A 144,179-nucleotide genomic window follows, 5' to 3' on the forward strand; every position below is an offset into this window, starting at 1 on the left:
CACTGTGGATTATTTCCATTCATTTAAACCAGACCTTGATCGTTCCCCACCCCTTACAAGGAGTTTTACTTACAAAATGTAATAATTAGAGGGCAACAACACAGTTCATGACATATTTGCCTTATAGTTAATAGTTTTGGTAACACAAAGACAGTTATTTTTATATTAAGATAAGTTCCTTGCAGCCTCTCCACAGGATGCAATGTGAAACTTGAAGGTTAATAGTTTTGATTATCTGTTAAGACAAACAATATAAGCTGTTTATAGGCTATTTACAATATGGTGCAAAAGTCTTGAGGCACCTTATTTCTTAATAGTTTGCTTCCAATGAGCCAAATGTTCTATATACTTTTCAAAATGGTCTCAAAAATAGTAATAAAAGTCCAGTCCCTGTACCTGACACATAACACCATTTGAGAAACATAAAAAAGTATTTTTGCACCTGCTATTACCCTGAAATCTAGAATATATGGCGTATAATATGGAACCAGCTGTCTGTTTTATCTTTTCCTCTCCCAATATGCACCATGACCAATGTGACATTTGCAAATCCATTTCTGGACCTCCAGTAGAGCCTATGTTTTTTCCTAGTGTGGACTAGTTACATCCAAATTGCATTTGTCTAGAACGACGACCCAGAAAAACCAAGGTGCTGCTAAGGCATGCCATCAAGTACGGCAACCTTGTCTCAAATATCCCACTTTGTCTAAGTATCAGCCGGGCAGGAGGTTTAGCTGTGCACCTACTAAAGCTACGAAATCTAGCACATCTGGTGTGTAATATGCCCAATAAAAAGTGTAAAACAAAGGAAGTGGCAGAAGGGTAGGATAGAATAGTATCTGAAAGCCATTGTTTTACGAAATAGAAAAAATCCAGCAAAGACCTGACACAGGACATGAAAGGTGCATCGGACCCAATACTCACAGAAGGGTCTCAGTGTAAAGTTGCTGTCAAGAAGCCAGAGAAACAGTTAGAAAAGGCTGATGTATTATAGGTGCCAAATTACACAAAAACTGGACAATAAATTAGTGGCAACATGTCTAATGTAGTGATGAATCCAATTTTGAGATTTTTGGTTCAGATCTTCATCAATACATACAAAGGAGGTCAGTAGAGAGGTACAACAGTAAGTGCTACAGTCATTTCTAAAATCTGGTGAAGGCTCTATGAAATAATGAACTATAAATTATAATATGAACACAGATTTTGACCCACCAAGGGAGATAAAAAAGAAGAGCTTTAGAATGTCCTTCAAGAAGCCTGGTGAGCTATTTCTGAACACTACTTAAAGAAATTACAAGAAAATTGGCCTAAAAGAGTTCAGGCTGTGTTAAAGAATAAAAGTGATCCAATGCGTTATATACTGCATTTCCATGTCTGTCCACACATGTTCCAAAAAACGCTGCACCTGTTTTCCATTTTCCTACCAAAATATAAAGAAATGAGGGTTGGCTCAAGAATTTGTACACTAACATATACTAGATTCAGAATGTAGATGTACTGTACGTGTGATATTGATATTGTTTATGCTGTGTATATTCCTCTATTCCACTTTTATAGAAACAACTCCATAGGTTAATTCTTACTTTGTTGTCTGTCTTACTGTGGTTCTTTATATTACCACAGCTTCTTGGCTATGAAGGGAAATACTTGAGATGGGGGTTTTTTTTCAGTGTGGAGTGAACCCAAAGAGAAACCCTACAAATGACACAGCCGCAGCCTCAGCAGATCTCTGGCCAATGGATACAATCTGTGACGCGCAGAGCTTTTGCTGGTGTAATGTGCAAACATTACTGTTTGAGCTGATCTGGCTTTAGCCTGCACTAGTCTCTCTGCCTCTCCAAACTTGGAGAGCAGCACCCAAAGCTGTGTGCAGTTACACGTCTCTAATCCTGTAATTACTGGCCCATCAGCGCCTAGTAAAACCATAATTGGAACCAGCTGTCTATTTGTTTTGTCTTTTCCTCTCCCAGTATGCACCATGACCAATCTGACATTTCTAAATGCATCTCTGGACCTCCAGTAGAGCCTATGTTTTTACCAAGTGTGGACCAGTTAGGTCCAAATTGCATTTGTCTAGAACGGCAAGCCAGAAAAAAGAAGGTGCTGCTAAGGCATGCCATCAAGTACAGCAACCTTGTCTCAAATATCCCACGATTCCACTAAGTACCACCAAGGCAGGAGGTTTTATATATATATATATATATATATATATATATATATATATATATATATATATATATATATATTAGGGGTGCAACGATACACAAAATTCACGGTTCGGTTCGGTTCGATACTTTGGTGTCACGGTTCGATATTTTTTCGATACAAAAAAATGTTCATGCATTTTTAATTTGTCATTTATTAAAATTATAAATATATATTTTAACTCAAAAGTACAGTTTTTAAATTTAACCCTAACCCTTGTGCGTGTTTTTTATTTTGACAGCGAATGCGCACCTGCGGACCACTTATGTGCAGCCCTGGTTATTTAGCTCGTCATATTGCAGCCACAGAAATTCTTTTGTCCATGAAACCATAAAGCTGCACTTTCTTTTTGCCTTATAGTCTGATTTGTCATAACTTCTCCGTTTTGTGGTAAGCTTTTCTTTGGCTGTCACTTCTTCACCCTGACCTGTCTTATTTGGCTCAGCAGAACTAAAATATATATCTGTCTGTGAAGGTTCTCAGTCATCCAGGTCATCGTAGTCAAATATAAACCTCTCACATGTTTAAGCTTGCTGCGGGAGATTTCACTTGTCATGTTTGCATAGTAAGCTAACGATTAATAAGACGATGTCAGAGGAATTGGTGCACAAATTATCATCACTCACAGATCAGTGCTGTCGCTCTCTATACACAGTTCGCACGATTGCAAAGTGAAAGCAAAAAAACAAGCGCAAATTCAAACGCGACTTCAATATGTCACATATTGACAGTGGCTCACCGATGCCAATGACATAATTACCCAGCTATATTTCTGAAAGAATGCAAAAGCATTGACATATATTTTTCCTACAATAGCCCGACGGGCAGGGCAGAGATAGATTTTGGTAGCCGGACTGAAAAAATCGCTAGCTCCGGGACGTCGGGCTAGCGATATTGCGAGCCCTGTATCTGATTGAGGAATCACTCATCTTTGGAAAAGAGAGTTTATTACAGAGAAATGGCTCTTTCCAAAATAAAAGCTATACTATCCGCTTCTTCTGGGCTATATTCTCAGCAGCATAAGGAGAATCATGTGCTAACAGCTGTCTAAATGACTCGGCTAAAGTTAGTAGCATGCTTGCTTTTTTTTTGTCTGCTTCCACTTGTCTTTGCACTAGGATGATGTCGGTGTAAATGTGCAGTCATATTCGTTGTGTTCCCACTAGTGCTTTCAGGTTAATCTCGTTGAAATGACCTTAACGCCACAACACGGCAAATCTCCGTTAACGAGCTACCGCCGATTGCTCCGTGCATGGGGCTAGACGGCCAACACGTTAACGAGCTAACTGCGCTAGCACACTAGTTCACACCAATGTAATTGAGCATTGCGTGGCACATCCAACATACTGTTTTACTTTAGTCCATGACTCGCTTACCTTCAGGGTCATACTTCACATGAAAACCAAAATAATTCCAAACGCCAGAACTGAATGAGGGTGGGGGAGGTGCCCTGCGCTCTTCCTTCTGACTATGCTGTCTGTGTTGAGCGCTCAGTGGATTTCCGCTGGACAGTGCAGCCTAGGCGGAGTAGTCGAACACAGATTCACTGAGCGCTCAACACAGACAGCATCGTCAGAAGGAAAATTGATAAAATAAATTACAAATGTTGTATTGTTCGATACATATGCGTACCGAACCGAAAGCACTGTATCGAACGGTTCAATATCAATACGAATATCGTTGCACCCCTAATATATATATATATATATATATATATATATATATATATATATATATATATATATATATATATATATATATAAAGGATACTCAAACATAAACTGACAGGCAACCAGAAGATAAGGCCGAATGAGACAGTTGTATTTATGTAAGCATTTCCCAGAAGCAGCTGTGTTCTTGAAAAAAATAAACACCTTGGTTCAAGAAATGTTTTCTGCTTTCATAATAGGTTATTTCAACCCTGTTGACCTACAGAAGCAAAAATCTAAATAACTCTGTAAAATAACTCTGTACTGACAATAAAAACATAACTGTGAAAACACGGACAAATCTTCATAGTTTCATCAGTTGACACGTTAGCTACGTAGACTGACACCACCCAGTTATATGCACATGCATATGGTTACTATTGCTAGAATGCACTATAATAATTTGAGTACAAGTGAGGCAATAAGAACTTGGGCATTTCCTCTAATCTGTCATTCATTTGATAACTGCTGCTGCATATGCCCTTAGTTTTATTTGCTTGGCTAATATTTAAAGGCGCTCTGTGGTGTTTCCTTGTACTGTAAAAGTACAAAAGTTAAAGTGCAAAGCATTGCAGAAGGAACACCTCCAACTCTGAAAATTGGAGAATGGCAAAAGCAGACTCTTTTATAAACCTCTGCTGCTGTTGTGTGTGTCAAGCACAGAAAAAAAGAAAAAAAGAAAAAACATTTCTATCTGCAAACATTATTCATTGGGTGAATAAAAACAAACTGATACAAGTTTATTTTCTCACAAATAGTAAGCCTTATACACAAGTTTTTAAAAAAAAAAATCAAAGCACATACTTGATATTTTGGTGCTCATTCCCTGTGCATAGATAAGTGTTTACTACTCCAGAGAAGATGTTCCTCACAGCTATTCTAACCTTCATTTTCATTCAATTTTCCTGGTGAAGGTCATTGTTTGCTTTCCCCCCCTCTGTATACATTACATTTCACAGTCTATTGCTTCATTCTCATCTAATGACTTGCAGGCTCCACTGTCTGATTTGCCAAAAATGAAAGTAGTCATGACAGACTAAATGACTTCAATTCTACTCGGGAGTAGAACTACATACCCTCAATGAAAACCACGCACTTGATAAATAGTGAATAGAGAAGCAGACAGAGCTATCAAGAAGTACAGTCATGATGCAATAAAGCTGAACCACAAAAAAGACACGATTAAAGTTGTTTATGCAATACAAAAAAGGAAATGGTTATTTTATTTTGAATTGTGCTTTTAAAAAATTGCATTTCGTCAGACTCTGCGTGATTATAAAAGCCGCCTGTGCGATGTTGTCTTTTAATAGTGCAACTGTTTTGTATTTGTGAATTTCATTTGGAACAAACATAAGGCACGAAACAATTCAGCTTGGACATATTTATTAGAGTTTATTCCTGATGATTAGAACTACTTTAATGGATGTAAGAGGATAACCTGCTATCTAAAATAAATGAATGAACCAAACTGTATTCCAAAGAGTTTGGATGACCTTAGCAATTATTGACACCACTTGATATGCTGTGTAACACTGATGTCTGATAATAGTACTGCTTATCTATGTTATCTCAAATTAGATAATAACCTTAGCATATAGAGTTTACAGATTTTGTTCATAGTGTTCAATAGAGTACCTTAAGCCAGCATCGCCTTTGGGCTCAAATTTAAAATGCTACAAATGCTGTAACAACACAGGATAATTTAATAGGTTTCTGACTGCCAGTCCCCAGGAGCCAACACGAGACAGGAGGGGAAAAAGCAGCTATTCTAATGTGCGCTTGGCTCTCTCTTCCTTGCAACTAGCTCTGATAGGAATGATGGTTTTTATATGTATCTCTTTCTGAGTGGAGGCAGATGTTCCGCATTCTCCAGCAGTGCTCCGTTCCAGGGGGAAATCAGGGAAAACTACGCACTATAAAATTAAACCACTGACACTTCACCGGCCCTGAAACCAAACAGGGCCTGCAGCATCGGCAAGCTGGAGCGAATCCATCATTTCTCATTTTTAGAGGGTTCCATCTGCGCTTACTTTCATTAACACTAGCTATATCTGCAGTGAGTTGCTTTATAAAAGATAAACACTGCGATACTTATTCGTCAGGTCCCATTGTGTCCTGCATGAAAAAATTTAGGAACACCACATATAAACAGGTACAAAAGCTAACATTATCTGATTTTATTATGTGCAAAACATCAGTAATTATTTACATCATTGTGTGCCACAGTGAGATTGACTCTGTCCTAACAAAGAGACAGCCTGTTCAAAATATGTGTTTCAGTCTGAATAAGATATTTTTGGCTCAGGATGGTACAGATGGTAGGGCTGATTTCCTGGATGAGTCATTAGAGCTTTATTGTTAAGTCCATTTTCCAGAAATGATTTGTTGCTTTTTCAAACTAGGAACTAAAAATCTACTAGTTAGCAAATGCACTTGAATACTGCACACACACTGGTGTGCAAATGTTTTTGCCCATAAATGTAAATTGGGGATGCTTTTAAAAATGATGGCGTGAATTGTTTTTAATCAGGATTGATTCAGTATAAAGCGGTAAACAAGGGACAAAAGTCTCACGCGTGCGGTTTTTTAAAGTAGCTGGCAGGTAGATTGTTGTAAACACCTAACATCTGCTTTACAGAAAAGAAATAGAAGTCAAAAAGCTGACATGGTAAAACAGTTTTGGTGGACGCAAATTTGTGAGTTCTTTGATTATTGGAGGGGCTACAGTTAGAAATTCACTGATATTAAGAGATTTCCTTTCTATAGAAATGACTACAACCTCCCATAAATAATGTTGTGTTAAATATGGTTCTCCAGACTGTGGGCTGGTTCTCATAAATAGAGTAAAGGGGAACTGTTCTGTTGATTGAGGCTGTTTCAGATACTTGTGCCTCTTTATCTAAACTTAGTCTGATTTGATAATGTTGATAACAGATAATAGATCATGACCACATTATCGGAGAACTCCATGTTCTTCTTGTGGCTAAACTGTCTAGTACAAAATGACTCACAGTATGTTTTTGGTCATTACCATGCTGCAGAAGAAATCTTACACATGCAGTTTTTCATGTATATTTGTTACTGTTGCTCTGTTTAGTAAAATGTTTATTCATACTGCATGAGAATAAAAATAATAATAAAATGAAAGTGAAAGCAAAATGTAATTGGAAAGAAAGGATAAACATTGGATGCTTAGAACAAAATGAAAAGATGCTGTAGCCTGTAGCTTGATGCACTCTACAGTATCTCTGCATGTTCCATTTGAAGTCAAAAGTTCAGAGAATTTTCAACTTGTAGCAGCTTCACAAACCCTGATTTAACAGTCCAAGAGGGCGCCAGCATGCACAAAGATTAGTAAAACTGCACTGCTACTTTTATGTATTTGTGATTTGCTCCACTGGCCAGACTCTGTATATGAATGTGTTGCAGCAGTGTTATAAAGTGCAAGAAAACAAGCACTGAGCTGCATTGGTAGTGATGCGTGAATGGCTCTACCTCCTAAGGAGCAAAACAAATGCTGTTTTTCTTTGTTTTTTCCACTTTATGACAAAAACACAACTCAACTCACAAGTGACATCACTCCCAGCTCCAACATCCCACTTCTGCAGTATGGAATTCAGCACCTGACCAGTTCGATCTCCCTAAGCTTAATTGATGGCGTTAATAAAATGTATAAAATCAGTGTATTTACTTTCCAACACAGATTTAGTATAAGATCCTCATACAGCCCATTTTAATTATAGTAACTCTATTAATTTCTTTCTATTTTTTTGAGTGAGTCCATTGTAACTATTTAGCCTTTAAAGTTGCCTCCACTAGTAGCCAATGACACCCAGTTGAACCTGGATAAGAGGATTAGGCCTCAAGCATTATGGAAATGGTAAAGATCAAAAGAGAACCAGCAATGGTCAGGCTGTTCATGCAGGTAGACTGGTGGAACAAAGCCTTTTTAATTACCCTTTTAATTGCCCCTTTAACAGCATGAATTAGCATTTTAATGATGGGTGTGTAATTAGGGTGGAAAAGGCTACAAGAGCTGCAGGCTGCTAATAATGCCTCTCAGCTCAGAGATCACAGCAACAGGAGACAAGAGCAGCTGCACCTGAGTGCCAACACACACTGCATCACACAGCAAACAATGAACAGATGCTACATACAAACACCCACACACACACACACACGCATATTAGAGCTTTCTGCACACACAGATATATGGATTCATATATACAAAAGTTTAGCAGTCACTGGGGTGAACAATTAATGGACATCCAGAAATGAAGAGAACTCAGTAACAAACATTTTCTCACACACGACTGCTTGCCAACTCTACAAACGCCTGATTAAATCATTAAACTGATCATTAAAATAATTACACATCATCAGTCACTACCCTAAACCTGGCAGTTTCTTGTTTGTGTTACATTGTAGTTCTATATTGGGAGCAATGATCATGTTATCTACAACATACAATAACAGACGCACTTGCAAACAGACCACTTAAATACACAGACTCATACGCGCACATTTCGAGCACGTAGCCTATCAGTGCACGACTTACAGAGGATAGCTTTGAGGACCTTGGCAATTACACTATTAACTACAACCTCCCGAGCTTCCCCACTCTCATGTTGAGATGGAAACGATGGTAAAGGATGAGAGTAGTTTTGCTAAAGGCTTTCCAGCTAATTAAAAGACTAACGTTGCTTCCAAATGACCATTAGGATGCATTTGGCTTGTATGCAAAAAAGGCAGAGATGTACATCTCATCGTAACATCGAAACGCAAGTTGAAAGCAGGCACCATCAAACTTGCCAGTGTGTGTATGCGTGTGTGTGTGTGTGTGTATTATTTGTTTCAACAGAAACCTTTACCTGTGTTTACACGCAATGCAAATTGTTCAGCAATCTAATTTATTTACATATGAACAATAACTTAAATCTGCCTGTAGGAGACACAATGCAGGCAGTAATTATGTGACATAATGACGATGTTTGAAAAACAACAGCAGCCACATATCTGATTATACTCTAGGAAGAATATCTGCAGTGCAATAATGGAGGTAGCTACCTAGAAGCTCATTGTAAATTCAAAGTATTCTTTTTCTTTTCCACATAATGAAATATAAATGCGCTCCCTCTCATTGACCCTAGATTTGTATTTTATGAGAATCTTTGCTGCTAGTATTTACATTTAGACACTAATGCCATGTTTGTTTGCTTGCAGCTTTTTATTATGTGAAACTTGTAATCAGCCGCAGTCTGAAACCTGCCATTCTTTTCACTTGTCTTATTTGATTGCAGCGTCTTTTTACAAGCAAGTAAGTTTTATTTAGCACTGCAATAGGATTATTTAACCAGCACTTTGGTCTATCATGACCATCTTTGTGTAGTTTTGTTTCTGAGGAAGAGAGAAGGGGTTATTATGCTCTGGACGTTTGTCCTAATTATTTTTCCCACAGATGAGGTTGCATTCCTCATGACCCAATCACGGAGAGGGGATAGCTTGTTATTAACGATCTGAAGACAAACAAACATGCTGACTAAATGGCATCCATTCAAAATAACCTTTTTCTTTTTTTTTCTTTTTTATTTGGCTGTCCTCGCAATGATAAAATTCAAACAAACAAATGTAGAAACACAGCGAGCAAAACAAATAAGAGAATAATCTTAATATTTTTAGCATGAGACTTTCAGCTTTGGAACAATGGAACAGATTTTTCTCTTTTCCCTTGAGGCATGCAGGACTGTGGCATGATGACACAGCGGGCAATAATGCCATTAGCAGACTATTACTGTTATTTGATGTGCATGAAGCAGCCCTTCTACAGATGGTTTAGTAATGTTCAGGGTATTAGGCCTGTTGTCATGGTGAACACAAAGGCTCCAGCAAACTGTCGGGGAAAATTATTGAGATAATAAGCCTTTCTTGTCCTAATGGATTTGTTTCCAGTGATGTTAAATGTTGAACACACATAAGTGTGACAAGCCAAAAACACAAGCCAAACAGACAAATACAAACATTCAGTTGTATTTGCTTTATTATCCTTTTGATATATGGCATACATTAAATATGTAGGATTTCTCAAGTATCCCCATTCCTTTTCTCCCCTTTTGTGGTGCTTGGAAGTCAGTTGCAACGTTAGAACGAGGCCCATTCTGTTAGAAGTCATGTATACTCCACAGACATGTCAGATGATAATGAACATGAGAGCCTGTGAGTGGGGGTCTGTAGTTAAACACTCAATAGCGGATGGAGTGTTGGATGAATATATTGGCTGTGATATCTGTTTGGTTTTTTTCACAGATATTTGTGGTCAACTTCCTTCAGCTCTGTAAATAACTATCTTGTATGTAAAAGCATATGCTAATGGAAAATGTAGTATGATTTAAATTGTCTTAACCAGCCCATCAAATACTGCTATTAAAGCTGCTGGATTCAGAGATACAAACAAGATGTCCTTTGGTGTCCCTTTATGCAGCGGCTCATGGTCTCACTCCCAACCTTTTACATGTAGCCACTCATTGTTTTCAATTTTAATACATTTGATACTATTAATCGGAACTTTTATATTTTTGATCCAAATCGTGATTTTTTTTTTAAGTAATTTTGTTAAAATGTGGAATGAGTATCCAGCATACATCTTTAGTGACTTTAAAAAACAAGAATTGGGTGCACAAGTTTGAATTTATTTTGAATTTTCTCTAATTCACACAGGATCAAAATGATTGATGTGGGCTGAAATATACAAGCATATAGTATGTATTTTTAAAAAGGTTCCCCACTTTCCCTGCGGGTGGTCTTCAGACCAATTTGTCTTATACTAACTAAGGGGAACTACCAGTTGTAGGTAAATGATTTTGGCCTCGTCAAGCTAAAAGATGTTGCAGAGCCTTTGGCACCAGTTAATAAAAGATTTAGTGAGTATATGTGTTTATTTGAGCCTAAATCTAAACTTTTGATTCTGTGTCGATTAGAGAAAATTCAAAATAAATTCAAACTTGCACCCAATTCTTGTTTCATTGAAGTCATTGTAGATGTATGCTGTACAATCGATCCAGTCTGAGTGAGAAACACATTAAAAACACCAAAATACCATGACATTACTCATGGGCAGGCATTCACACCTCTGATGAGTCATCATACTCTAGATCCTTTTGGGTTCCTGGATGAGTACAATTACAAATCAATGAATTTTTTTTGTCTTGTCTTTTTTTTTTTCTCAGTGATTGAGGGTGGCTAACAGCATCGTCAGCATGACCTTGGTTTGTTAAGAAAGGAAAGGCAGTTAGAAAGGCAGTTAAAGTAAACTGGCCTTGTTATCTGAGCTTCTGCAGGCCCCGCTACCATCCTTGCAGTTTACTTTTTGGTACTTTGATTACAAACTCTTTCTGTTTAAGCTAAAATATCCAACCCATAAAAATGAAACAGAATCAATATAGTATGCGGTTAATATTTACCTTCATGAACAACACAAAGCAATAACATGTACAGAATAATCACCAGTGGTATTAAAATCTGTTTAGACAACTCACAAAGCCTATATAGTGACACGCGTTTGCTTTTACACACTTTTTCTTATCAAATTTGATATTTCAGAGAGCTCACTTGTCCACAGTCACAATAGGAAGAGCTGATTCTGCTGAAGGTCACCCTGACATCAGAGCTGAATGAATGACATTTAGAGTACAATTTCCTATTTTTCACCATTTTCTTTGAAAGGAGTTATGCTACGTGAACAGACCATGCATGCGTCCACAGAGCCATACTCGCACACAACCATACAGAAGCCTTTCAGCTGCCGCTAAGCTATTGTATTCTACTACAGTGAGTTACATTAATGACTTGTCCTGTCCCCCGGCCACTTCCTTCCCATCAGATCCCATCAGAATTAAAATATAGACTGATGATTCAAAATGTATTTAAAATTTGAAAATGAATTGATGGTCAAACACTGAAATAGAATATACTCAAAATAAAGTTCTTAGGGAAACACTCTAAAATATTTCTTAAGAGCCTTTGGTTCTCTTCTTAATCCCCAGAAGAATCAAGAAGTACATTAGACATTATTTCAAAAGATTATGTATTATATAAACATTCTCTTTTTGCTTATATAAATTTCCAGAATTATAGCTGGTACTTTTGCTTCTGTTATTAGAAGCTGGTATTTACTTTCTAACCCTGTTGCAAAAGGACATGTCTCTTTGTGCTCCTTTCCAGGATAATCAAGTCATCCTTGTTCACATGCCTCCCTATATCTTTCCCCCAGCACCTTGACCTTTATCTTCAGCTAAATCTTATTTGCCTTCAAGACTTTATAGGGTTTCCCAGTCATTCATAATCTATTTGCAGTGTCCTACAGACTTTTCATTGCTATGACATTTGACAAAAAGCTTAATGGTAAGATATTTCAGTCCCTGTATTTGTTCACCGTTGACTTTTAGTGATTTATTTTGGAAACATTGAGTGCATATGTTGTGAGATGCTTTCCTCGGGTTATGTTTTCCACAGTTTAAGGAAATTTTAGATATATATTTCATCAATCATTTATATTTATGAAGGCAGAGGAAGAAATAAGAAAAAATATTTTTTTAATATGTTACTGTTTACTGTCAAGTTTCAACAGAATGCAACGCACTACATAAAAAAACTGTAGAATTACAATTATTAAGTGTCACAAAATATCGAATATAGTTTATGTACAAAGTATATTTATAATCATGTAAATAATATATAAAAATCTTGGACCTTGAAATTTCTTTCTACACATTTTTTAGGATATTTAGATGCTCATATTTCCAAACTGAAAGTACCCTGGGGAATACCAACACGACTCTGATTTGCTGTCAAATCCACAGAAATAGCTGAATTCTTACCATAAACAGCTTCTAATAAGATCTGGACAATATTATCGACAGCATTTGGAAGTGCTAAATGATATGTGCATTCTAAAGTTTAGTACCATGGATACTGTTTGGTGGTATTATGCACAGTTTCCATTGACAAGAAAAGAAGAGCATAGAGCAGCAGGAATAGGAGAAAAATAGTTCCCAAATAGACATTTCACAGAACTGCAAACAGTGCACACAATGATTCAATGGCTTGTAGAATGACCTTTAACAGCGTTAACTTGAAGTTAATGCTTTCTGTATAAATTTATCAATTTCTTACACTGTTGTGGGTGAATTCAATTGAGGTTTGCAGGGATTTATTTAGGCACAGCTCTGTTGAGGTCAAATACAGCATTTAGTCATTCTGTTGTCGATTTGCTACTGTGCTTGGAATCTCTGTCCTGTTGCATGACCCAAAGTTGACCAATCTTTAGCCGTTGGACAGATGGCCTGACATTTGACTCTACAGTGCTCTGGTGTACAGAAGAGTTCATGGTCGACTCAATGACTGCAAGGTGCCCAGGTCCTTGCAGTCATTGCAGCAAAATAAGCTCAAATCATTACCCTCTCCACCACTGTGCTTGAGAGTTGGTATGAAGGCTTTGTGTTGATATGGTATGTTTGGATTTCACCAAATATTTCCACTTTGGTCTCGTCTGTCCAAAGGCTGTTGTTTTAAAGGTCTTAAGTTTTGTTCAGATGCAATCATTTTATTTTTTTCTCCTGGCAACCATTCTAAACAGGCCATACTTGTTCAGTCTTTTTCTAATTATACTATCATTAACAGTGATATTTAACATACTAGCATGCTAGGTTTTTGTAGTTTCTTTGACCATTGCAACCTTGGGTTAAATTCACTGGGAAGTCCACTCCTGGGAAGATTGGCTGTGCCGAATGGTTTCCGCTCGTGAATAATCTTTCGCACAGTAAAATAATGAACTTTAAATTGTTTGGAAATGGCCTTACAACACTTCCCAGATTGGTGGGGAGCAACAGTTGCTTTTTAAAGATCATTACTGATGTCCGTCCTCCTTGGCATTGTGTTAAAACCCCCCTGACTGCTCCAGACCTACAAACTGCCAAAACGTCTGATATAGAGGTGGTCACACTTACTGATGATCAGTTAATTACGTGCATTTGAGTAACAGCACCTGGCTCCTCTTAATTCCTGTGAAAGAAAATTAGCAAAATGGATGAAGACTGACCTCCAAGATCATGACATAATACTTTACCAGGTTTTGCATCATTTGTCACATAAAGTAGATTTAATGAAAGAAGACAGAAGGAGAGCCCAAATTCAAAGTCTAGTTGCTCTTGCAGGACCCAAAACCTGCAGCGAAAAGAGAACAAAAATGGATGAGAAGAAAATGTTGGACTTTTCTGAAGCTGTTTGTTGTGGAATTCCAATTTAGTTCCACTTTGTTTCTAAATAGTGTGCTCTTCGCTGAGCAGAAGGGTGCCATGGAATTTGAGACAACCATATCTTAGTATTTAAAAAAAAAAAACAACTGCAGAAAATGTTGTAAATGAACTGTTAATTTAATGTGTCAGCTCTTCAAATATACTCATTTCCCCATTAAAAAACAACAAAAATGTTTTTAAAAATATAAGGTGATGGAAGCAAGTCCATATCCAAATGGAGCTGTTACAGGAATTAAAATTTGCAGGTGTGATAATGTTTGTGTTGTGAGACAATGGCATGTTTGACAGCCCACTTTTGCATCCTTTAAACAAGCACCACCAACTCATGAGTGTCAGATGACATACATGCGATTTTGTGTGCATTTATGTACCTTGAAATATTTACTTGCATCCTTGGTGTGCATTTGCCACAAAAGGTTTGAAAACCGATAGAATGGGGGTTTGCTACCAAACATTTGGGTTTAAAACCACATTATTTCTCTATAAAATAACATGTTTCTCAACAACTCTTCTTCTTTTGTCCTTTAGAGCCGATGGACTCAGGACCTCATTTATGATCTGCTTCTAATACCTGCAATCGGTAGCTATGGTGCAAGCTTCCTTGATATCTTCCTTAATGTGGTTTCTCACGTTGTCTTTAACGCCGACTTTTGCAACTTCTGTTAGGCTGGTCTTTTGCACCACGGGAGCTTGGGATCACGGGTATCGGCCCGTGATCCCAAGTACTTAAATTTGTGAACCTGAGCCTTGAGATGATGGTTGTTGTGATTTGACACTGCATAAATAAAACTGAATAGAATAGAAGTGAATTGGACTTTAGCCTGTATGAGTATGCATGAGTTCATAGTGATTCCAAAAGAGGTGTCCGTGTCTGTGAATATTGAACTATCACCAGCAAACATCAAATGAGTTAGGAAGCCATCTTCCCCAAAATTGGACTCCAGTGTTCAATTTTTCTCCTTTATAAGAGGTTTGGAGAATAGTTTATGAGTCACCTTTACTAGTTTAAACATATTTGAGAGAAAATAGTTTTTGGTTTTTTGTATTTAAGTGGAAGTGTAATAGTAATATTTGCCTCATCTGTAAGAGATGTCATAGTTTGATATAACCAACACAGTGATATATTGGCTAAAGAACCTGAGAGGACTTGTGCTTTGATATGATAATATGCACTACCTCGTTTAGATGTGTTGAACCAAAGATTCAAGCACAGTAAAAAACAAAAACAAACAACAAAAGCACTTCTTTAAGATTCCTGATTTAAACATCCTTGTTTACGTCTGGTATCACATAATGAGGCACTCTGACATCCTAAATGTATAAATTCATCTACCGCCACGTTTAATGCCTTGAAATGCAGTTGATTGATTCAAAAACTATGTTGGCATTATTTCTGAGCGTTTTCCCAACTTTAGTTTTAGTTCCCAAACTTTTACAATTCATGGTTGCAGCTTTTTCTCTTCACACTTGTTTCTGTGGGCATTATCAAGCGGAGCAATTTGGGACACACGAACAGATAGATGTCAGACCCGGAGACTTCTAGCTTTATTATACTTGGAGAAAAATTATTGTTTTGGTTTTTTTGTGTATGCCAAATGTACCAGTGTTGGGGGTCTATATTACATCTTCAAATATAGATTAAACCAAAAACGTGTTATATTTCTGATATGAAGTCAAAGTGGGTTGCTCATTGAGAAAGTCTTAGCTATTTTTATACAATCAGCTGTTTACGAACCAGCACTCCAAAGGCCTCTGGGATCAGATGGTAGTGACAAGTTCTTAACAATGTTTTTTTCTCTTCTTTTTGAAAACACAAAATAAAGAAAGCCATAGCCCTCTAAACAACCAGAAACATGTTCTTGCACCACACTGTGAATAGGATGGTCTCTGTAGCCTGCAGTTGTGAGGGTGGAGGAGGAGGAGGAGGAGGGTGCAGGCTGGTTGGAATCAGTGACATTCTTCAAGGCCAGTGTAAGATTAAAGACCAGGGCTGTCGTGCCTCTGATCATATATTCACAAAAGATACCCTGTGAAGAACACATCTTTAAAGAGAGGCTGGCTGAAAATAACACCACTACTTGTGAATATTTGTGGCAGGGTATTATACATATCATATAAATGGTCTATTACTGAGTAAGGCGCTTACAAACCAAATACTTTTTGTAACTCGCCCTCTCGTTTGGCACAGTTGTGTGAGCAGCTGCCTCCAGTGGCATGAGTTTGTCCTCTGTGATTTTTTTATGTGTGTAAAAATCACAGATCCTAGATTTGGATTTAACTGAAAGACTTTGCAGTCTCTCTAGCTCTATTTTTTCTGATCGCAATACCTCCAACATCCTAGCATTGTGGCATTGAGCTTAAAGAGCACTGATTAAAAAAAGCTAACAGCCTTGGGCACAGTGTGCAACCACAAGCATTTATGCAGAAATGAAAAATGTCAATAGTGCTTCCTTCCATAATATTGCCTATTTCTCCAGCACATAACACTGGCCTGTGACTCATGAACATAAATTCAGTGCACATAGTATACTAAACCGAGTAATGATTAATATAACTTTCATCTTGGGTTTGCTTCACTTGGTGTGGCCTTGAGCTTTTTTACAGTCATGGCATAGTGGAAAAATGTAATGGCTTGCTATTCTGCATGTCCTTCAAATAAAATATTTCCATAATGGATTCTCATTGGTAGATATATATACATAGACTGCACCATAAGCTTTGCCCTCTTTGTATCTTTCACAAGAGAGTTAATCAAAAACTCTGCTTGATCTCACAGCCCCTGGAAAGCAACAGCAAATGGCTGTTGAGAAGTATTAATATAATAATCAAGCGTTTCAGGTTGCTCTTAATTCAATTGTCTCTCTTAACATTTCCCAGCTATGTCAATCAATGTGCCTGCCTTGTCTTTAAAGCAACAGAGGAGTTATCCATTCCGGCACCATTAAAACATCAATGTCTCATTTCTGCTAAATGGCAGAGGAAAGATAATTGGCATGTGTGCATGCATATTAATTAACTGATAATGAGACGATAAGGCCCCCTCTTTATCTGCAGGTGTGGAGCCACTAATCAATTGGCAGTGAAATGGGGTAAAAATGCGCTTCTTTTATCCCACTACTGAAATTAAAAACCTATTTAGTACCACGTTTTCCAACAAAGTGCTTTTCATTTATCTTCTCCGGCGCATTATTCAATCACACTTTCCATTTGTATAATGGTAATATTTTCATGTAATTTCCCACTGCCTCTGAGATGGGTATTTTTGATATGGCTTTGTAAAATGGCTATTCCATTCCAGCTCCATTCACTGGTAATAAACTTACAACCTATATTTCAGATTAAATGTCTTCAGCAAATGGAACCAGCCTCAGACGTCTCACAGCAGCGGGGGAAGATCGCTCCTGCTCCCTGGTGGGGGCAAAGGGAACTGTTTCCCCTGTCTCTATGCCCCCTGGTGGCAAGGAACATAAAGTTCTGGAAGGTCTTCTCAATCCAGCTCTTGGCAGCAGTTTGTTATTTGTTGTATAAAGACTGTCCAAATGAACACCGGTAGCAGCCCTCTCATATGCAGAGCATCCCATCTAGCTGAGAGCTGCAAAGTACACAGAGCTAGCACATAAGTTGACTGTCTTAAAGAGTTGCTGCTTTAGCCTACAGCAGTATTGGAAGCATTTAAAAGAGAGTGTTGTAACTATCAGCTCTGACCAGAGGTGTGTGAGTGCAAGTAAAGAGGAGAAGAGAATGAAAATAAATGATTGTGAAAAAACAAAGCAAGGTACGCCGCAGGAAACGACGCCTAAAAAAGAACATAAAGGCAACAGAGGTTCAAGACAACACAATGTAATACTCCAAACGATATATTTATCACAAAATAGTTTCTAGACTTTGACAATAGGAGTCGGATTTCTAGAGAAGTGTGCGTATTTGATTATGTGTGCCTGGCCCAGATGACAGACGTTGATGGACAGTAGTGCAGCGTCGCCTCATCCTGCTTACAGGTCCTCCTTCACCCTCGGACAGGCCAATCTGTGCACACACCAACACAGACACCACAGAACGCTTCTCAGTCACCATGCAGCCCATTTGTCACGTCAAACTGCTTCAGAAAGACACGGCGGTCAAGTTACAGAGGTAATTGTATCAAAGTGACCCCTATGCAATGGTCATAGATTGCTTACTTTACAGAGAGGTGCTGTATCCTTGTTCATTGATAGAACTAAAAGGAGAATGAAAGGACATAGTCAGGTAATAACTAAAAATCTTAAAGGCAGATTATGAATAACATTTAAAGAAAAAATGTTCTTACAAGAAGAAGAGTTAGGTTCGGTGTAAAGGTGGCGCTCAGCTGGAACTCTTCGTTTTTTCATCTTTTTCTTTTGTTCCATTCGTTTCCTCTGCAGGCGCCTGCTTGGTGGAAGTGGCAGTTTTCGGCCTGTCCTCTGGCTTTTCAGAAGGGTCAACCACTGTGACCCCCCTACTTGTGTTGCAGCCCATGATTTTTCAAAATTTGAGAGTGTGCAGCGTGTCGTTCAGCTGATGGTTGTCCACAGGAGTATGAAGTGTCAAAATCCTGGTCGTCACCTTAAAACTTGTGTGTTGTGGGCTCAGGTGCATTTGTTCTCCATGGCAACTATATGACTTCCTGTTGTGTTAACTTTGTTGGTTTATTTTACAGTCCTTTGTCTGTTGTATCACATTGCCTTTTTGCAAATACATCCCTAAGCGACAGTGGTTGAGAATTAACTCTGAAGCAAAACATGGTTACTGATAAACACTGAAGTGGGCTGTGTGTCAATCACACAGTAGCTATGGTTACTGACTTTTCCACAGTGGAAAAATTTGTGTTTTGATTCCCTTGGAGGAGTTTTAGCCATCGTCATTTCACAAAATCCAATTTACATCAAACTTTATAGAGCAGAAAGAAACAGGTGTAAAAGTCAACAACTTGTGATCAGAAACGTTAGAATTTAAAAAAAAATCTTTTTTTTTTAGATATTGGATCTATACATGACATGTTTCTGAATTATCTTTTTGTGAAGTGTCTTTCAAACTCTTTGAAAATTGGTTTAATTTACAGGTTAAAGTGGTTAATTTGCATTGTTGTAAAGTTTACAGTATTGTGATATGCTGGATGGTGCAGAGCAGGCTGTGGTGTGCACGGTCACTGGGAAGTTAAGAATGTCAAGGGTGGCCGACATTAAATTAAATTTAAGGGGATGATGCTGTTTAGATTCATTCACTAAATTTGACCTTATATACTAGCTTTATTGTGTCTAGGGGTTTGCTCATATCTTTCTATATTTAACTGCCTAAATCCACAAAGACCAGTAAGCAACTGGTCCTATTCTGGACACAGTAAACTCTACTGGAGCTAACCACAGGAATTCTTACGTTACGTATTTCTAAGTTATTCCGTCGCTGAAGTGCTACAGCTGAGGGTTACCCCACCTTTGAAATCGCACGTTAACTCTTGATGTAACACAACATAACAAAAAGGAAAGAGGCAGTATATTGTGGTGCTATTCAGGAATAGCACAAATTAGTTACCAATTAAATTTTTCAAGGACGCAGATTAAATTAGCAAAATAAAAATCTCCACAAACAGAACTGCGGCTGAACTGAAATTTGAAAAATTCTATAGAAATAGAAAGGCATCTGTTCCATTGCCAAACCCTAGTTTTTTTACATGATGTTGCACTGGTTGGCAGTGTTTCTTGGAGGTTTCTGGTCCTCACTGGGTGAAATTGGTTGCAAAGAAGGCGCTGCACTGAACTGGTTGGGAAATAGACATTTTTCCTAGCAACAGGTAGTTGACAGGATGTCACTGACTAATCTGTAGGCCTGCATGACTGGGATATTAGCAATCATTTTCCCAGCGACTGCCACTAACCTCCAACCATTTGCAATCAACTGAGGACTGCTCATTTCCCCCCTTCATGATGGGTTGTTTGCTGAGGGGTTCACTTGATCCCACATTATTAATTGTCATCAAGTTAAAATCTTGTGGTTAGTGGTCACGTGTCTTCAAAAGCTCGGTAATACCTACTTATTGTTAAACTCAGATTTAAAGAAACTTTGTTGCATCAGCAGATGATAATAAAGCCAACTTCTGTCAACTGACACATGTATCATTCTGCGCAATAAATCTCAAAAGCAAAACACTTTTCTGTTTGGAAAAGAGCTTTAATAAAATCACCATGCAGTTTTTGATTGATGTCCTGTTGAATCAGCTGTGATACTCAGTCTGTAATAAACGGTGGCTAAAACTGCTGACTGGATTTTTAAAGATTTATTGAGACTGAATTTGTTTTAGCTTCTACATTTATGTTGACCAGTGCAAGTTTCTGCTACTGTAACAGCACTTTTCATTTATTATTTTTGCAACAGTCTTACTTTAGTTTATCCTCAATAGTTTTGCGATAAGTTGAATGTAAAAACAACTTTAAATTAATTTAGAGTGGTATGCATCAAACCCCTAGTATCACCAATATGCAGTCAGAATCAAATCACTTCAAACTTCAGTATTCATGCAAGTCATAGACTGGAGTTAATGTTAGTATGTACACTCAAAATTCCAAAAGTAAGTCAAACATAAAAAACAGATCAGTCTAGTGAGAACAAATGAGTACATCCTCAAATTAATCACACAGGGCCTTCAAATATGGTGTCAGTTATTAGACTCTTCTTAGAGAGTAATAAGTCTTATTTTAACCTCAGACATCCAGGGTTTGGTGTTCCCCAGTTAATTTAAATCAATAATTCTGCAAATCATCTAAAAAAAATCTTGTAGCTAAATTTAAAAAAATAAATAGCTGCCAAATTGTCCATAATGGGTTGTCTCAGCAAATTATGCAAGTCTCCAAAGACCCCAAGCTTTCATCAGAGGATCTGCGGTGAACTCTTTGTGTTGTAAACAGTGCAAAAACTTGACCTGCATAACAGGAATGCCCAAAACAGCAAAGCTGTATTTTTATAGTTAACATAAAGGCAAAGACCAAGGCTACTAAGGCACATCTAACATAGCCATGATAACAGTACGTGTGTGGATATATTATGGTTATGGGAATGCTTTGCTGCCTCTGGGACCTGGCAATTTGCAGTCATACAACTATGAAGTGAGAATGAAATTTAAAATATGCTTTAAGATAACCTTGAGTTGAAATCTTTCAACAGGACAGTGATGAGCATGCTGGAAAATCCACCAAAAATTGAGTTTAAAATGTTCATTGAAACATTTAAAATAAATAAAACATTTTGCATACATGTAAAGGTACCATGTTATTATTATTATGTGAGATTTAAGTCATTAAGATAACGAACTATAATTATATAAATGTTCTAATTATGCAAAAATGACTAAATCAAAATTTTGTTTTGTTATATTAGCTTCAGAGGCCTAAGTTACACTTTTTTTAACAGAATTGTTAAATTTGTGCAGAAAAAAAACTTTTTGCCCAAATGTCTATTGGATGCATTTGTGGATACATTTATGTTTTCATATTACTGTAAATATTAATTCCTGTGGATGCAGACAAACACTAACTAATCTGCCTTTTAGTTGCTAAAGTCCTGTCTCAGTCCTTTTTTTATCTAAGAAAAACTCACTGGGCACTTTGCAGCCTTGTCTTTCTTTAAATTCATACAATATCATGAAGGACACTTCCATCAGGCAGCAACCCAGGATGACCAGTCTTCTATTACTGTGCTGGGGATAAAGTGGCTTATTCACAGACCTTCACACATGACTTATGGTATCAGAAAAAAATGGTTCCAAACAAAAGAGCCAAGCAACGGAAATTTAGTCCTTTGAGCTGACAGAGAATTTGTCAAGAAGTAAATGTGTGCTTTACTTCCATCGGAGTGGAGGTTAGGCCTGTTAGCTGGAATAAGCTAGACCTGGTCCTGGTTCATTCTTGTAATGCGATCATTGAACACATTTCTCAGTCGTCTCTGCCAGGCTGACTGCCCATCCAAACGAAGCCTCTTGGCTGAGGATCCATCTCCTTCCTCATCTCTATCCAGTGATACCGCGTAGCATCGCATGTTTGGTGACCTGCCCGTTTTGATCATGTTGTTGATCTCACGCAGAAGCTGTGAACAAAAGGAAAATAATATTCTACTGTGTGCGAGCAAAGTCAACCATTTTTATTCACTAAATCATTTCCAAAATAGGAATGTAAAATGTATTCAGCCTAGATTGTACCCCAACACACAAAATTTTTTAAGACGATCATGTGAAAACAAAAACACTATATCCACACACCTCTGGAGGACTTGAGTTGAAGTAGTAGCAGAGCCCAGTTCTGTGAGGGGAAGGGGTTTCTGTGTTGTATGGTGAAATGGAGATGGACGGGCTGTTGGACAGCTGATAACAGCGAGGAGATGCTTTCCACTGTCGAGGGTATGGAGACAAAGGAGGGGTGTCTCGCTGGACAAGAAATGAAGTGTAAGCATTACATGGAAAATAAACATTTCCCATTTTTACTGAGTTCTTAGTTTTGTGACGTCAGCTCAGAAAAAAGAAAAAATGTTCACTTACTAATGAGGTTTGAGCAAACTGTTTGGCAAAATGCTGCATCTTTGTCGTGTAGACCTGGTTGTAAAAATGGATGAGATTGCCCCGTTCCTCCTGCCCAGGTCTTGGATAATGTGTTGATGGTGTGTTGGGGGTTAGGATAGTGCTGCTGTGCTTTCCGGTATCTATAATCAACAATATAATAAAAAGTTACTTATCACTGTGGAATTACTCTGGGATAATGGATATAATGCAGGTAAAATGTTGTAAGTGAATCATTTGGTAACTTGATGGGTGTCATTTTTCTTGTGCAATGAGGCATTGCTATGAGTTCTACCTCTGTATAGTACTTTATTTGGATCTAACACAACACATGCTGCATTCGTTTTCTTTAACTCTACCACCACCAGTGCCACTGTTTCCGAGCCACATAGCCAGCTAACAATACATGCGCATTTCTTTGCCCACAGTGGATTGCAAGCATGTGAGCATGCATTACACATATAAAGCTACGATGGCAGTGAGGGCAATGTGTAGTCCCATTTTCAATACTTATTGGGACGCATTATGTACATTACTGTAATTACAAGGCTATTTTGTAAGTGTGTTTTTTAAAACAGGTGTTCCATAATATTTAAAATATATGACTTTTTTATTTAAAAGCTTTCTTACTGATTTTTTTAATGGTAGAATTTTCCTCCATCCTTTCTGAAATCAGCACGTTTTTGCAGACCTGCAGATAGAAACGGTAAATGCTGAAACAAGTGCTTTGAGTTGTTACTGTCAACCTGCTAACCTCCTTGCAAGACTGAAATGCTCATGTAAAGCAGGTATAATGATATTGTCACAGTTATTTAAAAAATGTACCTGTTAACATTAAAACATTTGATGATAAACACAAAACAGAATGTCGCTAAAACTGATGGAATCTTGGAATAAGTGGGCCCAGCTGATACACGTTTCAACCTGTATCGCTATATTTTGTTAATTCACAGCTGTATACTAAAGACAGCAAAAAATAAAAACCAAAATAAAAGAAACTTACACTTTTGTTGGCACGTGGCTGTGACTTGTAGCATTTCATTATCTGTTTGAAGGGTATCTCCATCTTGGTAATCTGTAAAGGCAAATGCCACCACTTAACTGCTGAGTATGTGTTTTCCAATGAAGTCCATGCATTACCAACATGGATTCTTTTTAGGATTACAAATACAGTTTTCCTTTAATTTCATGTCAGTGAAAAGCGATAAAAACTTTTTCAGCTGTCAAGTGCCCTCACAACAGTCTTTAATTTTATTTAAACACCAAGTAGTTCTTTTCCATAAAACTGTAAATCTGTAAACCTCCCTGAAGGTTTTACTTCTCCGTGGTCAGGGTGGACTCAATTTGGGGCAGGTGTCCAACATCAGAGGTCTAAGAAGTCTGGCCATTCTGATTTACTGTGGCTTTGATTTACTGCACCGTCTCTCTGTTTGCTGTTCTCCCTACCTACATCTTGCTGGTACTGCATTAGTCATCATCTGCAAAATGCTGGTATATCTTAGCCCACCCTGAACATTTAAATGTATTCCTCACTCCCTAAGAATTGTTTAAAGTTTATTATTCATCTTCTCTGAGACAACCACTTGCATTTTCCAGTTGCATTGTCTTGCATTATTTTAGCAGATTCTGGTGGGTTTTAATAGTATCTTTTAAAACCCACCTTTGCTATGATGTAGATAGCACACATGAGCAGTTGGTCCAGGTGACGGTCTTCCATTAGACAAGAGCAGTGGACCAAGGAATACTCAAAGCAGGTCCAGATCTTTAATCGCAGCTCATCAGATATTTCCAGCGTGGAACACAGCTCCCTCAGACGCTTGGCCATCAAGCTGTAAACCTGAGATAAAGACAGACATGACCACACTAAACATGCCATATAACAACAATGGCAACTGGACGCATGATATAGAACTGACCTTCCGAGCAAACAGATGGAGGGAGCTGCATCTCTCTTGTCTGTTTATAGCTGATGGGGAACACTGCTGCTCTGTCCTGGCTGAGTGGTTCATCCCCAAACTGACATCTACTGGCAAAAATAGTTTACCACTCAATCTATAGTAATAGTGTAAACAGTTTGCAGGGAATGGTTTTATTTAAAATGAGTCTTTAGTGCACTGTGTTAATACCTCTCGGCACACCTGGATCCGTTTGCATTGGACCTTCAAGCCTATTTGGATGCATTACCTACATTTGACACAAGGCAAAACTCTCATTAAAACCCGAACTGCTCAAAGAAAAATTTAATTGCTTTGGATATGTTATAAAATTTCCAAATATTGATCATTTATGATGTCAGGCAAAGAGTATTTGTGTTATTCCAAACCTGCTGGCAGGTGGGCATATGGCCCTCGTTGGGTGTGATTTCATCCCACAGTGGTGAGTCGCTGATCCAAGCCAAGTTCTCCAAAACCTTTTCTTCCACTTGGATGAGGTGTGTGACCACATAGTGAGGCAAGCCTGACCCAACCCGCCAAACAGGCTCAATCACCTGTGAGAACAAAGAAAAACAAAAGAGGGAGCATTCAAATCACAGACTAAATGTTACTGTATCACTAAGTGTACAGTATATGGCAAAAACAAAGTACCTTCCAAAAGTGGTATGGTTCCAGTTTGAGGATCTGAAGGAGCAGCGGGAAGTCACATGGTAAGCTGTTTGAGGTTACAGCGATCTCCAAGCAACAGGCCACCAGACAGCGCTGGAAAAGATCATGCTCCAAGATGCCCTGCATCAAACACACCTGTTTTACATGCATTACAAGCACCAGCTGCTTTACTTCAAAGATGACTCAAAATAAATAAAATACATAAGTTATGAGATCACAGGTGCTGTGAGACATTTATCTGTGACTGCTCAGTTAATATGGTCAAAGCTCAGTTCCATCTTTGGCCACCAGATGGCGTGCACTTACTGAGATGTCACTGAAGCCCAGCCTTTTCCTCTCTTGACTGATCAGGCTCTCCAAGATTCTGTGATACCAAACCCCTGCCTCGTAGCAGCACTTTGCTGCCAACTCTGTGAACAATATTAGATAGATTATTTTTTGGCACGTATCAACAACCCGGGCTTTATTCCAGAATTTCACACCTGCTATCAAAAGACAGCCTGCTCTCTAATCATAAGAATTTCGGCTATCAACCAGATACACGCTGAAGGCCACATTCCACTGTAAAATCATCACTGTACCTTTGGTCTTCTCATTTCCCTCGTCATCCCTGTAATGCTGTAGAAACATTTGCAGCATGCATTTCAGTCTTGTTTCAATCGCCTCAGTCGAATCTCTGGAGCAAGCCCTGAATCCAAGGCATCGTCACAGAAATTTGAGCAGCACAAAAGGAAATGGAAAATGTAATTCAACAATATTCTGCCATTGGCATAAAGTGGAGGTGTAAGTTCTAAACTGTAAATGAAATGCCACACGTGTGTTTTTTAAAGCTCTTGCTTACAACAGTAGAAACTATATTAAAGAATTCCCAGTACAGAAACTTTATCAGCTCTGTGTGCTTACACATTATTGATCTTGACCACACCCTCAGTGCCTTTTAGCAAAACACCAGATGTTAACTACACTATGTAGCTGTTAAATTGATCTAGCCACATTTGTACAGTGTGTGAGGCAGACTGATGAAAGATCTGAGGCGCGTTGTGCTTTATTGCAGCTATTAGTGCTGCGAGTATCAGTATCAGGTTGACATACACACAGCCTACACAGATAAACACTGTGTGAGTCAGTAATGCTTTGTAACTGCAGGGCTAACCTCAACATTGCGATCAGACAGTCACTAGGGCCAAACCTTGGCTTTCCCACAATCCCCTGTGGCACAGTTGCCATGGTGACCTCCTCACTCACACAGGATGAGAGTCAGAGCAGGAATCAAATGGACACCTAAACATGGAGTGAAAAAAATACACATTTTGTTTACAAACTAGAGGTAACTTTGCATGAATCATAATTGAAAATATTAGCTTGTACGAGGACCTGAGGCATAGGCAGACTAAGCAGCTGCTTATCACACACCAGATAACTGCATCATCATCAGTGTCAACTAATCATTTTCATTCTAAATGGCTCAACGTGGTTCTCTATTGGACGGTGTGCTGGCAGACCATAGCGAGCTGCAGTGAGTGTGTTTTGCCACAGGGAGGCAGTGTCCAACATTTGTGGTACAATCAATGTGTGTGCGACTCTTGCTTGCGCTGTTGTTGGTCTGTGCAAGTCACGATGTTACAACATACAAAGTACTGAAGGAAAACCAAGTGTTAGAAATATTCAAAAGCGTCCACTGCAGACCCTTGTCTGCTTCAATTCTGTATTTTTGAGCTTTGATGAATTTTGGCACTTTTACTGTTCCACTTTCACCCCCATTCTTTTCCAGTTGGCTTGTCCACCAATCAGCAATCACCTTACATCCAGTTGAGCTACTTACTATTTTAGAGGATCATGTTTGCATAGGTTAAAAACCCCTCACTGTAGGCAAATAACTAGAAAAATACACGCAACCTTTTGACAACGACTAACCTAAAAGCAACTGAACGGGGCTGTGGCTCAGGTGGTAGAGTGGGTCCGCTACTAATTGGAATTCCAGGGAGGGATGTCCGGTGTTGTGCGCATGCGCAGAAACAACGGGTAGGATGGTTTGCCAGGTAGGATGGATTCCCAGAACACCGGCTCCTCCTGGTCATGTGTCGAAGTATCCTTGAGAAAGATACTGAATCCCAACTTTCATCTGTTGGAGTGAGTTTGTGAGAATGTTAGATAAAAGTACGTAGGAACACATAAAAGCACTGCATGATTTTGTGTGACTGGATGAATTAGACTTTTAGTAGAAAGTGTTTTGAATGTTCAAATTAGTAAACGGTACTAAATAAGTACCAGTCCACTTACAGCTACACTGCTATAAAGCTAGCTGTTTGTTAATGGACTGCAACAATTGTGTCTCAAAAAAAACAAACAAAAAACCACACTTTTAAGCCTGTTAATGGACAAATGGAGAATATATAGTTAATACTGACTGGTGATGGATTTTACTGGGAAGGGTGCCCAAAAGCCAGCTTATTTACAGAAACGTCAAACTATGGTCTTACACCTGGAGTTTTATATTTGCTGCTGCCTTTCTTGTTATGGATGCATTAGATGGCCTGGTGGTCTTGTTGACAGCACCACTTTCCCACTCTGTTCATTTGCCTTTAGTGACTCATGTGTACTTCCTGCTCTGAGGCAGCTGTGAATAGTCACTTTTGTTCCTGTGCACCTCACATACTGAAAACCTAAGAAAAACATCTCAAACTCAGTTTCCCTGTGCAGGGCAACTGTCAATTTGGCAAGTCGTGTAACAACAAGAATATTTTAGATGCCAGAGAAGACTCATGAGGAAATAATAAGTTAAATACTGAACCATCCTTGGGTCACGTGAATAATAATGGTGGATAATGTTGACTGTTAATCTCTAAAAAGTGTGTTTCAAAGCATGGTTCGATCTGCTGAGAATTGAATACTCCGTCCCCTCGCGGTAAAGTCCCCTCTTCTTTTTACAGTCTCTTTGTGTGCTACCACCAGCCTGAACGAGACTCTGTTCCTCTAACCATTCTCACATGTGCTGTTTATTACTGCCTGTGCTGAGTCAGTCTACAATGACTGCGGATGACACTGTAGGTGGATAAGAAGCAGTTTTGCTCAAAAATGTGCCATAAGGTTTTCAGAGTAGAGCACGTCACACTCAACATTACTATTGTGATTTCCTAATATTTCCTTTCATGTGGCTATACTTTTCCCCCCACTAACAAGACAAAATCAGAACCAGAATTAGTTTAATTCTGACCTTTTGCTTAATCTCCAACATAAGGACATTTCTATATACTTTTGTGATCATTGCAGCTTAATGGATGCCTTTTGATTCTCTGTGTTCCAGATTTGCTCACAACTTACTGTTCGTGTTGGTTGAAGCAGCAGCTGTCTGATGCGTATTCCATGTGGTGAGGTAAAATGGCAAGAAAAACTCTCATCGTGCACTCCAAATTTTAGTCCAAATGCTGATATCAGTCCAATAGCATCTTAAAACATCAAGTTGTGTCTCATTCTGACGGACTTCCAGCTGCTGCATCTCAGAAGAGACAAACAGGAAGTTGGAAGCATCAATATGCATGCAGCTTCTCATAAATATGAATCACACCCTATCTTGTTATCTTTAGCAGGAAGATCCTGGAAGCACGGTGTCGATTTAAAAACACCACAGATGTGTTTTCTGCATGTTTGTTTGCTGTTTTAATTTTGCTAAAAGCTGGCACAATATCTAAATCACACCCATTTCCTGTTTCCTCTGGACTGGACTCCACTCAAGTCAACTCACATGCAACTCATGCTAAGTGAAAATAGGCCTACTTTCACTTTCTAACATGTGCTAGTCCCTTAAAGAGAATTAAACTAAACATTGCCTTTATCTTGGTTTACAATCAGACTTTGTTATTCAGTGCATTAAAGCCTGCTGAAAAATAGCTATATAGATGGTTAATGTGTGCAGAGGATTCTTTTATTCTGCAGCTTTTAGGAACACTGAAGCAGATCGTGTAACTGTTGCATTTTACTCCAAATAGTCAGCTGACTTCCAGTGCAGTTTATTATCTCTGTGGAACTTTCAACGTAGCTCAAGAAAACAAAACTCATAAACCAGGATCAAAGTCACTCACCAGTGTCAGTGGCTCTTCTGGGATGGTGTTAGGTCAAACTGACAGACTTCTGCTCTTAAAAATCTCTCCTGTGTGTTTGTCTAGTAGCAGCAGAGCAATGCAGCATGATTCAGTGCAGCCAACCTGCTGCTCTGCAGGGTGAGGAAGTTCAGCCCATTGGCCTCTCACATTAGACAAGCCTCAACTTGTCATCTGGTCTGGTTGCTAAGATAAGTGCCAAACAGCAGTAGAAGCAGTTAAACAGGTCACTGAGCACCACCCTGAGGAGAAAAGAAGGACTTGCAGTGAAGAAAGGCCCTCTGCTGCAAGAGTTTGGTATGTAGCCTTGTTCATTTCCAACATTGCTGGAACAATATGGGCACTAGAGTTCTGTGTCTACTAACGTTTATGCAGTGTTTATGTGCAAATGGATCCATTAAACAAGCAGTAAATTGAATATTTAAAAAAAAAAAAAAATCACAAGGAAATATGTAATTGTTTTTTTAAGAAAATACTTGGGAGTGAAATAAATTATCAAGCCTCATCTAGAATATTAACAACAAAACTATGTTTTTCCTACTGCATTATTTCAGTCACACATACTCACCTGTTGTGTCTTTGCTCTACGGCCTAACAGTTTGGGTGCTCACTGCTTCATCATTGTGTGTTACTGTGAGCTAGTGCCCTGCTGCAGTATGTGTGTAACTAAACTAATGTTGAGGCTACACAAATATATACACACACACACACACACACACACACACACACACACACACACACGTATTTTTGCATGTGTTGTGATGCTGAACAAAAATTTGATATATACCTGTACAATTTTTTTAAAGGATTCAAGACAAAGCGGTCAACTCCTTGATATAACTGAATTCTTCAAAAAGTCCCTGGGACAAAGTAAAAGGCACACTTAATTGATAGTCAGAAGAATATGTTTAATAAAAATAATTAAACCTCAATTTCCTCTATAGAACTTCATAGAAAGTAATCCAATAAATTACAAATGACTTTTAAGACGTGTTTTCCTGCACTACATTAAGAATTATTTTGACTACACAGACCACAACTTGCAAATATATCAACTGTCCAATGAGAAAGAAAGAAAAAAAAAAGAAAAGAAAGAAAAAGACACAAACTGACCAGGGTGACATTTAGGATACTATCAAGCTTGAAATAAAAATACAAACCCCATGATGGTAGTTTTGTCATCTCAGTGATTACATGTATGAAAACCTCCCTGTACAGCAGTAGTGTGTTTTGTCGTTCCTCTTGCATATTGGTCATTGTTTTCTTGTGTCTGTGTTTAATGCAGATTCAGCACAGCCTCTTTAGCAGCAAGCAGTGCTTTCAAGGTCTGTATACAATATAACCTCTACAAAAAGAAGGGAAAAAAGGAAGGAAAGCAATGAAAGCGAGAAGTCCCATCTTGTGTCTACATTTATCTCTTAGCGAGGATTAACACAGTCATCAATCCATCGCTGCGGGGCAACAAAAAGTAGCAAAAGTCATCAGTCAGTCACCTACAGCAGATGTAGCAGTGGCTGGGTGTTTGCATAAGGGCACTACAAGTTTAAAGAGCGTAGAGGTGCAGATATACAAAATGACAGTGGCATGTTTAAGTTCATTGCTCAGACATAGAAAAATACCGTACTGTTAGTAATAATAATTAAAAAAGAAAAAATGCAATTGCATTGCAAGCAAACCCATGACGAGGTCTATATATAACAGGCATACAAGAAAACCACATTAAAGCAACATTAGAAATCAGGCATGTCTTCAGTCTTTGTTCATGTCTGAACCCACGGAGAAAAATGCTACAGCTACACTTAAGAACTAAACAGGTTTTTCAGCGGGCTGTCACCCTCAGCCCAAACAGAAACCTCACCTCGGAAATAATTTGTGTATCTAACAGTCCACTGTGTAACAGCAGTCCTAGAGCAAGCACTGTTGTGCTGAGAGAGACTTACAAAAAGGTACTTCGGTTCGAGTGAACTCCAGTGTTTGTGTGTATATCCTGGTTACAGGTTTAAAATGGACATGTGCACGGATGCTGAGCAAAACACACAAGCATGGATAGTGAGCGTAGATGTGAGCGGTGAATGAAGGAGAGTGAGGTACAGGATAAGGGCACTTCTACATCTATCTGAAGCTCTGTTCGTCAGAAAACAGAGTTGAGGGTGAAGTGAAATAAATCAAGACAGCGCTGAAAACTCCCAGCAACAAAAGCTATTATTGAGCCCTTCCTGAAGCTAACCCGTGTGGCACTGCGTAAAATTTAATACTTAGACAATGACAGTGATACTACAATCTTAGCCAGGAACTGAACTAACTTGTGCTTGTGCCCCATGGGCTTTGTAGGAACACAGGTTGCCATGCAATGCGTATCATCAAGCACTTGAATCCTCCAAATTTCCAAAGAGAAATTTTTGACGGTATTAAAAAAACAAAACGACAAAAAAACCAAAAAAAACAACAGCAATGCGGTTTTTTACGTCTCATAGCCTGTCAGCCCCCACACCACCACCTAACATACAGCCTGGTGAGTTATGGATGCGGCGAGAGGAGCAGCTCAGGAAGCAAAACACAGAGGAAGGTTTCATTTAAAATAAAATCAAAAAAGGCCTCTGACACACATTCCAGCAGAGATGAGAACATTGTGTACATTGACAGATCACACACACACCCATGCACATGTACATTTGCACAGTGAAGCCAATCCATTTAGCAAAGTTGAGGTAAGATTCAGTCAAATACATCGGGGTTGTAGAAATAATATCCATCAACACTACAAAGACCAAACAACTCCGTCAAGACCGCCAAGGGTCAAAGGGCAGTTTTTTGGCACACAGTAGAAGGTTTTTCTCTGTTACCGCAGCTCAAGGAGCTTTTAGTTATAATTAAGAGATGTGCAGGTGAATGTGAATGCCTACTGTTGGTGGCTAAAGTGCGCCTTGAACATGCTGTGGCATGTTTGTAAGGTGATGGTGAATATTAAAATGTAAAGTCAGACAGTAGAGAAATGAATTATGTTTAACTTCTTCTTTTTTTTTGAAAGACAGATTTAAGCTTGTGTACGTCTGGAAAAATAATAATTTTACCATTTTTCCAAGTCCTTACTAAGGAAGGAATCATTTCCTACCTGGACAAGGAGAAGTGATAAATAACCTCTTCAAGATGATATGAAGATATTTGACAGGTTTGTGAGAGTTGTGCACTCGGGTGGAACATGGCAGACAGAGAATCTACAGCTTCAGTGACATTCATTAGCTGCCCAAGTTATTGCTGACATATCCAACGTATGATCTGCAAAGCATAAGTGTCAACGAACCTGTAAAAGTACTATTTACAAGAGAACCCAAAGTGTTTGTCAAGTGTCATTCCCCACACCCCTGACAATCAAAATATATTAATAGTACAGCTCAAAGAGCGTGTTGATGTAGTTTTACTTCTTTTAATAAAATTAATCCTGACATAATTACAATAATGCCTTTTTTGTTGCAATAATTGCATGGTACAAGTTCAGAGTTCAGAAATCTACTAAAGTCTGACATGCAAAATGTCTCAAAACAAGACTGTACCTTGTGAACAAACATTGACATTTTATTTCAGTTTCTTTAGGTCAGTTTTTCCTATTTTTTTATTTCTTTTTTAAAGGTTTTTGTAGTCTTTATTACAGAACATTGTAGTTAGTTCTTGTATTTACATGTAAAGAAATCACAACAGAAGTGCTGGAAAATCCATATATATATGTGAATATATGTATACATTTCTAGGCAATACATAAATAAATTTATATTTATATATTTGTAGGATCAGTCCTCATCACTTGAGTCTGAATCGTCTGAGGATGAGGAAGAGCTCCCAGACTCTGATGAAGAAGACTCTGCTTTCCCTGAACCTTCAGGACCACTGTTATCCTTTTGTTCTATGGATTCATCCTCTTCCTCCTCCTCCCCCTCATCCAAAGCGTCTTCCAAAAGCTCGTCTTCCTCCTCTCCATCCTTGTCTCCCTCTGGCTGCTCTGTCTCCTGATGTGATGACTGGGAAACTGAAGGTAGAGGAGGAGCAGTTGGAAGGGTGGGGTCACTGTTTGAGCTCTGTGGCTGTGTGGTGGACACAGGAAGGTTAAGGCCTGGAGTGAGAAGCGTCCCTGGGTAAAGCATACTGGAGAGTAACAAGGGGTTAAGAGACAGTGGCTGACTGGAGGCTGCAGAGGCAGCTGAAGCACTTTGTGTGGCGGAGGAAGAGGAAGCAGAGCTGGAAGTGGAGGAAGGAGTCGTGTTTGAGCCCTCTGTCCTTTCTCCTTTGGTGTCTGAGGTGTGAGAGGGGGCTTTAGAGGCAGTTGGCTCTCCTGTCCCACCGCTGGTTATTCCCTTTGTTTTCTCTTCAGAGCCTCCTGCAGCTTCCTGAGCAGGCTTCCCAAGCAAGCTGCCCATACTGAGGAGGTTTGGCAGTCCAGCCATACCAGACAGCATCATGGGAAACATGGCAGCCAAGTTACTTGCAGCCAGGTTACTAGCATCAGACGGCAGCCCCATCAGGCCTGCAGTGAGCTGCAGGGACTGTAAATTCTGGAGGTTTTGCTGGAAGGCCTGCAGACTCGTGAGGTCCATTCCAGAGAGGAGGCCGTTTGCCAGCAGTGGGTTCAAACCTAGTGCCGAGGCTGCCGGGTTAGGTGGTGCTCCTGCCGCTGCAGCTGCAGCTGCCGCTGCCTTGGCCAAAGGATTCTTAGGTCGCCGTCCACGCCGACTTACCTCCTCTGGAACAATGGGTCCAGTCAGGATCCTGTCAAACATGCTCTCTGGGAGGTAACCCTGGAAAAGATGGAACGATGTTGGTAGGGTTCCCCAATACAAGCAAATAGTCAGGTAGTGACAGTGACAACAGTTCACTGTTACTTAATTAGGCTCATTGAGATAAAACTAATGTTGTCCTAAGAGAAGAAGAACAGCACATATTTGAACATATGCATTAAGGTTAGTCAGGCCAGTTTTACTACTATCTGCACTCAATAACATGAATGGGGTGAATTTAAAAACCATTTTGATGGCACCAAACTGCCGTCTCTAAAATGATCAGAAACAGGTTAAAACCTTCATGACAGTAGAACTTACGCCTGTTTAAATTTTATAAGGTATAAATTTTATAATATGTGAGGGAAGTGTTACTCTGTAACTTACCGACTGTTTAACAACATCGGCCCATTCAGGCGGGACTCCATACTCTGGGTTTTCCTGAAGGAATCGGCATAGGTCCTTCAGCGGAGGAGCAAAGGCTCCACCAATCTTCAAGAAAGAATACAGACAACATAAACCCAAGTGCACATCACTGTTATAATGTACACACTGTCAAAATGATTATTAACAAATTAAAAGCCATCTTTGTATTTGTATGGCTGGTTATGACTTAAACACCACCAACACACCTTGCGTGCGTTTCTCCTGTTGATGATCTGGACCCTTTCTTCTCCCGTCAAGCTGTTCACATCAATCTTGTTGGGGTTTCTACAGCGGTGCCTTTTCTGCTTTGGCCGGCCATCCTGGAAGTGGAACTGCATTTGCATCTTATTTACCCCCTAAACATGAAATGTAACGACAGTTAGTTATATAGAATGTCTAACTACAAGAAGTTTTCTGCTCATACTGGTTCCTCTGTTTTTTTAATTAAATATGTACTAAATAAAATAATGTTTCTAAATATCTATTATTTTAGTTAATCAGGAATTGTCTCTTTTCAACAGACAAGAAGAATTTGAAGCCCTTGGAACACTTACACAGATAAAAGCTCCTGTGTCTGCCACAAAGCCAGGGTTTTCTTTTAGCCACTGCTCCAGTTCTTTCCTCCTGGGGGCATCATCCCCAGCCAGCCGGGTGCCATCTTTCAGGTTGATAACCGGGACCCTGCTCTCAGTGTCTGCAGGGACCTGACTGGGGTTCTGACTGTAGCTTGATGCAGGGCCTGGAGTCATGCCCACCTGGCCAATACCCCCCCACCCTGGAGGTACCTGAAAGCATATGAGCATGTCATTATATACTGTATACTTTGGTACTTTGCAGAACAGCCATTAAAAAAAAAAAAAAAAAAAATCAGAAGAGCACTTTTAACAAATATAATTGGTTCCAAAAATAAAATAAAAAAAATCAGGAAACTGCCATTTGTGATTGTTTTCTGATTTCTAGCATAACATACTTACTAAGAAGTATGCTCAGCTAACAGAACAACTGCTTACCTGATCGGGAACTGTTGGGACTCTACTCTTGTTCATGAAGAGCAGGTCCATTCCCTCAACGTTCTTCCTCCTCCCTCTCCTCCTTTTAACCACTGGCTGGCCATCTATTACTCCATTTGGCCTCATCTGACCAGTAAGACCTGTAGGAACTGGAGGAGAAACAGCCTGTTAGCAGTGAACTACTGTGTCAGAAAAAGGGCTAACTCTAAATCTTTTCTTAAATTGGAGCCACATTCATATTTTGGTGTCAGGACTTTGACTTTTTCTTACATTTAAGAATATTATGAACAGACCAGATGATTTTCTTACAGAATTAAGATATTTAATAAAGAAAATGTCTGTATTGAGTACGCAAAGCCAATGCAACAGTCCAGACTGTTTTTCTCTGATCCTTTGCTACCATCTTGTGGTGCTAAAGAAAAACAGCATTGTCCATTTCAGCACACTGTGCACGAACAGATGCTCAGATCTTTGCTCTATTTACATTCAGATATATTTTAGACAGCACACATCATCAGGCAATACATTTCTATAGTGCAATGTATTCCCTTTTTGGATAACACCAACTGTTTAACTGCACACAACTAAAGCCTACTCAAATATGAATGGTCAACACTACTTGGACTACAAACAGAGAACTTCTGCTGCCTAAAGTCTTTCCTGTTGCCTAGAGATTTGCGTATTCATACGCCAAATCTGTTGAGGAAGATTATTTTTAAAGAAACATACCCGTCTGGAAGCTGGACTGAGGTTTGGTGATGTCAGCAAGTCCTGTATCTGAGGCACTCTGGAGCTCATGAAGCCGAGCCAGGTACTGCTGCTGGGCCTGGGGACCTTCCTCAGACTCCAGGGCCCTCTTCAGAGGTAGACCCTGTTTCTGGAAGGTCAACTTCAGACCTCCCTCCTGTTATACAGACAACAGTGTAAGACAAGTCTAGGAAAATGACTGTCGGGGAAATGTACAGATTTATAAACAAAGAAAAGCTTTAGACTTTATTTGTTGAGTCTGTCTGAGACTTTCCTGAATGATCACATTCTTTTTGTCTTGTGATTTAAGGATGACTAGGACTGCTGTTCTCATTGCTCTCTCTTAATGGAAATGCTTACTTGAGATCTTTGTTAATTCATCTTGTAAAAAGTTTCTCACAAAATAAAAACAAATCTTGTTCAGATATTTTCTGGTTAGTAATACTGGGACACATGGACACACAGTGGGTAGTGCTTAGCAAAGCAGTGGGTAAAGCTTTTTCAGACTGGAGTTGAAAGCCATGCCAAAGCAATAGCTGCTGTCAGCATATAATATCTTAATATTGAAGGTAACAAGCTTCTGGTGTTTAATGATCTGTGATGGTAAAAACCATAAATTTGGAAAATGATCCCCATCAAAAAACAGCATAAAAGGAAAGATGAATACAAGCAAATCTGAAGCCTGCCATGTTAATGGCCACATTGCTTAGGAGCATATCAGAGAACACCCACAGCAGAGGTCTCCATTTCAATCTGATTATTAGCAAGACCCCCTTCAGTCTAGAGAGGCTTCAGACTGAACCTTATTATATTCTCATGACTGACTGATTTGTGCTCATGTAATCACAGCCCAAGAGCCCAATTCAAATTGAGTGTGTGGGAAAAGAGAGGAAGGCTGCTATTAAATTAATCTCTCCTCCTGCCAGGCAGTCAAAACCACTAATCATACCCAAAGGAAAGCAGGAAGAAAACCAGAGAAACATGCTGAACACGGCAACTAACACCGGTCATGGCAGCAGGAAGTGGTAGGGTCCTAGGATTAGGGCGAAGCGGAGGGAGGAGGGGAGGAAGGGAGAAATCAACATACATCGTTGAGTTTTACTGAGAACTCCTTGTTTTCTGCAACATGCTTGGTCACCTTTGACCCCTGTGGTGAAGCAGAGGGGTCCTCGCACATGCTGTTGGCATTGTCCAGCAGCTTGGTGGTGTAGAAGGAGGCCACAGCGCCTCCAGGCTCATAGACCCGACGTGTTCCCGGCCATTTGCCTTTAAGCACTGCCTGGCAAATGCTGTCCAGGCGGTTAATAATCACGCGATCCTTAAAAAGCAAGAGCCACAGAATTTTAGTGCGATTTCCCCACAGCACCTGACCACACTGTAAGTGGACATATTAATGTGTTTTTAGCATTACATCATCAGCAAATTATGCAAACCGCACATATGCATAGTTAATCACCTTTGGCCAGTATGATGCAGCCAGCATGTACCCTCCACCCTGGAAAGGGTGTGAAGAGTTGTTGGAGATGCCATTCTCAGCTACATGGGTGTCTTGTGTTTCATCCTGCGTAGCGCTGAGAGATGCCACACTGTCCTCATCAAATCCCTTTACACTTGTAACAGTGGGGACTGAGAAAAATCGGCAAAAAGACATTTGAGATCCACAAAGAATGAAACAGAGAAAATGCATTTATTTGAACCTAGAAAAGCTCACTGTCAGCACTCCTAACAAAACATTACTTGCTTTAAGTTTTCTGGAACTTGCATAAGAAAGTACTCACCCTTCTTTTTTCCTTCCTCTCCCTCACTTTCACTGTCATCAGAAGAAGATGAGGAGGAGGATGATGATGATGAAGAGCCAGAAGAGCAAGATGAAGAAGAAGAGGAGGAGCTGGACCCTGAATGTGATGAGGAAGATGAGGATGACGATGAAGAGGAAGAAGAGCGTGACGTCGAACTTGAGGAGGAGCCATCTGAGTCGGACTCTGTGCCATGCCTGGCTTCCTTGCGGCCCCTCTTGGTCTTCTTCGGTTTCCTCTCTGAGGAGTTGGGTGTGAGGGGTTTCGTTCGTGCTGCCACCATCTGCCTTTCATTGTCCCTGGTTACTGAAACAGGCTTCTCTTCCAGACCTGTGGGAGTAGCTGGTGCTTGAGTCGGGGTCCAACTTGCTCCCTGTCTTTCCTTGCTCTCCTCACCCTCTGAAATTGGTTCCACTTTGGGCGTGACCCCACATAGGTCTGCGTCTCTTTGAGTGGGTGGAGGCAGTGGAGAGCCTGTCAACACTGAAGTGGTAGCTTGGTACTGAGGGTGTAAGAGCGGTGTGGATGTACGTGATTGCTGCTGTGCAGCTTTTGTTTGACTGTAGTTGCGTTGGGCAGCCATGAAGCTGAGTTCAGGGTCTCTCAGAATGTGGTAATCAGTGCGACTTACACCATGCTTTGCAGCACCAATTAGCAGGTCACGGTCATGACTACCAGCCTCCCACCAAACAGGTAAGTCAGAGCTCATCTGACACAGTGGCAGACGCTCGTACAATAATTGATGTCGAAGGACTTGTTCCCTCACCTGCCGAAGCAGCTCTATTCTGTACAGGGTACGAGATGCTCGCTCTTCTGTAATGGGCTGGATGTTTAGAGAAGGGTCCACTGCAGAGTCTGGAACAAAATGAACAAGCAGGTTTGAGAAAAAAAAAAATTCTCAACAGGAAACTCTCAGACTTGTTTTTGTCTGGAGCTTCAATGTCACAGTGTTTATCTTTCCACAAATGATTAACCTTATCAGTCAGTCGTCTACCTCAGAACTGCTGAGCCAGCTTGTTTACTAAGGTGTTACAGACCATCCTCCAAAACAGAACCTTGGAGTCAGGATTGAGTGAGCCACATACTACATGAAGCACTGTTTTCACGTTAAGTTATCCAACTAAATGGATTTTCTTGATGAGATCAAATGGCTTAGAGACACTAACTGTTGAAAATAATCTGAAGGATCTTCCCTTCAGATATAGGTGTGACTGGACCATAATATATGACATTGTGATCTGCATACATGTCTGCAAATAAGAAAATGAGCATCTGACCTCCCTCTTTAGGTGGCAGGCGACACACACGTCGGCACATGGCAGTAAAAGCACAAAGGTATTTCTGCAGGCTCTCATCAGTCTTCTTGTGCAGCCGAGCCATAGCCCTGAACTTGGTCCAATCAAACCGCCCGAGGTTTGGGTCAAAAACGACACCAAAAGTAGAGACAACGCGATAAAAGTCAGCCTCTTCTCGTCTGGTCCATCTGTTGAAAGTGGAAAATAAATTTAAATTCTATTAGTTAAACATACGCTCTCTCTTAAAAAAAAAAAAAAAAAGATTTCTGATGTCTGGTTGGCATACTATTGACCAGTCATGTTTGAAACTGCGATACTAAGAATAGAATTTGAAAAAGTGCATCAGAAGACTGATGGCTATCGTTAACAATCTTGATTTGTATTTACTATTTTTACTATTTTTAAAACTGAAAATGAATATCCATTGGCCCATTTGAAATCCTAGAAAATTGCCTGTTGCTCTGGGAGGCTATGTCAGCAGATTGGGTAATGGGTTCCCACACTGCCCAACCCTGACACATAATATTCTGCTTTTACGAGAGCATATGAATATTGAATTGCTTCTTTTTCAGCCATCACTGATATAATCTGTGTTCTAACCTTTGTTGCCGTTCAATCTTGGCAGCCATCTTGGGGTTGAGGGTGTCGTTGAGAGTGGGGGGTAGCGGGCAAAGTGGAGCAGACAGCACCATAGTCTGCTGGGAGGACTGAGACTGAGTCTGGTGGATGTGTAGGATCTGGCGGCTCTTGGTGTAGCGCTGAGAAGCTGTTATCAGACGTCTCAGCCTGGCTGTCAGCACTGAGGGGGAGGGCCAGTAGGCACTTTCACTTTCTGTCACTGGAACAGGATCTGAATTAAATAAACAGCAAAAAGAGTGGCATTATTTCTAATATTTTTATTGAATTTACCACTTGAAATCTCTAGATTTCTCCTGCCCGTGGGAGGCCTGTGCTTGTAATCATGATAATTTGCTGTGAATTACAAGCATCTAATACTTACCTCCAGCACTGTCAGTGATAACCAAGTCTCCAGGAGAAGAGGCGTCGTCCTGAATGAGAAGAATATATGTTTAAAGAAGATTACTGGAGAACTGACAACCCCAACAAGTCAAATTAAGTATCAAATATCTTGATGCATGCTCAATCATCCAGGTAAGGAAATCCTAAAAAGTTGATTCTGTTCAGCTGAACAGAAAAACGCTACATCCACATGAACAGAATAACATTTTGGGGAATAAATATCAAATAGCAACATTCACCTTTGAGTCTTGTGACCTTACCTCCATGTCGTCCTTTAACAGTGCTGGAGCAGGCTTGTATTCTGGATCATCCACATCCCTATCCACATAGAGAAAGTTTGTGTCTTGTTGGGTTTTTTTTGCAGATGACAGATTAAAAGATATCTGGACCAGCCTAATCAAATTAAAGTAAAAGACAAAGTATTTTAACAGTTCAGGTGGGTGTCGTGTACTCACCCATCCATGAAATCATTGTTTCTCTGTTCAGCAGCGATGGCCTTCTCATCTGGTTTTCCCACACGCTCTAGGAAACACAGGGTAGGGTCTCCACGAATAGTGTTGTACTTCTCATAACCTGGGAAAGCACAGGAGGATAAGTAAACACCAAAATTAGTTAAGGATAATGCATGGAAACAGATATGAAGTAGACAAGCTGGTTCATTTCCCACCAACGAAAAATATTTTAGCAGGTTTCCACTGATGGTACTTTAAATAACAAATGCTGACTTTTCCTTTTCACCAAACTCACCACTATCATCACGGAAAAAGCTTAACTTAAAAGCTAACTTTTAGTTGGAACTTAAAATCCAGAATTACATTTTTTGTACTGAAGTTTTAAAACAAACAAACAAACAAGCAAGTCACATTAGTAGAAAAACTGTGTTACCATGCTTAAAGACACCCAGCAGAAGACACTTGTCAGAGATTGCATCCCACCACAGTGCTGGAAGCTCTGAATTGTCAGGCTCTGGAACCCAGATCTTTACTTCACTGTAGAGGACAAGAAGACGCACAGCTTTAGACGGGTATTATGGGGAGTGATGTTTATACATTTCAATATACTTGCTGATAGTTGTGACCGTTTTTCAAAAGATACTTCTTGATGCATTTTTAAAAAGCAGCTGGATTTGATTAAACAACTTTTTTTTTTTTTTTGGTCGTTAAGAGCTTTATTTGATATAATGATTTTCTGCTCAGAAATACAAATGTACTGTTTGAAATAAACAATTTAGCATAAAAATATATATATATATTTTTTGATTAAACAACTTAAAAAAAAACAAAAAACAAAACCCTTATACATCTATTTGCTTCAATACAAACGTCTTTTATTGTTAATCCATACAAAGCTATTTGTAAAATGTAAATAGTCATTTCATGTTCATGGCAGTTGGCATGTTTTTGAAAAGATCACAATGTGGCATTATACCTTAAATACAAATAAGGTTGCTATAGTGAATTTAGTGTTGAATCTGGCCACGTCAAAGATGCAAAAGCACTGTAGTTGAACCATCTTGTTCTTGAGCAGAAAATAAATAAGTCCCGTCTTTCACCAGCAGGTGGAGCTCTGCAACCTTCTAATGAATTTGGCTGATCATTTGTTCCCTCAACAGGTTGATACCATAGGCTAATGACACCACTCCAGGAGAGAAGTCTGTGGCAACGCCTTTAACCCTTTAACCAGAGTTGTCATTTAACATCTCTATCAAGGCATTTACTGTTGTATTAAGGCAGAGGAAGCATTGGTCTTTTCTGTACAGTGAGATTGCGAGTAGTGTACAATTATAAAAATGCTGCATAAAGGTTTAAAAGCTGTCTACTGCTAAGTATAAACAGATGAGTTATGTCCTAAGAAGAGTATAGTATAGTCTTTGCCAAAAATAAATTCTAATGGAGACCCAAGCAATAAGAGTTGCAGGAAAAACTCATCTTAGTGATAAACGGTTTTAATTCTCAGTGCAAACAACCCAAGTTGACATCAGACTAGGTAAAAGTCAAGCTCACCTGGAGTCCACGCCATCTAGCACCTTCTGGGCCTGGCTTCCTATCACCTCTTGTTTCAGGTAGTAGAGCATTCTGACCCTGAGCAGCACCCTGCACAGAGAAAACCCACTGGTCAGAACAAAGCCCTGACCACTCAGCCCTGCTGAGCAAGCAGAAGTAATACACAATACACAGACATACGCACACAGACTCACCAATTTGTTGGGCAGAATGCAATTAACTGTGTGGTCAGACTACAGACTGTATTGTATACTCATTTCATTTTCACTTATACATTTAGTCACATTCATCAATTTATGCCTATAATCTCTCATCTTTAAGTGTACTAAGAGCAAAGTACAGCTATAAATACTCCACTGTACTGGCCTTTGACGGAGCAGGAGACTCTACCCAACTCTTCTGAAGAGACCGGCATATGTGCCAACCCTGATCAATTAACTATGAATTATTGTATCACTTAGAGTGACATTATTGTATAGACGTCACAAGGGAGTCATGAGCACATCCACAGCTCGGCTCTGAGGACTGAATGAACAGACAAGCGTCTCTCTCCAGTTGTCATGTGGTTGTACTGGCAGTAGATGAAGGCTGGGAAGTCGAGGCTGACAAGGTAGAGAGGAGGCTGACTCACAGGGGAGACATTAGCTCTGTGATGCATGATCGCACATTACAGGCAGCAGGCTTTGAGCGCAGACAGTGAAGTGCTGGGAACCGATGTGCTGGTGTACCAGAGCTGTAGCGTCTAGCAAGCCTTGAGATTTTCTTGGTGACGAAGACCTACGGTCTAGTCATTCTGTAAGAACACATCATGATGCCTGTTGGCCAATTTTGGCTCTCAGGTTTCAAGGACAAAAATAAATAAATAAATGAATGAATTTTGAAAAATCCTAAAATGATTTTTTTAGGTCACATCTCTGTTAGTACCATTGTTGGCAGGCTAGTCTGCTTCCTTGTATTTGTGACCACTTTTTCTCATCACTTATACCACTATATTCATACATCATCATATGGATCCATTGCTTCTCCTGCCAAGGCTTCTTTTCAGCACAGCTTTTCTATCAAGAGCACTGAAAAAACTGTGGGCTGCTGCTCACAAATACATCATGTCAGGCATTCCATCTTTCTTCTGGTATAACTAGGCTAAATATTGTTATAAATGAGCCCAAAATCCTTCTTTCATTTACTGACACGACCATGAACAACCGGAGGGCTCCAGAGTCTGTCCATCTGTAGGAGTGATGGATGTCTGTGTTGACCGGCCTGGACTTGTGGCTCTGGTAAATTAGAGCTGAACGTCCTCCTCCCTCCGTCCTCCACCCTCCATATTCCTGTGTGACTGGACCCGCCCAGGAGCAGCTGCTGCTTCCTCTGCCTGTCAGCACCCCTTTTCCAAGCCTCTGTTAGTTGCATTTGTGTTTGTGTGTGAGAGATGTGGTTCACTCAGAGAGGCTGCAGAGGATCTCAGCACAGTCAAACACAGTCTTTCAAAAACAAATAACCCAAGTATGTCTGACATGAGTGGCATGCAAAAAATCTCCAATGGGCTCTACATAGAAAACACCATCAGCGTAACAGAGAGATTCTTCATCATAGATAATATTCTCATCCAAAACACGCAATGACCATAAAATGCCTTCTTAAACCTGCATAGTATAAGTATATTTTCATAATTATATTATTCAGCATGCAGTAAAAAGGGGAAAAAAATCTACTGCATTTTATTCAGTAAGGTCCAAGATGTTCACATCGTTATCACCCACTATGATCCAGTTTCATAACCTGTTGATGCTTTAAACTTTTCAAGTCTTTTAGCAAACAGTCTACAGTAATTTACCCCTTCTTCCTATAGCAACCATTGCTGTGCAAGAGCTGTGTCCTACATTTGTGGGTCTGTTAAGAAGCCAGTGCACACCCCCACCCCACCAGTCACATTCCAGGTCCTCAGAGGGAAAACGCACAAGTCAGCAAACCCTGCTAGCTGCATGTCCCCAATTGCCCGGTGTGTCACATATCAGACAATCCCTGGATTCAGCAATACTGGAAAAGGAAACAATGGAGAACTTTCTATGGAAGCTTCAGTGCTCTGCATCCAAAGCCCAATGGACACAAGCTCTGCGTTTTACAGCGCTATTCCCCCCTCTGTAAATAAGAGAGATCTATGACAGCCATTAGATGGGCTGAAGCCTCATGAAGATTCTTATCAGCTAGTGTCAACGTCAAGTCTGTTAATCAATCAGCGAACTGTCAGCTCCAATACATGTTTTAGTGCTTCCTAATTATTGTTGCTTGAAGATGCCGCGGTTAAAATTTGAGCCACGTGCAAACTGTATTTTCATACACTTAGGCTTCATTACACGAAAAATAACTTGAGATCATCTTTGTTAAAAGAGAATAATCACCACCTGCCAGTTTCTATAATAGCTTAAAGTTTTACATCAGCACTCACATACCTCTTTCTCATGCACGGGAGACTAAACAACACAGCAATAGACAATTAGTCCCCATCTCCACTATAAGCCAGTTAAATGCATACTCTCTTTTATCTTATAATGCTTTTGAAATAGCAATATAGAACCTCTATATTGTGGTCATTTGGAACATTATTTGTCTTAATTGATGAAACTCAAATTGGATGAAAAGTGCCATAAGTGAATACTTACTTGTTGCAGTGGTGTTTCAGGTGCTTCTTATAGCCATCGTCCTGAAGCATATGCTCAGGGTTGTGCTTCCTGAGCCACTCAGCCTTGTGGATGTCAAAAGAACTAGACTGGGTTTTCATCTTTTTACCCTTTCTCCCCCGAGGAACTGGGGCAGACAAGCCTAGCAAAATAAAAAAGTGTTGTGGTTCAAATTAATTCTTACTACTTACTGATTGTAATAAAGTCAGTAAATGTCGGCTTGAATTGCTGAGACTCACCTAAGTGATTCTGCAACTCCTTTGTGCGTCCATCCTCGGTAGGGGCTATGAGGTCCCACATGAAGCTTTTGATTTTGTCATCTCCACGATAATGGACCAGGCAGTAGGCCAACAAGGCCCTGCAGATGGACTCCACATCCCACTCAGTCAACTGCTTCTTAAAACGGCCATGGTTGAGGATATCCTTCCAACGACCCCATCTGGAAACAGAATGGGAATGCCACACTTAGGAATACTCATTTGAGTATGGAAGCAGACTCTATATACAGTTTGGATAATGTTTTTTAGTGTTAAAGCAAAAATGCATATTGCTGTAATTTATAATCCTGATGGTCTTGTTTGTTTGTATGTATATGGACAAATTCAAGTGGAGATAATAGGATGTTTAATTCAATCTATTACAAATTTTTCAGGAGCCTCTTTGTTGACAAAAATTCAGGTAAGTCCTTCCAAATACCAGCTATGTTATTTAATAGTTAGTATTAGGTTAAACTTATTAAATGTATCTTACCCATAGACAAGCAAGTTCTTCTCTACTCTGAAGCACTCTGTGCGGCCATAGCTGTTCAGGCGATCGTAGTTTCGTCTGAGCTTAGGTTTGGTCTCATCGCCGTCACTCTCGCCCTCTGAAAGCTCTGCTAGCTCATCCTTGGTGGCACTAAAGGGCCTTGTCTGCTTTCTGACACGAGGAGTGTCAATGACCAGGCTGTTCTGTAGAGGGGGAAAAAATTTCATGGACTTTATGTCTTTTATGCAGTTAAAAGGGAATAGATGTCCTGTGTATGTCACATTCCAATTATCCATTTCTGTGGATATTGTATCCATTTTAGTCTGGTACTCACTCTGCCATTGACCATATCCATATCAATGTCAGCCTTTTTGGCCCACTTGTCCCAGAAATTAGGGTCATCCAGGGAGATGTCTGTACGGTTTCCAGATGCTACAAAACTGGCCTGAAAGCAGACATCAGAATCACATTAAGTTATAATCATATTTGTTTTTCCCCGTATCCCTGAGTCAGGAATGGGCACAGGTTGAGAATTTTAAATAGCCAGCGATATGCAATCTCCACACTCATGTACACAAAAGGCGATAAAGCTGATGTTAAATCATTTGTACTTAACGAGTTCTATTTATCAGATTTCTTGTTTTTTACCTTGGCAAAAGTGGATCCTCGTCCCTCAGACTCAATGGTAATGGTCTTTGTCCTGCGCTGCAGGATCTGGTCAATGTCCTCCTCACAGAATTTGGCCCCTTCATCCTCCTCATCCATGATTGCCCCGTAGGCCCCACGTCGCAACAGATCTTCAATCGCCTTTTTGGACAGCTGCTGCTGCACAGCCTGTAAGGTAAAGAAAAAAAAAAAATCACATTAAAGTCATGAAACTATAACACTGTTATAATTACATGATAATAGACCTGAAGTCTACAAAATAGACTTCAGGTGTGAAATGGAACCACAGGAGGAATGGCACTACATAATGCATGAGTTGATCAAATCTCCAGTTGACAGAAATAGCACACTAAATGCAGGCACACAGATAGAGCGACAAAAAGCGTGCCGAATTATTAAAATCACAAAATTAGCAGCTATATATCCAACCCCGGCATTTGTTTAGTATGCAGATATGTTCAGTCAAACCAGATGTAGAAAACTGCTAATACATCCTCCTTACTGTTCATATAACTCCCAGGGGACACAAACTGCAGCTAAGCATCCACCTACACACCTCACAGTGTTGACACACTCCCTCACAAACAGATTAGACTAACAGGATCGGTTACACTTCAAGTGGAAATTTTAAGAGTGACCTTCACGTTTTAGTTTTTATTTTTTTGTTGGCTTGACAAGAAAAAATTGGCTTAGTGTCATTTCACATTTGCTACAGTGTCCTCCTAATGTAATTCAGTATCCCGGGTATGTATGTCAAAACTTTTATGTTACTGGAATGGCAGCTGAAAGAAATGCAGCATTGATCTCTTGTCTTTTATAAATGTAATAATTTTCAGGAGATCATTAACTTGTTTCATATCCAGCTTTTCAGAGTTTAAGATGGCAAAGCTGGAGAAGAGAGTGGACGGTGTACTGTTCGTTAACAATAAACAGAACACTTCGATCAAAAAACAAAAAACATGTTATTATAATTTATTTGCATCTCCCCATATGAGGCATTAGTCATTGGCGCTGGGGCTCGTGTAATTCTGCAAGATGGTTTCTAATTTACAAGACTTCAAGATTTAACTACTCATTTCTATTCCAGACCGTATGGACAATTCTCAAACTTACCCCTCCCCCAGTGCCTCCTCCCAGGCTGTTATCTCGGCCACTCATGCTCTGCAACACTGCTTTATCCAAACCCAACTTGAGGCTGGCGCGATCAAACATTTCTCGCTCATATGAGTTCCTGGTGATCAAACGGTACACCTTCACTGCCTTGTTCTGACCGATGCGATGGCAGCGAGCCTGGGCCTGTAAAGTATACAAAAACTGAGGAAACTGCACCGAGCATATAATTTGTTTTAATATCTACACATTGGTTTGACAGACTGCTCTTCTTAAATGACTCATTAAAATGAGATTCAACAAATAACATGTAAGTTGTTTGTGGAATGACTGAGCATTCACAACATGTACTTTTTACTAGACACAGTGTAATGCACTTCCCATGGTGGCTAGTTTTGCTGCCTATTAATTGCACGAGCAGATCTCAGATAACTGTTAGTATGCCACTTTCTCGAAACAGCAATAAAACAAAGTCTACAGCATTTCGCTGAACCCACTGCTGAGTCCTACCTGCAGGTCGTTTTGTGGGTTCCAGTCAGAGTCGAAGATGATGCAGGTGTCTGCTGCTGTGAGGTTGATTCCCAGCCCACCAGCTCTTGTACACAGAAGGAAAACAAAGCGATCTGAGTCAGGCTTACTGAAGCGGTCGATGGCAGCCTGTCGCAGATTTCCACGAACCCGTCCATCAATACGCTCGTACAGATACCTGCAACATAAATGAAATAAATATGATGAATGTTTGTACAATACCTTTTTAAATAGTTTATTCTGAGTTCTTGTACATGGGATCCAGGTATAGTGCTTATCTAATCAAACACCAAAATGTGGGCGTTATTCTTTGACAACCATATTAATTTATCCATACTCAAAACAAGACCACAGTACTTATGGTCTTCACACTATCAAGTATTCTTGTTTTGTTTTGTATTCCCTTTTTCTTAACCCGAGAAATATAAAACTATTTCTACAAGAGGTGAGTATGCTCTTTCATCCTCGAGTCCACAATCATCCCCTCCTACAATCCTACCCCTTGCTCTTCCTGGGGTTATCCACTTCCACTCAAGAGAAACCTCAGAATCTCCCACTTGTCTAATGTGATGGAGCCCTGAGGGCTTTTGTAACCTACTGCTGAACCCTGTCTGAGGTCTGTGTTGCACAGCACCTCACATGTTTACAATAGCTTGAGGTTTGTTCTAGCTTCTGGTGGGCAGCCAGCAGAAAGAAAGAAGAGAAAGAGAAAGGAAGAGCTAGAACAGGACAGTGAAGGGCTTTAGCTGGAACTTAGTTTGTACACATTAGCTTTATATCTTTGATGAAAGAGAAAAAAAAAAAATTCACGTATACTGATTGAAATAGCTCCGTGTATTGCACTCTGAAATTTAAACCTAAAACCCTGTGATGGAACTGAGACATTATCAAGTTACAAATGCTAAAGAGAAGATTAAAATAGCAGGCTGTCGTGTAAAGTGCCTGGCAGTTTGGTGTGATAATTTGACATCTCTTTGAACATAAAGGAAATTAGAAATTTAAACAATGCAGGTAGAAAGGAACATTTAAAACTACTACTAAGTGTACAACTAAAACCTTGTTTGGTTGTGTACAACAGATATGGTGCTTCCTTACTATCAGACTGGATAGAACGAGGTCAAAGGTAAGCGAGTAAGGGTGATATCACATTTGAACTGCAGGACTACAGTTTGTCTAGTTACATCCTGTTACCTTCTCTGAATGAGGTAGTCTTCCAAGATGTCCAGACAGCGGACCATTTGGGAGAAGATGAGCACCTTGTGCCCTCCTGCCTTCATTTTAGGCAGCAATTTGTCAATGAGGACGAGCTTCCCAGCAGACTGCACCATAGCCTGTAGGTGAAAGTCTAGGGCAGTAGGGCTGTGCACTTCCCTGAAGTCTTCTAGGATCTTTTCCTCTGCTCCTGTCATAGCAAAGACATGGGCGCATTAAAAAAAAGTATTGTCAAAATTAATTATTTTATTTAAAGCCGGATTTCGATTCAATGACTGATATTTAAGAGCATAATTATATGAGAAACAATGGTACTTGTGTACCATAAAAAAGCAGATTACAGAAAGAAAGTAAATTGGCTAAATTTGGCTGTTAGCTCTAGAAGGTGAGAACAAAAGCTGTTAGTTTGCAGTTATTACAGAACTTCTTTATTTAAGCTTTCAGCGCTGTCCTACCTTTGATTAGGTAGGGGTGGTTGCAACACTTTCTTAGCTCCATCATAGTGTTGACCAGGTTGGGCATATTTGCCGGGCCAGCTCCTTTAGCCAGGAAAGAAAAATTCTTCTCTAGGATGGCACGGTAGTATTTCTTCTGAATGTTGGTGAGCTCAACTTCAATGATGGTTTCCTCTTTCGGAGCCAACTTCTTCTCCACATCTTCTTTCAAACGACGCAGCATCATAGGCTTCAGGATACCCTGAAGCTTTTGCACCTGTGGGTCACAGAGACAGTTTGAACTCACCTTTGGCAGCTGCTTCTATGCTGCACTTGTTTGGGGTCTAAAAATTGTATGTTTGAAAAGGATACAACTGTAGCTGTGTTGGGTTATAACGAACAGTATTATCCAAGTCATCAAATTTCCATTTTCAAATTTAGATTTATTGCATTTAATAAGTGTATTTTAAAAGTTACAGAGCAGCAAAAAATGAAGAAATTCAATTTCTGTTCCATATCATAGACAGACACGTATCATTACACATGGAAATGTGTATTTCACAAGTATAGCGGGTGATGCAAAGAACCACTAAAAGTAGATAACATACATTATGTAAATAATCACTGGCTAGAAGTGTAACTCGGTGTTAGCTCAGCAGTTGACTGCAAAATTATTTTCATTTCCAGCTACTGTTAAGAAATGCCACAGTGGGGAAACTATTTGCATCATTTGGTGTTAAGCGCAACCATAGTAACACATACAATTTCACTCTTAAAGCAGAAGTCGCTGAAGAGTAAAGCTGATCCAAGCACAGTATTTTATATTACAGAGTCACCTTCTACATATTATCATTATTATTGTAGCTTGCCAAAGAGGTATAATCTAGGCCATCTCATATGTATGTCTAGTAATTTTTCCTTCATCTTATGAAGACCTACATCTCACAAATCATGAATTTGTGCTGTAGTGCAGCATCACGGTGTAGATACTATTACACTCCAAGGACTGGGCCAGCTTTACAAAGTGCTTTTTTTATTACACACCCTGTGCAGGACTTCATTTAATATCAGTTATGCTGTGTGGAGAAAATAAGTCTCCTAACAGCACCAGCAGCTTTTACTATGAAAAGAATTACACATTTCTAAATTTAGTTCCATGTGTTGAACACTGGCTGCTCCACACTTCCACACTCCTGACATTGAGATGTTTTCAGCAGCCTTCCATTGAACACCTCTTTGGTAACACTGACTAAAAATGAAATGCCAAACAGCAGTATGTAGCAGGAAATGCGAAACTGTCACATAGTCCAGCACTGAGCAGTGCAATACCTGTTATCAATTGTTATTATTCATCATGTGTTGGATGTGTGCGTTTTATGACTGTGCCCTAGTTAGAATAGGCTCCAGTTCAACAGTATCTTCACTGATGAGCAGTGTGTTTGAAATTTGGCTGCCCATTCATAAAAAAATACTGAAACCAACACTGAAAAGAAAGATCTCTTTTAGATTCTGCAAATATTAAGGTGCTGTGTGGAGCCATAAAAGCACAACAACACAACACACATTGATGCAGTTTTTCTCTAAGGTGTATTTTTGTCATGGAGAATAAAACTCTTGAGACAGAATGTGCACATATCTAAGCTCACCTGCTCTTCAGTCTTAAGGTCTCCAAACTCCTGCATGAAGGTGTTTTCAGAAGGGAAGCGTGCCGGCTCCAGAAAGTGAAGCAGGCTGAAGAGCTCTTCCACTGTATTCTGGAGAGGAGTACCTGTCAGCAGGACCTTGTGTTCCTTGAAGAGGACAAGAGTTTAAATGTAAAGTGAAAATTGCTTCAATTGGTATTTCTGAATAAAATTCGGACAATGTGTAATAATTTTCTCTAAGCTCATGATTTATCTACCAGGTTCATGAGCTTGAATCCCTCTAGCAGCTTGCAGTTCTTGTTCTTGAGACGATGGGCCTCATCAATAATAACGCAGCGCCACTCTATGGCATTGAGTTCGGGACAGCCTCCAAGAATCATCTCAAATGTGGTAATAACAGCCTGAAACCTGTAGGCACCACGTATGATACGACCCTGAAGACAAAAAGGGGAGAAGTGTACATATTTCATCCGTTTAGTTAAAATATCGTATTTTATTAGCTGAAGTATGCTCAATGTGTTATGTGATTAAAACAATGTTGTTTTCTATTTACACAAGCACTGAATCTGAAAAAAAATGTACTGGAAAAAGTGCTATAAACAGATGCACATGAAAGGTACATAGTTCTTCTGACAAAGCTTGTCCTTTTCTGTGTTGACATTAGAAACCTACATATTTGCAACCTTTTTAGCTGTTGACAGCAAACACAGGGTTTCCTTTATTTAGACTTCTCAAACATCAAAAAACATACATTATGGTTAGGAGGCTATCTACAGCATATCCAGTACACAAGCACCTGCCAGTGAGTATTTATTATTTGTTTATTTGTTTGTTTGTCTGGGGAAGCGTTGCTTTCCCCCGCCCCTCCATTTGTATCCATTGCCTTGACAACAGTCCTCAAGGGATACTCAGTTATCCAGTAACCCCCTCCCACAGCCAGCCAGCCAGCCAGCCAACAGGCTGCTGTTGAGGAGTCAGCCACTCTGATATGCCTGAGCAGCGATGACAGAGATCTCCCCGTGGGGGCTGCTATGACATCACAGGCTGCCTGGGAGACAGGCTGGTGGCGGCTCCACTCTGTTCTCCTCTCGCCTTAGATTCCTCCTACGTCAGAATACTAAAAGGTCCTAACTGCCTGCTGTGACACATCACATGGCCTGCCAACCACATAAAGCTTCTGTTCAAGGCTCACTAACTACCTAGCAGCCTACATATTGTCAGGCACGGGCCCTATTTGGATTCTTGCTATATGCATATCTTAGTATTATAAACCAGATATTTGTTGAAACGCTATCTCTCTCTGAGCAAACCCAAGCTGTTTATAGATTTATATTTTATACAGGCTGACAAAAATCAATACAGCTACAAAGTGATACCTTTTCAAGCGATTCTGAACACAGCCTTGACACAAACCTTACAAACAACTTGCACCAAGCACAGAAATCCACTGTGCTTGAACTGTTGTTTGTTCCCGTCTTACAGCAGATGAGTTTTCCTTGAAAAACATGGTGTTAAATGAGGTTGCTGCACTAGCTATAAGACTGTAAAGGGTATCTGGCGTTTGTGTTGCACACACAATCACGGTTTTCCTGGCTTTTCAATATCCGACTCCTATTGTTATAAGAAGGCCTCCTGCTTTGAAACATATCATTACACTACTCATAGGATTTCATGTTACTGACACAGTGCTGCTGTTTTTTAAAAAGCACTGTGATTACTTTAATCTAAGTGAATCACAGCCTTTCACTCTTAAAAGGTAAGCACAGCAGAATTGAGTTCTGCTTGCCTGTTTTTAAAAAGGAAAAATTAGGTATATATATTAAAATGAACTAAAAGACCTCCAAATCCTTACATTTCTCTATGTGGTTGGTAAGAGAAACAAGCTGGGAGTACCCCTGTGCATCCAGAGCTGATTCCTTTATAGGTCCTTAAGTCTTCTCATAGCCAAAAACAGCCAGCGTGGTGATATACAATCATATTACGGTACCTACTACACATTGGCCAAAACTATATGAAAGGATGCAAGTAATACATAGCACATTTCAGCTTCTTAAAGGGCTCCTTTCTATATTATTCTCTTGATTGTGTGACAGAATAACACTGGTACTTGTAAAATAAGAACTACTGTACTCAAGAGCAATAATTGTGAATTCTTGTGTTGAATCTGCTGTACTCATTTTAAAATTTATTATTTTCTGCACTTGATATATTCATTTACCTGTGCATCCCTGAAATACATCTCATACTGCTGGAGCATCTGCCTGCTGACCATGCTTCCATGGTAAACGATGACATTGAGGTGGGTCCAGGTACGGAACTCCCGCTCCCAGTTGGTGATGGTGGAGAGTGGGGCAATTATGAGAAAGGGCGCTTGGATTCCAACGCGATGGATTTCTTCTAGGAAAGTGATGGACTGTATTGTTTTCCCTAGGCCCATCTCATCTGCCAGGATGCAGTTCCGTCTTAGAAAAGAAAACACAGTGGATTTAGGACAAAAAGAAAGCAGGAGAAAATAAATTCCTTGCTTTGTACAAAAAGTAAAGTAGGTGTGTGGGGGGGTGCAAATGTTTTGAATCTAAGTACTGTATGCAATTTTATCACAAACACAGCGTGGTGTATATTATGAGAAATTCTTCTCTTCTAACAATATACAAAATGTGTACAGATGGCCAGGGGAATAGGTGAAAAGAGGAAGAGCAAGAAAATGAAAGGAAAATGCAGAACTCCGGTGACAATAAAAAACAAACAAAAAAAAACAAACAAAAAACAGTGAAAACAAGATAATCAGCAGTAATAATAGTCCCAAGATATCATACAGCACACAATGGTAAATGCAACTGCCTCTGCTGCGTGGTGTACTCCAGCTAACCATTTATTCAGCTGTCCAGTGGGTGGGGGTATTATGTCTTGATGCTAATTGCAACGTGCAGATATTCCCACTGGCCTCTTAAGCAGCTCTCTACTTTTGATGAATCTCTCTGCGTAGGCATACACAAACTCCTGCATGCTCACACATAACAAAACCAATTCCCAGGGTTAATGCAAGCGCACTGACACTGTGTTCAGCAGATGTACTGTGCAGCACATCTTTTGAGATTGTAGGCGAAGAAAAGCAAATGTCGCAACAGTATGCACCTTGACAGGAAATTTGACTACCCTCACAGGCCTAAACAAATAATGTGAATACAGAAAAACACAAGATGGTCCCACACACGCAGGATTCAAAGCAAGATAAATCATTCATTATTTATTATCTGCAATGCCAATACACCCAAAAGACCTCTTCTTGAAACACAAAATGTATGTAAAATAAATCAAATATACTACAGTATCCTGAACTGATGGACGTTTCTGTTATTAATCCAATTTGCACTGATACAAATAGAGCAAAGAAAACAACAAACAAACCTCTTTGTACAACGCTAAACAGATTAGCAACACTACATATTATATCCCCAAAAGAGACCACAGAATTGGATAAGCACATCTCTGAAGTATAAAAAACAAAATATTATTACCTTTATGAAATTAGGGCACATTACATAACCACTGCAATTTGTGATGTGTATGAAATTATATGCCTTTATTTTTATAAAACAATGGTTCCATAATTAAATTTGATCTCACTTAAATTAAAAAGAAGCGTGTGTGGGGGGCTCTGTGCAACGCGTCATACAGTTGACTGCTTTTGGTTTGAATCATATCTATGAAATAGACTCCAATTTGTTCATGTAAATGGAGAGTCCTCTTCAAACACCATAGGTTAATTATGGAGTTCCACAGAGTCACGTGCTAGGGTCAATTCCTTTTACATTATATATGCTTCCCTTAGGCAATATCATGTATCATAGCATACATTTTTATTGCTTTGCAGGTAATACCCAACATTATCCATTAAGCAAGATAGCACACACCAATTAGTTAAACTGCAGGAATGCCTTAAAGACTTAAAGACCTGGATGATTTTCAAATTTTCTGCTTCTAAATTCAGATAAAACTGAGGTTATTGTACTCGCCCCAAAAATCTTAGAAACGTGTTATCTAACCAAATGCTTACTCTGGATGTCATTACCTTGGCCTCCAGTAACACTGTGAAGAATCTTGGAGCCATTTTTGACCATTTAATGTGCATAACAAACAATACGTAGGAGTACTTTATTATATTTGTGCACTCTCTCTAAAATTGGAAATACCCTGTTTCAGAGTGATGCTGAAAAACTAGTTCATGCATTTATTACTTCTAGACTGGACTATTGTAATTCAGTATTAGTAGGCCCTCCTAAAACTCCTTGAAAAGCCTTCAGCTGATCCAAAATGCTACAGCAAGAATATTAACAGGGACTTGGAAAAGAGAGCATATTTCGCTCATGTTGGCTTGGATCTTGTTAAATCATGTCAAATCTTATCAAACAGGTTTCTTTAACACGGCAATGACTTCAATGGAATGAAATGCTCTCCAGGTTTTCTATTGGGCTGTGATATTGCAACCCAATAGAGCATCTCTGGGGTGTGGCTGAGTGGGAGATTAACATCATGGATATCCAGCTGACAACTACAAAAACTACATGATGGCATAATTTCTGTACTGTGATACCAGTTAAAAGCTATTTGGGTTTTTCACAATAGCTGCAGATTTTTTACAGGTATGCATACTCACAGTGCTTAAAACTAACCTGTTGTACCAGTTGAAAAGAAGCCAGTTGACTCCTTCTAGCTGGTAGTCCCTGAGGCTGTTGCCATTCCTGTATTGCCTCGATTGTTCCCTCTTCTTCCACAGATTGGCAGGAGGACGCTCCTAAGTGACATATATGGCAGATTGGAAGTTAACTTTACATTTTTGATGAACACTTTTCCATAGAACGTAAATATTACAAATGCATGACACAATTTCTTATACATAATGTTAGCATTATGACCGTACAATTGACTGGCACCCCATCCAGGGTTTACTATAGCCGAGATAGGCTAAAGGATCTGTAACTTATACAATAGTAAATTGGATGTGGAGCTAGCATTAGTGTTCATAAGCAAAATGTTGGTTATTCAAGCAAACTGGAGAATGACATTGGTTTAGAATATATAAAAAATAAGGAAATCCAGCAGTGTGACATACATGCAATATAAAAACAAAATCTCCAGCACGCCAACCTTTCTGCATCTGCAAACCTATATGGTAACATTGCACGCAAAAACGATATACACACAGGTGTAGAGGTGTAAAAACTGACCTATTGTTACAACCACAGGTATGCAAAGTGTGAACTATTGTAGTGGACAGGGAAATAAAAGACGAAAGATAACCTGAAACAAAAACTGTCAGTCTTCATAGTACAAGTTACACGACTGATCTCTGTGTAGTCTAGTTATAAATACAACAATTTGTTTCTCAATAAAGGGGAACTATAGAGTATGATAAAAAACAAAAACAAAAAAACATTGTTCTCTTTGAAGATTCGTCTATTTCGTTTCTCCTAATTTTGACTTCCGTCTGTTCAGTACGTCTTGTGAATCTTCAATAGAAAATGTTTTCCTAGTTTTACCTTTCCAATAAAAACATCATTCACTGATGTTGAAGTGACTGACAGCAGGGGTTTGTCTTTCAAGCTCGCTCATACCCCTGTGTGAGTGTTGTCTTATTTAGATCACTGTAATATGTGTGTACACGCACACGCGCAAGAGTGATAAAGAAACATGGAAATACAGCGATAACTGAAGAAGGCTGGCAGGCACAACTTACCACCCTGCGTGAGTCTGGCTTGGCTGCCTGCAGCTGCTCAAACTCCTCAATCTTGCTCTGATCTACATCGTCCTTCAGCTCCCAGGTGCTGTCTTCATAAGGCAGAGAGCACCACTTCACCAGGTAGTACACCACTTCCTGTAACAAGCAGAGGAGGATTAGCACTGAAAAAGACTAGAGTGAGGCCAAGCTTTGCTTTTACAATATTAACAAAGGCTGCAAGGAAGCCCATTAGGATGGCCTTGGGCATTTCTGAGATACAAAGACATTGCTAGAGTGGAGAATCTTTTGAAAGGAACAAAACCAAGAAAACCATTCAGGAACTTACACAAATACAGAACTCACGTATGTGATGAAATGAAAAAGGATTCGCTTACCTCTCTTGTATCTTTGTCCTCGCAATATGACACCTCCAGCACTCTATCTACTTCTACATAGTCAGGGTTAAATGGCTCCTCTTCCATCTGAGCGAGACAGAAGGAAAACACAAAAGGAAATGAAAAAGATTAAATAAAGGGAATAAACCAAAGTGCCCACTCACCATCTGGAAACTGAGATAAACATTATATTGTATCAAATGAGTGAGTAAAGAGACTCAAATATATGCACGCAGATGTGTACTGAACGTGCAGTTGCATCCTAAAAGACACACCAAATTGTGGAGACACGCACACCCACTTATAGAAATGTCCTCGACAAAAAGACCCCCCCCCCCAAAAAAATAAATAAAAATAAATAAATAATAACCAAATATTTGTGTCGACACGGGTAGTACAGTACGTCCCCAGACACAAACCAGTCGCACATCCTTACATCTGCAAAGAAGAGTGCCCTCTGTGCCTGTTTCATCTTGAAGCGTTTGATCTTCTGCTGAATCCTCTTGTCCTTCTCCAGCTGCTGTTCTGTGGCCCACTCACAGTGTAGGTAGGAGCTGACACACACACACACACACACACACACACACACACACACACACACACACACACACACACACACACACACCACACACACACACACACACACAAGATCAGTAAGGTAAGGGACTCTTGCAATCACCTAAACAGCATCTGGGGGAATTGCTGAGGCCAGCAGGTGTGATCACAGATTGCAGATGTGGTCACAGTATCCACTGGCATGCTGTTCTCAGTCATATTTGTTTAGAAATATTAAAGTGTTTTCACATTCATATTTCCATCCTCATTATCATTTGGCTGTGAAATGATGGATGTGATCTGGCTGATGACAGATTATCTGCCACACACAAAAAAAAATTCTGGGAAGCTGAGTATGACACTTAAATCTTAATTTCCAAAACATTAAAACTGATAATTTGGTGTGTGAATACGCTAGAATTTGTATTCTTCTTTATTAACAGAAAAAACAGTCATCATAACATTGAGGACACGACAATACTAAAAGTTGTCCCATGCATGCCTGTGATGTACTGACATTTGAAATGTCAAAGGTTCTTAATTACATCCTCTAGCTTTCATGTTGCCTCTGTCTCTATAGATATATCTATAGACAAAAACATATTTGCCACTAACCACCCAGAAACTACATATGAATAACTTACTAGTTTTTGTATTTTACAAAAAACTCTTCCACCTCAATGACCACTCCTGGAGAGACCTAAAGAAAAAGAATGCAAAAACATAACAATGAGAAGCAATGCTTTCATTTAGTTTTAGTGCTATAATAAGGGGGAAAAAAACATAATACAACAATACAACTCAATACATAGTCCCAAAAATCTATTAAGCTAAAAATTTGCAAGAGAAGCTTTTATCACAACTGTGCAATGGTTAAAAAATAAGGCAAAACAACAAATTAAATATTTACCTCCTTCTTAGCAATACGAGAAGACATGATTTTGTCAACAACAGCAGCATCCTCTTCACTGGGATTCTCCTAGAGAGAACATGATATGGTTAATGTCAACTGATAAATTCATAACAGTCACCCCAGAGCATTAAGTTGCATAAATGTCTTCATAATATGATAACAAAAACAAACACCAGATGCTCTCTTACGCTTTACACATCATAAATTCCTTTGTCAAATTTGTGATTCTGCATTACATAAAAATATCCCAGAACTGAAAAAAACAGTTTTAGACAACAGAAATTAGAGGACAACTAATTTTATTTTTAAGCATTAAAATGTTTCTGTGGCCCTTTCTAACTTCTGTGCTGTTGCATCTAAATCATAAAAAAAGGACAGTGAATATTATCCTTCTTCTTTTTAAAAGCCTTACTGCAGGGGTCCTGGTTTGTACGTCACAGTGTGTTGTTGAAAAGAACAGGCTATTCAGCAGAGCAAGCAGTCCTATTGTTTTTTGTTTCGTTTTGTTTTTTTACTGAGTGTGTTTGTGTTCTTTTATGGTACAAAAATAAGATCTTCCCAACAATGTTTATGTGCATTATTTCCACAAACAATTCTATTTCTTTTCAAGTCAAAACTCTTAATACATGTGAAAAAGAGAGACAAGACCAAAGTGGAGAGGTTTGGTCATAGACCAAAGCACCATGGTTGACAAAAATCAAACAGCATATCAGCACAAACACCTCATACCAACTGTTAAGAGCAAGTTGGAGGGACAATTATTTGGGCTTGTTTTAAGGCCACAGGACATGAGCACCATGCAGTCACCAAGTCGACCACAAACTCCCCTGTATACCAAAGTATTCTAGAGCCAAATGTTAGACCATCTGCCCAACAGTTAAAATCTTGGTCTAAAATGGGTCATTGGACCATGATCCCAAACACACCAGCAACTTTACAATAGAGTAACTGGAAAAGAACCAAGTTGTTGCAGTTGCTCAGTACAGACTTTAACCCAATTCAAATACTGTGGCGGGACCTTAAGATAGCTGTGCATAAACAAATTCCCACAAACCTGATAAAACCATGTAGAAAATAAGTTACTTCAAGTTATTGCTGCTAAAGATGGTTCTACCAGCTAGTCAATCATAGGGTGTACTGTATCTTTTTCACAAATGCAACATCCACTGATTCCAGTTAATACACTGAAGCTGTATTTTCCCATTTATGTTATAACTGAAACAACTGAAATTAAACGTGTTTCCCACAGAGTTATATGCAGAATTACTTACTACAAATAGCTGAAGAGCGGGTTCCTTGGATGCTGCAGTATTGGTTTTCTTGGCTTTGACAATAACCTTGACTTCTTCATCTGACAACCTGGTCTCCAGCTCTTCAGCATACTTCTTCCTCTTCACCTGTCGATTAGACCGCCTCTTCTAAAAAATTATAAGATATAAGCCAAAAAAAGGAGTAAGAAGCACATTTACACAAAAGACAAAACAAAGTAATCTCAAATACTTCATTAATCAATTTTGAAACTGCAAAATAAAATTGGTAATTAATGACTGCTTCACATGAAAATTTCCCATATGGCTCTAAGACTGAAGATTTGATCAAGACTGAGCAGATGTTTTCTAACAGAATCTTGAGCATGGACTCATTTCATTCTTAACTAGTGTGCCTGTTACAAACCAAAGCAACAATGTAACTACATCACATAGGTCGCCAAAGCAAGGTAATAAACTTAGCTAAAGAAAACACAAAGAAAAAAAACGCTATATGATCAGGTTCATGATTGACGTATTATCAAGGCTCAGAGTGTCCTAGGGCTGTTCGATGTATATATATCGGATGACGATATAAAAACGTCTATCGTTTCATTTTACGTTATCGTTTGTTTCGTGGTGTCGCAAAATAAACTGTTTACGGCAATATTTTTTCATCGTTTTGATGGTCACTGTAGTGGTTATATTAATTACTTAAAGTTCTCTCTTTCTCTTATATTTTATATAACCACACTATGGACGGACAAGTGCCTGTTTTTATGCATTGTGGTTAGCAACAACAACGGTAACAGCATCGCGTGTCCGCTTGTTTATGTTCCACATAAACCTTTCACAATAAAGCTCAAGATCCTGTTGAGACTTTTCAAAATAAACTGAATCACGTGAAAGAGCAGATTATTTACGGATGAAAATTTAAAAAAGAGCCGCCAGGTGCTAAAAAAAATAAACCTTAGACTCAAACGTTAGAACGCCGTGTAATAAATACAAAGAAAACGGCGGCCTTTACAACTTATGTGTAAAAATGTATAGTTTCATGCATCGGTTAAAACACTCGACTCCAGCTACATGACGCGCAGCTGGAAACACTTCCTGCAAGACGAGCTGCCCGAGATTCACAGAAAATGTTAAATTTTTGTGATTTATATATCGTTATCAGGACGATAGATTTCTTATATCGGGATATGATATTTTGGTCATATCGTACAGCCCTAGAGTGTCCCACTGCTTAGTTAAGGCAAATTACACATGCATTTACGCTTAGTGTGATTTAAACAGACAGCAACAAAATCTACAAACTATTTTAAAGTTGTGACTAATGAGCATGCTTTTACTCATATAAATCCCTGCCAGTACTTCCAACATTTTATTATTAGAATTTAGAATAAGATTAGAAAAGCATTAGGCTAACAATCAGGTCTACTGTCAAATATATTTTCTTTAATATTCTATGATCACAGATGTTATCCTTCTTCTTGCTGGTTGAAAACACAAATGGCAAAAGCTAGGGCTGTGCGATATGACCAAAATCTCATATCCCGATATAAAACATCTATCGTCCTGATAACGACACAAATCACAAAAATTTAACATTTTCTGTAAACTCTGTGAATCTCGGGTAGCTGAAGTTTTTCCAGCTGGGTGTCGTGTACCTGGAGTCGAGTGTTTTAACTGATGCATGAAACTATACATTTTTAGACATAGGTTGTAACGGCCGCCGTTTTCTTTGTGAGTATTTATTACACAGCGTGCTGCGGGGGAAAGCCTGTTCTAATGTTTGAGTCTAAGGTTTATTTTTTAGCACCCGAAGGCTCTTTTTTGCTTCTCATCCATAAATACTCTGCATACTTTTTCATGTGATTCAGTTTATTTTGAAAAGTCTCAACAGGATCTTGAGCTTTATTGTGAAAGGTTTACCTGGAAAATAAACAAGCGGACACGCGATGATTTTACCGTCGTTGTTGCCAATGACAGCACATAAAAACAGGCGCTTGTCCATCCGTAGTGTGGTTATATTAAATAAAAGAGAAAGAGAGAATTTTAAGAAATTAATATAGTCACTACAGTGACCATCAAAACGATGAAAAAATATTGCCATAAATAGTTTATTTTGCGACACCACGAAGCGTAAAATGAAACAATAGATGTTTTTATATCGTCATCCGATATACATCGTTATATCGAACAGCCCTAGCAAAAGCACTTAACATTTATACATTTCCCTGTTCAAAATGATAATATAGAGTTTTCCATTGTGCAGGCCATTGCCCAACATAACCTATTACTGGCCTTACGTTACTAAAACCAAGTCAAAGTCCAGAAAAATATCCTTAAAATCAGAAAAAAAAGTGCTCTAAAATCCGGCTTCTTTCTATTCCTTCCTGTCAAGCCTTTATAATTATCATATGCGTGGGCAGCTGCATCCTGCATCAATACACGAGCCCCTCCTAATGATAATATGTAGTTAATTAGGAATAAATGCCACTGAGCCACAGTTAATTAGGTGTGCAGCACAGTATTCCCGTGGAGATATACCCTCACATTCACAAACCCAGACTGACCAGAAGCTGGAGACTCAAACCTGCCGCATGCCACAACAATAGGAGCGAGCCCCTGAGGAGATCATGCTCCTGTTCCAGCCGGCGGCCAAGCTACTTCAACCTCTTCCACAAGATCATCATAAATGAGTCATCCACCGACTATTTTAATTAAGTCCTGGGGTGCCACTTAGCGGGCGTAATTATATCATACAACACACTGTAGTTAGTGGGGTGTCGTCCCCAGTCATTCATTCATGTCACTCATAACCTTTTGGATATCTGTCAGAACCTACTAGTGAGAAAAGCTCCACACAGACCAGAAGTGTGTTTTAAATGCTAAAGGGTAAACTCAGGTGACACCTAGTTCAATTTGCCATTCTATCATTGATGCTCTGACCTAGATAAAAACCTCTGCTGTCAGTTTTCTCAATCATCAACACAGATGAGAATGTGCACTTGAGATAGCCACCCACTGTATGACCTCCATATGAACCAGAGAGTGGAGCCTTCCAGAATCAGACTAAAGCTGTTAAGTCTTCTACAATGCTCAGCAGCAGTGTGAACAGCCAGGCCGAGGACACCACTTAAGTTTTATCAGAAAGCTAACAGAAAAAGAGTCTCGTATTTCTCGTCTGCTCTCAATAACACCTGCACAAAATCTGAATAAAGTGGGGAAATAACACAGTCAAATATAGCCAAGTTCCAACTTAAAATTCTAGTGTTGTCTCATATGTAAGGTTCATAGTTTGGTTTGATAAACAGCAATGAAATGCACTAATTTCTCCCAGTCTCATTAGAGCCCCTGTTCCTTGTTGGCTTGTACTGTGCATGTATGTCTGCATAAGTTTGTGTATACTTTATACTGGAACTCACAGAGTCATCATCCTTCAAAGTGTGTTGAGGGGGAGGGTCATCATCCGACTCCTCTGAAGACTCGGGCTTTCGCCTTTTCTTCTTTCCAATCTTGATGACAATTTTCCTAAGAGAGAGAAAAAGACCCCATGAAAACAATAAAAAACATGTACCAAATATACAATTTTTACTCTGCTTTAGGCATATTTTAGCTGGACAAATGCCCTAATGGTACAATCCAGAGGCTTCTGATTAGTGTTTTCTGCCTTTTCGTGCTTGATTCGACACTGTAAAATTAATCTACATTTATTTTCAAAACATTGTTAAAAATCTTGTTTATCTCACAAATGTGTCCATGTCTAGAGTTCTTAAATATGAAATGATAAAAAAAATATCTACCCAATAAACGTGTTCAAGTGTATGAAGTCCTGCTAAACATTCTACAAGCTGTTTATCAAGTATAAATATTCTACATGGGCAATTTGGCTTGTTCATTGTTTTTGACAATTCTGCACTTGCATAAACTTTAGGGAGTATATTAATGCAAAGTGAATGCATTTTTAAGAGCTCATCACAGAAAGCAAAAACACCTCAAAAGAACTGACATTTATTTCAGAAGAAACAGGGTTATTTTGAACTAAATCTAAAGTGAGACATTTTAACAGCTTTTAAGTGGGTGGATAAGGAACTACTTCTAACAAAAAGGCTATCATTAATGACTTCTAAGAGAAGGGTGGAAAGACAACCAAAACTATTGGGCCCCTTGCAAACATATACATTGAAAAAGAAAAGCATTTGCTGCACTGTACTCCAAAAGGAATAAATGCAGTTTAATGTCAAACTCCAACATACATATAACAGCAGTGGAACGATTGTAGAGAATGGCTGCACGTATTAACATGCTCACAATGGACGCTGCCTCAGTTTATACAGAGAGGAATTCGGTGCTTTACTAAAGCTCCTCCTTAAATGGAAGATTCACACCAACGTCATTCGATCCTAATTTGGTAAATATTTTTTTCCTCTTTAAAATACCATTCCTAGTTTGTGGGTGATGAAACTCTTACCTTGGTCTAATATACATTTATAGTACCAGAGCTCCAGATATCTTCAGCATCTCAGCAAATATCACTAAACTGCAGAATGACTATATGCAAGCTTTTAATTTTTTGCCAGCATTTCATATTCTAATCTCCTCTCTTTCAGTCACATATCATTTCTGTGACCTTTCTCCATATATTCTCTAACCACATATGCAGACACTTCTCCACATGCATAATCTCTTGCTAGCCGCAAGTGGTAAATCTTTGGCTTGGTGTGATATTGATAGGAAATATATATCTTCTTCCCTATAAGCTTTCAAACATGTTAAGAGTGTGAGAGGAAAAATATGTGCAACTAGGACAGCAAAGAAACAAACTGTCAAGATAGCAACTTCAATATGTAAAGCCACTAATTTTGTTGTTTCCGATTTATCATTTCATTCCGATTTAAGACTTCTTTAAAAGTCTTATCTTCGTATATATTTGTAAGTGTGCATAAATATCATTATAACCCAATTTTTTTCATAGTTAAAATAAAGTAAAAACAAACAAAATAAAATTCCTCGAAAACATATTTTTGACACTTTTTCACACATTTCACTTTTAATGTCAAAAAATTAATCATCTGAAGCTTATCTACATGGAAAAATACTTGAAGCAACATAGAATTAGTGGTCTGATAGACTAGATACATTTCAGGTGATACAAACACTCATCCACATACCCATTATAATATCTGACTGTGTAAGGTAGAAAATAACAGACTTCCAGCAACACTGAAGAGCTGTCCCCTCAGTTGGCATCCCTGTCCCTGTCCCTGCCCCTCCACCCCTCTCTGGATGATATTACATCTCACAAATCCTCTTGACAATGACACTTTATGGTTGCCATGCAACATGCCCTTGGGAGTGTATTTGGCTATGTGGGTGTTAAATCTTCCTCATGACATCACTTCCTGTGAAAACAACACCAGTACATGGTTACTAACGCTACGAATGGCTAAGATATATGCCAAGTCAGAGTGACACAGTGGAAGAAGAAAGAAAGTTTCCAGCTCTGACGCCAAGAAAAGAAGACAAAAACCAAAATGAAACAACACAAAAACAATACTGATAATAATGATAATAAAGTAGCTAAATGGGACTGAACACAATGTTTATCGTTGACTAAATAAAAGCTGGCTGTGATATGGGTCTTGCTGAATAGCAGTGTCACATCACCATTTAGCAGCTCGGCAACTAACAGCACATAACAGGGCTAAAGCATCTCTCTGACCCCCATATGGGAAAACTTGAACTGTGAAGCAAGATACTTGAGGACTGTAGAAACATCAATTGAGCCAGAAAGTGAAGACAGAAAATACGGATGCCGGTGTGATACATTTGTATCGACATCTGCTGCATGTGTGCATGGCATTTACGAGAGTCACGTGATTTACATAGATGCCATAGTAATGAAAAATAGATTCTACACTTGCACACACAAAAAACAAAACCCACATCTTAGTGATGGTAACATCCTGTTCCACCGCTTATGTGGCTGATACACAGGACCACCCAAAGATTTACTAACATCAATACTAATGCACATTCTCCCTTTGACTGGATAGCCTTCCCACAAGCTGAAATATGGTAACTCAAATGACAGGGAATAAACTCAGACTTTGAAGTCAACCCCTTACTGACAAAAAGTGGTACAAAAGCAGACTCTTCTGGGTAGTAGTTAGTTCTCCCTGATGCAAAGAACTTTAAAAGATCAGCATGAAAACCACTGAATTACAAAAATTCTATTCATTCTCCTAAGTATTCAAAATGCCTAACAGCCTGACCAGGCAAAGAGACAGCTGTAAAAAGAGTTTTGGTTTTTTTATATTGAAGGAAAATGCCAAATTTATGAGAAAGTGAACACAAGAAGAAACTGTCTGCAACAAAGTCTCTGTGGCATGTGTTAAACAAATAATTATCTTATAATACCAACAGTCAACTCTATATTGATGCAATTTCTCATGTTGAATTTTATCAATCGGGTCAAAACCATTTCAAATTATTAAATTTGTTCTCACTGATGTTTCCCAATCTTGAGCAAAACAAATGACCTTCAGACCAACCCTCCGAAACATTATTCGATGAATAGTTTGTCCATTAAAACTAACTGATATCAGAAGGTGACTTCATAACTTTGGCAACCATGTCATGTTTCTTGACATGTGATAACCACTATGGTTGCAGAGGACACCACTTCTACTCATTTTTGTTTCCTATATTTGTACTTTATGGTGCATTTCCGCCCAGAGTTGCTGGGTGGAAATGTTTGTTCCTGATAAAGATTCCAAATTTTACAAGGCCATGTTCAAGACATAATCCTACATCTTTAATTTGACTACAGTTGTCCCTGATCTGACATTACTCTGTATCACTGATGATAGGCTATCACAAGCTTTTTCCTGAGAGTAATAATCTAGTTGCTCGGCTTTCTTGGCTGCTTTTCCCCCATTGTGCCAAATAACCCCATCCCTTGTCCCCCAGTGTTGTCCTGTCCTACTTGGCATGCCGCCAGTGAGAGTGCATGAGTGAGGGTTTGATTTTAATAGAATCAAGATCTGATGGTGCTTTGCCAGCCAAAACTGCAATGAGGCATTTCAGCATGTCGGAGGAACAGTATTCACCTATTAGATAGCCTACCTCAGAAAATTATGATTTTGAGTGAACGAATTATACTCAAAAATGCCGTTAAGTATGCTGCGTGTTTGTGTGCGTTTCTTATCCTGAGGGGCTTATTGACACAGCAGTGCAGGTCGTTCTCAGGAAATCCCCCTTCTTATGAATGGAAGGCTATAATCTCAGTACCACATAGCAAACAACTGGAAACAGTAGCAGCAGCAGCAGCTCTATCAAGCACCCTCTAAAACACAAATACTATATCAGCGCAGAGCACATGGCCTCATGGGATTTCTGCTTTATACAGCAAACATATTTTTTTTTTAAATTAAAAATGGGTAGTAGCCTCTCTCTCTTCCACACAGACACACACACACGCGCGCACGCACGCACGCACACACACACACACACACACACACACACACACACACACACACACACACATATAAGAACATCTGAGTTTGCATTAAGACATGCACAGACCCCCAGAATGTTTATATATCACATGCCTGCACATGTGAACACGCACAAAAATGCACCCTGCAAGGGATTAACTAGGAAAACAATAAAAAAAAAAAAAAAACAGCTTTAGCTTTCCCTAATGAAAAAAGTGAGGGAGAAGAGATTAGACAGCTAGCAGGCAAGCATTGAAATATGAACAGCTATACGCTGCAGCACATACACTAGACTTAAACCTCCATTTTCTATCATGTAATTGATCTCACAAGCACCATTTTGTTTGATATTTTCCTACTACCCTGCTGCTTTGTAGTATCAGCATATTTATAACATGCCTGCTCACAGGAAGCATTGGATGCACAGCTTTGAGCATGCTGATTGAACCAAATTTATATTAGGAAAAAAAATGTAAAGAGGAGGGGGAGGGTGGAACAAAAAGAGCAGCACACTGCTTTCATCTGATAATTATTTGAGGGTATTTTTCAGCAGGTAGGCTGCACAGAAAAGCACATTCCAGCCTACAGAGAGCCGTGATCGGTCAAGCCTATCCAGTAAAATAACCACCTCCTCTCCTTAGAGTAGATAATGTTGGTTAATATTTAAATTTATAAAATTCTGGCTGAAAAGCGAAAAGAAAAATCTATCAGTGCCCTAGTCCTGTTTATTAAGATTAGGTGTATTTACACAATATTAAAAACAGGATATGCAGGTCCTATGGTGACCCTGAAAAAGGCATCCTGTCCACAACATCTTTTAGGGTCAGTCCATCATGTCACGCTGAAAGCAAGTAAAGCTTTTATAATTAAAAATGAACTATTTTACAATGATGGGTTAACTCACTAATCTGTTTTACTATTACGGTCTGTCATTTCCAAAGCATACCACAAGCAATTTTATGTATGATATTATGGTATGATATATCTTTGAGGCACAAATACGTGCTTAAGTAACGCCCTTTTGATTAAAACAAAAACAAAAAACGCCACAAACGAGTGAATCTGAAGATTCAACATAAACACCTGTAGTACTAACAGTTGAAATGATTCCCCAGGGTTATCGCACCTTATAGCAGCAAAGCATAAGAGCTTCCATGATGATGTGTCTGATTTGCCTAAATGCTGTGGGATCTAATGGTCTATGTTTAAGCTTTGATAAATATTCAGCAGTCATAGTGATTAAAGTCAATTTAATTATTAAGACGGTTATAAACCAAGTTGAAAATTAGTCTCTAGAATTCCCCAATAGCTGATTTTAATGTACCACATCTTGTTTTCCCAAAGTAGGACATCAGTTAGGACATTAGTGTTGGGAAATTCTTGTTGGGCTATAGTTTCATTAAAAATCCCCAGATAAGAAGAGTCATTTGATACTGAAGCATATTAGCCAAGACAAAGATAACAAATATGTAACATTTGTTCTCCGGTTTGATTTTTCTTGGATATCTGTCATGTCCACCTGTCACAGCGGCTGTTGCACCCATATTTTAATCGGCTGCATTAATTTATTTATTCTCATCAGACAGGCAGATTTTCCATATGATTGTATGACCCCCCAATTTGCTTTCCAAGCATCTGGTGAGCAAACTATCCAAGTAATCCAGAGGACACTTATTAGGCATTAAACAGAATTGATTCTCCGAGAAACATAGGTAGTGATGACAGTATAGTGGTCTCAGAGAAACAGAGCCTTAAGTATACCGACAATTAGGGTAATGGTCTTATCGTGGGATCCAATTCCCTGCTTAAAGAACAGTCAGACGATGCGATGGAAGAGTGAGCACATACTCAAACAGCACCAAATACACACAACCTCCAGCTTTCAGAACACAGCCAAGCACACACCCTCAACAGAGCAGAGCCTGAATTAATGACTTTAGCGGAAGGTTAGTACCTCTGCAGTCGGTATACATTAATATTTTATGTGGAGATCCTTGGTGGTGCATGCATATAAACAGGACTCTCTCCACTATGAATACAGAAAAGACGCTTCGTGTTATAGTCTCAATCACCGCAGTCTTCATCACAAGTGCAACAGATCTACCCCTCCCTGTACATATATAAACATATTCCAACTGCATCTGTGTGGAGCAAAAATAGAAACTGAATCTTCTTCACAAAAAAAAGAAAGAACTAGTAAACAGACTATGCATTATACAACATATCTATAATTAATTGTGTACTCTTGAATGTATGCAAATGTGTGTAGAATTGGGCTTTTATTGCCAGACCAAGAGTCAACCTGGGCAAGAGGCCAAGGCACAGTCAGAAATACAGCCATTCATAGCCTTAATGCAAGAACACTATTATGGATAGGCCCTGTGAAGTAGTTCTACAAGTCCATAGTCAAAATGTACAATGCAAAAATGAAAATAAACACTGTAACTGTTACAACAGTGCCAGTCACTTCAGTCTTTTATAGCTGGTATGTTTGTTTTGTTAGCCTGGAAAGTTTTCTCCTTTCTGTCTTTCATCAACAAGTAGTCACTCCCTGTGCATTTGCAATAATACATTTACTTCATTACTGTTTAGAAAAAAAAAAGTGGGTGTTGAAAATGGTATTTATGACAAAATCAGGCCATCCAGTGCTCAGGACAATGGGTTTTAGTTTTTATGTTTATGATTAGAGTGCTGTGAGACTGTGGGGGATCATGTTTTGACTTCGTGATTCAAGGTCTACACCTGCCTGTCTCAGTTAAACTGGACTTGCTGGATTTAGGTGAATGCACATTCTATTCCTGTAAGTGTCTTTGTTTATATCAACATGGCCATCAAGAGTCACAGTTATTTTGGTTTTTGAGTCTTCAAGCAGCATCATTAAGTGGAGCTCTTGAAAAAGATCCGCTTCAATTTGTCTGTTCTTTATTTGCTAATTAGCAAAGTAAAAGCTCCATTAGCCTCAAGATTTTCTTAGCTATGAATCTTCACACCTCAGAGGAAATATTCACACACTCCTACAAACCTCTTGTCATATACAGACAGCTATACGTCACTGCCGTGTTCGCACCAAAGTCTTTTGCATTTTAACAGCTTAACATATTTAAGAGCAATTTTAATAGCTTAAATAGCTTAAATCCCAAAATATGATTAATTAAGGCATAGTAATGTCATGTAATGTTTAGCAAAATATAAAGCAAAGCAGTCAAACTAATTTGAAATGTCGTGCACTTTATAAATTTCTCAGTATGGTCATTCTAGTCAGATGACCGGTCCATCATCTGACCTGAATACACTTCATTTTTCAAAATGGCTGGAATACATGAAGAAATGGGTGCTATAAAATGTGGTCTATATCACTGACTGTATTTTGGTCTGACTGTTTTTTTGTTTTTTAAAACAACATTTACCCCAGGTATGGTTGCTTGGGTTACTTAGCTCATTAGCTTATAACAACAATGACTGTTATCTGTGACACATTTAAATGACAGACTGCAAACACACGGTTAGCTGTCCTTTAAAGCCATCAAGTCTTAGACTGCACTTGATTACATACTGATGGTTTTAAGAACTGTCTCAACGGATGCAAGGTGGTTAGAAGAGTAAAAGATCTGGGTGTGCACTCTCTAACCAATATGAGTGAAGCTTCCTGATCTTAAAAGTCAAAGATAAATAACAAGTTCAAACAACGCTTTCATTTTAAGATCACACCTGAGCTTGTTCAAAAATTCAATCACATCCACAAACCTCATGGAGCTCATCATGGAGCTGAGACATGACTTAATGTGAACACCAACAGACACCTACCTCCAACTAAACCTGAAAGTGTAGGCAGACTGTATCACAATGACTGATGCCTCCATCATCTCACTGTTCTCCCAAACATTAGCACTTCCAAAACTTTGTCATTTTCACACACAGGACATGTGAAATTCATTATGTGCTACAGATTTTCTCCCTCAGCATACCTCATCTAATTATTAACCAAGGCCGCAGCCAACCAGATATTTAGTTTGACCATTTCCAGCCACTCTCACGCTAGGTTTCAAATGTGGGTGCTGCTTTAAAACCAATAGTGATTTTTTTTTTTTCTAGCTGTACAATGTGATATATTTAAGCATTCCCCCATTCCTTCAGTTCCCTGCCTTTGCATTCACATCTGCACCAGCTGATATCTTAACAGGCTGCGCTGGGTGTGGCTTAGAGCTACATACTGCTTATAGCAGTTAAAAACGGGGGGATGGGAGACAGATTAAGGTATCTTTACATCAGCACTACTCACAAAAACATACTAAGAAGCACTGTCCTGCATGTAAATGGAGTCTTTGTGTGCTCCTCCCATGTCTATGCTGATGACTGAGCCTGGTTTATTGTTATGGCGTGCAGTAAAGTCTGTTGAACTTTGAGCTTCCATCTTGGCAACCACAGGCAGAAAATAAATGTAGAAATGTACCAATAAAAATCAACCGATGCACAAGAACCTAAAATCAGTCAAATGCTGCTGCTTTATTGATGCAAATAGCAAGAAGGAATTACCTTAAGTCAGAAAAAGACAAAGTACATGTATAGTAACATTAATTCAAGTTTAAACTTACTGATCTGTGACTTGGGAACTTGAAAAAAAAATTTTTCCCCCTATTGAAAATTGCTCTTTTTAAACTGGCTCTTAAATCAAACATTTAGAACAATCATCATAAATATGTAATAGTTTCAAACTCTAAACCATCCCTTTAAATTCCTAAGCTTCAGTGGGAACTGTTAGAAAAGTGGATGTGGATGAAGTGAAGTGAAGAGCCTCAACATAAACGTGACTTTTACTGAACGCAAGCTATGTGTTTAACCATTTTCCAGTAGTGACAAAATAGTGATCAATAATGTTAACATGTTTTTCACTACATAATCTATAGAAAATACAATAGCTGACATAAGCTTTCCAATATGTAAGATTTGGTCCTGTAACTTTTCATTTTATATGAATCTCTGTCTCAATGTATTGTTTATCCTATTTACATATTAAAGTGGTGTATATTATTGCTATACAATTTTTTAAAAATCCTAATTTGAATTCTGAAACGCTGAAGCTACGATTTCTTTGTCTTTTGTATATTAAGTATAATGACAGATAGTTAATCAGTGGCACATGTTACTTGCGCATACGGGCTCATGAAATGCCGCTGTTACTAAAGCATGAGTTGAGTTAAAAGACATGAGATCAAAGCGATGCTTAGTGGATTATTTTTTGCCAAAGCAACAGCGCACTGCAGCAGTTTATAGCTGAGCATTAATGGTTGTGACTACATACCCGATCTTGGCCTTCTGCTTGGGCTTGGAGGAGGGTACAATACAAGCTTTCCTGCAGGCCTTCTCCTTGGACCGTGCCTTCCCATTTCCTTTGTGCTCATGATCACGGTGGGCTTTGTACTGCGAAGAAGAGCTGGGGAAGCTCTCTGGGCTCATAACCCTTGGGATGTTTTTCTCCCCTCTTTGCCGAGCCTTTGCAATAGCCTCTGATATTATCCTATTTGCCTTCTCCTGCTTGTCCTGTGGAGTTGAATCCATCTGATGATGCGTCCTCCGTGGAACCCTTTTCTCTGATGAGGAGCTGGATGAAGATGAAGAGGAAGATGAAGAGGATGATGACGAGGATGAGCTGCTCTTCATTGGGGGACTGAGGACCCGTATCTGGCTTCCGGGACCATTAGCGTTCTTTCGAGGCTATGGTCAAAGAGAAAAATAAACAGAAACATAGTGAGCATGGTACTGTAAAAGGTGTGTGATGTCATCGAGCCTTCGAAACAAAAAGCTGCACCTTAGAAAAATCTAGTGATGCAAAGATCTTTAAAAAGAAAAAGCTTAATAACAAAACAAATGTCCAAATACTAGCTTCAAAACACTGACTCACAAAAAATAAATAAAAAATGCAAAACAGGAAAAAAAACAAAAAAAAAAACAACAACATCAGCCTTAATTTACATAATGCATATAACAGATTACAAAGCCAATGAGGTACAATGTGGATGTACTGATACAGCCTGCAGCCATTTACAGGTTATGCATTTCTACTTATATAGGGGTGTTGTCACTAGGTTTGGTAACAAACAATTTAAAAAAAAAAAAAAAAAGGAAAAAAAGATATTGTTCAAAACATCTTCCTGTTTTGTAACACCATAAGCATTTATTAAAAAAACAAAACAAAACAAGCCATTAATACCACTGCTTGTATTTATAGCTGCATTCAGCATGTGGATCCACTATAGTCACACAGCTCAGCTAACACAATCGAAATATTGTTTCCTTCATAGAATATCGTGGAAGCACAGTGCGATGCCATTTTACTGTACAGTAAGCAGCTGAATGTAATAAATATGAAACAAGGTCTAAAACAAGGAAGAAACTAAATGTTAAAATCCAGCCTTCTATGAATTCGCAACATACTAGGGTGCATTCGTGTGACGAATGAAAATATCACTCATTCAGAAAAACAGAACCTTCTCAAGGCTGTGTGAAGCACTCCGGCAGCAGAGCTTGTTGCTGTCCCCATCTCAAAAGCTGGGGGTGGGGGGTGGACCTGCCATGCTCTGCATGATGCTCACTTTAACTCTACTCTACTAGTAGACACTGAGCTTGATGAAAGGCCAATGTTTCCTCCAAGAATTCATTTAGATCAAGGGCAGACGACCCTCTGTCTGAACTCTGAAACCATGTGACATCAAAAGTCAACTGAAATTCTTTTGGCTCAAGTAAGCTTTTCAAACGGAGGGTTAAACACTGGTTCAATGTAGCAGGTCACAGTGAGCCTCGCAGACATAAATAATCTAGCCTGCCTGATACATGATAATATGTGCATAATAGATGGCGTGACTGCGGTTATGACTACACAAGCACCCTGTGGTGGGCTTTAAGCCCAGCAGAGAGGGAACCCATAAATGGATGACCTAATCTAAAAATGTGTTGCGTATGCCTACATGGCCCAGGCGCGGCTGGTTGCTTTTTTTCCACACTGCTAGCTAAATAAAGAGAATTAGCTTGAACCTCACTGACAAAGTGGGGGAGGGAACTGAATAACTAGCAATTCATTTGGAAGAAGTGGGGAGAAAAAAATACACACATACACACAAAAGCTGCATTATGATTTTCACGTGTGCCACGCCGCTGAGGCTATTAGGAGGAAATTTACCAGATCATGCTGGAATGTTCTCATTTAAGTTATTGGTGAAAAGAAAGAAAATAGAGAGAGAGAGAGAGAGAGAGAGAGACAGAGGGAGGAGTAGAAAGTAATGTTTAAGAGCGGAAGAACATGAACGCACATGAAAGAGGTAGGAAAGAGGAAGACTAAATATGAAAACAGGTTTCTATCAGAAAGGCAGCGCAAGGGAGAGAGAGAGAAAAGATAAAATGCACCAAAAGTGAGAGCACTGCAGCTGTGTAATACATCTATAAATAACTGAAATTACAGCCTGCCAGCACTGCAGTGATTTCAATCTCTCTAGCAGCACGCAGTCCCATGAAAACGGCAGGGACTATTACAGCTAATGAAAAGGTAGCGTAAGCTCCATTTGGGCCGGACACCTTTCCCTCGCTCCCACCCTCTCATTTCCACATGTAGTGAGGTCTCTGGTGACTGACAGGCTCAACTCATAGAGGGCACAAACACATGCGCGCACACACACACACACACACACACACACACACACACACACACACACACACACACCATACACTGTACATAAACTACAGAACAGGGCAGCAGAATTCAACTGAGAATGAAAAGTGATGTATGATTGGACAGTGGGGATGGGGAAAATACTGTACATCCAGTAAACCATGCTAAGGTCCAGCACAGCAAAGCAAATGAATATAGAGGGAAAGGGGAAAAAAGCAGCAATGAGTTCAAGATGGCGGCAGTGCAGCATGAGCCAGTAGCAGAGGAGGTTGTTCAGTTCCTGCCGGCCCCTCCTCCTCCCCCTTGTCCCTCCTCCCTCCCAGCTCTCAGCACAGCTCACTTACCCTTCCTCTTGGCCTCTTCACTGTAGACATGGTGTTTTTTTTCCCTTCCTCTTTCCTCCCCCTCTCCAACCGGCTAACAAAAGCCTTGCCCTTTCGCTGGGTTTCTTCTCTCTCCGTTGCTCACTCACACTTTCTGTTACAAACACACTCACTCTCTCCTTTTCGTTTGTCTCTCACTCTTCCTTGAGCCGTGTGTCCCCCCCTCCCCTCCCTCACTCCTCGTTTGCCTCCCCTCCTCCTTCCCGGTCAGCTCTTCTCCTCGGGCAGTGCAAGAGCGCCGGATCTGTTCGTCTCCTCCTCCCCCAGCAGGCAGGGCTCAAGAGGAGCGCATGGGAGCTCACTCTCTCTCCTCTCTCTCTCCCACTCGCTCTTTCTCTCTCACCCTCGCCTGTCTCTTCACAGGGTGATGGGGGAGCAGCGCTGTTGGCGGTAGAGGAGGTGCGTGGCAGTCCAGGAAGCTCTCATTCTGCTGCTGTGTGCTGCTTTACTGTCGTCCGGCTTCACCCAAGTCTCCCTCACTCACTCTGTGTGTGTGTGTGTGTGTGTCAGAGTTGCCTTCCTCTCTCCTCCCCTCTCATTGATTCCTCTTTTTGCCTGCCTTTCGTGAGTGCACTCAGTGCCTCTCTGAGCCTTCACCCTCTTGTTTCTTGTTCTTTCTTGCTCTTCCCGCTTAGTCGTTTCTCTTTTTGTGCCTCTCCTCGTCTTCTTCACCAGCTGGGATAAGGTAGGTTACTCCTTTTATTACACACAAAAGCCTTTTTTGTGTTATCTTGCTCGCTTGTTTGGCTGATTGTTTTTTCCTCCTTTCTCCCCCACTTATCTTTTTCCTTGTTCTCCCTCGCTGCCCTCCCCTCTCCTTGGCTCGGGCGTGTGTGGCGAGCTCGAGACTCTGGCAGGCAGAGCGACGGAAAATGAAAGCACAAAGCAGCAAAATGCATCAGCATGAATATTAGAGATGTCGTTAAAACCCAGACTCGTTTTTCTCTCCCTCTCTCTCTCTCTCTCTCTTACTCACTCTCTCTCTCTCTCTTTGTAAGGAAGTAGGCCAGCAGATGGTGCTAGCAGTTATTACATTAACTTTCACAACTTAACCCCCAAAGTACTGGATTTCTCCCACGCCACAGATTGTCAACATCGTAGCTTTTCACTTCCTCATATTGGTTACTGATAGTGATATGTTGATTTATAAATAGAACAGCAGATTCCAAGAGAGACAGAAGAACAAACAGAAAAACAAATTTCCAAAGGCTAAAAATAAATTTCTCATACAAACAGAGTATAACAGATTTCAACTTCCTAATTAAATTGGCACACACAGCCTACACTGTCTCCAGCGGTGAATTCAAACACTTTTACCGGGTCAAAGCCAGGTCACCCTGCTACGAGTCTTGGGGGAGGGGTGACCAAGAGTGGAAGCTGGGATGTGTCCAAGACATGGAGCTCTTCCTGTGAACCACAAACTCTTTGAGCTAGAAGGCCTTTCAGGGAACTCCTGACAGCACAATGTAGGGTCCATGTGCACAGCCTGGTACATGGTATTGGGAATTATTTAGACACAGGCTGGCTTGACGCCAGGTACAATACCCCCCAACGACTGGGTTAGGCCTGAGCTACTGACGGACGCCATCAGCTGTTTTTAGTCTGTGTTTACTGTGCAAAACAAGGTAAACCAATATCCTTCCCACACAACACAAAGTCAATTTCAAATGCAGCTGCACACAACACAGTTTGTTGTCTGTCCAGTTCAATTCAAGGAAGGACACACTTTTCATGCCGTTTCTAAAAAAGAAGTTATTCTAATGGCCAAATCTAAGACACCAAGAAACTAAAGGACTAAATGGTTGCATTCATGGGATGAATAATTACCACAATTCAAAACACGAACAGCTTTTGAAACACATGCCATCTGACCGGTCAGGGTGACACAAGCTGCATGGCGGTTGTGAAGACATTAGTAAATAAAACGCAGAGTAAGACATTATCCTAGGAAGCAAGGAGTCAGACTTCCAGGCAGGAACACATCCCATATAGTGTTACTTTATATATAACTTATTATATTATTAAATGCCGATCCTCCTCACATGGGTTGTGAGTTTATGGTGTGAAATGTGTGGGGTAGTGTGTTGAGGTTACAATACAATATGGCTTTACACTCCATGTTGTACACATATTCTAACAGCCTTATTCAAAATCTGTATGTGTGTAAATGGGGGTGTTGTTATAGCAGTGGCTTTAGAAATTCTCACACCATCTCCCTCTGGTTTGCTCTTAACGCTCTATATTGTCTTTTCTACAGAGATCACAGCCATGTGTGCACAGCAATATTCCTTTCTAAGTGTTTGCAGCAGCGTGCCTTGTATCAACCTGCCAAGTCAGGCCTTGGAGTTTGGACTTTAAAGCAGACCACATGCTTGCTGCGAGCAGAGCAACAGCATTATCTCCAAGCGAAACAAATCTATTGTCAGATAATGTCCACCAGGCTACACTCCCCAAGGATGACTCGACAACACACACACTCACACTCACATTGTAATGAGTTCACAGTCACATATTGCATAGTCATATATTCAATCCACCCTAGACAAACATAAACATAACTAAAAATACAGTCTCCTCACAGTCCTCATTAAACTGCAACAGTGAAAAAATAAAGAAACTTTGTCATTCATTACTTTAACTGCCACAGGTTTACACAAGTATGCAATTTTGTACATCCCACAATGGTTTATCTTCAGGAAAAAAAACATCAAGTATTTGAAGAATAAAATAACCTGGTACAAGCCTCCAGAGAGTCGGAATAATGCCTCATTTAAAACCAGATTCAGTAACTATGTTGCTTTTAATGAAACATTTTTGCTCCATGGTAAATGTTTTTTCTACCCGGACTAGATTTTAAAAAATGAAGGGGGAAAAAAAAAAAGTATAGCAGTCAACAACGTACACATGCTTCAACGGTCACATGGCATGAAGCCACAGCTCCTTGGCAACTAGACAGTTAATATGCAAACAAGCCTGGCAGCTCTGTACAAGGGGAGTGGCTTCGTTTTAGGACAGATGAGGGAGGAGAAAGGAAGAGGGGAGGGAAGTAGAGAAGGGGAGGGGAGTAGCAGAGCTGGTAAAAGGAAGCGGGTGGAAAAAAAAAATGTGTGTGCGCATAGAGAAGCAGCGTGGCTGCAGAGGCACAGGTGTCTGTCGCTGAACACTCCATTACTTCCTCATCAAAGGGTCTGTATTAGTGCGCTACTGCTCTCATTTCTTGCCTGAACCACCATGAGAGTCTCCACCAACTCACCATTAAGAAAATGGAGAGCTCAGAGCTAGCAATGCACTGGCTGTAAATGACAAGATGGCTAGCACCCACGAGGCTCTAGAGCCAAAAGCCAGTTGTTACTCTCATATCCCAAAAATTAATTCCTTATCCAGCTCAAATGCAATGACACCAAGTGTCAGTGACAACACTGTGCGGGATGAAAAAAAGGCTGCACTGGAATAGACAACGCACACACTTCACATTTTTAAATGTTATTTAAGAATTAAATTTGAAAAGGTGATTGATAAAACACTACTTCTTTCATATAATGAGGTTTTCACTGGTGAATAAGTTTACTGCCATGTTCTCAAGCTAAAAATAAAATACACACAAAATCAAGGACAGCTATTCTGTAGCGGAGACTTAACTGTGTGATTTTGTTTTGTCTTCAGTGACCAATGCTAGATCCAATCTATCCTTGCCATGATTCTGAATTAGACATGCTATGATGAAAATGGATGGTGTCCTGTTTAACCATTTTTCTTTTTAGCCAAAAAAAGAAAGAAAGTTTAAACAGGCCTCAACAATATAATGATTTATGCATTTCTTGGAAAACAAAGCCAGCCTTCAAAATTTAATGAGAATCAATTCACAATATTCTATTATATCTATCTACTATTTTCATTTCATTTTGCAGCACAGAAGTAGATAGTCCACTTAAGTTGCAAGTGAATGAACACATAAAATCACCTGTAGTGAATTCACCAAATAGTTACCTGCCTTCTTGTGCTAAACGTATGGTCCTGTGATTTGTCCACGTACACTTGCAAACGTACACTTGTGCAGTCCTCCAAAATCCCAACTGCTCATTGCTGGATATGGATGACATGCATTGCATTTAACAGAACAAGTAAGGGAGTGATAGTGGCATTTAACCGGAATGGAAAAAGCACCCCCCAATAAAACTCCAAAGTTAAAGAAATAAAAGTATGAAAGTAGAAACCTAGTTGCAGTGGATTCATTTTGTTGCTTTAAAACACTGTTTCATTTCAGCTCGTATGTTTATAACTTCGCTTTTCTCCGTGGCTGGCTGATGGACCAACAATAGCACAAGCAAGAGTAGCCCACAGACCGGTTTTACCACATACTTCTGATACTGCCCCTATCTAATGATTTCTACAGGTAGATGGGCAGTTTGTAGCTGCCCATAGACATCTAACACACTGCCAATGCACTACAATCCCATGTGCACAATGAAACATGACATGGACCTTTTAACTAGGGAGCTCACAGAGTAAAGACCACTTGATGACTGCTTGAGCTGAACCTGTTATTTGTGTTCTTACCTCCACCTCAGTCTGGAAAAATTCTGGATGACCATGACTGTTTAATTTCAGCCAGGTTGTATGTTTTGAAAGGAGATGGGCAGGTTATTCATTCACCTTCCAAACAGGTGTTCTAGTTTAGAATAACAGAAATTGTTTTGCAAATATTTAAACTTAAAAAACAAACAAAAACAAAACATTGATACCAATGAAAGAGGTTTTGGCTTTCTCCAAAAGAAAAAACAAAACAAACAAACACCAGAACTGCTATTTTTCACAAGGACTTTCTAAGCTGGGTTTAATATACTTAAGATCAAAATGTATTTTTCTTTTTCATATGGTGAAATTTAAGAGGGAAATTGAGAGACCTCACTTAAGTCGCTGCCTGAACTATGTGCCAGTTGTTCTTATATTCTGAGTCACTCCCTAAACATTTAAACCAGGAAGAAGCCAGCTTTGAATATTTTTAATAAACTTTAAATTAGACATAGCGTTTCTCTGTCTTCTGCAAGTGTGAAATGTGTTAAACCATCAAAATGCTTGTAATGTAGGTGTTTTTAAAAAGGTGATGCTGCAGCTAGAAATAACAATTGGTCACATGGGAGTTGTTCAGGCCACTTTCATCTTACTATTAGTTCAAAACATTTTGTATAATACAGATAATTATAATGCTGCATCCACTGGGTTAACCATTCAATAAACCCAACACACCCAAAAGAAGTGAATGAGCATGAAAACTGTACTAGCCTAAGGAGAAACAACACTGTCAGCACACTATGCATTGTGTGTGCACATGTATGCATCTGTGAAGATAATTATAGATAACGTGCAAGTAAACCAGGATCTCAAAGCCGAAAAGGACGTTTTCTTTCCTCCATCCTTTAACAAACAAACATTCTCCAACAGACTGCATGATCTTTACATCAGGGTTATTTCAGTACAAATACAACACTAAATGTACTGGATACAGTTAACTAACTAATAGGTCCAGCAAATTGAAGGACAGGCTTTATAAATGTAATCATGCTACACTCCTTAGAAGCACAACAACAGATCCAACAGGCTTTCATAAAGAAAGACCATATATCCTTGTGTTTGTGCAATGCACTATTTGACTTCTTCCTTTATTTAAACAAGTTTAGCGCTGAAAGACATTCTTAATTCCAACAAAAAGCCTTTTGGGCGCAGATGGGATATAGGTATAGTATGCTGGACGTAATCATCTAGCTATGTCAGTTTTAAACACTAGGGGGTGACTGTGAGGAGACAAAGCAGGAATGTGAGGTATAGAGAAAAGATGTCTACAGCCACCTTATGTGATTCACATCCAAGTATGAGTCCAGAGTAAATGTCAGGCCTTTGTCTAAATTCCACTAATAAAGCAAAAGAGAAAAAAAAGAGGAAATTGATTTTACATTAAACAGTATTGTTTTTAACTCCTGAAGTACTATCACAAATGGGTAAATATTTGAAACTGTTTCTCTCTTTGACTTACTACCCACTTAACCAAATAAAACGGAGGCACTGTCTGCCCCGCAGCAGTGTTTCTAAAGTTACTAATTAAACTAAAGCCATGTGAATAGCAATAACGTCTTTCATTATGCTGATGACTAGATTTAAAATCATATTTTGTTAATTAACATACTGAGGAAAATAAACTCAGGTCTCTGTTTTGTGTTTGCTTTGCTTATGATGCTAATTTTCCCAGTGAGTGAACATTTTTAAAAAAAATTAACAGCCATGACGTGGGTTTGGGACTTGGTCAGAATACATAGTATGGTCTAGTCTGGGCTCTTTGACAACCAGGGCCAATGACTGAGAAGAGAGAGAGAGCAATTCTAAGTAGGACATTTGCCCCTCTTGCATCTTTAAGTGTCAGCTCAGAGGGCAGACACTCAGTGAGATTTAAGATATTTCAAGGACTAGCACTGCTTGCATGCACGAATGAGTAGGAGTCAAAATGAAAGCAAGAGACCATCCATCCAGAGAGGGACAACTCTCACAATTAGTAGCTGACAAACACACTTTACATACCAGCAGTGCAACTAAGGAGCCTCACTTCTGAGTACTGGTTAATATAATTAGTATACTTTATTCTTGACATTCAAAACAAATCTGTATGTCTTATCGCACATAAACACCCCCACACACTCGGTCTTATCTTTGTGGAAGTGCTATCTATTTGTATATCACTTTCAAACAGAGGAGAGGACCCTATCCTAGACAGAATATAAAACACAAAGTCAATGTGACAACACCAGTTAGTGAAGTCCTGTCATGAAGGGTCAGTTTTGACTATTGCCATCTTGTTGCTTTGAAACTGGACTTTTCAAGCAAGAAGTGTAACTGACTAAGAAATTGACGGACGGTGCATCATAATTTATATGAACTTTCTCAGTCTTGCTACCCCCTATTTATACATCACAGTTTAAGTGTAGGGAGAGTTTGGAAACTCATCTATTCCCTACAAAAATTAGTTTTTATGTCGAATCAAAAAGCTATTTGAGCTACTTGTATTGTAATATTTTTGATTCACATGCATTCTCCCAAATATATTTCTGTAGAGGGTCTACTGTTAGTCTCAAATGCAAGTAAATTCTTATGCTGCCCAAGATAACTAGCATTGCCTCCCTTGCCTCCAATCCACATAAGCCTCTTTACTTCACTTTAATGTGGAAAAAAAAACCCTACTAACAAGGGATGACATTTTTCAAGGTAAACTCATAACTCTTATTGGTGGTAACTCCATCACTGATCACCACAGCTGGCCAATCAACACTGTTTTCCCCTTCAACTCTGATAAATCCTGAGCTCTGCACTCTTTAAAAACATCTGTAGCCATGGCATTGATTCATCATTGGAACAAAACTAGAGAATGCAGGAGGACCTCTTTGTCTGTTATCTTGATTTAAATTAAAGCTTAATGTAAAAGTCTGTTTGCAGAGATACTCAGTTATTTCCCCCCTACCTCACTGTAGGGGCCTGTTTGCAAATGAAAGACTCCATAGTGTGGTGCCTTTTGAAGAAGGGAGGAGAGACAGACAAGCTATTTAATACTCATAGCAACAGAATGAACGGAACAAGTTAGAACTTTAAGCATAAAGAAAAAAAAGAAGCAGCAGCAAATTCAATGACTTAAGAGTTTTAACTTTGTAGGTGATATCCACAAATGTACGCCCACTAATTACGGTAGGCTCGTTATGATCATTCAACACCATATATGCACAAATGTCTCCTGCTGGTATAGCCTTACATGTCAGGCTGGAATTAGAAAATAAATCCAATTGTGTCTCTTTATTTTGCTAGCAGTCGAGCTAGTTGGATAGCTTTGCTCTGTGTTTGAGCCACACAGTACACAAACATGGAGATTGGACAGTGCCACCTTTGCATGACTTGTCCCTGCACAAGTGGTTTCACTTACTGGCAATCTCACAGGAGGGCAACAAGACCAATTCAGAAGATTGCCCAACCCTACCATATTCATTCAGTGGAGACCTGTCAATCACAATGTAGGCCCACTCTAAAGGATACCCTGCGTTACTGTACTTTTTCACTATCAACTGAAATGATAAAGTAATAAACATAACAATCATAGATCAACTGAGCAGTAGGGTGGTTTCCATTTTCATTTGTAAACTCCTACTTCTACAAATGGACATCCAGATGAGTTACCTGGTCATGAGAAAGAATGCATGTTAAAGGGATCAGTGTGTCTGTACTTTATATTGATTGATTGATTGATTGATCATACTTTATTCATCCCGAGGGAAATGATAAATGGTTATGGAGTCCATGGTCCATTCTCAGGGCTATGTGCTCATTCTAAAGTCAAATTTCATGGGACTTTGTTCATGCTGGAAGACTCCACTAAGGCAGAAACAATTTAATATGGGGACCAATCTGAATTGCTCTCTTAAAAATTGTGAAATGGGACATTTGCCTTGGTGGAGGATGTGCTTTGAAAGTGCCCTTCTAGAGGTTTTTTGAGTTAGTGTGTGCTGTGGTTGTTCTGAGTAATGATGTGGTGCTCTCTGAATCAGAGATGGCACAGCAGGTCAGACACCAGGCAGTGAAGTGGAACTGAACTGTGCAAAACAAGCAAGCCGGATGATGCCATTCATTAATGGGAACATCGGTGCAAACTGAAGAGTGGAGCCGAGAGGAGGTCCCTTAGGATGCAACAGAGAGAGAGAGAGAGAGAGAGAGAGAGAGAGAGAGAGAGAGAGAGAGAGAGAGAGAGAGAGAGAGAGAGAGAGAGAGAGAGAGAGAGAGAGAGACAGAAGGAGAGGGAGGGAGGATGGGAGGGATGAGGTGGAAGAGAACTCAGCAAAGGGCTTACTGCCAGACCTTTACAGCTCCTTCATTATTGAAGCAGTGCAAAGGCAGAGCAGGGCCAGTGCCTGCGTAAGGAGGAACACACATAGAGGCAACCACATACATTCATGCACAAGAAGCACAGTGCAGGTGTGTAGTTAACCTACAGCCTTCAAGATTTGATGAAGTGAGGACTTTTTTTCCCCCCCCAGCTTTGATTTCTACCTTCTCCTGTGCGCATGGCAGATATCTATGAAACGAAGAGAGCGAGAGTGCAGAGCAGAAGCGTTTTCCCCGCAAAAATGGAAAAAAAAAAGGAAAAGAATTACCTTAGTTGCATCTTAACTTTATATTAAGATAATGACATTTTAACAGTTAAATCCAAATTATAGATCATTTTTATGACATGTCTCATAAGCTGCAACATAAAACTGAGTTGTTGTTGTTTTTTTTCCAAACTAATATGCAATCTGAGCTAAAGGTAAAGAAGGTAAAAGAGCATGGTGAGGTCTAACAAGATCGGGTCGTCACCCCCAAGCCAACTGAGGCATAACGTAATTCACACCTCATCAGGGGTTCCCTGTTGACTAATTTACTAGTCAATTAAACATGAAAGAAAAAATACACTCAAATTGAGAACAATCAAAAAGGAGTGGAAACTGTATCCAAACAAATGTGGTTACACACTGCTCCTGTCGAGTTGCTACGTGCCAATTTACTCATTTTTTTGGTCAAACTACTGCAGTCATCTGCCTTACTTTACCCCTTACTAGTGGTAGGTGGGTGTGTTACATCTTTGAAATGAACCTTATGTGTAAGTTCAATAAGGAAGATGTGTAATCACACATCTGTGTACTACCCGAATGTTTGGAGGCTAGACAGTGCATTTCATTACTTCCACTTTCCCAAGTTATCAAGCTCACTGCTGACGTCACTGGTCTGGACCAATCATCTTTCGGCCCACCATCTTCAAGCCAATCGGCCTCCACTTTGTGCACTTTCACTCAGTGCTCATCAGGCATTCTCCCTCAAATTCAAATTTTATTTGTGTCACACACACACACACACACACACACACACACACACACACACACACAACCATACACAGTATGACATGAGGTGAAATGCTTATAGCTGTGCAATGCCCGACCATTAAATGACAGTAGGTTTACAGTAAGATATACAATGAAATAGGGCTGCACGATTAATCATTAGAAAATCGCGATCTCGATTCATACTTATGTGCGATCTCATTTCCAAATGACAACGATTTAAAAAAAAAAAAAAAAAAAAAAAAAAAAAAAAAAGACGACGACGACGACTGTACCGCATTTTGATCCGGGACGTACTCTGCATGAAAACAAGCGCTCACTCTTCTTGCTCAACAAATGACAAGGGCGGAGCCTTATACCACGTGATACAGAAGCTGTGCCGTGTGATGCTAAAATTAGCAGGGAAAAAACAACGGAGAGCACATCAGGGATGACGAGAAAGTAGGGCTGCTCAATTAATCGAATTTTAATCACGATTACGATCTGGGCTTTCAACGATCATTAAAAATGACTGAGCCGATTATTAGCCCCTCCCTCATTTATCCGCGACACCTTAAAGGCCGGTCCGTGAAAATATTGTCGGGCATAAACCAGTCCGTGGCGCAAAAAAGGTTGGAGACCGCTGATTAAGAGGACCCGAGGGAAGCTCAGAAAGCTAAGCAGAAGTTATTTGAAGAGGAGACTGACTGCTGTTGGTTGAAAAGAGAGGTTAAAAAAAAAAAACTTCAGTGGTGTTGCACACTATTTTATATTATTTTTTAAAGTCATTGTTAACCCTTTAAATCCGGTCAGAGCAGCATGCTCCGTTTTGTGTAACTATTTTTAAATCCCTGTAGAACCTGAACCGTGTAAGCTAGCGCAATAATTTGTTTTGCATATGAAACCGGAGGAGTTGTACTTACATCTTATGCCATCAGCTTGTCCTCGGTCACGGTTTCCTTCCACATAAAGCTTTGCAAATATTGCATAAAAAGCGCTTGCAGGAACAAAAACATAATATTCCAGAAACACGCTTTGCCGATCCGATCAGCTGTTCATAACACTTCCCAGAAAAAGTCGTCAGTGCGAACTATCACATGTCCGCCATTTCCTGGCCGAAACAGGAAGTGATGTCATTTTCGCGGAAATGTAGTTTTTTTTACTTGTAGGCCTTAAAAACCTATACTGGTCATGTTTGACTTTTCTGAATAGTTTCTGGGATGCGTAGAACTCAAATTGCACTGCTGGAAATAGTTTGTTTTGATGCACATGCTGTTTTCTTTGCAAATTTGCATCATAGGATTGTTTTTTTGTTTTTCCTGCAGCATATAAAAATTGCTGTATCTCCAAAATAAAACTATGAAGACACTCAAAATAAATTTCCTGTTGTTGTAAACTATTTTTTGCAACTTTTTTGTATTTAAAGTTTTGAGGGATAAACCTCTTAAATTTCTCCAAGTAGAAATATATGTAAAAAAACAAAAACGATTTTCAATTTTCTTGTAGTTTATTGCACTTTTTTGCAATTAATGTAGTTACTATGGACTTAATGCATACATATTATTAAAATATGGGCTATAACAGTTGTATAGCAACTTGAAATGCTCCCACAAATGGCACTACAACATGTAAAAAAATAATATAAGCTCTGGTGGACTTGGTTCTATAGTAGGTCTTAAAGGGTTAAATAAATATCGTCAAATAATCGAGATCTCAATTTCAGTGAAAATAATCGTGATTATCATTTTTGCCATAATCGAGCAGCCCTATGAGAAAGTGACAGGAGAAAATCCGTCCCGGTCAGCCACCCAAACATCAATAACGGGAACCTTATACAGCGCTTCCCTATACACGTCGAACTCCCGCAGGCACAAAGAAATTACGGAGGCTATCACTTATCACCTGACCAAAGATATGGCTCCCATCAACACTGTGCAAAACGAGGGATTTAGGAAAATGATCAACACCCTAGACAAACGCTACACAGTGCCGTCCCGCAACTATTTTTCTATTGTTGCACTACCTGCTCTATACACGCAGCGTCGAGCAATGGTGGAGACGGAATTTCAAGTAGTACAACATTTTGCGGCAACAACAAAACGTGAGACATTTGTTGTTTTTATGTTTATTTATTGTTTTTATGTTCAGTCTCAACTGATACGAAGTTGATGTGCAGTTAATAAGTGCAATAAATATTTATACTGGAAAAGAAAATCGTGAGAGAATCATGATCTCAATTCTAAGCCAAAAAATCGTGATTCTCATTTTATGCAAAATCGTGCAGCCCTACAATGAAATATACAAATTTACAGGTTACCTTCGTGTAAACCACCAGCTCCTCATCTCTGCCTCTCTCACATTACCAAGAACTTCATCCAAGCCTCCGTCTTCATCACCACCACCAGCATCTAGACTCCAGGGGGTCTTGCCTAAGTCATCACTAGGAATCTGTACAGCTGTGATGGGCCATTAAACTCTAGTTGCCAAATAGCTTAATTCAATCATGACTCGTGTTCAATCCACCCTAATGATCTTTTCTTATTAAACTTAAAGCTAACTGAAGTGAAATCAACAATATATGATTAGTTTAACCAACTAGCATTTCTGGTGCCAACATTTCATCAGTTAGTCAACTAGTCACACATTTCACTAGTCCCTTGTGGGGACTATATTCCTGGCTTTACTTAAATTGACAAATTTGTCCATCTTTTGTACTAGTATGAAATCACCTTAAGTCAAAGACAGACAGCTGTCAGCCACAAATGTCTAGCGGCAGGGACGAGTTATGGCCAGAGAAGAAGCAGCTTCCCTGCTGATACTGTTACAGCTGAACCCCAAAATAAACACAGAAATGCAGGGTTTAAAACACACTTCATTTCATAGTTATTCAGTTTCAAACAGACTGTCAAATTTTCATCAGTAAAGAACAACATTATGAAATGTTTGGCCGCAAAATATAAACTAAGGCTCTTCAGGTTTGTTTTCCTGATGCATTATTGAACAAAGTACATGAAACGATAGTTATTTTTGATAAAATTTGTAATTTTAAGACTATTTTTATTTTTTTATTTTTTTTTATTTTTAATCACAAAATAAAATACAAAAGAGTCCAAAATATTTATAACTGAGTCAGAAATACTAAAATGAAGTATAAATATATTAAAACTATAGTTAGGTAAATTACTTGACCAAATATACTGGTACCATCCATGCTCTTATTCAATGGCAACGAAACAAGTTGTATGAATCATATCAACAGTATTTGTACTATATTTTATTTTTACGTTTTTATTCTTTTCCACTATGATCTCAAAATTGTAATGCAGATTTATGGTGTGTGAAAAACTCTGAAGTTATTTTATGCTATTTGCATTTCTTCTACAAATATTCCACATTTAAATGACAAAAAAATAATTTAGCAGTTTTTAAAGGGAGCAAGTTAAAGCAAGTCTTCAATTATGCTTCTGATTTCAGCTTTATTTAAAAAAATAATCTTGGCTATGGTTGAGTTTAATGTTTTCAGAATGTACTTTACAAAAATGTAAATGTATTTTTTAACATACAATATATGTATTAATTTTACTGGTGTGATCAAACTGGGCCATAGACACTACAGTACAGAATAACCCCCTTACCTCACTCTAAGACTGCAGACTTACTTTCCTAATGTACTTAAAAGTAAAGTGGGAGGTACAGCTTCAGCTTCCAGACCCCTCTTCTGTTGAACCAGTTCCCAGGTTGGATTCAGGAGAGAGAGACACCTACTCTACTTTTAAAATTAGGCTTAAAACGTTCCTTTTTGATAAAAGTTAGGGCTGGATCAAATTACTCTCGATCCTCCCTTAGTTACGCTGCAGTAGGTCTAGGCTACTGGGGACTCCAACTGATGCATTGTTTCTTTTTCACTCACTATGTATTTATACACCACTCTGTATTTAATCATTAGTTATTATTAATCTCTGGCTCTCTTTCACAGTGTGTCTCGTCTTGTCTTCCTCCCCTCATCCCAACCAGCCGCAGCATATGGTCGCCCCTGCCTAAGTTCTGCCGGAGGTTTCTTGCTGTTAAAAGGGAGTTTTTCCCTTCCCATTCTCTCCAAAGTGATTGCTTTAAGGGGGTCAAACAATTGTTGGGGTTTTTTGTTTTCTTTGTGTCTAAGGGAATGGGGTTTTGGGGGCTAACAGGAAGAGAGAAACTGCATAGAGCATGCAAGACTACAGCTCTGCTCGGTCCCAACTCTACATAGTTATGCATCACACAAACAGCAGGTGCTGCTCTCTCAAACCCATTATTTTCAGTGGCTTTCACAGTACAACAAAGAATGACTGGACCTTGTGGTAACTTAAAATGGGCCTTGGGGTGTTGATGAAGCAGCTAAGTATGATTAACTCAGTTGCATCCGCACTTTATATAGCGATATAGCATTGTCCACATAACTGTTTGCATTTGTTAAAACAGGCCCAAGAAAAAAATCCTTGTGCCAAAAAAGTCCACCAGAGGATTAAATGACTACAGGCCTGTCGTGCTAACATCTGTGGCTGTGAAGTCCTTTGAAAGACTTGTGTTAAGCCACCAGAAGGACATTGCACTGGAAGTTCACCTAGCTTCCACCTGTCAGTGGATCACCAGACCATTAGCACCAGCCTCATCCAGAGATGTGTTCTCTCCGCTGCTCTTCTCTCTCTAGACAAATGAGTGCACCTCAGGAGAACCATATGTGAAACTCCTATAGTTTATCAAGGACACCACTGTCATTGGTCTGATCCAGAAATATGATGTGTCAGCATACAGACAGGAAGTGGATCCCCGCAATCTGAAGTGGTCCTCACATATAAACTCTGTCTGAAAGAAGGCCCAGCAGATGTTGTACTTCCTGCAGCTACTCAGGAAGTTCAACTTGCCACTGAAGCTGCTGGTCATGTTCTACACTATCATCATCCAGTCTGTCCTATGCATGTCAATCACTGTCTGGTTCAGCTCAGCCACAAAGCAGGACAGGGCCAGACTGGAAAGGACAATCATGTCTGCAGAGAGGATCATTGGTGCTGATGTTCCCTCCATCCAGGACCTGTACAGGTCCAGGGATAGGAGATGGGCAGAAAACAGCGCTACAGGATGTCATTTACTAAAACATTTGCTTTGACCACAGTTTAGGTAAAAAAAAGATAACCCCCCCCCCCCCAAAAAAAAAAAAAAAAAAACCCATCTGCAAACGTACAAATAGCAGCTGTTGATATAGCCGGTGTGAAACACCTCCAAACGGCTGGTGTTTGCTAGTTTTGCTGAACAAAAGAGAACAGCTTTGATTGAACTGATGGATTGTGTCATTGTCACCAATATGCGATCCACTTTTTAAAATCAGTATCAGATCAGTATTTGGTTCAAATACTTGACTGGCACATGGCTAATATGGTTAAGTGTGGGGTAACTTACTTAACAGATCTCTGTGCATTTTCCTGTTGTTTCTGGATATTTAAAAAACAAAAATTAAATTGAAGCTTGATGAAATGAAATTTTAATGGCTGTTTTTTGTTTTGTTTTCCTTTGGAAGGCCAGCACCTCTTTGATGGTGACCAACATTTTTTGTCATATGCAAGAAAAACCCTGGCTCCATGTGGATTACATTTTGTAGGTTTGCTACAGCATGATCAATATAAAAAAAATATACCCAAAAAGACACAAATAAAAGTCAGATTTTCACATTAAAGGCCCAAAATTAAGGTGACTAAAATACTCTTGTCATTTTTTTAACCTTTGCAAAGCATGTCTGACAACACTGTAGCCTGACTCACAAAACGGGGAGCAATGATTGATTATGACATACCGGTTTCAACAGTCAACCCTCTTCTGCTAAGGTAAACAGTCAACTGAGTAAGTCAAAAAACACACACACAAGCATAACACACAATAAAAGTCTCCACTTACAACGTCCATGGCAACTATTTAATGACTTCCTACTGACACAAACCTGTTTGCTGAAGTTACAAATCACTAAGCCAACTGCCGTCTCTCGGGACAATACAATTGACATTTAGTGTGTCAAAGTCAAGCTGTGGTGCAAAAACCACAGACTGGAACAGAATGACAGACTTATGCACTTATTCCAGTCTTATTCACTTTAGATAACTTTCCTTAAGTTTTTAGTCATATTAAGGGTTTGCTTTTATCCTCTCAATTTTCTCACTCATTGTATAGGTGTAAACACAAGGACAAAGGGGTCATTACTCCTCTGCGTCTTTTCTTATTTCATCTGTTGCACCCTATACTGAAATAATTTACAAGTGATTTTTAAGATGTCCCCCTTGAACTGAATCTTTTCATACTCAAGAGACACTGTGGTAGTCCAACCGCCCTTTCTGCCAGTCAAAGGTTAGCGTGAGTTCAAGAAGGTTGCGTCACAACCAAAAAGACATTCCAGTCACATACACACACAAAAAAAACCCTTCACATTTTGACCGCTGGGCAAACACTCACCCACCCATCACCCCCAAAAATATTCAAAGCCATTTAATCCCTGGAGAAGGAGGCAAAAGAGAGTAGAAAGGAAAGAAAAGCAGCATAAAAGGGCATACTTTAAATTCAGACCTACTGTGCAGTTGAGGCTGGCAGCGTTCCCACATGCTCCTGACACACTCAATCCAAGTACAACTCCCTCCTCCCTCTCAGTTCTCAGCCCCTCCTCCCACTGAACCCTCCCCTTCCGCTCACAGCAAAGGCCGCCTGACTTCCTGTCTACCTCTGACCCTCAGTTATCCCCCGCCCTCATCTGGCAGGCCTCCAAACAGACAAGACAATCAGAGCGGATGAAGCAGACAGAATGCTTCGTAGAGTGAGCAACCAAGACAGAAAGTGAAAGACAGACAGAAGAAGAAATGCACACATACAAAGCTCTGCGTGTCACACTGGAGCAGGTTATTAGACAAAGTGGAAAGTGTGTGAATAAGACAGGCTATCACCATGTGGGCACAGGTTTCTCCAAGTACAAGTGTGTGTGTGTGGCACATGTCGGTTGTGGGGTGACAAACGGGGTGACGCATGGTGTCATGTTTCAGTACTGATTATGGCATTGCTTGCCCAGTTTGGGTGGCTAGAAGTTACATAAACCCCAGAGAGGTCAGGAAGTACTCAAGCTAGCCTGTCACAGAAACAGCAATCCTTTTTACAAGCATGCATATTCAAAGTTGATGACTGGAAATACAACTCAGAGGAAAAGGCTGGGCAGAGAGGGGAAAGCAGCAATACACCAGCGATATAGAAAGCCAGCGGGGATGTACCTGCTCAGTATCACTGCTGGGGGGCCCCCCAAATGACTACAGCCACCCGGGCAATCAGTGTTCATCAGTCTCACTTCTCTTTTCTATTCAGCATGAAAGCCGTAGCCTCTAGTGTTATGAAAATTACAAACAGTAGAGTGTAGTAGCATGCCAAAGAAAAAATGACAAAGCCATTCATTAACACAACAAAGCTAGCACTCCACACATCCAGGTGCCAAAACAATGACAAATAGGGCCTTATATTTGCCACAACAGAATAAAATGAACTGAAGCTGAAATAACATCACATGGTAAAAACATGACTCCATAAGAAAGAGAGGCTTAATGGCAAAAGTAGTTGTCTTATTTCTTTTTTTATAAACTTGCAGCATCAAAATCCCAGTCCCAATCAAATGTGTAAGACCAAAATATGCAATGTAATGTCATATCGGCCTTATGGACTGTCAGTGAGCTGAGTGCCCAGAAATATTTTGGTTTTGAATGGAAATGGGTCCTCAACACCAAAAGGCAATACATTCAGTATTCAGCCTTTTGTTTGGCAAATATCTTTCAGTTTGAGTACACTAGGAACAGAAGTTTCAAATAAATGAATTTTCGTTTTTTCCACCCAAATTTAAGCCAGCACACTGGACTGCTCTGAGACGTCTGAAATTAGTCAAGTACAACATTCAACCACTAAAACAATTTCTTCTTTTTGGGTATGCAAGTGAATAACAGTAATTTGGCATCTTAATAAAAAAATAATACTGTGCTTCACTTTTTCCTGCTTTTATATAAAACAGTCCATTTTAAAATAGTGGATAGCAACAATATGTATTAAAACATTTAATTTTGATAAATAGCATTTTGTTAAAAGAGCTTGCACACATACTGGTGAATTAACCACTACAGAAACATAGAAATTTCGTATTTAAGGAATTTGTCAATCTTCTCAGAAGTGGATGCCCAAGTCTCAATGTTTTATCCAGTTTTCTTTCTGATTTAAAATCAGAAAGAAATACTTTTTTTCAATTACTAGTTACTTTTTAGTTTTACTAACTAAAGCACACAAGGTTCACATATTCACATAGTGCTTTTAATACAAACATTTCCTATTACACATATTTACTCCTATGTCTGCATCAAATATGCTGCTTGCAGCCTGTATTACATATATTTACCTTCTTAATATTTTTCTAATATCACAGAATCATCATATCTTCCTTTATAAAATTGGCCGCTCTGCTAATATACACTTATAATGTAGAGCTGTCCTTGTTTGGGACTGGTCATATGCTGCCAACTCTACACCTTTCATGTGAACGTGTTTGTAGTTACATTTGGAAACCTTAGGTTGACTTTTCAAGTTGATAACCACCTTCTTAAGGCCAGATAATGGAAAGATATCCTGGGTAGGCTGAACTTGTTTTGTAGTATAAGCCTTGGCTGACCAACACACACAATGAAGCATTTTCAAGTAAAGCTAAAAAGCTCTAGCTGAGCTTGCTAACTAGTTTAGTCGATAGCTGATTTAAAAACAGGGCTAGACAACATATTGATATTCTTAAAAGAAGAAAAAAAGGGGGGGGGGGGTGAAGATAATCATATAACTTATATATCTAAGGAGATATCAATGTTGAGATTTTAAAATCATCTGTCCTTCACAACTAGAATCTCAAAGTTCTGAGGACACAGCTGCCCTGTTTCTTTGTACAGTGATAAATAAAGTTAGAAGAAAAAAAAGCAAAAACAAGAGCATGTCCTCGGGGTTGGAAAGGCCACAGTGAATTCAAACCCAGGACCTTCTTGCTGTGAGATGACACGCACCATTGCACCACCTATATAACCAACAATTAATTTTCAATTTGTAGCTCTAAAGGATTACCATACCCTTAAGTCTTTCCTGCAAAAAAGCCTAAGTCAATATGACTTGCAAAAAATAAACAAAGTGATATGTGTGTGTATTTAGCAGACTTTCATTTTGCTTTACTGGGTACACTGCCAACATAGACACCAAACATTCAACAACCTATGACACTGGATAAATGTCATTATTTCAAACATGCCTTTATCAAATCAATTCAAATTTCAGTGGCCAGTGTGACTGCATGGTGGATGAATATAAAATGAGTATTCATTGCAGTCTTCTCTTTGTATTACTCAATACAATTTCCTGACAGCACTCTAGGGATGTCAGAAGACCGATCCTTACAACACAATTTAATATCAAAATCCTGAAAACGTGATGGTACTTGGTTTTTTTTTGGCATTGTAAGCAGTGTACTGACTGAGGTGGCTACTCTTCCAGAACTGCAGGGGGAGGCACATGGCTACAAGTATTCTAGTCTAGCCTTACCTATTGAAGAAGAAAGAAGCAAAGGCAAAACTAGAAATGGCACAACATATGAAAAATAGTGAGTAGTGTAGTGGTCACAATAGCTCTGTTCTGAATCACTGATGACAAGGGAAGATTCAGCTATAGAAGCACTTTGTGTTTAGAGTAGGGTGGGTTGAGTTGGTGGACCAAGACATTGATTTAATTGATTCAAAAAAGCCAATATCCAAACGATGCTCTTTCAGTTTTTGAACAAAGGGACGAAATACTTCCAATTTAGTGAAGACAAGCCTCCAGATTTCTTCAAAGTTTCAATTCACGGTAACGACATCCACAGTATTACCTCTCTAATTTTATCCTGAAATGCTTGTTACTATTTTGTTTAAGACAGCTGAGACTGATATTCTGAAACCAGCTTTACTCCAGATACTAAAATATTTTTCAATGGCTAAAATTAAATGCCTATGCTAACATAATATAACTAACAGTAGTAGGCCAGAACAGCACAGTAAGGTGGTGGTTAGTAGGGCTGGGTATCGTCACTGATTTCTAGAATCGATTCGATTCCGGTTCACAAGGTCCCGAATCGATTCGATCCACGATTCGATCCAATTCGATTCGATTTGAATCTGGGAAATTTTGCCTCAGACGTTCAGAAATATCATAATTCAGATCAGTACATTTACATATTTTTGTATCTATAAAAAGGAAGCTGACACTCGCAAGACTTTATCAAAGGTGTAAGCATCACAGCAGATGCCTTTGTGTCAAAGTAACTGAGGATAAAACACAGAAAAACACCAAGGTGATTTTCCTGGCCTGGGATTTTATAAAATTATTCTGCAGTCGATCAAAAACGAAAGAAAACCATTAATCAACATATGAACATTACCTCTGAAGTTACAGAGGTTTTATTAGAGACACGACTAAGCGTTTTATCGTAGTGAAAGCAAAACAGCAAAAGTCTGAGTGAATTCAAGACAATGTTTATGTGAAGTGTAGTTTGGATCGTCTTTTGTTGCTGGTTTGGTCAATATTGTTTGGAGAGAGATAAAGCTTCAGAATCAGCGCAAAAAGGGCATAAGCACAAAGCGTGGACCCGCTGAAACATCAGAATCAGTGAGCTGTTGGCTTTCAGCCCCGACCGTGTCCGTGCCGTCGGGTGAGAAAGGCGACATCTCACTGCTTCTGATCCATCGGCGGATCTACGCTTTGTGTTTACATCTTTGTGCAGAATCCGTGTACCTGCTCTCATTTACTGTTTTAGCTGTTTGGTGGTTGTTGAAATTTTATGAGGTTTAACCTGAAATTCTGGCTTTTCGGGCAAAATAAATTTATATTACAAAATCGATTCACGATTTTAATGAATCGATATCACGTTATCCAAGCCAGAATCTATTTTAATCGATAAATCGATTATCAAAACCCACCCCTAGTGGTTAGCACTGCTGCCTCACAGCGTAAAGGACCACACAGTTTGCATGTTCTCCCCTGTGCTTGTGTGGGTTCTCTCAGGGTTCCTCTCACAGTCCAAAGACATGCAATTAGTTGGGTTAAGTTAATTGCAGATAGGTCTGACTATGAGTGTGAATGGTTCTCTGTTTCTCTGTGTACAACCTGACCAGGGTGTACTCTGCCTCTCGCCCTATGGTAGCTGAGATAGGCTCCAGCCACCCCCAAGCAAACAAAGGACTTTGTGTTTAAGTACAACTGAATTTGGCATTGTGAATCTTTTAGTTCTATTGGTATTGGTACCAACTACTAAATTTCTAGTACTGTAAAATCCCCAGTCATCACTAGCTCTAGTTTCATTATTGCTTTTACTACTGGATCAAGATGCTGAGAATTAGAGATGAACCCTCAGAATTTTCCCACGCCTAAAAAAATAAATAATAATGTAGTATGATCTAATTGATTATTTACTCAAATTTGCAACTTAGTGTAGAGATGAAATGACCAGAAGAAAGGTACTTTTTAGTTTACCCATGTTTAAGGAACAAACTAAACAATTACCAAATGACCAAAGAAATGCGAATCATGAGAATCAGCCCACTAGCATGGAATACATGTTGCCAAATTGATTCATGGAAATAAAACAAGAGTTCTACACATATCTAGTAGTAGCTGAAATACTGCTGTGGTATAATTTTCTGTCACTGTGACAAAATGTGGTACTATTGCTTCTGGAATAGCAGGAACTATTCCAATGTTGTCTTGAGTACATCTGGCAACCGTTTATGTTTGAGGACTGATTTTTGTCAACACTACAGTCGTTCAAAACCAAGTCCAGAAACGTAACAGGTATGTAGCAAAAACCAAAATGGGTGTGGTTCAACCTTTGCTTATGTAATAATGCAGAAATTGCTACCAGGTAGGGTGTACCCAGCCTCTTGCCCTATGACAGCTGGGATCATGGGCTGCCCTTCCACTAAGCGAAAGAGGATAACCAAAGCTATCTCACTGATTTAATGTCAGTATGCTGACAGACATGATATTTGATTTGGTTCCATTGCAAGAAGGTCTGTTGTTTATTTTTAAATTTATTTCAACCGAACTTTGACATTTTCTAAATATTTAATTATGTAAAAGTACAGAATATTGAAACCTGTGATAAGTCTTAAATCTTAACCCTGGCGAGTCATTACATCTGTAGCTGACCATTACAAACATTGGAAATCCTAATTAGCCACATTCACTGTGGGGGAGTGAAGAGTGGGCCGCTATCCCCTGATGCCTTGCCTGTTCAGCAAACACACTATCAGCAGGCTCTTCACACATCAGTGCACATGAATAGCACAGTCAGCCTGTAAGCATCAACACAGGGCTGGATGTTGACACAGACAGGGAGAGGCTTGTTCATATGGCTGTGGTTCATGGCCCCATTTCAATCAAGGACCTTTGCAGATGAGCAAATGGCCTGTGTGGATGAGCTCTGGTTTAGGCGCAGCACCAGTTTTGTTATCACCTGCTGAATGCTGGGGTATAGATGAGCTACTCAAAACACAAGTTTTGTTTTGGCTCTGGGGCATATATTTGCTTTTAAAATTGGGGAGACATAATGGACCTGCTGCTAGTAAGAGGTCCCTGTTTACAGAGATTTAAATGAGTCACTCAAACACATACTATAAAATTGTAGTAATATAAGTGTTTACTACACTAGGGTAAGTGCAGATACAGACAAAGGTGAGGTTGGTACAATATTGCCAAACAACACTTCTGTACGGTTAGTGGTTATGAGATGTTTTGTCAGTAGAGGGCCATAGGAAACACAAGTGCTTTTATGGTTTTAAAAAAGTGCCTATATATAAAGCGTGCCTTAAAATAATAATTTTCATTGTTTTAGTAACAAAAATTCTGAAATCTAACACAAATGTTCTCAAAAGAAAACACAAAAATATGTTTCTATCTACATATGCACATAAAGTGTGCAGAGCATGATGAAAGGTCTGTGACTTTAGCTGGTGGTCATGTGTCACTCATGGGCGATGGTAGTGCATGGATGCTGCTAAGTTACAAGCCATCTGAGGTCCAGGAACCGCCTGAAGCCTGTTACAGCCAGCTAATGCATTCACCCAACCTCCCCCTCCGCTTCTCTTCTCTCTGTCATGCTCTTCCTCTCTGTCTCTTTCCCTCCCTTTCTTTCCTAAGCTCTCCTTTTTCCATGAGCTGCTGCCCTCTCCATCTCTCAAACCCCCTCCCCCGCTCTGAAGTGCTAACCACTCTCCTTCACCGTGCTCTTTTCCTACCGCTCACTCTCTCACACGTGCACACGCACTCACGCACAGACACACACAGAAACTGTGGCAGCTACCACAACAGCGTGCAACCTCCCCCACACTCCAGCGAGGCAGTGTGCAAGTGCTTCTGGCTTGCCCTGACCCACATCTTGATATAGCCCTAAGTATGCTTACAGCTAAGTCCTGAAGACTCTCCTGCCACTCTTAGCCTAATCAGGCCTGAGCTGCTGTCAGTGCACTGCCCAGACAGACAGGCCAGGTTGGACTGACCATTATCATTTTCAGATAGCTTTCAGACTGCCCAAGATACACCTTCCCCTTTCCACTGCTGATTGCAGGTTTTCTACTAGGCAAGCACATGTTCTACCTGAGATAGCTAAGCATTATATGAGTGGCCGAATTCTGTGCCATAATATGGAAAGAAGAAAATATTTCTCCATTATTAAAGAAAAAAAATATTTAAAATTGTGAAATTCAACACATCACTGTTTCATTTCATTCAGCTTATTCATTTTCATTCTTGTCACTGACTATAACTTAGAAATGGGTGTTAAGTATGAGGTGTATGGTTATATATAAAGATCAGTGCAGTGCCTTTAAACAAATGCTTTAGGAACAAAAAGGATGAAATGTGTTACCTTATCTTCACTGTACTCAATGGGTGATGGTTTCCTGTACTCAATTCCAATCTCCTGAGTAGTATCAGTCCAGCCACAGTTAGATTTGTCCTCTTGCTTAAAAACATGCTCAAGCTGGGGCAGTAGGTCAGGCAGGAGGTCAGGAGGCTCCAGGCCATCCAAGTCTTCATCATGAGCTGCTGATGGTAAAAGGCTGTCTCCCAAAGCTTGGTATCCATTAGTGTTGATAACCCTACAACTCTGAGGCTGCTCAGAAGGCAGGTGGGTGGTGATGTTGGGGTAGGGTCGCATAGATTCACCAAACAGCTCAGATGACTTGCAGTTTCCTTGGGTTTCTCTGGAGCAACGTATAGCACGGAAAGGACATTCCTCTGCCTGGCTAATTGGGGTCCTAGTGTGCTGCTGACTCAAATGTGCAGTGGATGAAAACTGGCATGGTGTCCCTGTAAGTTCGGGTATTGTAGAAGTGAGTGGTGCAGTGGTGTTGCTGGGCCTAGACACCGAGGCTGAGGACAAAGATTGCTCATTGAGACTGGGTAATTCTGGCTCCCCAGGATAAGTAGGGTACTGAGTTGGTTGATAAGCTCTGGCAGAACTGACAGAGCATATGGGCAGGGAATGAACCATAGATGATGAGTGCATGGGAAAGGACAGGTTAGATTCTTCCAGTCCTGTTCCAGGGAAAGCTTGACATTCCCTGACCAACTGGTAGTTACCTTGCTGTGGCTGTGTTTGCAAGCAAGTTGCAGTCATAGAAGCATTCTGACTTTCCAAATAATGCTTACTTGGAAGAGCTCTTGAGTGGAACTGCTGCTCTCTCACAGTTAGTTGGCGCTGAACCTGCTGCTGAGTGTGGTGAATTTGCTGTTGGCTGCTGGACTGGCCTCCCTGGTGAAACGGGAAATTGTGATGCTGCTGCTGCAGGGACACAGTCTGTGTGTTAATTTGTTGGTGCTGGTTTAACAGCTGTTGCTGATGACTTTGCTGTTGTTGCAGCTGCTGCTGTCGCATTCTGTGCTGCTGCTCCTCTTGCTGATAACAGGGATGGTGCTGTGTTTGATGTCTGCCATGAAGTTGCTGGCTTTGTAGTTGTTGCTGTTGATGACAAAGCTGCTGTTGAGGTAAGGCCTGGTACATGTTCCCATTCTGGTCTTGGTTACCCCACATCGGACTGCCACTGTTACAGAAGAGCCCATTGGATTGAGGAACTTGACTCATGGGAGCATTATGGTATGAGCCATGTTGCTCTGTAATCATGCCTTCACTTATGCCCTGAGAACCAGAAAATGCCTGAGCCACATTGGCCTTAATGTCAATGTAATGACCCATTGACTGGCTGTAACTAGGCATAGCTTGTTGGGTAGAAGCTGGTGGCATCATGTCTTGATGCTTCCCAGGGCCAAGAGGCTCCACTTGGAGCGGTTCAAAGTCAGCAGTAAGATTTAGCTCATCCACGAGTGATGGTGCTGAAGCGAAGCCATCGTCATCCAGCCCTTCCAAACCTCCACCAAAGAGGCTAGGGTCATTAAAGAAGTCCATGGTGGAGGCTGGAGGATGACTGGAACCTCTGGAACACCAATGGATCCAAACTGGTCCCCAAATGCCTCTCTTTAGAGCTACAGCATGCCGACTATATAGTTTTCATGCCCTAAAATGAAGAGAAAAAAATATAAATTATAATACTTATATCAGATGATAAAGTTTCAGCTGGTAATCTATGGCCTACATCAGATTTCATTTGGTAAAAAAAAAAACTTATTAGCATAATCAACCTTTAAACACATGCACAAATAATTTCCAGTTAAAAGATGACACAACAGTTTATCAAGTATATTTTTGTCCACCATATTGAACTTTGTCATCCACTTCATCATCAATGATGCATTCTTTGAGAGCAGTAAAACTGCATGACTCTATCAATCTGACATATAAAAGCACTTATCCAAGTGAAGGCTATGTCATGGTTCTGGAGAAACTTGGTACTGTCAGTTATCTGTCAGCATTGCCTTTCATGTGTGCAGCAAAGCAGCTGGTGCAAACCAACCGCCAGCCACCAGCAGGTGCCTCTTCCTGTACCCCCACCCTTTTCAAATACACACATACGCACAAATGCGCCTCAACCCCCTACCTTCACAACCAATGAAGCTGCCTGCCCTGCTACTGCAGAATGTGTGGGAGGTGCAGACAGCTGATAGAATTTCAACAGCTAAGGACAGAGGCAAAGGAGGCCCTTTAAGCATGCGCATGTGCGTGTTCTGCAACCACAGACCAGCGGAAGATGACAGAAGCCTACCGAGGTCAGTTATTATGCTGACTTAACATGCACACAGGCACACAAATGAACACAGACATTTGTCCCATATTTTTGTCTGGCATCTTTTTCTTTATCACAGCATATATTTAAAATAATAGCCATGCTAGTAAATGGTTTAACATAACATTCTACCAGCATAAAAAAAATTATGGTGCTCTCAACTACTGACTGTGTGATTTGTTATCAGAGACACCAGCCTAATATGGATAATATTATGCAAAAAACAACAACAACAGAGCAATGTGCACAAGCTAATAAACTAAAAAATGATTCCTAAAAAAGATAAAGTCATAAGTTTGATTTTTCTTGTTTAACTGGCAGTTATCCAGCTGCTGCTGCAGTTTTGTGATGGCTATAAGAAAAGCCCACCTAAAAAATCCTTTTGACTAAGTGATTCTAACAGCCAACTTCTCTGTATGCAAGTTAAGTTCACCTTAAGGTGAACCAGCATAGGTGGCCTGCTTGGCCCATAGCAACAGAAATGTCTACATGAACTCTCAGAGTTAAACAGTTCCACTTGCTACATTACGAGTTTTATAGTGACTTTATAACGTTACTAACATCAAACCTGAGAAATGTGTAATCTCATATATTAACAAACAATTCATAACATTCTCACCACCTCATGCCACTGCTTTGCATTTTGAAAGCAATATTTAAATCTTAAATTAAACATACAGAGAAAGGAAATCTACTTTACTGTACTATCACTACATTTCCTTTTAAGACTCATTGTCATGCACATTACCACTCTCCCCACTAACCAAAAGTCAATTCACACAGGCATGAAGCAATTCCTGTTTTCACATTGGGCTGTTCTTCAAGCTCAAGACTCTCTCCAGTGCTTTCTCTAGTGATCATTATGTTTATTGGGAAATCATGTGACTGCCATGTAATTACTTGTCAGTTTTAAGTTTCTGTAGATCCCTATCTATATGCAGGTTCCCTATAGCTAAACCAAGCAACTGCTAACCTTCAAACGCCACCCATCTGGCTCCGAGGCATAGACCAGTCCCCTCTCCCCTCTGATGCTTTCCAGCTGTTTCCTTCATAATTGTGACGTTGTGAGCACCATCCAGGCACGTGCAACTCATGCCTAATATCAACATGAACTGTGTTTATAAACTGCTCCTGAAATTTGGGGAGATGTCCGTGTAAAACTAACAAAATTGAAACAATATCAATTTAACTGAAAGTTGAAGCAAAAGCTAAGCGCGTATACGAACGCTTTTCAGTCCACTTTTAGGAAACTTCCAAGGTTGTTATTGGTAAAGTGTCTCAGTTGGCGACATGGCTATACCTCTGTGGTGTTTTCAAAGCCCTTAAGCGACCATGTTTAAGCAAGACACCGAGCTCACCTCTTGAGTTAATATCATCCTCTTCATCTTCCCTCAGAAATGGCTACAGCCTCTGCGAGCGCGGTGGTTGATAAGCCGACGAGGCGGCAATGTGTTGCGCTACTTTAAGCGCAACTGCTCGGCGAGCGGAAAGAAAATGAACGCACGTGGAACATTTGAGTTTTAGATATAAAACTGTTTGTCGAGGTGCGCACGTGCACTCGACCCGTATAACCTAAGGATTCAAAAGGTGTCGTGACGCTGCTCACAGAAGAAGATAGGGAGGGGGAGGGGGCCGGAGATGGATGGAGAGGTCGTCAATGATTGTGACCGTGATAACAGCCAACTACTTTATCCTCGCCTGACTTTCGTTTTCATTTCAAATAACCTGTCGAAGTATTGGCACTGTTAAGTACATCGGCGTCCACATTCAAGTGCCATGCTGCTTTGAGCCCGGCTGGTCGCTGTCAGTTCAGGACCACCATGACCAAGAAGAACCCACCAAGGAGTACTTTGGAGACACGCGCATTTACATGTAGGCGTCAAACTCTGAAAAAGTACGATGATATTTGCTGCTTTCGATGCGAATTCAAAGAAAACAAACAAGTTTTTGGCTCCTGAACACCCTTGCTTCTACAGGGAAGATACACAGCCAGCTAGGCGGTGTGTCATCAGACAGCTGAGGCGACCCTCATTGACTCACTGTCCGAAATTTGACAGCTACTTGACTGTATGAAACAGAAGCCCACAAGTCCAAACGCGTCTCAGAAAAGTCAACGTAATTAGCGCAGTTTCTTACCTGAAAGAACCACAAAGCGCAGCTCCAGACGCCAATGAAGACAGAGTGGTATTAGCGAAGTTGTTACTGTGTTGTTAGTTGTACTCCTGCTGGCGACCACGGCACAGCGGCTCTGCTGCTGCTGCTGACGTGACTGTGATAACGCCGCATTTGCATATTAGTAACCCTCTCTGTGATTGGACCGCTGACAATTTGCCAAAATCACTAATTTCCATGTTAAATTAAAAACCGGTTCACCAACTGTGACTACTTTGAGGACGGTGGCGCCAGGGCGTTGCTGATTAAATCATGTCATCGTTTGTAAAGTTGCTGTGTTGACAGAGTGCACAAGATGGCCGCGTCTAAACCGGAGCCAATCCGGAGAGGTTTTATATTCGCACATGTACCCTAGTCTGTCCTCAGTGCGAACGTGACAGGAGCCGGAGATGCTTTCAGCTGTGGGTACATAACGCCATCTGTTGCCAGAGGGAAATACTTCGCTAAAATAAGTAACTTCAAATTTGAACGTAGTTTTCTTTGATAGAATCATTTCTAGTATAACAGAAATCGCCACTTTGTATCAGTAACTGTATTGAGTAATTATGTTTGAAATACGTTTCTTGTAATCAGGTTTTCATTAGTTCAAAACAAACACTTGAAAAAAAAATACATAAACATACATAGCTTTTAAAAATCCTTTTATTGATTTCAAAGAATACCGTTTCAATTTCAAACCTAAGCAGTCAAGAACAAATGGTTCACGCATCAACACATCTGAACTTCTGAAGAGCCCAAATGGCATCATGTAAATTACAATTATTGTTACAACTTTCCCTCTTACAGCAGCTCAAACAACTTTGGCCAACATACCTGCTGTGCTCATTTCTTTATTGAATTTATACTGATTTTAAATCTATTTTCCTACAGTATTTCCAAATACAGCAATCAAGCCAAATTCCTCTGCTTGAAGACTTCAAGTTTGAACTGACACTGGCCTGTAACTAAAGAATATGAAGCACCCCAGTTTATTACCATCCTATTTTGCTGTTCAGAGTGTCCTAAATAACTAAACTTTATCAAAATAAAGGCGTTTGTCTTCCAGACTTCTGTAATTCTAGAGTAACGTCATTTATTTGGGAGTAATTTACAATTATCTACAAAAAAAAGGAAAAAAAAAAAAGACATTCTCTTACAGAGCACCAATGCAGATGTCTCTTAAACCTCAGCATAGAATCCATTATTTACACATCAAACCTTTAATAACCAATGATATATATATATATAAAACATTCAAAATTATTTCAAATCTGGCAAAATACATAAGCTTACTTACTTAGAATCTTATTTAAAACCATATTTGCCAACTCTGCTGCAAAGTAAGACAACCGTTTACACAGTGGAAATAAAAAATAACTCATTGTCCAATAAAACACAAATATAAAGCAAATGTCAACCTAACTTGGTAATAGAGGAGGATGTGACAGGGGGTTTTTTTTCCCCACCAACACAGCTGTGATTAAACATTCCGAGTCTTACAAATAAACAGTCCTGAGCCAAATTGAACAAGTGGTATTGATATGCAATCCACTGTACTTACAATAAGAATGAAAATAATTTCACTCACATCGTCCACAGCCTTTTGCAGCTGTATGTCATAACGTAACTAAATATGTGAATGGATAAGAAAACGAAAATGAGAATGTACTTTGATTGCATCTTACCCTAAAGGATGTTGACGCATCCATTTGTCATTGTTGATTTAAATATGATACAAACTTGGTTTCCTTTTTCTAAAACTCTTTGAGGCCTAAAAAAAAGCTTTTAAAGCCAAGCAATAAATGTGAAGAGCTAATATAAAGTTGCCAACTACCAAGGTTCTACTTTCACACAGATGGCTGATGCAAGCCTGTGGCATGGAATCTGATGCTTCTGACTCCCTCTAGTGGCCACTATCTTGACATTGCAGATTCAGCTCTGGGGAGGATTGTCTTCTTTGCTGAAGGGCTGTGTCGAGCCAGGCTTTACCCAAGACAAACCCGATGCCTGAGATGCCTTGTGGTGATCCTCAGGTCGTCTCTAGGGCAACAACAACAAATTAAAAGCTGCATAATAAGAATCACCAGATAAAATATGCAGATTAAACTCTCTCCTGCTTCGAAAGTGCAAAGTTTTAATTTAGCAAAACTTACCTTGTATGTGAACATCCTGTCTTTTGCTTCTTCATGTACAGCTGGGTTCCATGGGGAAAAACTGAAACCAATGGATCAAAGTGGAGAACCGAACACAAGATAATTTTTTCCCTCTTTAGAGTTTTAACAAACACACACACTTTTTTCCTTATTGTGGTCAGCACTAGAATGTGAAATGGACAGTTGACCAACCTTATTGCGTAGGGATCATCGATCTTTGGCTGATCAAAAAGATGACTGTTGCATAGTTTCACACTATCTACCACTTTGCTTTTGAACAACTGCACATCCTTCTCGTAGCTGGGGAAAAAGAAAGAAAAAAAAAAAAAAGCAAGTGTCAAACTTATTTAGCTAGAAACATCACTTTGCACCGAGTGCTAAAAGACCAGTTTCTTAGTCGAGATTTTAATTATGTTTTTCTATAAATGACTAACAAGATTTTTTTTTTTTTTAACATTTTCAGAGGAAAAATAAAATATACACACACAACAAGTTCCATTAAAGGAAAAAAAAAAAGGCAAAAACCAAGAATGTTAAACTCACAGTACAGCAGCCTCTGGGTTGAGTGGGTCTGTGGTGTTAATCTTGTAAAAAACTGTACGTGCATACATCAGGACTTGCCAGATGTGGTTGTGATTCCGTCTACACACACACACAGGTGGATGAAGTCAGTAAATGTTTGATTTATTTTAATTCAGTTACATATCGTATATAGAGAGCCAAAAAAATAAAAAATAAAAAATAAAATTACTGTGGCCCCAAGGTGCTTTATATTGCAGCATAAAGCACATATAATATTACTTTATGAATTAGTTGGTGTCACTAAGATGATTCCAGTGCAGCAGAGAGAAATACTAAGTTTGTTGAAGAAAACTTGCTAGCAAGCAGGTAATTTGTAAGTTAACTCTGCTTCAGGAACAGATGAGTTTTCCTCTGTTAACAAACAGAGCTGTTAGCTACATCTGCATCATGGAGGAGTGCCAAGATGCCTTTAAATGCAAAACTTGTACTACAGTCCATGCCACTGTCAGTCCTTGCTGAATAGCATAATAAACTTGTTTTTACTGCCTTGTGCGTAGTTCAGTTTTTGATAACGTCGAGAAGCACAGCTAGTCATGGCATACAGTTTTTGGATTTGTGTTACTTTTCAGAATCACGTTTCCTGGTGCATATCTCTCTCTCTCTCATATTTTACACCTGTTCAACTGTATGTTACAGCAAATATCTCAGGCAATCGCATGACAGTAAATCAGTCAGGCATGTAAACCTGGTGACGTGCTGAATTTCAAACCAAACATAAGAATGGGAAAGAAAAGTGATTTAAATGACTTTGAATGACTGGGTGGTAGCATGGGTGTGGGCACCAGACAAACTAGTCTGTTTGTTTAAGAAAATGCTGATCTACTGGGTTTAAAACACAGTCTAAAAATAGAAAACATCAGCAAGTGGCAGTTCTCTGCTGAAAATGCCTTGTAGGCACCAGAAGCCAGCGGCGGCCAGTTTCCTTCCAGGTGATAGAAAAGTAACAGTTACTCAAATAAGCATTTGTTACAACCAAGGTATGAAAAAGAGCACCTCTGTTGAACCTTGAAGCCTACAGCAGCAGCCCACACTGAGCTTGGTGATTCATTTAGTTGCTCAAGTTTTTCCAACCTCCCCCCCAATTCCTTCCACTTCAAAATATAATTCGAGAAAAGTAACAAAGCAAAGTACATAAGCAGAAAAATGATAAACCTACCTCCATTTGGTAAAAGCTCTTCTGACATCAAGCTCTCCAGACACAGGGTCAACAAGTGGATGGAAGACTGGTATGTCAAATACTAATTTCTGAAACAAATTGTTTGCACCATTTTTTCTTAAACCATATTTTATGACAGTTTATGTATACATCATTTATGCTGCTACTTCTTATTTATAATGACATACATCTTGCATTTTCCAATGTTTACTCTTTTTAGCTAAATCATGCAATCTCACTTTTTGGTAAGGGGCAAAATATCAAACAAGAACATTTTTTTAATACTTACAGGACACTCCCCATCTGGATAATTGTCTGGAATATACACAGTGAACTTGAAGACACCATCCTGGTACAAGCCATGTCTGATGAATATGACACCAAACCACACTAGACAGTGAGAGATGCCATTTTAGAATCACTTATCACTTTTTTTGTCTTTCCCCTGATATATAAAAAGTGATTAATTGCATGAACTTTTAAAAGTGGAATCCTTACTTAGTGCAGACTTGTAGGATGGCTGGACATAAATTCCAGGGAGCTTCTGCTTTATCACTAATGTGCTGCAGGTCACAAGAAAAATCAGAAGGGAAACCAAATAAAAACAATTTAAATGATACTGTGAAACTAGTTTAATACAAAATGTATACAGTGGGTATTTTAAAAACAAGGGCTACCAGCATATTGGAGCATGCCAAGAAATTAACAACAAACTGAAATTTAAATTCTGATACTGGACCAATACGTACAACTCAGCCAGCAGAGAGTACTCCAAGTAAAAAGGGCCATAAGAGGCATGCGTGCCATTGGCAGACTGGATTGGGGTACCCATTGGGGAAGGCTTGGTAATAGGGGCTGCATTCTTAGGAATCGGCGGAAGCTGCTTTCTGCCGAAGGGCATCCGGGCTGGACTGGCCCTCTGCTCCCCATGCCCGCTTTGTTCCTCGTTGTCAGATCTCGGCTGTTCAGGATTGAAAACATGACAGGGATCTTAACACATCAAACATTAAAGCCCATGCTATGTGGGAGGGGAAAAAAATCAGAAGGAACCCCCTCAGTCAAATTTAGATAGTGTATATAAATGCTCAAACGGTAGACCTAAGGAGTAATCCGATGGCACAGGGTAGTGACCATGTGCTGTGAGTGACCTCTCAAGTTACACTGCCCATCTGGTTTGTAGCTCGTCAGGGAGCCATGTCTAGACAAGAGCAAGCGTTTTCATGCCTAGCTGTAACGCCATCTTACTGATGACGCAAGGATGATAGGAGGAGTTGCGGTAAAGTGTCACAGTGCACTCTGAACACAAAACAGAAGAATGCTGTTTTGAATGGCAGGATACATCAGGAAGCCATAAGAAACAGTGCAAGAAATGCTTGCAATAAATATTGCACTTAAAAAAAATCACTTTAAAAAAACAAAAAAAAACAACAACCCAACAACAACAACAACAACAACAACAACGACAACAACAAAAAAACAACCCTTGACTGTAGAATGTGTTAAAATGTACCTTCAATGAGACAAACAAGGTCACTCACACCGTTTTCGTCCCTCCTAAATCCCCTCCCCACCACTGTGGGTGCTGGTGGAAATTTAGTCAAGCAGTAGCAAACTTCACCAAACACCACAACACAGAAAGAGTGGAGACTTTGTTATAATGTAGTTTTAAATCATATGGTTATAGTTAAACTTCACACAATATAAGCATATTTCCCCCAAAATGAGTGGAAAAACCACACCCTTAGGTCGAGTATGAAAGTTTTCCAGTTTAACAAGATTTGTTAACAAGCTTAACAATATGAATCCAAGTGGGAACAGGTGCGGGAATCAAGGCTGAGAAAAGACAAAGCTATACATTTTCTCAGTTTGATGTTTGTCCCCTCAAATGTTAAATTATTAGGACTATCGAAATCAAGTTTTGGCAGACAAGTACAGGTTTTATTTATTTATTTATTTATTTTAATCTTAGGAAGTGCAATCAGCAGAAATACAACCTTTGTAACCCATAGTAAGCTCTACTATACTCCAGGTTTAATAGGCAGTCAAAACATTTTATATGTGAAGATTTTAGTTAAAAAACAAAACTTACTGCACTGTTAAGTCATCAAAAATCTCCTTTGAAAAGCTCATGACTATCATGTGCAGCACATTTTAGAGAGAGGTTTCCACAGGCTTGTACATATCTGAAAGGCACCTAAGGGCAAGCTTCTGGACACTAAAGTGTTGTATCAATATCAAGTTTGCCATTTTTTCCACAAAAAATACCGAATGGGAATGGCAATGTTTACAGTATGTTTACAGCTTAAAACAAAACAAACAAAAAACCTCCACAACGTTTACCTTACGACTTGTATTGGTAGACATGCTCCAGAAGGGGTTTAAGTTCATCACTCGTTCGAGGTTCAGACTGATGTCCCTCTTTTTATGAAGGTCCCACGACAAGTAGTCTCCGGGCCATTCGCTGCCTTGGTGGAAACAGGAAATAAATGCTATAGTTGAAGTCAAACACACACAACCTAAACACGCATCTCGAAAAAAAATAAATAATAATAATAATAACAACAATAATACTAATCAAGCATCCCATGCAAATTTAGCTAGCATAGCTACTTGCCACCACAAAGTTAACACTAGGACGGGTTGTTTCGGCTAGCTTAGCTTCGTGCTAACCTAGCTGTTTCATTGAAGAAGTTTTAAAGCTTGTGTGTCTAACGTTGTTTGTCGGAGCCGTAACAAATTTTAAACTAATGTTCTGATTTTAACCAAATGTATTGTTAAAGTCTCGTTATTTCTAGTACAAGCATGAGCGATAGTGTCATTCACCACAATCTGAGATTACAGTGCTACGTTAGCAAATGTTATGGACCAGGGTGTTGCAGCTGAACGTAACATATTTCTACTTGACAGCTGGAATTTTGGCAACATAAGCGGTCAAAGCATACGACGAGTTAATTTTACCAGATTTACACAGTCTCATTTGTTTTACTTGACTTACCTAACGTCAGCTTCAGGTTTAAGGTTACATTTGACGTTGCTAACAAAACCAGTCTTTAACTGTGGATCTTGCACTTAAGAGAGCTTATTAATTAAACTCACCGTATTTGCTTGAACTGTATAAACGGCCCTTTAAATATTAATAAATGTTAAGGCGTGTTCCACCTTAATTTTCGAAGGAAAGTGCACAGCTGCTCACCATTCCTTTGGTTACCATTCCAGCTAGCTGGCTAACGTAGGTTAGCTAAATAATTTGACAAACAGAGAAACCGGAGATCAATCTAACAAATGAAGGGCGTTTTGCTGCTGTACAACGCGTCCTTATTGGTTCATAAGGAAACAAATCTTAGCAGGTGATTTGCTGGTGACTTCGTCACGTGATAGACAGCGTGCCCTTTAACACACAGGCCTCGAATTCAATGGGGACTTGGATGTTTGAAATAATAATAATAATAAATAAATCCACAAATAAATAAATCTAAAAAAATAAAAAATCTAGAGAATAATGACATCCGAAAAACCCCAGAAGAGAGCAGTTCCACCAGCACAAATATTACAGTCTTCTATTTATGGTGACTTGAATTCAAAAAAGACAAATACTGCAATGTGAAGAAAATGTTTGATGTTTAATGTTTAAAGTTTAATTTAAACATTTGCGAATAATACACCTTAAAAGTCATTGTCTGTAATGTGGATGATAATTTATGTGATAATTTCTGTACTCTAAGTAAAAAAATAAAATAATAATCATTCATATATATATATATATATATATATATATAGATAGATAGATAGATAGATAGATAGATAGATAGATAGATAGATAGATAGATAGATAGATAGATATGTTTTATTTAGGAAAAAAAGCATGTAAAACAGGCACTTTTATGATAGAGAGACATTGTAATTTATTTTGTGAATAACTCGGTGGATGAAAACATTTGTTTTCCAACCCGTCTTCTCGTCATTTTTGGTAAGTGTCATATAAATAAGGTAAAATGGACCAATTGGAAGCCAAACTCTGTTATATTTTCAACTGACATCAATGAGTTTTCTCATTCAGTTGAAAAATAAGAAGCAGCAAATAGCCTAACATTATCTAATACATATACAATTACTGACTAATGTCAACCTCTATCACCCCATGTTTCAATTTATCTTTTTCTTCAGTGTTATGTTTTACATATTCCGCCCACATTTTACCTTTTTACTGTAAGTCTGTTCATATACTGTTAATATTATTGTTATGTGAGAAAAAGTAGATGCTGATGGAATCAGGTTATTAGACGTTAAACACTTTTTGAATCATATACAGTGGAAACAGTAAAGCAGTGATTATTCAGGGGTTACATGTTGCAGAATTTTGAAATGATTTACCTTTTTTTTAATATGAATTTGTCCTGCAATAAACTATGTATGATTATTTTTCTTTTATTATTTAAGAGTATATGTTCCAACTCCCATTTTAAATTTTTAAGAACAAATCCCCAAGATTTTTACTTTATATATAATTTTCCATATTAAAGAGGTTAAATGAACCTCTGATAGAGTTTCAGCTCTTTTAAAAAACATGTTTGTGTGTGCGCCTAATAGCCTAATGACTATTTTCTCCCTACCTATTTGTTTTTTGTGTATGATATTTAAAGTTTTAACATATTTTTCACTTTGAATAAGCTAACTTTTAGATTAAATAAATATTAGTGGATCCATGGATCTAGCATTTTAAATAAACATCAAAATACACACTGCGCTGTTGCATTACTTTAACCTTTCGGTGTACTGCATAACAAATTCCCCTGGAGGCAAGATGGATCCAAGCCATGTGTCACACATTTTTTAAACTTTTGACCATGCTTCATTGACAGTTTACTCTCTTGATTGATTGATTTCTTAATAATTACCGCTAATTATTTTTCTGGGTGAGAGGGGGGAAAAAACTAATTTAATGCATGGGTGATTGCACTAATTGGAAGAAATGACATTGTCCAAGTTTCAGAGTAAATACAAATTATTGACTCTGTTATTGTTATCTGATTGTATATTGTCCCAAGTACACGTCACTGTCAAAAGTAATTAGTGTACTGCTTTTTTATGGGGCAGCCAACAAGGCAAGGTCACAATCACTACTTTGGCATGTACAAATCAAAGACCACCTCAAAACAAATAAGTTTATGCCTGCTTTGCCTTCTTTGACATTGGGATAAACTGTGTGACCCCAACAAGGGTGCAAATATCCACACCACTGCTCCTGTAATGAGTTTTTTGTCTTTGCCATTGATTCTTTATCTAATCAATTATTGTGACCTTGTTTGGTCAAACAAATATACTAATGAATGTAATTAAAACGAGGAGATTGGATTACCTAATTAAATATGTGACCTGTTGGAGCTGGATTTGCTTTTATATTGAAATTTTTTGTTTAGCTGAAATGGCCAGAGTCAAATAGCATACCCTCAGCAGCATTCACTTTTTTTCCTTAAGATCTATTTGAGCAGGCGCTTAAACAGATTCTAAGTTTGCCAGGAGATATACAGCAAATCTGGAGTGTGCATTTGAATAGGAAGCATCATATTGGCATCAGATCCCTTTATATACATTTGCCAAGTAGATCAGTGATGTAATGGGATATTTCTCTGTCTGATTGTTCCTGTCTAAAAGATTTATATAGTATACAGTGGTTTCAGCAGAATTTTCCAGCTGTGCACTTTTAGATGGAGCCAGAATTTAAATTTAAGATGAAATATGTTCCCTTCTGTCAGTCCATATCTTTAGAGAATTTTAGGCCCGCTGATTCAGATCTACAATTTAGTTTAAATGACAGTTAAAAATTACAATTGGCAGTCCCTGGTGAAACCTGACTTGACAGCACATAGATAAAAAAAAGTGAAAACAGATGACTCCACATCCAGATAATATGTAATAACAATGTTAGTTTGAATAAAGAAAGCCAAATCTAGATTCAAATGTAATATTCATTTTAGAAATATGAACGACTGGGGAGTAAAGGTTAAAAAAAGAAAAAAAAAAGACAACATCAACCAAATCCTTCATATAGCAATAGTCTTTCCTTATCCCTGAGGCTATGGCCTGGCTAAAACCTCAATGCAGCAATTATTTGCTGTAATGACTGCAGTTGAAATAAGCCTGGAGATTTTATTAAACCAAATGAGAGAATCATCTGTGTATTATCACCTTGTGATTGACAGTGACAAGTGTTGGGCAGGCTCGGATGTGAGCATGATGAAGAAGCTCTCGGCAAAGCTCTTGATAATGTTACCCCTGATAAAGTTGCCTGGAAGACCTCAGCCAACATACGGGGAGGGAAAGCTCCACGCATATTAATTCCAATTGTCAGATCCCTCCAGTATGTGCGGGGGGGTTCTAGTCTGGCTGGCAGCCCTGGCTGCCCCTCTATTCACTGACTGGCATTTTACACAACTAATGAAAAAGAAATCCATTGTGCTGATCATATGCATAGATTTCATTCTATAATAATGATGAAATAGAAATATTCATAATAAAAGTAAAGGTCACTCACTGCTGTGGCTAAGCTTCCTAAGCTGCAACCTTTGCAAGAGCAGTTGTTAGGTTCCAGTGATAAAATAGGAAAGAAAATGGAGAGACGTCAAGTTTTAACCATACAGAAGCCAATATGTGAAACCCTGTGACCAATCCAATCTGCTGCGAACTGTACCACTACTGTACCATGTGTTTATCTCTCTCTCCAAAACAACACTGTTGATGTCTTCGGATTGAACTAACAGGCCTGTTTCTTCAGTGTCCAGTGGCAAGGTTAAAAGTCAGATGCACAGTTCTGATTTACATTGTTCTCTCTCTGGAGTGAAGTTTGACAGCTAGTGTATACACACTGCGGATTTGTCTGTCTAGTTAATAAAACACAGGGAAATATTAACAGCCACCTTTCCTCTCTGCAGCACACTCATCCTCCATATGTAGGTCATCTGAGCTCCTACAGGTATATGAGCAGTGGAGCACAGGGGTGGAAGACAAGCATGTCTCTCCTGTGAAGGACATTCACAAGATTATTATCACCCGCTACCACTTCCTCGCTGAGCCTGTCTTCATATGCATCATACATTGGCATTTATTAGTGCCATGCTCTAAGTACAGGCCATGTTATTGAATTTGAATATCAGCTCCTAGCCACATTCACAGGCCTTGGAAATATATTATATTAAGATGAAGCAATCTCATTTAATAACACACAACTAATAAAAGGAGAACAGATTGGAAATTAAATTTATGAATATTGCTTGGCAGCAGGAGAGATAAAAAAAAAAGCCAAGTTGGTCTGTCATATGCAGATATTTCTTTAGCTGTAAGCACAGGTATTGGAAATTTTCTGAGACCCCCCTCCCCACAACCCATGAGTAACATGTTGAGAAGCCAGCAGCCATTGTATATGAACATGTTTTCTGTTCTTCAGTTTTTGTCTTTGTTTAAAAGTAGAACTACAGGCTACCTTGACCTAACTGGATGGAAGAAGTTTGGACAAATTTTGCAGGATGGTGTGTTACACGTGATCTTGTGTAGCATTAAGTCTCCTAAGTTTTGGTTATCATTATTTTTACCCTTGTTAAATTGTGTGAGCATCTTATGGTTAAAGAGGATTCTTTTAAGCCAGTGACAAAATGTATAAAAAAAGGACATGGCCAGCAAGTACAAAAGCCTTTTTCCCTTTTTTCTCTAAAATGTTGAAAAACTGTCTTTCTTCCAAGAGCAGTCATATCAGTCTGTGCCAGAGCCTGGTAGCTCAAATTATAAAATGTCAGTTCTTCACTTTAAAGACTGCGCTTCAAATGAGCCCATAATTTTTCCCTCTTCTGTCATTTATGGGCAACATTCTGTTGGTCAGTGTTTTAGTGCTGCGTATGTGTGCACGTGCATATATCCCGCAACGTTTTGCCAAGACATCCGACAAGGCCGGCCCATCTGTGTGTAAATGTTGACTCCCAGCGGAGCTGTGACTGTCACTTTTGTCAGCCTAGTGCCAGGCATTGATCGCTACATATATCTTGCTCTGTAGGCTACTTCCAAAACTTCATCAACAGATGCAGCTGCAGAATTGATTAGCAGCGAGTCAATGACCAAATCTCTTAGAAAACATTTTTATTTATGTGTGTGTTTATGTGGATAGCTTAGAGGGCCATTAGTGGGATTACCTTTGAGGCTTGGCTGAACAACAGATGTTCAAGGATAACTCAATCAATTTGACTTACAAGAGGCCGCAGTTGCCGGAAACAAGTGATAGGATTTTGTATGTGTGTGTGTGTTGGGGGGAACTTGGGGTGAGCAAAAACAGTTCACTGCGGTAATGAGCAGGTGCAGTACGCCCATTTTTGAGAGTGAGATCATTGACAGGTTTTCTAAGATTACAGCACAAACTTACCAAAATGAATACCTCGCTAAAAATCTTACAAAAGGTTATTTCTTAAACGAGTTCTGTCTTCTTTGACTGCATGCTGTTATTTATAGATATAGGTAAACACAAATAAATATAAATTCCTAATTTCTATTAAAGTAAGTAAATGTTTAAGACAATAATGTGTTTGGCTTTATGCTAAAAAACCTTATTATTGCTGTCATTTATTATAAGAAATATGTAAAGTACAAAATATATGTATTAATTAAATATGAGCCCAAACAAAACTATAAATAAGTAAAACATTTTCAATATAAGGAGCACCAGCCTCCAGGAAGTTTTAATTTGTGTGGAATATTGCATATAATTATACGAGCATCTATACCGAATTCAAATGAATGTTTGATATGGATATTTCTTATTATATTTAAATAATCTCAGTTCGGCACAAAATTGATTATTTCTCAGAGAAGATCGCGTTCTTTCATTCTTTTCAATTTTCCCGTTTCCTCTCATGAATCAAATGGTGAATAAATGTGTTGCAGAGACTCACGATCTGCCTTTCAAGTCCATGCTTATGCTTCCTTATCTGCAAACTTATTAAAATTAAGTCGGAACACAAAATGGTATTTAAAAAGTTTAAGTGAAACAATTTGCATTGGGAGTGTGTGAAAATGCTAATGCATTCTTTCACTAAGCCTCACAATCACTGTCATCCACTTTGAGCTCTGATTGTTTTCCACATGGATGGCTTCATTCATTATTGCAAAATTATAAACATAAAGAATATCTCTGTATTAATATTTCTGCTTTTTGTAAAAGCTCAATCAACCATAATGTCCTCATTTTTTCTCTGTGAACCTCATTTTATATTATCTCACTACTCAAGGAATGGATGTCCCAAAAGGGATTTATTTCATTTATCAGGATTATTGAATTAAATTAAACGAGACACTTACCCCAAGCCAAACAGTGGTACCTTATCCACTTAAAAGGTAGGCCTGCTCTTCACTGCTATTTAGGCAAACACATTAGGCAGCAAATACCTTTTGTTGGCTTAGCTTATGTTACTGCATAATTCATTTGTTCATTAAGCAAAAGTGTTGAAAGTGCTTGAGGTAAGTGGAAATGGTCTAGTATTGAATGGATCTTTAATTAAGGTACTCTACAATGACAGCTACACAACGGACGACATATGCATCATACTTGTTTACAAGCAGAATTAGTAGGGAAACAGACAATAACTTTAAAACAATGGAAAAGAGTTAGATGGGCTGAATAGGTAAATACACATGTTTACTTTAAAAGAGTATTGATCTGTGCATATGGACAGTATAAGGTGCATGTGCGTCTAAATCAATTTCACAAGCTATCGTTTAATTTTTTAAAAGCTTTTTTGTGTGCAAAAATGTCATTTTTATTACCTCAGAAAGGCAAATATCTAAAAGCTGAAGAGTCTGGAGAGGCGTTCAAGAAGCCTCCTGTCATACTTGTGTTCAGCAGCAGATGGCAGGCTGTTTCCACTGATGGACTAGATCCTGACGCGAGCACATGCTGAACTTGTGTACCCCGCTGTTGGTTTCCCAGACCTCACTGCTCTTGCCTGTGAAATGCATTCCCATTAAAAAGGCATTTCTAAAGCCAACGCCAGTGCTATAACAATCATCTCCCCAAAGCCAAGCCTCCACACCCGGGAGCACGGCACTGCCACACAGGCAGACATGTGGCGGCTGCCACAAACAAAGGCCCTTGCTCTCCTCCCTATTCCTCTTCCCTAAGTCTCCACATGGTTACAGGCCGGCCTGCCAGGGCCAATTACACCCACAGCCCAGTGTGTGAGGTCTCACAGAGACCCCAATCACCACTAACAAGATCAAGGCTAACTCTCTATCACATCACATACACTGCAAACACATACACCTGCACATGTGTGTGCAAACACTCTGACGCCTTCGCCTAACCCAGCCTCTCCCTCATTCTCTTCCTCTCTCTTTGGCATGGTCTGAAATTATAACACATTTTGAGTGGCTGTGGAAAGTATATAGCTTTTTTTTAAGAGCAACAGAAATAACAGGGTGACAATCACTGTGTCAGACGTGGCTGTCTCATTTTACTGTATGTCACCAAGTTCAAGACTTTGTCTTGGTGTCAGTGTAGCATAAATACATCGACATGCTCCACTACACATATCCAGTGCATGAAACATTTGCAATATATTAAGACTCAAATGGTTAACTAAAACCAGAAATAGTCAACCAAAGTCATGTATACACAGTAGACCTTAATTTTAGATATGTTTGCTCCCGTAGAAGTTTTCGTTTGTCTTTTTTGGTTTTTTAAATGCACCACATTTCTCCTTTGTACTATTTCTGTTGGGTCTGTGTCACATTTTCCTCAAACAGGACTGATATCTGATATTGTTTTGTCACTGTTGATTACAAGGGCATACATTTACCCTTCTTATCAGACCTGGCGGATGTGGACAGGGTGGATGGGTGACAGAGAGAGAAACTGTGGCCCTGTACCCTGATACAGCCATCAATACCCATGAGGCCGTGTGTCATGCAGCAAGCTGCCTGAACAAAGGTTCACATACCTCCTATGATAGGCTATCTTAGTGAGAGCCCATGCTTTGTGTCCTCACACCAAGCACTGATGTGGCAGCTTGCTAAATAATTTGTGCTTCTTTACCGGGGTCATTGGTTAGAGAATCTGGCTCTTGAATAATTAATTGAGACATAGTCTAAGCAGCCGACTTCTGTTTCTTCCTAGTTTCAGCCAGATTGTCTGCCACTGTCTCTGCATTCGTACTGACTTGCTGTCTAATTCATCTGGATCGAAACCTCCATCATAATCATGCTGTAGGCAGACTGGTGTCAGGAGTATCTTGTCCTGAGCATGACCCATTCTTGAAAAAGAAAGCCACACACAGCCGCAGAATCTATTTTAATTTTGTGGATAAAAATAAAACAACAGCCTATTACCACCACAGCTTTGTTTAGCTGCATAATTGCTTTTCATTATTGAATGCACAATTGATACCCACAGCGTAGGTTGAAAGAGGCACAGTTGTTGGAGTAAGGCTGGAAATTAGATCTTTTATTGATACCGCTGTGTCTCAGATCTGATTCTTACAAATGCTGAGTGATAAAACTGGAGCCTGATTGTCTGTCTGTCTTTGTGAATACTAATGACACTCTTCGGGCAGACTGATAGTAGCCTAGAGGGTGGTGAAGCTGGCGTGTTACTGGACAGCTCTCATTCAAGTGAGATGTCATAAAGGGTAAACTGCTACAGAAATGATAGCTCTCATTTTAAGGGAGGTTTTAACATTTTGGGGAAATAAGCTTTGCTTTTCTGCAAAAAAAATTATGACTCATGTCTGTAAGAAAATATAAGATGACTGCAGCAGCCATTTAATTAAGATTAACACAAGGACTGGAAACACAAGGGGAATGAGTTGAACTGGCTCTGTGAAGTAGTTGCTGGCCCCTGTAACTCATAGTTTTTAACTCATAAATGTAAAGTGCCAAAGATAAAAAATACATACAAAAGGAAGAAAACCATAACAAATGTATTTGCAGCATAAAAGTGAAAGCACTCCATATATACAAACAAAATACTCTGTAATTATTCGATTTTTTAGTAGAATTACTAAATTTAATAAGTTCACAAAATACCTCCGTTTTCAAATTTTCACACATTTTAGTAAGGCACACACAACAGAATAATGAACGAATAAATAAATAACTTTTGCCACCACTGAAGTTTCCTCAAAAAAGGAATTAATGTTTGCAGATAACAGTTTTTCTTTGAATAAATAATGCAGTGTGACTAAAAAAAAATAATTAGACAGCTTTTTAAAAAATGCTCCAAAATGCCCCGAGGGTATCAGCATTGAGCGTGCCTGACCCCAGCGAGAATCTCACTTCGAAATCAGAAATTTCATTCGGACACTGGGAGTGTCATTATTGGGAAATCAGACACCAATGAGGCATAGCATCACTATTTTGACCTCCAGAACCAAGAGTCTTGTGCATGCATTCCTGAAATACTTTCCCATCACGGCAAATGACACTTAGCTACACTATCTGTTACTGTGCTCATCACTAATAGTGTCCCACTTACATATACATATATATATATATATATGTATATATATATATATGTATATATATGTATATATATGTATATATATATATATATATATATATATATATATATATATATATATATACATATATATATATATATATATATACTTATAAATTCTCTTTGATTTACTTTCATATATTGTCCTTTTTCTGTTGTTTTGTGGTGTATGACCAAGGCTTGTACCTCGGGATAATTCCACAACACGGCTGTCATGGTGTGTGTCCTTCCAGAGCAAGCATGAGAGATAGGGCTATAAGTCTGAGGTGTACGGTAAAAAGGACAGTAAGAGATAGAGCTCTTTAGAAAAATACACCAAGACAGGAAGAATGACACTTAGCCCTTAATCATCTCTGTGTCTGCAGGGATTCCCTGTACTTTTGTGTCTATTGCAGATAATGGTCTTTCCTTACTTGACAGCATGTCTTTGCCGAGCTGGAGCTCTGTAACCAATGCTTAAGTGTATCAGGGTGACAAAGCGTTGCTAGATTCGGTGGTGTCACAGCTCATCATGTAGTGACATTGCTGACAGCTGTGGTGTTAAGACAGGGAGGCTGTTGAATGGAGTTAGAATAGATTCTAGTATACTAGACCCAACTTCCATAACAATGCCTTCCCCAAGGATCATGCTGCAATATGCAGTCCAACAACACCAGCTGGAACCACTGGAAGACAGGGAGGGGAAGTAATGGAAATCTGGGAGTGCAAACCGAAATGCTGCTTCAGTTATTGGAACACATGGGTGCTTGTGTTTCAGGATAAAAACCAGAGGCAAAAAGAGTACAAGAATGACAATGTTTTTTGTGGGATTGAGCTCTCACGCGCTAGAGTGGCTAGAGGGCTGTCCAAATATACTGGCTCCTTCCTCCGAAAAACTAAGGAAATGGTCTGAGCCTTCAGATATAACCACACCATCTTGAACGTGTCCAATCCCATCAGTTCTTTTCTATGAGACTGTCAGAGAAGACAAGTCCTTGCCAGGTTCTCTGCTAGTTTTAAGCAACTTCCTGTTTGCTGAAAACGGTACCGACAAATTGTATAATGACAAATGGTGGCCCAAACGTCGTGGGAGCATGTCGTCTCGGGACCTCAAACTCAGTTGCAACTAATTTTGCCTCAACCCCAAAACAAGCAGAACAACATGACAATGATCAGGCTTTGTCTGTTTCTATGCAAAAATGGTCTGTGAGGTTTGGCTTGAAGTGAAGAGAGCTATACTTATACTTATCCGCTTTCAGCTGGACTGTGAAAAGTTTTTTGAATAAGTGTGTTCAACATTACACACGAAAAAGTGCATTTTCTTCTGTCTTTTTACATGTAGCTCATTTTACCCAAGTTGGAGGACGAGTGTTCAGTTTAGTACCACGATGCGCTTGAGAGACTTTCCTTCTAACTGGATTTCAGTGTTTAGGCTGCTGATCGAGACCCTGGATTAGATTACTGTCATCCTCTATCAGATGTTAAAACTGAAAGAATCCAAATGTTATAGAGTCATGTTGTGAGTCATCTTTACGTCCACACTTATTAAACTATATAGTCCCGCCTGTGATTTAGGATATGCTGGTGTCTTTCACCTCCTTGTGTCTGGTTATCCTGCCTCTTAAAAATGTAAGAATGGGGGAAATAAAGCTCTAGTAAGTGTTGGGGAAAAGCTTTACAAAAGGTATCTTTATGCAATAATCACCTGATCTTATTTCATGCACAAAGTAGAACTAAAACTCTGGTTATGTTGCTGAGATACAAAGAGTTAATGCCTCCTGCTTCCAACTTAATTAGCGTTGGGTTTTAATGTATCACTTTGTAACTTTTCACAGTAATAACTGATAACCTTTTCACTTAAGTGCTGTCTTGCTAGGTTGTTGAGTATTGAGATTGAGTATTGAGTCTTGTTTCCCTGTTTTTAGAGGACATTGTCATTAATTGTTAACTAATCAGAGTGAAGATGATTTTCAGATTGATCATATGTTGTATTTTGTCTTGCTTGCTGGCTTGTTAACAATGATGCACACTCAATAATCATCTTGTTTTGTAGAAGAGAACTTTAGTGCTACTCCTTATACCACCTCATCACATATGAGAGGTAGTATTACCTCATCAACAGCCCTTTTCATTTTTATCACTCTTTGTTGAATTACTTCCTTCATTCTTATATAGCAGCAATACAACACTATAAACATTTCCTTAGCTCACAGCACAAAGTCCTTCATATCACCAAATGGCCATCTTTAGAAGCTGCAATTGTTTAAATGAGGATCTGTAATGCTGACCGTGTGCTTATGTTTGGCTGCTCACAGTGTCACTGAACTGTAATAAATGTTGTGGTAATCTATTTCATCCCCTGACCATTAGCAGGCTGTGAACACTCTCTAATACCAGTCTAGGCCTCATTTTCCAGGCCTCTGATCGCACCAAGTAGTGGGCACTTAATTCCCTCAATGAAATGGGGCTAGTGATTACCCAGGCAGAGATTTACTATATCACAGAAAATTAGGTTGATTTTAATAAATTAACCATCCCACAGAATAGCAACATATGCTCCCAGCAGAGAGGTGGAGAGGTGAAGGGAGGGTGGCGGTTCTCTGGTGCCAGAGCCAGTTGTTTTAACAGTTAACATGTATTAAAGAATAGCAGAGGAGGAGATGGGTGGGTCAGCTATGGGGTGTCCCATACCTAAATAAGAGATGTTAGCACTTAGTTGCTTCATGACTTTGGAGTCCTTGTAAACAAGGCCAATTAAAGCTTCTGGTTTTATCTTCAGGCTTCTCATTGGACTCCATCAACCTCCACATCTAAACGATCTATATTTATAGCTTCCTGGACCTCCCAAAAAGCCACTGGCCCTTCCATTGGCAAACAGCAACTTGTCACACAATGCCCGAGTAAATAAAATATGACTTAGTACATTTTCACCATGTAGCACAGGGTGTATTTTACTTTTATGGCAGCATATTTTGCTCATGATGGAGGGTGAGCGCGAGAGAAGCCGAAATGCCTCTATAAATCATTCCTTGCGTTCTACCTCAAAAATAGTGCTCACATGATGAATGCGAGTTTACTGGAAGCATTTTAACTTTGAACAATGAGTCTGTGTGTGTGCGTCTGTGCGTCTGTGTGTGACAAATCTGGAAGCATTTTATGGTCAGCCGCAGAGGCCTCTGTGATTGGACAAGATATGTCACTCCTGGTCTTAAAAGGCTTTGCACAACTGCGAGGGCATCCGCGAGTCATCCCGACATTTGTGGGATGAGAAATTCCACGGATTCACCACACAGTTCATTTCTATCCAAACTGCTTATTCTATCCGCAGGCCCTTACAGGCACACGATTCAGCTCAGTAATTTGTGAATGTGGTACATAATCAATATCCTTGGATTTCTGAAGCTTCATACTGACTAATCTTAAAATGGATTTGTCATTGTTACTGGAAGATATTGTAGCTCTGAATCACATCACTAACTCTCTAATGTGTGTATGTTATTGTGAGCCAGGCACTCAGGGAACTACAGCTTCTCAACGGTGAACCTCCTCATTTTGCTGTCTGAATGAACTGAACAGGATAGAATATTTTCTTGTGGCATATTTTGTGCTTTCACTAGTGCATTTATTCATTATGTTTTGTAAAGACTTTGATTTTACCTCTAGTGGCCATTTATCTACACTTTTCAGGTCAGTGCTTTCCCTTTTGCTCTCTCTTCTACTCATCTAGGATGACTCATGGGTTGTGCTTATGGTATTTGCTTCTTTTGTCTCCTCAAGAAAAACGTAATTTTGATATATATAAATTAGCAACTTAAATGGCCAGCTTCACAGTTAATTCATGGGGCAACATTAACATTTATTTGACTATATATCTTGAATACACGTAATATGTGTTGACATATGTGTTGCTATTTGATGAATTCAAGATCAGCAAACCAATGTCTGGCTCTTACAAGACAAATTAGCTTGTTGCTAATTGTATTTGGCTATTGTTGACAATATGACTTTCCTGTTTCTTATGTGAGGGCATGAAATGAAAGTTTTGGACCAAAACAATAACGCAGTTTCTTTGTAAGAAATACCTTTTTACATTGCTTATGATCCATCCATAAATCATTCCATCCATCCATCCATCCATCCATCCATCCAGTAAAAGGTGGAGTAGACAGGTCAAATCTATCAAAGTGCTAACACGGAGAGAAAGAAAACTCTTCATAATCTGCATGTATCCAACGGTGCTAGCCATTGCCCCACCATGTTGTCCTTGTTAACATAATGATATATAAAATATATTAATTAAACAGTATTCCAGTGTCCAGGGATGTCGTTGGGGTAAAGGTATATGCTTAAACGTTTGTTAACATATTGGAGTAAGGCTTAGTGTAATATACTAAAACGAGTACAGCAAAAGGACATGAGGAAAATAGCAAAGATATCATAGCGCTGTAAGAAGAATTTTACACATTTAATTCAAAATTGTAGAAACATAATATGAATTGCAGACATGATGAATTATAGATGTGAAAATGACATCAAACAAGTTTCATTTCTTAAATTAAAACTCGCTCGCTAGTAATATATTTACACATTCTTGCTAGTGGATGTTTGGGTTTTGTCATAAGCTCTGTGAAACGCAGGGCTTCCAGAATTCGTCATATCACCACATTGCTGCTTCTGTATTTCTCAAACCCATTCCAAACACTCCCCCACTTCCCATTCAAGATAAATATGAAACCAAAAGGAGAAATTCATGCTTGGAGCAAGAGAACTAATCTCCCTCCTGCCTGTTTCACTTCTCTGTGTTTAATTGATAGAAATTGCATGCATCAAAGAAAACGCACACTGAGATTTAATGGGCATAAAATGGACATTAGCATTTTAAAGAGATGGATTAACACATTAATCCAGGCAATTTTCATCCAGCACTTCCAATGAGATCGTCACAGCACACAGGCTCCTAATGGGGCTTAACTGGCTTTTTGCTTTAGTGCTGCTCTTAGGGATAACACCAAAACTTTTAGTTTTTGGAGAAGGGGGAACTGAAGGGGCTTAATTTGTGTGACGGATCTTTCAGAAGTGAGCTTTTACTTCTAAGCGAACAGACGTCCGCATGACACATTACACAAGTTGCAACAGTGCCATGGGTGCACTCTCATTGTGCGAGGGGAGACGAGAGACGTGCGTTTTAGATGGGGAAATTGCCCGTGCCTAAAAAGCAGTCATCAAAGGACTTGCTGTTGGATGAACATCATGGAGTTGACTTTTCATTCATGCTGAACATATGTGGTTTTGGTCAGGGAGGCACACTGGATTGTTTAGCACAACAACTATACGTACAATAGAAGTAAGTATATGATTTCGCCACTATGTGGTCTTGTTTTATGATCAAACGATGTACAATGTGTGCACCATCCAGCCATATGAAACATATTTGGGATGATTTTCTGTGAATAATATCTACAGATGTGCAATGATTGGAAGTTCCCACACCCGACCCCAAAGGTAGAAGCTGTACTTTACAGCTACGGATTGTTTTTGACATGCAGCTTGTCAAACCATTTGGCTGCTAGCTGGCCTCAAAGGAGTGCTGGCTAGGTTTCACGTGCGAGGGGACAAACTTGTAAAGGATGACGAGTGCACGTGTCCCAAGCTTTTCCTTCACACACATGAATATGAAACATGTTGACACACACGTTGCACCAACACAAGCCATGATCAGTGGCACAAATCTTCCGTGGTGGTGTTTAGACTACACCAAACTCTCTTGATGCAGTGTGTCCTCTACAGTGCTACGTGCTTTCATTTCCATCCCCATACGGCCGCTCCACCCTTTTGTTCAAGTCATTTACACCGCAGTTTATGCACACAGAACATGTAAGCCCGCTGTACCTTCATGCAAAGAGAATGTAATGTAGGTCATCAAACAGAGCCGAGTGGGAGACAGTTGTTGTTTGTGAGCAGTGAGGAAGCCTCCAGAGTAAAGAACTGATGTGAAAGGAAGGGTGTAAAAAAAACAAAAAAAAACAAGCCAAAAGAGAAAAATACAATGAAGCAAACAAAAGCTTCTTCGACAAACTGTTAAAATGTAGAGTGCATCTGTTTTGGGTGTTGTCACTAGTGGATAGAGGTATGGAAATGCAGGAACACTGCTTTCTCTCATTCGCTTTCCACCTGTCTCGTGCTCTCTGGTGAATAGTTTATGCTACGCACCTTCTATTCACCTCTCCTGTACTTTCCATCCCATTATCACTCTAACATGAGATTGCACTCAACACAATGTTGGAATTTTTGATAACATGAATAGTGAAACTGAAACACTGTTCTGAATTAATAAACAACACAGTCTGGAGCTTTTAGAGAGGAATCTACCCTTTTCCTGCCTTTTTGCTATGTTATTAATAAAATAACTTTTTCATTCCCTGCCTGTTATCCAGTACCATCTGAGTACTATTAGAGAAAGCTCTCAGCTTCCTGGACGGGAATCAGGGATGGGTGTTTCCTAAAACATGCCCTGACAGGATGCTGTGATTTGAGTAACCCCTGAGTCCGCAACACAGATAACACGGAAAAGACAGACTACCCTCACCCAAGGCAATGTCTTCCCCCTTCTCTCAGCTACTTTTGTGCAAAAGTCTGCAGGCACAAGTGCTGTCCTATGAATGTTTGAATTGCACTCTGGCCCATACTGGGACCAGAGAAGATAGATGGCACTCTCATCTAGTGAGAAATCATTTACATGCAATGAACACATACAGAATCCCATAAGTGTATGGCAGTTCTATAGAGCTTTTATCCATAATTTCCCAGTTTCCCAAATACACTTATTTTCATCCAACTTTCATTTCCCCCACATGTTTAGCAGAGACCCCTTTGACCTCCTCTGTGAAAGATAATGCGCACATTCCTGTGGCTACCACTCTGTCACAGTTGGCAGTTTCTTGCCAGACAATAAAACACACAAATATTGTATCCAACATGTCAACAACACCATAAACTTCGATAACCTTTTAACCTCACTCACATTAAGCTATTTTTGTTATCACCTTTTCCAAGCACTCATCAAGGACTCCTGTTATGTAACCCCAATAACATTTAAACCTCAAAATGGAAATGTTTCACATAGGAAGAGGCCTACATGGATTTGATCGCTGAGAGAAAGAAAACTCATAAATATACAGCAAAATGGTCACCCAGGGGCAAAATACAGGCTGCGTTTGAAACGCAATCAGAGAAATCTTCTTCTCTCTGTCCTTTGAGAATAATTACACTTACTGTATCTGCTGCTCAGTCTGATTCGTGTTAGCAGTTTGAGAGACAGCCAAGGCACTTGGATGAAAAGGACAGAAATTTATTGCACAATGCTTGTCTTTTCATTTGCCTTGGCCAGGCTTTCGACAGCCTCAAAAAGCTGGTAAGCTTGGATACTTTGAACAGCGTGATAAGGATCAGCTCAAGCGAGACAGACGTTAGACTAAGAAGAATCCAATTTTACATAAGGACTTTCAAAGAAGTGCGACATCTGTAATTGAAAATAGAGTACCCTGATAAAGTGATCAAAGCGGAGCGCTTGCAAAGTTAATAAAAATAAATAAAGCTTAAAGTGCAGTTCTCTTTACTGACAGAAAGGGTTTAAAGATGATGCTGTTTCATCCGTAATGCTGAGACCTGCTTTTTAATAAGGATCATAATGAGGGGTTCCCTATCTCAAAAAAAAGAAGGAAAAAAAGACCAGGAACAGGACAGAATTTGTTTAGGACATCCGCTCTGTTCGATGTGTACGTGTTCACGTGTATGGCTGTGAGTGCACGGAATAGATCCATTCATTCCTGATGTGGCTCTCAGCAGTCGACAGCTCTGCCAACCGTTGTCATTTTCTGGCAGGCAGATTACTCTTGGGGTGGCATTTTCACAGTTGTCAAGTGAGGATTTAATGGCCAATTATCCTCAGATAAATATATCTCTGCTGAGGAGAGGGAGCCATCGTGTGAGTGGGAGACTATTGCTTCTAATTGTGAGCTAAAGAAAGACGAAAACATGTCTGGTCAAAGCCTCCGGAGACTGGCCGACATCCTATATCCCCGCACTGCCACTTCATCATTACCCAAGATGGCAGTTGGATCCCTTAAAATAAAATCCACTGTACTGTAAATCATGTGTTATGCTTACAGCACAAAGTACACTGTTAAACAGGGTGTCGCCATCCTCACTTTGACCACAGCCCCGCTGTCGATTGCTTTTTCGTTTTTTTTTGTCACACTGGTGTTCAAGACAGAGAAGGAAATTGCTCACTGAGGATACTGCTCAGGCCAGGATGATGACTAAAAAATGGGAATGATGGGTTTATAGAAGGAAAACATAGGAAATCAAATTTAGCACCTTACTGCTGAGATGCAGAGGCAACATTGAGGAGAAAACCAAGCAGATTTTTCTAAAACATCAAAGTCAGATTGAGTTTTTTTTTTACATCATGCTATGTTTTTATTAAGAAACCAAATCCTGTTTAGACTAATATACTTTTAATTCTTTGTGCGAATTTTGTTTTTTGGCACCATTTTAAGACAAGAATGTGTAGTTATTGGCTAGCACTGGCAAGCTCGGCTAGAAAAGCGCATCAGTTTTATCTGTTACTGTGCTCATCACTAATAGTGTCCCACTTACATATATATATATATATATGTATATATATATGTATATATATATATATATATATATATATATATATATATATATATATATATATATATATATATATATATATATACACTGGGAATTTTGGAGCCAGTCTCCTTTGGAGGGACTGCAACTTTTTAGGCATTTCTACGTTAGCCTAATCAGCCCTTGAGGTTGCCACCTGGTAGGACTTAGTCTCTGTAGTCAGTAAGTGTAGCTAATTAGCATATTTGACAAACTGTTTCCTACCAATGAAATAAAACTTCAGGCACTTACAGGCCTTTTAAAAAGAACTTTGGCAGGTGATTGGATGAAGCCTTTTTAATGCCTCACATTTGCAGTCAGTAGTCTGCTGATTGGTCTAAACCAGTTATGGCTTGGCTACAAGGACAGTTTGAGCCTGTCAAGATCGATCACCTTCTGATAATAATACCATAAATCTTGCAAGAATCTAGCTGCCAGGCAAGGTAAGGTCAAAGCACCCTAACAATAATTTTAAAGCCATTTAATGAAACCAAAATAAAAGAGATAAGACTTGTAACTTTCTTATTCCCATTCTTCACTGAGAGCTGCATCAGTGACTCCGAAAGGGTCATGCTTATATTGGTTTTGACTTATGAACTGAGAAAAGTTTTTTCTTTTTTCTTTTTTTTTTTGAGAGAGAGGTGGCAGTGACAGAAACAGGCTGGTTGCAGGCTCCAGTATTACACAGACACACGTCTCTGTTGCTGGCAGGTTAGCGGCATGTGGATGTCAATGGGGATCGTGGCTAACAGGCTGAGAGGCCTGCACTGACGCCACCTCAGGTTAATGACGGTGACAGTCTCAATCGCCGGGCTGGTGGAGAAGATTTAATGCTTCCCCTTTGGCACCAGGAAGTGCTGATAATGATGGTGGGTGGCATGGAGCGTGTCCCTTCTGACACCAGCAATGATTTAAACTTCTGCAGTTGTGAGCAAGTTCGTATTCACACATACACACTCATAGAAACAGAAGGACTTCCAGTTATTCTGTCCAAACTATGCCCCACCTAACCTATTGTCATTTTTTATCATTAGAAAGAAAATCCTTGACAACTGATTAATTAATCAGGTCTGAATTAACATCATAAGTCAGGTCTTGGAACTTTGGTCAGTTGGGTGAAACCTGTAACAAAATATATTAACTGTGTAAGATCACGTACTCTTTTCTTTCTTATGCACCATGTTCTTTAAACATACTATCTGTACGAATGCCTTATTGAATGGTTCTGCAACATAAAACTAGATTGTACACACTGGCACTGTAGAGAACCAACAGCAACAATATCCCAGATTCTATTGTGACGGCTCTTTTGTATAGATTTAATAGGAGTAACTGGCTTTGTGACAGCAGTCTTCAATTTTTGTGCAGCCTTTTGGTGGTAACAAGCTACATTGCTAACCAGCTATCAGATACAACCATGTGCAATGACCTGTGCTACACATGTCACAATCTAAGCTTGTCAAACCAGGAACCAGACATATTCTATGCATATAGCTCATTATTTTTGGATAGTTACATGCAATTCGGTGGTGTTTAAAAAAAAGGCTAATTACAAGTCATCTTTAGGTTGTCACATTGCATGTCAATATAAAGTAAAATTTGACTTATTAAGGGACTTTTCTGTCAATTATTGAACATTGCCTGGCACTGTTATGCTAACATTAGCTAAAGGTACTGTCATTCATTAAGCATGATATTTTGAACTCTCAGTGGTGTCGATCCTAATGGCCACTCCCAAAACACTCCCAGAGAAAGCACACTCAAGAAAACATAAATAGTATTTCTATGAACGTGACATCATGCAATGATGACATATTTACCTCTAAAAGTATCACCCAGCCTGAAACACTCTGGCACAGGTGATGTGTGAGCTCATCCTACCTGCTGATGCAAAGTAACCAGAGTGTAAATGATCAAAATTAAACTGAACATTTTCCCTCTCTGTTGCTACATTGTTCACACTTACCATCACTACTTCAGCTCTTTAAATCGAGCCTTTCCTTGTCGTTCCCTGCTATTCTCCGTTTCCTCATCTTTCCTGCCTCCACTCTTTATATTTACATTATCGTCATTGACATTGTAATGATTGGTGTGATTATGCATGCAGACGGGGCTGTGAACGGGTGTGTTGACACGGTGTTGACAGGCTGGCACGGTCACATCTCTCCCACTGTCTCAGGTGGGAGCTCTGGTTATGCACAGTCTTCATTTAGATTCGATTACAGTGATGCACGCCTTATGGGTGTCACTTCTCTTCCGCTTCACAATTTAAGGAGAGAGAATGGGCAGTAATTGTGCTACCTGGGTGCTGAAGCCCTGGTGGCAAATCAAGCAGCGGGTGCGTAGTGGCATATTGTCTGGCTGCTGTTCCCCAGCTCATTTATTTGCCTCCAGTTGTCAACGTGGGAATATCACTGTGTGCAAATTAGCTAGCTGGGCCTTCAAGGAGCCACGCTGCCTCATCCCGCCCACTCTGCCCGAGTGATGCCTGTTATGTCCAATTACACACTCGGTAGCCATGATTAGCGCATTTAACTAGCAGCACCAGCTTGAGCACCCATGCACACGCACTCATAAAGGAAACGTACGCGTATGGCACAAACTGACACGCAAAAGATACACAGCCTCATTCGCATCTGCTTCATTACCCACGATCCCGCTCACAGCAAGTATGGTGTAGTGTCTCCTCTGGGTTTTCATCTTCCTTAAGCTTCCTAGGGGCCCTCATGATGTGCACCACAAAGCTGAGAGAAGCTATCCACTCATAAGTGAAAAGCTATATAGATAAAATACATTTTAGATACCTTGTCATGCACATTAGCTTATCTTAAAGGCAATGCAGATGAGCACAGATGTCACACTTACAAACAATACTATTATGTGACACATGCCACTTTGACACATATTCCCAAAGTAAGGGAATCTGCTGGGAACATAAAGATCACAGTTTCTTCTCTAGTCAACAGAGTGAATTCTCATCTTACCTTCTCCAAAGCCTTTGGGTATTGCATATTGCAAATAGCCTACAGCAGTGCAGTTATGTGGAACAGAATAGAAAAGCATGCTGGTTTTGGTTGGTTAAAAATGAAACGTGAGCTCTGTAGCGTTTACTGTCGTACAGTTGTTGTTATTTCAGTCTGTAGATATTTGCGGCACATCCCTCGACATGGTCCGACCAAAGAAGCAGCATTACTCAGGCTCTGGCCACATGTGAGCCGCACATTACGACAAGCTACGCTGGCCTCTGACCACCCCTGCTCTTAAACTGCGCTGAAAACAAAAGGAGACGGAGGGTTCAAAGTGGTGTCTGTTTTGTGTGTAGTCATGGTGGCCATGGTTGGATGCTTTCATCATATCTCTCAGTGATGCCACAGTGCCTGGAGGGGGTGATGTCACCACAAGGTCAATGTCAAATATGAAAGAGGTAGTCACGGCTGCCAAGGACTTGTGGGAAGAGACAAATTTAACCAGAAGTGTCCTGAGATTGGAGGGAACCAGGCACCATGTGGCACATTTGCCTATGCGCCTCCACATCAGGCCTGCATACTGTCAGCCAACCGTAGGCCTCAAGGTCTGGGGATGCAGATAGTCAACCACATGCTTCCGTTTATGTCTCTGTCACTCTTTGTCTCTTCTCTCGGTCTATCTGGAACGCAGTCAAATGGACAAAGCGCGCTGCGAACAAAGAGAGCATTGGTATCCTCAGTACGACGCTTACTGCTCGGAGCAGCTGTGGAAATGTCAAACAGGGCTGAGATGAGAGAAGTGTTGCGAGTGGGATGAAACTGCTGACACCTCATTTCCTTTCATTCCCAGTTCTGAAGCTACTTTTGTCACAGAATGTTTTATATATGTGTAGGCCCTATCTCTCGTCACTTGTGCTTTTCACCCGACATCAACCATAGAAACACAACACATGCTATCACGCGAACGGCTCCTTGTGAGCCATTTGTTCTGCCGTGGCAGCGTGCTCTTTGTTTGAACCTATACCGTCTGTTTCTCTCAAAATTTACTTTTCAGAGGGAGTACAGAGGGAGACGCTGTTATTCAGACTGGCTGAAGGTTTTTCTGCGCAAGTGTGTTGTGATTGCTGTCTCTACTATCACTATTCTTTTCTTCCTGAAATGTAAATCTCATGTTTTAAAGATTCCTTTAATGGGAATCAAAGTCTAAATATTTCAATACAGCTATTTTATTATTCAGGAGACTCACAGGCATTTCCAGCCATCTGACTGTGAGAAATCCATGTGCCTCACGTCTTAGCGGTGCAGGTACATGGCTTCAGCTGGCAATATTACAAGGATTAGCATGGCATATGAAATATTTAGTGGATTTCTTCTCCCCTCCCTCTAAAACCTAATAAATCAAATGACTGCCAAATGTCATTAAAGTGATGGTCTTTGACTGGGTAGGAGTGAGTCCCTTTTCATATTCAAATTTGGGGTGGAAGAAATGAAAGAGCAGAAAGGTTACTTGGCTTTAGCTGACAACCCCCAGTGCCCCTGATGCTGGTGGGTGAAGACTTGAAGAAGGGCAGATGGAAGGAGGAAGACGGAGTTGCGGGGCACTGTGACAGAGAAAGTATTGTCTGATGTGCCAGCCGGGCGTCATTGTGGCATTGGTCTCCTGTTGGTGCAGGCAGGGTGTCTGGCCTGCTGTTTTGATTAGTCTGAGATTTTCTTTTTTTTCCCACTTTCCTTCTCTTTTTTTGGGCGAGGTGTCACCTCGCAGTGGATCACAGGCAGGGGCGAGTGAGACAACCAGCTGTCTCTGTCACCAACTGTCACTGGCATTGTCTGTCCTTCCTTACTGGCTGAACAGATGACGGACATTTGAATGGCAGGCACCATTCTGCTCCCCCTCACATCTTCCCCAAACCCAGCATACAGAGGAATCATCGATATTCATCCCCTCGCCCACTCTCAGCCTCCCTTTCTGTGTTTTGAGTCATTCATATGTAAACTCGGAGATAAAACATATGGTGCTAATTTGCAACAAATCAACAGTGACCCAGGCTGACTCTCTACTCCGGATATTCAGTGAGAGTTACTAGACGCCCAGCACCTGTCTGTGTTTGAAGCTTTGCCTTATTCATTACCAAAGTGTGTTGGCAAAGAGTGTCAACAAAGGCACAGCAGGCCTATAATATGTATTCTTCCCACAAGGTGACATCATGATGTAAATTATCAAAGAAAACTGATTTTGTGTAACACGCCGAGGCTGTCTAATTCCATTGGCACTGGTCTCACGAGACGATTTGAAAAGAAAATTATAATAGATACACAAGACACAGTTTGTTATCTTAACTCCAAAGGGAAATCAGCTTCAAAATCAACGTGAACTCAATGAATGGCAGCTGTCCTCACGTCGACACCTAATCAGGAATGACAACACTGATCTAAGATGGATACAACGAGCCAAACAAACTTTGATTTCATTCCGCTTACATCACTGGAACCACTCGTAAGGTCACAACATAAGGTATCAGATTGGGAGACATCATGAAAAACACAGCCATGTTAAAAGGAAACAGCGTTGACAAAGTTAATATCCATTATGCATCAAATTGATAATGTTAATTTTGAATAAGTCAGAGGTGTGAAATATTCATGTGGAGCTGTCCAAAGTTTTTTTTAAGTTCCTTTTCTCTCCTCCTTCTTCTTCTCTTCATGTTGACTTGACTTTCTTCTCCATTAATTATCATGCCCAGGAGGTTTTTCAGTGAGAGGAGCAGCCATCAGGCTGAATCATCTTGACAAGGCGGCATGGCCCAATTACACCAGTGCTCCGCAGGGCTTTGATGTGGCGGAAAAGCAGAGAGATAGGGGCAAATTGCACAGCCATATTATGGTAATGATCTGATTTAATCCTGTCACTAAACTTTATGTAGCTTGTTTAAAGAAGATGCTAACGCTAATTACAGAGGTGCACAGAGGTGCAGGGTGGGATCGGGTGGAGAAGGCTGAGCCGAGGGGCTTGTGGCTGTGGTGCTGCTGCCGGGGCTGGTGGGAGTTTTCCGTCTACAAAGTGCAGCTCATAAATGTTGTAAATGAAAATGAGACAAAGTGGACTTATTTCTGTTTAATTATAGATCCAGCACAGGTGAAAAGGTCAGGAGTACAGGGGGGCATGTGTGTAAGCTCGAAACCTGTTGGGCTACTGTTGTTAATTAACACATCTGAGGATGGGAGGTAGGGTAGTTTTGAGAGAACGGGAAAGAGAATGAGACAAGAGGAAAGGAGGAAAAGGGGAGGGGGTTGTAGAGGGGTGTTACAAGGAACGCACGATAATATCAGCCTGTAATTAACTTGTCAGTTCAATTACAGCCCTTCAGATTGGAATTGTCTTGGGTTATGGCGCCGGGCCCTGTCTGTATGGTTAATTAGTCTGACGAGTAGCCACCGTGCTCCTCTCCGCTCTCCGCACTGTCACGCCTGCAGCAACTTGGTTTATTGTTCCTGATGATTGACTAGCATGGAGCGAAGAGGGGATCAAACTTAAGAGAAGGAGCATGACTGATCAGCAGTCAGAGGTAAGCCGACTCTATACTTTCCCCTATTATATTTTAATGGCTGCTCTTACTTTAAACTCTTTGCTTTCTTTTTTTCATCAGTTATTAATGTCTGCGGAAAATGTATTATGACTCAGAATGTATCTGAAATAAGCTCAAGTTGATGTTATCTTCAAACAGGGGGAGAGACATGAGCGGCAGCATCACTGCTGGCTGGTTAAACCTCACCACCGCTGGCTTGTCCAATAGAAAAGGTTTGACTAACCTTTATGTGAACTCACCTGTAAACCACCCACAAATGCAGATGACATTAAAGGAAAAACTATAAAAAAAATCAAATCAAAAGAAAAATAAAGCATTACTAATAGAGCCATATTGAAGGTTTCTTAAGATGTTTTTCTTATTTGTCAGACCACAAGCCATTAGTGCCAGTGGAGATATGAAAGCGAATAAAAATATCACACTGACAAATTGCAGACTAGAGAGCAGCCACAAAGCATCCTTGTAGGAACACACTTATCTTTGATACTGTCTGTTATATTCATAAGGTAAACCATGTATATATCAATAGCCAGAAAAAAGTAAACATAATTATCTGTTTGCATTATACTGAGAGGGGGGATCAAAGATATTTGGCATTCTTAGATACGTTTTTAAACTTTTTAAATCCAAGTGAAGTGCTATAAATATACATTAGAAAAGATAGTTCCAGTGTCTGGTTTGGTTTGTCCTCTGTGTTACCTCTCCTTCTCAGAAAAGATGAGGACATCTCCTGGGATGCTGAAGGCCTCTTTGTAAAGATTCATCACTTACACAGGCAGTTGTGTGTACTATCACAGCTCGTGGTGTAACTCTTTGAAATCTCAATCTTATGCAGAACTTGCACTTGTGAAGGACTTGTGAAGATGTGTCAGGCATTTTGACACAGGTATAATCCGCACTGGGCCAGAGTGGATTGGTGTATTTTGTCAGAGTCTCAGAGGAAACTTTGTCAGTTTTTCCTCCACAAGATACTAAATGCATTCATTTATTTCAAGAAACATATCCACATAGATGCTTAAATTACAGTGCTCAGATAGTCAAATTCAATTACTGTGCGTTTGTGTCTATTTGATTAGCCCTTTAGCTGTGTAGTGGGATTCATTTTTAGCAGACGTGCTAATGTGCATTCCACGATGGTATGCATAGACCAAATGCCAACTGGGTGAGAAGTGGGGCTGATCGAGAAAGGGAGCAGTGTGCAAAATCATCAACGGTGACAAAGGTTTTCATTGTTACAAACACTCAGTTTTAACAGCTGTACAAGCAAGTAGCGTAAAGATCAGCTGTTCTACATTTTTTTTTTTAAATTTTCCCTGGTAACAGTAAACAGCTACAACATTTAGATGATGGTCTGCAACACTGCGTATAGGCTCAACATAGGATCAACTCCATGCAAATGTCTTTCTTAGTAAAGCAACAATAATTTCACAGGTATCTTTTTTAAACATATTGAATAATGGAAATGAATTATTACTGTTTTGCAATACCAACAACTTTGAATTTGAACAAGGGCGAGCTGCAACTGACAAATAACTACCTTTAACTTGAATGCTCAGTGGCATAAAGCCCATGGTGGCTGTAGCTCAGGAGGAACACCAAGGTTGCTGGTTCTCTGGCTGCTCCTCTTTAAACGAACAAAGTGACAAACAAACTCCGCTGTCAACAAGTGGCATGTTGACAGAGTAATGCAGACACACCAGGGCACGAGTATGAGTGTAGACCAGGGGTCCCCAATCCCAGTCCACCAGGGCCGGTGTCCTTGCAGGTTTTAGATGTGTCCTTGATCCACCACAGCTGATTTAAATGGATAAATTACCTTCTCAATATGTCTTGAAGTTCTCCAGAGGCCTGGTAATGAACTAATCATGTGATTCAGGTGTGTTAATTCAGGGTGAGATCTAAAACCTGCAGGGACACCGGCCCTCGTGGACTAGGATTGGGGACCCCTGGTGTAGACAATGGCATAGGCCAGGGATAGGCGACTCCATATCTCGAGTGCCGGTGTCCTGCAGGTTTCAGATTTGTCCTTGATCAATCACAGCTGATTTAAATGGCTAAATGACCTCCTCTGCATTTCTTGAAGTTCTCCAGAGGCCTGGTAATAAAGTAATCATTTGATTCAGGTGTGTAACCCAGGGTGAGATCTAAAAGCTGCAGGATGCTGGCACTCGAGGCCTGGAGTTGTCTACACCTGGCATAGGCTATGCCATAAGCGCTGCAGAGATTTAGCACCAGGCCTAAATCAAGCTTAAGAGTATGATGTTGTCAGGGCTCTTTGGAGGCCATACCATCTGCTATAATACTTTTTTATCTTGTTGCTCAAGCTGCTTCTTTGTAACTCTACTTGTGTGACTGTATATCTGTGTGGTGGGGCGTGGTCTATGGTGCCGCTGCAGGGGAGGCGCACCTGAGCAGCATCCGCAATGACGCCTTGCCAGCTTATAGTGTGAGCTAGCTCCTGAGCTCTTGTTGTTGTTGTAGAAGTGTTCAGCTGCCAGCTGGAAAGCTGCAGCTGTGCGTGTAACGTGACAGGAACCGGTAAATAAAAGAATAAAGATGTTGGAAACGTCATTCGGTCTGCCGTGGTTCTAATATAATCTGGAATCAATGGATAAGGAAATAAAAAAAAAAAAAATGAAAGTGCCAAAAAACTTTGTGCACTGTATATATTTTAGACTAATAAATTCAACAAAAAGAACAGTGACTGACAAAGATACTGCATTCAAGAGTTACGCTCTGAACTGGGGTAAATCAAACATGTCTTTATAATACAAATTTGGAGTGACCTTGATATGTATATGTAAGGGGCTGTTCTGAAGTATTGGTAGCATGACTAAAATGGCCATTAAAGGGAGAACATTAGTTCTTAAATCCAATTCAAACAGCTGACACATGATTACACATTTCACCATACTTCATCAGTTTGAACTCTCTGCAAAAGATTTACAGATTAATAGACTGCAGTCACTGTGGAGTTGCTGGTGATAAAAAATAGCAGTTACACCCTTGTACAAAAACATTGTTCTTCTGTGAGCATCTGCCATAAGAATATGTCATCCACTTGAGGTTCTGCTGTCCCGGTCACTGAAGAAGTCTTGGCGATGAGGGGCAGGGGTGGTGGTTGCAGAAAGTCATGATGAGGCTTCCTCTCTGCCTTGTTCTCCTACATGTATCTGTCAGCTTGTGGCCTTCAGAAGTCAAGCCCAGAAGGCCCTCTGGGGCTCGTTGTATCTGACACTGTCATTACTGGACAACGTACAAATGTTGTGGTTTACAAGACTGAAAACAAAAAGGAATTGTGTTTCTTTTTCTCATTTCAGAGCGGCAGAGAGTGTGATTGTGCACATAAGAGAAGTGATCCATTAAAAAATGGCTGACCTATTAATCAAATCTGGCAACAGCGAGTAAATGAAGAAAGGCTTGTTGAGTCTCAAATCCAAGAAAGGATTTATGATTTTACTGCCTGCCATTGCACAGTATGTTTAAAGAGTTCATGGTTTTTCTTTCTCTTTTTTTTTGATGATTCTTTTCTTTTTTGTTTTATTTGTTTATATCTGTCTCTGCCTTACATTAAAAAAAAAAAAGTAAGATCGATTTGATAGAGTGATGATAATCAGATTGGTCTGGTTCTGATATAGTGTAAATGACATCACCAATGTAGAATGCACATTTCGTGGATAAGTTGGCATGCAAAACCTCTGTTGCAAGAAGGCTAAATTCAAATGAGCTCTGTTATCAAGCTTCTCCATGGTGACTTGCCACTGGCTGTACTGCTAGCATGGCCATTATCCAATAGCGCAAAGCCTTTGATCAGTTATAACCAATACTGTGGCAGCATCACGGGCCAAACTGAGGTTTGTACCATTCTTTTCCATTTTGCAACTTGTTTACAAGATACCGAGGAGCCTCTTCCCTCTTTGTAGCTGTCAGTCTGTTTAATTATCATTGACAGCACAGTTTGGCCCACAACACTTGGGACATGTCTTCAAAATGCGATGAAGACAACACGTTGGAAAATTCTGAAACTGCAAGGGGCTGGGTTAAAAGCCAAAATTAGTCTGACAATTACTTTGTGTTACAGTGCTGTTAAGCCCACGCACAAAAACAAAAGGTACTCAACTGATTAAAGTATTACCCTTTTTTCTACTCCCTGGAAGGATCAAACATAGACGTTCAGCCAGTTTCTTTTAGTGCTGCCATAAAAGTGTCCATTCCCACAAAGACATGTGAGGGGATGATGTGAGCGCTGGAGAAGCACGTTTGAAGACCACAGCATCATTATGTGCATGAACCAAATGTGAGCTGCACATGAAATAGTCAATGGCATTTGACCCCCTTTCCATTGGTCCAGTACCTTTAGACGTACTGTCTCAATTAGGACTTGAATGCATTGCTTTTAAATAAAATATTACAATACAAATAGTTAAGGAACGAATCTGGATAAAAATCTTGTTCAAAGATAAGTCTGTTCTCATGTCTTGCTCGTGTAATAGTGTAGTGTACTCATATCAAAAAGTTATCCTAAAGAGAGTAAAAAGACAATCATAAAGTTGTCACAGTTCACAAACTGTGCAGAGCTTCTTTATGAGATGACGCCACAAATACCAAATCTGTCTGTTATTGCAAGTGACATTGTCATTATGCACTGACACAGCATCCCTGCTCTAGTGGGGCATAAAAATGTCCTACTAAACCAGCAACATAAACATGCTGATAAATTACATTTATATGCCATCAAGCTGCGACATTTGCTGACACCAAAAATGTTTCTCCAGATCTGCAGAGGCGATGGTTCTCATTATCCAGCTGAGGAGTGAGCACCGCTGAGTTGTTAATGAAAAATACACAGACAGTGACCTTTGTAAAGTCTCCCTGCAAATGACAGAGTTAACAAACTCCAGTCAGGGAGCAGTGAAAACTAGAAGCAGAAGGAGATGGCCTTGCTGCTCAGGATATACTGAAAGAATTCAACATTTAATCTGTCTGAATCGTCAGGTTATCGTGTTGGATGGACGATGATGGGGTCAGAAAGGTCACAGTGGTTGCTAACTCATGTGTCTGCTCCAGAAATCACAGCTGCAGAGGGGAAAGAAAAAAACAACAAAAAGAAAAAAAACCCCTCAGGCCTGAGCTCTGCCCAGGCACCGGGGGAGTTGGAACAAGTCAAAAGACGACAGTTTGATTCCACAACGAGTGTGCAGGAATTTCTATAACAGCTAATGTCTTAATTAGCCCATAAGAAATAATAGAGCCCAGGACTAAAACGCAGCCCGCCAAATCATGACAAAATGGCAGTAATGGTTCACTTGGATTCCTAAAAAACATGCAACTCATTAAGCATTAGGGTAACAGGCTAATTTCCTATTTTGCAGACAAGGTTTTATAGGGCAAAATCAAATGCAAAATGTTATTAAACATAGGTGTGTCCAGCAGACAGCACATAAAAATGATATTTTGTTTCCTTTTATGTATCCAGATATGCAAGCTAGTATTCTTGTGGTATTATTGTACAACTGTAAAGGCGCATTGGAAAACAATTAGAGGATTTACTGCCAAGTATCAAATTAAACCGCCTGTGACCTCTGGGTTCACTCAGTCGTTTTCATAAATCCTTGCTTGGACTGATTTATTGAAAGACCTTAAGACGGGTTACCAGACGAACTGTGAATTTGCTGAGTTGATGATGGCACTGTGTTTTATATACCCCAGCCTATTAGGCTCCTTTGGAGCTTAGCTGATCACTGCTGATGAAAGGGTCAACACAATGACAGTTGCAATATGAGATGCAATCAGCCTTGGGGCCATTAATGCTGAGGTAATCATCCTTTATAGTGGTACCAGTTTATAAAAGATGAACACAGCATTGCCAGCAGACGGTGAAAAAGGATTATTTTGAATGCACTCAACTCTAACAAGACATGGGTGGAACTCACAATACCAGAATAGTATGGATCATGTCAGATGTGTCCTTAATCTCATACAGTTCCCTAAAATTGCTTTAAAGCTGTCTTTGTGCTGTCTAGTTTTAATCAAATCCATCCATCTGGAGAACCGAGACACTTCAATAAAACGCTAAACATTATTTTTAAATCCTAGCTGACACATCCTGAGCACCAGTACTGCCTCAGAAAGTTTCACTTTGTTGAGTTGTTCTTTGCTTCACGGCAGGTGCCCTTTCTCACGCTCTCACTGAGACCATATGGGCCCGTCCAGCCTCAGCCTCAGCCTGCAACAGGCTCACTGTTTGCCAAGGCCCTGTCACACCTGAGTACAGAAGATCAAAGAGCCCTGCAGTGCCTACAACCACACAGCTGCTGCACGTGCCAAACTTCCTTCTCTGCTCCACCAGCTTTGCTTTCAGCACATGTGTTTTCAAGGTTGACCACTAATCCTCCATTTATGTGCGTTATTCAGTCTCTAGAATTTACTGGAGTGACAGCTCTGGAAACTCTCACTTATGTCATTGTGTCTTCGCTGGTGTTATCCCCTCATGTCAGTTTAATTTTCAGGCTCTTTGTCTGTTTGTTTTTGTTTGTTTGTTTCGCCTTAACTGTGGAAAGCCACATTTTGGGAGTACCACTGAAGCGAGAGCTTCTGCCATCTCCCTCGGCCAAACCATAACCAGTAAGGCATAATTGTCGTTGGGGTTTCCACTTGTAAAACAATGGCTTTGGCCTGTGATAGAGGCAGTTTTTCATACCAGCCAGCTGCAGAGAAGAGTGTTTTCTGTTTAGCACTGAATTAAAACTCCAAATTGGGACTGTCATTAGAGAATTCCACAGGGACTGCTAACGATGCAAAATGCTTACTTAAACCAAAGCGAGAGGAACCTCGGGGCCAAATAAATATTCTAGATACAGCCTCGTATCTGAGCAACAAACAAACAAACAAATTAAAAATATCACCGTCTGATTAAAAAGAAAGGGAAAGGATATTGATTAGCACTTGGCTTGCAGACTTTTTTTTTTAATTGTGTCTAACACGTATGGAGGACAACTTGAAAATAAGCTCATATTTTCTGTCCTCATCCAGCAAACAGTTTTTATGTGATCTTATTGACTTCTGCAGATGCAGGCAATCTCAGTTTACTTTTTTGTTGCCAGGACTGATTTGGAGAAAAAAAAATCACCAGATGTCCCTTTAATGCTCTAAGCCACATTAATTTCCACTGGGAAATCCTTCTTTGTCCTTTTACATCAAGTGAAATGGGGATTTATTTGTACTTTTCTATCCCCTAAATGAAACTAGCCCGAAAGAATATTATCAACTGTGTATGTAGCTCTTTTTTTTTTTTTTTTTTTTTGGCCTGTCCCGTTTGGCTCTTTTGCCATCAGAATTGTTGTCTAAAGGCAAAGAAAGATGCCCAACGGATTTACTTTACCAAATTGACCATCCCAGCCTTGCCGTAATGGTCCATTTGATTCACCTTTTATTGTTTATTTTATTTTCACTTACTGAATACGGGACAGACTTGACTGGGGGAAAGAAGGGGAGAAAGAAAGAGGGAAAGAGAAACAGCTGAGAAGACGGACGGGGGAGAAGGGCAAAAGACAAAAACCAACAGAACGGGCAGAGAAAAAAAAATGCATATATCAATCACCTGGATCACCTGCTGAGAAAGAAAAAAGAAAGCAAGCAGAAGAGAACAAGAGTAATAGAATAAACAACATCACAATGATATATGGGAATATGACAGTAAATACTAAATATTAAACATTATTGTGCAGCACATAAGATCAACAGAAAAGTGTGCTTTGAGGTAGGAGCCAAAAAGGGTGTAGTTTGTGGGTGTGATCACCCGTGTGTACACCTGTGAGCATGGACGTGCTTGTTTTTTGTTTTTTTAAAAGGTTCCTTCATGTAATAATCTGCTAGAGGGTGTGGGGGGCCACAGCCCCGTCCTCCAGGTCGTGAAGCAGGTGTGGAGGAGATCAAAACTCCAGACATGACTGTGTATGTAGCTCTAAATTAAGCATATTGTGCTTTGTCTTATGTTGTAGTAATGTGAGAGTAGTTTACATTGCAGTGTTTCTACTAGAAGGAATAGATACCTGATAACAGTGTGAAGACTGGATGCTAGCATTTTAAACATTTTTGACATCTGCACTTAAACACAGCAAAAATATATCCTCATATATCCTAAGGACATGAGATAATCAGCTTCATGTATTCATGTTGCACAGACACTTTAAAGAAATGAACTTTTTCATATAATCCAAACATATTCATTGCAGTGGCAATGGTAAGACTGTTTATGTAACTGTGTAACGGAGAAATACTCC

General features: G+C 39.6%; 3 protein-coding genes and 2 long non-coding RNA genes across 17 annotated transcripts; 1 reads left to right on the forward strand and 4 right to left on the reverse strand.

Annotated features, from left to right (window-relative positions):
• Positions 1 to 18,079: 18,079 nt before the first annotated feature.
• LOC101478260 (uncharacterized) lies at positions 18,080 to 19,600 on the reverse strand. Its single transcript, XR_190901.4, has 3 exons — positions 18,534 to 19,600; positions 18,406 to 18,443; positions 18,080 to 18,253 (listed from the first exon to the last, which is right to left on the reverse strand). It is a non-coding gene; the product is annotated as an uncharacterized LOC101478260 (long non-coding RNA).
• Positions 19,601 to 20,365: 765 nt separating this feature from the next.
• Positions 20,366 to 29,716, reverse strand: LOC101477214 (retinoblastoma-like protein 2). 4 transcript variants are annotated; one of them, XM_004539690.4, is made up of 16 exons: positions 29,467 to 29,716; positions 28,709 to 28,877; positions 27,302 to 27,509; positions 26,577 to 26,668; positions 25,969 to 26,075; positions 25,694 to 25,797; positions 25,370 to 25,507; positions 25,108 to 25,272; positions 24,911 to 24,968; positions 24,701 to 24,810; positions 24,445 to 24,621; positions 23,788 to 23,859; positions 23,415 to 23,475; positions 22,767 to 22,927; positions 22,491 to 22,655; positions 20,366 to 22,318 (listed from the first exon to the last, which is right to left on the reverse strand). In XM_004539690.4, exons 4-16 carry the CDS (start codon positions 26,612 to 26,614, stop codon positions 22,118 to 22,120), a joined length of 1,557 nt encoding a protein of 518 aa, XP_004539747.3. In that variant the 5' UTR covers positions 26,615 to 26,668; positions 27,302 to 27,509; positions 28,709 to 28,877; positions 29,467 to 29,716; the 3' UTR covers positions 20,366 to 22,117. The 4 variants fall into 4 exon arrangements, with proteins under 4 accessions (XP_004539747.3, XP_004539743.3, XP_004539744.3 ...); XM_004539686.4 differs by having other exon boundaries at positions 20,367 to 22,318; positions 26,541 to 26,668; positions 29,467 to 29,712; XM_004539687.4 differs by having other exon boundaries at positions 20,367 to 22,318; positions 26,541 to 26,668; positions 28,709 to 28,883; positions 29,467 to 29,712.
• A 655-nt stretch (positions 29,717 to 30,371) lies between these two features.
• chd9 (chromodomain helicase DNA binding protein 9) lies at positions 30,372 to 104,498 on the reverse strand. Of its 7 annotated transcripts, none has more exons than XM_076876539.1 (39): positions 104,237 to 104,498; positions 99,787 to 101,434; positions 73,199 to 73,611; positions 63,826 to 63,931; positions 60,419 to 60,565; positions 59,145 to 59,213; positions 58,879 to 58,934; positions 58,116 to 58,233; positions 57,680 to 57,766; positions 57,303 to 57,440; positions 56,239 to 56,360; positions 53,784 to 54,027; positions 51,823 to 51,999; positions 51,569 to 51,712; positions 49,944 to 50,199; positions 49,468 to 49,678; positions 48,259 to 48,454; positions 47,752 to 47,934; positions 46,621 to 46,806; positions 46,307 to 46,417; positions 45,976 to 46,175; positions 45,465 to 45,664; positions 45,208 to 45,367; positions 42,548 to 42,637; positions 41,430 to 41,533; positions 41,000 to 41,117; positions 40,805 to 40,862; positions 40,525 to 40,573; positions 40,125 to 40,374; positions 39,507 to 39,712; positions 38,212 to 39,084; positions 37,890 to 38,059; positions 37,572 to 37,751; positions 36,416 to 36,590; positions 35,687 to 35,835; positions 35,231 to 35,461; positions 34,883 to 35,032; positions 34,638 to 34,742; positions 30,372 to 34,271 (listed from the first exon to the last, which is right to left on the reverse strand). In XM_076876539.1, exons 2-39 carry the CDS (start codon positions 101,323 to 101,325, stop codon positions 33,270 to 33,272), a joined length of 8,973 nt encoding a protein of 2,990 aa, XP_076732654.1. In that variant the 5' UTR covers positions 101,326 to 101,434; positions 104,237 to 104,498; the 3' UTR covers positions 30,372 to 33,269. The 7 variants fall into 7 exon arrangements, with proteins under 7 accessions (XP_076732654.1, XP_004539738.1, XP_014269197.1 ...); XM_004539681.4 differs by having other exon boundaries at positions 37,521 to 37,751; XM_014413711.4 differs by lacking the exon at positions 104,237 to 104,498 and adding an exon at positions 103,459 to 103,602 and having other exon boundaries at positions 37,521 to 37,751.
• Positions 76,318 to 91,001, forward strand: LOC143413492 (uncharacterized). The gene is made up of 2 exons (XR_013094108.1): positions 76,318 to 76,627; positions 89,800 to 91,001. It is a non-coding gene; the product is annotated as an uncharacterized LOC143413492 (long non-coding RNA).
• A 398-nt stretch (positions 104,499 to 104,896) lies between the features above and the next one.
• On the reverse strand, positions 104,897 to 111,442 carry aktip (akt interacting protein). 4 transcript variants are annotated; one of them, XM_004539678.3, is made up of 10 exons: positions 111,336 to 111,442; positions 110,483 to 110,607; positions 108,892 to 109,103; positions 108,641 to 108,705; positions 108,432 to 108,532; positions 108,143 to 108,231; positions 106,948 to 107,046; positions 106,597 to 106,704; positions 106,405 to 106,465; positions 104,897 to 106,291 (listed from the first exon to the last, which is right to left on the reverse strand). In XM_004539678.3, exons 2-10 carry the CDS (start codon positions 110,528 to 110,530, stop codon positions 106,184 to 106,186), a joined length of 891 nt encoding a protein of 296 aa, XP_004539735.1. In that variant the 5' UTR covers positions 110,531 to 110,607; positions 111,336 to 111,442; the 3' UTR covers positions 104,897 to 106,183. The 4 variants fall into 4 exon arrangements, with proteins under 4 accessions (XP_004539735.1, XP_023008594.1, XP_004539734.1 ...); XM_023152826.3 differs by having other exon boundaries at positions 110,483 to 110,603; positions 111,239 to 111,420; XM_004539677.4 differs by having other exon boundaries at positions 111,239 to 111,420.
• Between the last annotated feature and the right edge of the window lie 32,737 nt (positions 111,443 to 144,179).

Source organism: Maylandia zebra, linkage group LG1 (genome assembly GCF_041146795.1).
Source record: "Maylandia zebra isolate NMK-2024a linkage group LG1, Mzebra_GT3a, whole genome shotgun sequence".
In the NCBI taxonomy this organism is placed as follows: Eukaryota; Metazoa; Chordata; class Actinopteri; order Cichliformes; family Cichlidae; genus Maylandia; species Maylandia zebra.

What these genes read in the sequence shown, in the direction of transcription:
- LOC101477214 (XM_004539686.4), bottom strand. Translation starts at nt 26,614, where the DNA reads ATGGCAACTGTGCCACAGGGGATTGTGGGAAAGCCAAGGTTTGGCCCT. An exon ending in ATATGCCCACCTGCCAGCAG is followed by an intron (nt 24,969 to 25,107) that starts GTTTGGAATAAC and finishes TGTCAAATGTAG; the next exon opens with GTAATGCATCCAAATAGGCT. An exon ending in TCAACTCAAGTCCTCCAGAG is followed by an intron (nt 22,319 to 22,490) that starts GTGTGTGGATAT and finishes TTTTGTTCACAG; the next exon opens with CTTCTGCGTGAGATCAACAA.
- chd9 (XM_004539681.4), bottom strand. Translation starts at nt 101,325, where the DNA reads ATGGACTTCTTTAATGACCCTAGCCTCTTTGGTGGAGGTTTGGAAGGG. An exon ending in AGCCAGACTCACGCAGGGTG is followed by an intron (nt 56,361 to 57,302) that starts GTAAGTTGTGCC and finishes TATGTCACTTAG; the next exon opens with GAGCGTCCTCCTGCCAATCT. An exon ending in TCAGTCCAGCTTCCAGACGG is followed by an intron (nt 35,836 to 36,415) that starts GTATGTTTCTTT and finishes TTTCTCCTCCAG; the next exon opens with TTCCTACAGGTCTTACTGGT.
- aktip (XM_004539678.3), bottom strand. Translation starts at nt 110,530, where the DNA reads ATGAACTTAAACCCCTTCTGGAGCATGTCTACCAATACAAGTCGTAAG. An exon ending in TACTCTCTGCTGGCTGAGTT is followed by an intron (nt 108,706 to 108,891) that starts GTACGTATTGGT and finishes TGTGACCTGCAG; the next exon opens with CACATTAGTGATAAAGCAGA. An exon ending in AACCCAGAGGCTGCTGTACT is followed by an intron (nt 106,705 to 106,947) that starts GTGAGTTTAACA and finishes CTTTTTCCCCAG; the next exon opens with CTACGAGAAGGATGTGCAGT.